The sequence below is a fragment of the Rousettus aegyptiacus genome, unplaced genomic scaffold, assembly GCF_014176215.1.
Source record: "Rousettus aegyptiacus isolate mRouAeg1 unplaced genomic scaffold, mRouAeg1.p scaffold_m13_p_5, whole genome shotgun sequence".
NCBI lineage: Eukaryota > Metazoa > Chordata > Mammalia > Chiroptera > Pteropodidae > Rousettus > Rousettus aegyptiacus.
In genome coordinates, this window is record NW_023416308.1 from 4,710,495 (window position 1) to 4,815,709 (window position 105,215).

Consider the following 105,215-nt stretch of genomic DNA (forward strand, 5'->3'; position numbering starts at 1 on the left):
CCTAAATTTGAAGCTCAGGTCAAATGCTTCCTCAACTGAAAATCCCACTGGTCTTGTCTCAGACAAAGAAGTCATCACCGATCTTGGCAAGAAGAAAGGACGAAAAGCAAATGCACATTTAGCATGAGTTAACGAAGAGACTTGTGAACTGCAAACTGCAGAATGTTCGGGAAGGCTTATTACCGATAACTACCCCAAATACGCCAAGCTGGCCGCCGTGGCTCAGAACCTGTGACCTGTGAGCCCACTGTGCGCACGGCCCAGCGCCCCATCCGCCGTGCACCCCCGCAAGCCCCCGCGGCCGCGCGCGCCCGAGCCGCCCCCCCACCGGAAACGCGCGGCGCTCCCGGGCGGAAGTGACGCGCGCCACGGCCTAGCAACCGTTGCCAAGGAGTTCGTGTCTAACCGACAAGCGCCCGGATACTTCCAGGGGGTGGGGGAAAGTGGTTCCGTGAGGAGAATTTGAGGTAACCTCGCCAACCCGCGGTCGGAAATCTCCCCGAACCCCGAACTAGGAGAGCACTCCGTCCTCCTCCCCTCCCCAGTGCAGCGTCTCGCCAGTAGAGGGGTCGCAGCAATGAAGTCCCCCACATCGGGGGTCGGCCCCTGCCGGGCCTCGTGGTGATCCAGGCCGCGCCCCCGGCGGGGAGCCCAGACGTGCCTGGGTCGCATGTGGGGTCCCCTGTCCCCTCTCCCGATCCCCAGGGTCCGGGGGACACTACTTTGGGGAATCGCACGAGGCCGCGGGTCCCGCGCTGGTGCCAGCCCGAGACCAGGGCAGCGTGGCTTCTGTCCCGAGTTGTGCCAGATAAACGCACGTCCCGGTTTTAATTCTGTCCCCACCCCTCGAGTGCTGAGGAGGGTAAGTGCTTGTGAACTAGCGTGGCGACTTTCCGCTGGAACAGGGAGCGTAATTGCTTTTGCTAATTTTGGAGCACGGAGCCCCCTGGGCATAGACAACCTACCTGTTCACTCCATCTTTGTCCTTAGGCGGTGACCATCTGAAAGCTGGTGGGCAACTAGGGGGTCACCCAACTAATTTCTTTTCCTCTCCTGGTAATGTTTTACTTGTTTACCCAAGTGTTTCGTTTTCTTTGAAAGGGAAACCGTGTGTGTGTTATACTTAACTTCAAAATCATTAAAAATTAAATATATGTCTATGAAGGTTATGACGTGGACTTTCCCTTAAAATACTTTTTTCTTTTTTCACTTAAAGTACTTTTAATATTGGAAAACTTGCATCTCCAATGTGGCTTTTTATTTAATTTCTGTAGAGGTTTTCTCTTTATAGTTCAAAGAAAACCTCAAATTTATAAACCACATTGGTTATTCCTTCTACTGTCTTTTGATTTATTATTTAACAATAATAATTATTTATTCATAATTTTATCATAATTATGGAGAAATGATAATATCTTTACATTTTGATGTTTTCTAAATATCCAGCTCCATTCACTTAATATAAGAAACCTATTTCAGAGCAAGTGCTTGCTACCCCAACGAATGACTTGAGTAAAACAACATTTATCCATTTCATGGTTAAAAACTATTAGGGAGCACTAAAGTAATGTTTTCTTTATTTCTTTTAGCCGTTCATTTTTAAGTCCATTTTTAAAATTCATGGTTAAAAAAATTGCCTGCCTGCAAAATTTCTACTACTTCCCCCCATATTAAGCGAGTGATATCTGCATGCAGAAAACACAAAGAACCTTGGTAAAGCTATTTAAGCAATTAAGTAATCAGATAACCCAATTTTTAAAAAAGGTACAGTCTTTCTCACCGCTAGCCTACTTAAGCTTATGTCGTTGTTGTTGTTTGACCTTGGGCCTCTGAACAAATTCACTCAGTCTAGTGGAAGAAGTCACTGCAGTTCAATGTAGTGGGTGTTCAGAGATGGAATTAGGCACAGATATATCCTCATGGAATTTGCAGTTTAGTAACGAAGCGACTAGTACAAAATAGAAACTAGTACAAAATAGAAAAGTAAGTCTAGGAGAGCAGAGCAGATGAAGTGTGGTCAACGTGGGGGACAGCGTGGAGGAAGCTGCCTTTGGAGAGCAGGGCGGAAACGGTTAGGATTTGCACACCTGAAGGGGAGAACAGTTCTTCTAGGCAGAGAAAATAGCATTAACTGAAGGCAGAGGTGGAACAGCTGGGGAGCAGAGACTATTGTCGTCTGCGGGAGTTTCAAAGGGTGAGAAGTAACAATTTGGAAATAAAGTTGGGAAAGGCTAAACTGAGCTAGATCTTGAAGTGTCTTGAACTCCAAGAAGTTTGAACTTTATTTTGTGGGCAGTGAGAAGCCTACCAATGATTTGGAATGGGAGAGATGGAGACCAGAAAGCATGAGGCTCTTACCTTATTGAAGGCAGAGGAAATGAAGGCCTGACTTACTCACAGGTGCCCGAGTCGATGCCCACAGGGCCAAGCCCATAACATCAGTGGGTGAAGAGTGCTTGGTGGAGGAAACCAAAATCAAACCAAACACGGTGTACCCGGGCTAAAGCTTGCAGCCTATGGTCAGCTTCAGTTGGGTGTGGCTATGCAAAAATATGGGCCCAGGGTTGCCAGATCTGATTTTCAAGAGAGACTGGAAATCTGGATTTGAATGTAAAAAATATCTCCCAATTTTTACACATAGGCTACTAATAAAAAAAATTAGAAGCATATCTGCAACTTAACAAGTTTTTACCCCTGGGTAGAGTTGTGGAGCTGAACGGTAGAGATGTTAAGATAAGTGTAATTTATTATTCATTTGCCCATGTTAATCAGTGTTAATTCAAATGATTGCTGTCACACCAAATTCATACCCTCAAACATTTTCCATTAAATATTAATAGTATATACTGTAGCATTCATAATAAAGTCTTCACATCCTGATTTCTTTCAATAAAATAACCTTCACAGCTTTTGCATTCCATGTAAAATTATATTTTTCATTCCTACTTCCCATAAACTTAAATATTGATTTTTTCCCAGAACTTTTGTTATCAATAGTGAGGAATTTGTTCTCTATTTTTATTCTTTAGTTCAAGGTATAAGACCTAATTATGAGTGACCAAATCAAATTCATTGTGGACAATCTCAATAAGGAGCCTTTTAGAAAGAACTATAATTTAATCACATTCGATTCCCTGGAGCCAATGCAACTATTACAAGTTCTCAATGATGTTCTGGCCGAGATTGACCCAAAGGTAAGAGTCTCTCCTTTCTCTGTGATGAAAAGGGTGGCAGGAAAGCTAGCTTCTGTCTCTAAATATCTGTCTTAGGCAAATTATTAACCTCTTTGGGCTTTATTGTCAAAAGGCCTTATTTTACAGGCCTTATGCTTGTAAAGTAATAGTAAATGATCATTAAGCTTTCTCCATGAGATAAAATTATCTACTTGTACCTTATTTAGAAAATATTTCTCTACTTCCAAATATAAATAAACTTGGTCCTGGAATGATAATGCAAAATTTTACAAAAGGTTTTATTGTATTGCAAGTTAGTTCATGACTCTCATCTATAGGCCTTTTCCTCTAGAGACTTTTTTAACCTTGACATTCTTAATACGAATCCTGATCTGACTTGCATGCACCGTCACTTGGAACCTGGGGACCTCTGTACTTAATCTGTTTTATGAAGAGACCATTGTGCCTATTATACTTTAGCAGAGATATTTTGTGAGTTTAAACATTGTTCTTTGTTAGATATACAACAATAACTTTTTTTTTTCTTCAATTTTTGTTATTCGTTAGCAAGTTGTCGATATCAGGGAGGAGATGCCAGAGCAGACAGCCAAACGAATGTTGAGCCTCCTTGGTATTCTTAAATACAGACCTCCAGGAAATGCCACAGACATGTAAGAATCTGATCACGTGTTGCTTTCTTAAAACCACACTTCGCTACCCAAATCACTACACAGGCTGTAGTCAGTCTTCCTAGGCAACGCCTGGTCTCCCTAAGTCAGTGGCCTCGGAACATCACTGAATTTCAAAACAATCTTGAACTTTGAATGTCATTTTGTCATACAGACATCAAACAAAGGGTTAGTTTGTTGTCCTAATCAAAAAAGTCAGGCAGATCCACTCTCCCTTTCTATTGTCAAGATCCCATCCTAGATAAAAACAGTAACTTAAACCTGCCCAGTCGATGAAGTGAAGTATTAAAGCTGACTGTACCAACTAGCGCTTCCAACACAAGCTTCCCATGTAGGCCAGTGATGTATGAAGGCCTAATCTTATGTTTATTGTGAATGTGCAGACTGACTTTCGAATAGCTATGGTTTATCTTTTTGAAATAGTCATGGGAAGCACTCAGGACGTTGTAAATCACATTGTAAGTAAATGTTATCTCTTCTCAAGGTTTACATGTGTGTGTGTGCTTGTATGTGTTTTATTTTTTTAGGAGTACCTTCCGTCAGGGTCTGGTGATTGGAAGTAAACCTGTAATTTACCCAGTGCTCCACTGGCTTCTTCAGAGAACTAATGAACTGAAGAAAAGAGCATATTTAGCCCGTTTTTTGATAAAACTTGAAGTACCAAGTGAGTTTCTTCAGGATGAAACTGTGGCCGATACCAATAAACAGGTATTCAATCCATAATGTTATTTTAAAATGGCCTGTAATGGATTTCAAGGTGCGCATGTTCAAATACATGTTAATCTCTATTTTCTGTCCCTGTATTTCCAGGTGGCACCAAAAAGTAAAACAGTTATCAATTTTTGTTCAACTCTAATCATATATCAAAATATTGACTTTGCACACAAATACCAATTTAGTAATAGGAGTATGTGGATAGAAAAAACCCTGAAGTTAAGAATTATGGGTAGATAGAATTCTAGGCTTAGGACTGCAAGACACTTTGCTGACCAGTTAGGGGGCTGTACAATTTGTCATCCAAATCAGAGAGAAAAGAGGCTATTATAATAATCGCACCAGGAGAAAAAGTATAAATTGACACTCTTCCAGGCAAAATGGATGTGTGATCCCCAGGGAAGTTTGTGTATAGACAGAGAAGCTGGGCTTGCAATCTCAGAGGACTTTCTAGTTAGGCAGAAGGTTGAGAAAGGGCTGAGTATTTGAAATGCCAATGCATTTTTCCTCACCATTGTTTTGGGGTAACACTGGGTTTGGGCCTTTGTCCTAAAGCTCTTGGCTACTGGGGGTTCTGGCTGGGCTGTCCCCTGCAGTTCAGAGCACATTGCTGGTCAGAGACTATGGAAAGAGAGGATTCAGGATTAAGACTTCAAAGAACTGATTTTTTAAAATGCCTATGTTTAGCACTTTGTGGTTTTATTCCATAAGTATGTACATCGACTGATATGCGCTGGTCTATGCCTATACTTATGGGATAAAATTTATGGTATGTGGTGAATGGTTTATCAGACCATCTCCCCCAATAGATTGTGAGGTCTATGAAAACAGGCATCATGTCTTAGTCATCTTTTTTCTTTTTTTTTTTAACCTCCAGGGTTTTGTACAGTTGCTTCTATATGGTATGTGCTCAAAATATGGTTTGAATTAACTAAATGATTTTTTTATCCACGTATTTAGTTATTTTGGGTGGCCATGGCAGTAATTCAAAACAGAGTCAATATTGATCTCTTAAGACATTTCTGCAGTTGAAAGATTTATGCAAACGGTATATCAAATGCTACAGGACATGCCATAGGGGAAGTACAGCAGAATGAGACCGCCCCAGCCCCTACCTTCGAAGGCTTCATCTCATGTAGGAAATAGGGAAAGTGTAAATGTGAAATATTTTCTCCTCCCTACACTCCCCCATCAATAAATTTGATAAAATGAATTCCTCTGAAGGAAGTGTATTAATAGTTTGTACTAAATATGCCCCGCTAATTAATGGAAGAATTAATGATTATAAAAAATATTTGTTCTTGAAATGTATCTGAAGCGAATATGTAAAATGACTTACACATTTAGCCAAGACCCTAATAAAAAATGCACATTGTCTTTCTAAATAGTTTTAGAATGATTTATAGGATATGATCAGTTAAGAAAAATATCATTAATTTTCCATCATTGCCCACAGAAAATACTATTTTTTTAAAACTAGGTAGGAGTTATGATTTTTTTCATTCATTAATCTACTTTTCATTGAATACTTACATAAATTATGCACTGTGCTAGGCCCCAGGGATACAAAAGTATACACGATCACTGTAATTCTTGTCTTCCTGGCTCTCACTGTCTAATGGAAGGAGACAGATGAGTAACTAGACAATTATAATTTTAGGTGGTGTCTACTCTGATATCATGATATTCTAATACGGGGCTGGAGAAGTCTTCCGGTAAAGGAGTGGTATCTATGCTGATACCTGAAGGACGAAGGACAAATGGGAGTTATCCAGGTTAGGGATGAGGGGAGTCAGAGGGACTAGGGTGTGAACGGGAAGTGAGAGTGTGGAATGCTCCAGGGTCTGAAAGATCCGGGTAGCTACAGCATAGGGTGCGAGGTGGGAAAGTAACCAGAGAGGAAGCAGGAAAGTATTTAATGACCAGATTATCAGACCTACATTTTCGTGTCCTAAATAAATGTTTAAAGATGTGTTTTTAATTCTGTTCTTATAATGATTTAAGTGATCGCTCTGTGTTAACAGGTAACCTGATTAAGGACCGCCTGCTGTATCTAGTCATTGGTTTATCATTTTTTAACTTGTTTTTCAGTATGAAGAGTTGATGGAAGCCTTTAAAACTCTGCATAAAGAATGTGAGCAACTTAAGACATCCGGATTTTCTACAGCAGAAATAAGAAGGGTAAAGAAAAAAATACAACAGAATTTTTTTGGATTTGAATAATATTAGGTTTAGCGTTTTTGTTTTTAGTTGATTCTATATGAGTCTTAAGAATACATGGAAACTAGTGATAGCACAAGGTAGGTTTTCTTTTGTAGGACTTTTGCTAGTTCTCTACTGGAGAAATTAATAAGGGCAGAGTAAATTTACAGCGAGTTCTTTATACTGTATAGACTACTACCATGGGTGTATAGATATCCGATATATATTGTAGAAAGTAGAAAAAAGAACAAAAAAAATTGTCCATTAACATTTTGTTGCATATCCTTTCAGGCTTTTTTTTTTTTTTTTCATGTATCTGTAGAGGAGATCATGCTATTCGTAATTATTTGTGTCTTTTCAAATGATTATATTGTGAATATATTCCCATTGTTATCTTTCTATAATACAATGATTTTTAATGACTAAATAATATTTCATAGTATGGATAGTTTAAGCATTTCTGGTTTTATTTGTTTTCATTTTTTGCTATTACAGATGATGCTGTGATTACCTTCTATATAAACTTATTTTTGTGTATATATGATTGTTTCCTTAGAATAAATTTTTGGAAATGGAATTACTTATTAAAGTATGTGAAACTTTTTAGCACTTTTGATGCAGGTTACATAATGTTCTCCAAAAAATATTTACATTCTCACCAGGTATATAAGTTCTTTCTCAAACACTCACTGATTCTCACTTTTGTGGAATTCATATTTTTATAATTCCTGAGTTATCATTGTCATCTTTATCTTCTCATTCAATCAAGAAACATTAGAAGTTGCTTTCTCGGGGAGGCCTCCCCTGATTCTCTAGAGAGATTAGTTCTCTCAGTTCCCCTTTTTCATTTTATTACACTCTTTAAACTTATAATTACTTTACTGTCTGTCTTCCCAACTGTCTTTAAGCCCTACAAGGCCAAGGGCCATGTCTGTATGTGTCTCGTTCATCACTATATGCCCATTGCCAATCTCAGTGCTCTGCACGTGACAGGTTCTCAGTAGCAGTTTGTTGGATGTATTAGAAATGAAAGACGAACTCACATATAGTGGGGGAGGAAGACCCGTAAGTAGATGCTTATAACATAGCATGGAAGAAGAGTGACAGATGTCCACCTGCTCTTTTTCCGTTATGTCATATGAGTAAACCAAAATGATCAAATAGAGTCCGTAATTTTAATTTCACAGTTATTACCAACGAAAGTATTTTTGAACATATCCTGTATAGAAAATGTGACAGAGCAAGAAATAGAAAATAACTCAGTCATAATCCAACGTTCTAGATAGATCTGCTGACATTTCAGTGAATCTATTTAAACCTTTATGTTGTCGTTATACTATATATAAGTGTCGTAATCTGCTTCTGTCACGTCATGTCTTATCATGACTTTTTCTCACGTCATTAAGCATTCTTCTGCATAATTTTTAATGACTTTCATAGTATTATACCATAGTTTATTTAATAATCTTCAGACATTTGGGCCATTTCCAAATTTTAGATATAATTAGCACCATGAGACTCCTTATAGAGCAGTCAGTAACCTTTCATGGATATGTTATTAGGACAGATTCCCAGAGGTAGAATTACTGGGCTAGAAGGTATACACATTTATTTTAAGACTTTTCATATTGTTCTTTAATACAATGCCATCAGTAGAGAATAACAATGCCTGTTTCCCCAAATCCTCTCAGTACCGACTACTATATATAGTTTTCCTTTTAATATTACTGTGCTAGTTAGACTATAGGTTTTTAGGTTTAGCAAGAAATTTTATGTTTTCTCTAGAAAATATTATGGAGCTGGTCTATTTTTGTAGTCTGTTTTCAGGAAGAGAACTGGTTAATTGACAAAACCAGACACAAAGTTATGTCTTGAAAACACCATAGCTTTAAAAATAATTTTGATGGAAAATTGGCAGAATACAGTTTGGTATTTAGCAAAGCAGATGGGATGTCAGCAGCTGTTGTTCATGTTTTTAGACCTGCACACTTTCCGTTATAGAAGATTTTTGAAAAGTCATGTGCCCATATCTGGAATCGGAACACAAATGTGCTGGCTGGCAGCTTTACCTGGCTCCATTATAACCTGTTTTAGTTGCTTTTCTAGATGAACACCAAGCTGCCAAATAAATCACAGTGCAAAAAGAACCCTGGGCAGGGGTCGGGGAAAGGATAGCAATGTCCTTCATCCGAAAGAGGGTCTCCGTTCTCTAACACGACGACTATAAGTGATGAAAATGGCAGCTCCATAATCACATCAAAATGTATTTAATTTTACAAAGAATACTCTTTCTAATCATGTCTTCTTGACCACTTTTTAGGATATCAGTGCAATGGAGGAAGAAAAGGATCAGCTTGTTAAGAGAGTTGAACGCTTGAAGAAAAGGGTAAGGCAAGAATTAGCACTGTAAGACTTTGGCTTCAAGTCCCAAGCACTTGCAAAGACTTAGGAATGTAAATACAGATTAGGCAAGGTGTGGGTGGAGGTCAAGAGTGGGCTCAGATGACACTGACTGAAAGGGAATCTCCCCAGGCAGGAGCTCAAAACTTCTAAGGACCCGGGGTCTGGAGCTTTACTGTCATCTCTAGGGAGTACTGCTTACCAAAAGGAAATGATAAGTGGATGTCTGAGTCACATGACATGCTGATTTCGTTCTTAAACTTGACGGTATCATGTACTACTTATTCCCTTACTGTAGGTGGAGACAGTTCAGAATCATCAACGGATGCTTAAAATAGCAAGGCAACTTCGAGTCGAAAAAGAGAGAGAAGAATTTCTTGCACAACAGAAACAGGAACAAAAGAATCAGGTATCCACATAAAAGATTATATTCTCATGATGAAAGAAATGGTTCCTTCTGATAATTCGAATGTGAAGAACGAACATTAGAAACTCCTGTTCGCCTTTGTTAACATGCTGGAATACTCTTTCAAGAGTATTTTGTGGTGCCGACCACAACACCACCACCGCGTTTTGGGTCATATACTCCTAATGTATCTGTCCACTGTCTTTTGGCCTGTGCTTAACCCGTATTGTTCCAACATTACAGAATATTCGTTGTAATGTTAAGTGGTAAGGGTAACTGTTGATAAAAATTCTAGAATCTCTCAAGGGTGTCCTAAGACTCTCGGACTGTAAGAACATCCTTTCTATTTCACTGATCACAGGATCCTCTACACTTTACTCCAGTGGCAAATAAACAGATCATGAAAAGGGTCAAAAACACCCACACGCCATGTTTTTAGACTTTACCTTAAAGGAAAAATAATTTGGCCAGAAAATATTACTTTCATTTTGTTAAAAGTCTGCCTTAAGACTGAGCAGACTTCTACATTAAAAGTTTGAATCAGCCCCATTTCCTTCTACATGGGCAGTTGAGGTGCGTGGCCGTCTTAGAACTTGTCTTGGCCTCACAGGAGTTCCACTGCAGCACTAAACTGCATTGCCAGGCCCGCGAACGGTTACTGAGCATCAGTTTCTGATTCTGAGCTGTCATTTGTAAAGATGCTCGCATTCCTTAGAGTTAAGAAAACCATGTCGTAATGAGAAAAGCCTGGCACGTCTATTTCTGTAAGAAGTATTTTTCCTTGATCACCAAATTCAACAAATAATTTAAAAAGTTACTAAAGCGCTTTTTTTTTTTTTTTAAAAATATGAAAAGATATTGAGAGAACCAGTTACATTTTGGGTTTAACATAGGAATTTTCTTAGTTCTTTTTATCTCACAAGAGTTATGTGGTACTTGTATTTTTCACTGCTTGTCTGTATGAGTGGTGGGTTTCAATAGACTAAACAAGTAACGGATCTGCTTGTATTTTAAAGCTGTTTCATGCAGTGCAGAGACTGCAAAGAGTACAAAACCAGCTGAAGAGTATGCGCCACGCGGCAGCAGATGCAAAGCCTGAAAGTAAGTGGAAATTATGTGATGTAGGTGATGAGAGAATATTAATTTAAACAGTAGTCTTCCTTTAAGTGGTCGACTGACGGGTATTATCATCAGGCGATCTCTCGGCATGTCGAGTGTTGCTTCCGGATGAGGACACCCTTAATTTTTCATCGGGGGTTTTAAATTCCAGTTCAGGGTTTTGTCAGAGCATGTGAAGCACTTAGGATGGAGGTTAGGAAGAAAAAGATGGTCAGAAAAAATGTGAATCGTTTTAAAGCCAGGGCTATAAAGAAAAAGAATAAAATGTCAGACCCTTAAAGCAGAGTGGTTTTTTTTTTTCTTTCACATTTCGGGTTGTGCTAATAACACGAGTGTCCCTGGCTCTGTTGTCACCTGAGCTTTACATAGAGAATAAATTGTTTTACTATCCCAGAGTACACCACCGAAGTACCCTAGACATTTTTACAGTACTTTTGTTCATCAGAAGGGAGACCACGTCAACTAGAAGAGCAGTGCAGAGCTCCTGTTGGTAGTGGAGAAATATTCCAGTGTAAATTTCCAGCTGTTAGAGGCTTAATTCATTTTTCTTTAGTGTTCTATGAAATATTATACTCCTAAGATATAACACATAGAATAACTATGATAAAGACAGACAATAACAACTGTCGATAAGAACGTAGAGAAAACTGAAACTCGTGTTGCTGGTAGAAATACGAAATGGTGCAACTTCTTTGGAAAACAGTTTGCCAGCTCCTCAGAATGTTAAACGCACAGTTATCACATGACCCAGCAATTTCATTACTAAGTATCTACCCAAGAAAATTGAAAACATGTGTCTACACAAAAACTTGTACAGGAATATTCATAGCAGCACTATTCATAATAGCCAAAAAGTAGAAACAACTCAAATGTCCCCAAACTGATGAATGAATGAACAGAATGTGGTATATCCACACAACGTAATATTATTCAACAATAAAAGGAATAAACTATTGATACCTGTGACATGTATGAACCTCACAAACATGTTAATTGAAAGAAACTAGTCACAAAAGACCACATATTATGTGATCCCATTTGTATGGAATATCTAGAAAAAGCAAAATCCATAGCGATAGAAATCAAACTAGTGATCGCCTGTGGTTGGGGATCGTAGGGAGGACAGTTGAGGGGGAAAAGTAAGTGACCGCTAATGGGTATAGAGGCTTCTTTTGCAGCTGATAAAATGTTCTAAAATCGATTGATGGTTGCATCACTCTGTAAATATACGAAAAAAAAAAACATCGAATTGTACACTTAAATGGATGAATTTTATGGCATGTAAATAATATCTCCATAAAGCTATAAAAAGAGATAATACAATATTTCCTTAATTCTAGACACATATTTTTTCCCATTTTAATCGTCTTTGTAATTAGGATGCATCTTATGTGTTCTATGTACATTTAACGTGGGATGTGTAATTTAGTCGATGGTATCTTATAGTTAATGACATTTTATAAATCAAGGAAATATGGCATATTTAATTGATATTTAGGAAACCAGTACAGTACTCCCTACAAAACATCTGGTTAATATATATTAACTAGTTGCTTTCCCTGGACTCTCTCACTCTCAGTCATTGTAAATTGGGATTCAGGCACTACCTGGAAGTTGCCGTGCTTTTAGTTGTTGGTGTCATTATTCAGTAAATTTTCACTTTTTAGTAGAATGTTAATTTTCAAGACAAAATACTTTTTTATGCTTTTTCCTCTTTAGTATAATACATATCTTTTCAGTAGACATTCTTTGGGTTTGATGTAGATTCCTTCATATCTTTACTATGAGAAATTAAGATGAATCTTCAAAAGAAATCCATTAAATTGTAGCCATTTAAAAATTAATATCAATAAGCAAACTGTTCATATACACCTACTCTTGCTAGGAAATTATCAGAATTTACCATTAAAAGTGAAATTTTGGAAATGAAGGTAACGTGTATAAGAATTGAAAGATTTGGTGTGCAGAAAAATAATTGATCAGTACAGCTTATTTAATAGTTTAAAATTTAGCTTGAACATGTGTTTCTGCAACATCTGTTATCCTTAATTTTATTAGCTTAAATATTTCTTGTTAGTACGTTTTAATCTGGCAACTAAACAGAACATCCAAAGATATTTGTAGTATTGGTAATGTCTCATTTTTTATTTGAGTTGATAGTCTTTATTTTGCTTTGGCTTTCTAGTCTAAATAGATTGTTTGGGCCAGGAAATACATAATTATTTAGTAATAATATGGACAAAGTTCTGTTTGCGGTATCTTTTGGGATTTTGGTTTAAAATGTTAATACAAATCATATGTTAGTAGATGCTGCTAAACAATAAAATCAATTGCATTGTTAAGTAGTAAAAGAAATAATCAGCTTAAACAAATAGTATATTAATTTAGTATTTATCGATCATCTACTATACCAAGTAGATGATCGATAAATACGGTCACATACTATGCTAAGTGTTAGGAATAGAAATAGACATAATACAGCATGATGAATATACCAATGGAGCTTAGCACAGGGTTCTATGAAAACAAAGAGGCAAAGCACCAAACTCCAACACAGTCAAAAGGCTTCCTGGACGTGGTGGCCGCTGAGTTAAGTCAAAGCTGGGAAGGAGTTTTTGCTTTGTCGACATCTTTCTGGGAAATGGTTTAAGGGTTGTATTCAGCAGCCTAGGAAAAGAGTAGGGTAAACAGATATTAATTGATCCAAGTATTTCGTTTAATAAGATAGATCTAAATTCTTTAGTAACAAACAATGGCTTATAAAAAGTTTCTTTCTGTTTACTTACATAACAGCATTTTTAGTATAGCAACATAATTTGTATTTTTTCAGAGTTACAGCCATATTATAAAACATTTTTATGCTCTACACATTTGTGAATTTGTTACATAAAAGATCCTAATCATTCAGTTGTACTAGGATCAATGACATGTTTTCAGGGAGTTTTTAATAAAAAAGTTTCTGAGATATTGGTGACCGTATATTTAATTTCACCAGGATTTCAAAAGGTAATTTTTTAAAAAAATGCATAGAAACATAAGACTACTTTTCTAGGTCTAAGTTAAAATTTTTGGGAGAAGAATTTAAAATGTGACGGAAACTCTGTTATCTAACGGCTTTATTGAAATAAAATGGACAAATGATAAACTGCACATACTTAAAGTATACACTCGATAAGTTTTGACATATGTATACACTGGCGAAACCATCAATCTAATCAGGATAACAAATTCATCACCCCCAAAACGTTTCCTGTGCCTCTTTGTAATGTCTCACACCTGCACTGCTCTGCCCTCTGCTCATCCCCAGCAACTAATCTACAGTGCTGTCACTATAGATTAGTCTGTGTTTTCCAGAATTAGAAACTTTTTTTTTTAATAGAGAAGATAATATTTAAGAATTTAAAATCTTTTCTCAGGAGCATTTGAGATCTTGCTCCCCAGCATGTCGTCAGTTTAGCTCAAATTCATAAAAATTCTCTAGAAAAACCCCACGATATTAAATCTTTTTAAATATTTTAGACTTTGATTCCTTGCAAGGCTGATTACATGCAGTATGTTTAAGAGCTCGAAGATGGAAATACTAGTCATCTAATAGCTAAGGAAGCCAGGATGTAGATTTAATCAGAAACCACATAGGAATGACTGCCTAATTATACTGTGATTCATTAAACACTTTCTCTTCCCTCTCTTTCCCCAGTCCCTAAAAAAAGGGGGGAAATTGTAGGGATGAATGGAAAACTTGTGAATTTGCCATTAATAAATTTTTGCATGTTAATATATGGTTAGCACAACAGAACTAAAAATAATTTTAAGGCTTTGGGCCAGGTTTATTATGCAATCTTTGTACATAGATTACTTAAACCGGAAATCCAGTGTTTTAAAAAGTCAAGCCAGAATTTGTAAATGTGTAATGGAAAGATCTGAAATAAACTTTTAAAAGCTCTCTAGGCTGGGAATTTAAAACAAAACCATTATTCACTGAAAATCTGTGTGTGTGTATATTTGTGCACTCTGCCAAAATAAGAAAACTATTAAATCTTAAAAATATAATTTAAGTTGCCACTTAAGTATAAACTAATACTTTATAAAATCAAAACTACCAAACATGGAAAACTGAAAACTTTTATGAAAGGAGATAATTTCTCTTTTTCTGATTTTAACGTGTACCTTTAGAGATGTCTTCATTAAAGCTGACAAAGTATAACATATTACCATTTATAAAGTATTAAAATAGAAATATAAATTGCCTCAGAACTATTGCAAAAGAAAAAGAGTAAATGACCACTTGTTAAAGAAAGAACCTGGGTTAGATTTGTGTTGTCATCTGGTTTGTGGATTTCTTACTTAGAAGGCAAAATGTGACCCAAAATATATCTGGCTCTGCAAATGTTATTTTAGCATATTGTGGAGTATAAATGAAGTAAGTGGTAATTTGGAAAGATCATAATATTACTTTTCCTATAATTATTTAAACATTTCCTCCTTGTAAATTGTCTTTTTTTATTCTCATTCTAATTAACATAAAAAGACTTCAATGGCTAACCTTTTATGGTACTATATTTGATATTATACAGATATGATATTATACAGATAGATATACTAGGTATTTTGACAGATATGCCCTACTATCCAGGTCTTGTATTTTAAAGTGTACAGTATATCACTACACCAATTCTCTTGGGCTCAATATTCATTTATTTTATTTTTAAAGGTTTAATGAAGAGACTAGAGGAGGAGATAAAGTTTAATTCATATATGGTAACTGAAAAATTTCCTAAAGAATTAGAGAACAAGAAAAAAGAACTTCATTTTTTACAAAAAGTGGTTTCAGAGCCTGCTATGGGCCATTCTGATCTTCTCGAACTTGAATCTAAAGTAAGTGACAGTCATCTTCTTTTTATAGCTCCGAATTCTATCTCGTCCCCAGTCCTGTGAAAATCATGTCTGCTGTTTTCTGTGCTGTCCTGTTCTTGACTCTTAAGTTAACCTGTGTTGAGTTGGTGCTCTTATGAGGAGTTGCTCTTTATGAGAAATTATAGCATATAAAGACGTTACTTAATATGAGCGATGTTCTAAAAACCTAGTCAAGAAATAAAAAGACTGATCAAGAAACTCAGTGACTTGAAGATAGATAAAAGTGCATATGATTGACTCATAGGTTTGTGTGTTCATACTACATAATTGATTCATAATATCATGTATTCATAATAATTATATAGCAGTTTTAAAATATTTAAACATTATTTATTTTCTTCCAAGAATAATATGGCAATTTTATATTTAAAGCTAACATATCTATTGGCCTTTTATGCCAGCTTTGGAATGTCTAAACCTTCTTGTAATGCTCATTGAAACCTGGTATTACATTATAACATTTTTCTTCCCTGGAAATAAAACACTAATCAGATGAATATTTTTTTAAAATAGCAATTAAATATCATGAAAATTGATTAAACAGTCTTGACTTGCTAATCCTTTAATGTGCTTAATAGGCATTATAATTAAATACATAATTCTGACCTCTGCCATCTTTTAGCTTACTTATAGAAATTAGATGTCCAAGTCGGATTGGCTCAAATTTAATTTCATAGAATTAACAGGAGAACTCTAGTCTTTTCAAAAGATAGATATACTGAAAGCCATGTTAATTTTTTTTTTTTTATTTGTTGAGGGGCGGTGTGGTTCTTGGCCTCAGTAAGCATTACTTTATTACATTGGGAAAGGTTTAGATTAATGAGAAGGATAAGTGACAGCTATGCTAGAGTCACAGATCATTAGAACAGGGTTTGCAAATATCATCCATGTCAGCCCAGGGAATGTGAGGCTGGCTTTGGTTTATCACTTACAATGCCTTGAAAGTCACAACCCATGTGAGGGGACAACTTCAGACTTTTAGGAATTGTCTTTTTGATGATAGTGCACAGCTATTTTACATGGAATACTTTAGGATATTTAGACATGGATGGTTAAATCCATGGAAGCAATTAAACTATGTAAAAAATATATATGATGAACCATGAAATGTTAATTATTTCTAAAAGTGATTATAATAACCCACTCCTAATGGTAATGGACCTGTTCCTCCCATCAGTCAGGTCACTGATAAGAACAGTAAATCCAAAGCTTAGTTTGGCCAGATGTCCCTCACTTTGCATAATTATAAGGAGAGTTTTAACCTTTTCTTATTATTATTTTCATGTTGTTTTAGATAAATGAAATAAACGCACAGGTCAATCAGCTAATCGAAAAGAAAATGATGAGAAATGAGCCAATTGAGGGCAAACTCTCACTGTATAGGCAGCAGGTAAGACCATTCTTTTGGTGCGTTATTTAGTTCTGAACATCTTCATAAACACCACAGGCTGTGTTATCTACAGTGTTAAAGTGAGAAGGAAGGAAAGAATAAATGTTCTGTCATTGCTAATCTCCAGATTAAAACGAGGAATTTGTGGAAAAGCCACAAAAGACGCACGTTCAAGTTTGAAACGCAATACACCTGATAACGTTTACTTTCCTTAGTGTCTGCCAACAGTGGTGATAAGAGCTGTTGGTGTTTATATCTGTGAGTGTGAGATTTGATTGTTTAAATGAAAGTTTACCTTTGAGTGTTATAATCAGGATATTTATAATTTTTAATAAATTAAAGGCAATATACTGTTTCAAGTTTCAACTTAGTTCGCAAGTATAGAATTAATTAAATTTTAGTGCTAAAGCATTTATCATTTTACCCACAACTCTTAGATTTGTGAGGGTGTGTATGTTGTTACGTATTTCTAGACAGAAGATTCAAATGAAAGCCATGGGTTATCTGAAAAGAACCCAGGCAGGGGGAGTTTAGTGTGAAGAGCATTCTATAGCCTCAGAAAATACTGAGCCACATAACAAAGCATTTTTCAAGTATGTTAGAATTTGTAAAAACCTTTTTATAATGGGAAATTTCAACCATCTACAAAGATAGAGGAAGCAGTTCAGTAAATCTTCACGAGTTCCAAAGCTATGGCCATCATGGCCGTTCTTATTTCATCTATACCCACAGCCCCAACCGGATGATTTTGACTTCGTATCATTTCATCTATAAATGTTTCGGAATCTGTCTCTAAAAAAATAAAGGCTTTAAAAACAACAACAACAACATACTACATGTGAAATTTTAATCGTTTCTTAATATCGGCAAGTATCCAGTCAGTGTTCAGATTTCCTTGATTGTCTCTTTTTATTTTTAAGTTGATTTGTTTTAATTAGGATCCATACAGAATTCATACACTGCATTGGGTTGATATGTGTAAGTCTCTTTAATCTATAGCTTCTCTTTTTCATATTCATTTATTTAAGAACTTATTTACTGCAATGTATCTTATAGCATTTTCCACTGTTTTTACTTTACTGATTGTGACTCTATGGTGTCCTTTTAACGTGTTCTATTTCCTGTATTTCCTGTATATTAGAACTAGATGCTTGAACAGATTCTAGTTTGATATTTTTTGGCTAGAATACTTTCTGGGTGATATTATAATACTTTGATTTGGTGGTAAAAATATCTGGTTGTCTCTTTTAAGGTGATGTTAGCAGCCATTGATTGTTATTGCCTGTCTGTTAATTTCATTGGGAATTGTACAACGTTGACACTGTGATTCCTTTTTTGTGTATTAGCTGGGCTTTGTCTATAAAGACTGACATGTCCGATATTGGCAGAGCTTTGGTCTTCCAAAGTGCGTTTGAGTTGACGTTTAATACACATTGCACGCTCCTACTAAATATATAACTGGTGATGAGAATGCGTAGTAGGGTGAGAAGGATGGGTCAGGAGAAGCCAATGTAATATTGAAAATTTTGCTTGGTAAAAATCTAAAAATATAGATAATTTCCCAAGATAATAGAACGTTGGTCATATGTTTTATTTTATATTCATATTTAATGCTCGATTAGGCCTCCATCATTTCTCGTAAAAAAGAAGCGAAAGCGGAGGAGCTGCAGGAAGCCAAGGAGAAGTTAGCCAGCCTCGAGAGAGAGGCGTCGGTGAAGACGAACCAGACCCGCGAACTCGACGGCGCCGAAGTCCTGAAGGGCGACGAGGTAAGCCGAGGGGTCCCGCGGGACGAGGATATGGGTGTGGATTTTATCGGAAACCATGAATGTTTTTGCCTTTTTTATTTCGAATGTCAATAATAGGAAGTTAATTTGATTTTATGAAACTCGTTTATTTAAAACAAAACCTTGCAGTGATTTTGAGATATTCTTGATGTGTAATGACAGAGATCTTAGTAATTTTATGAGCTAACATTCCAGATTTTCACTTTAAGTAGATTTATACTGGATTTATTTATTATAAGTATTAAGTTATAAAAGTAAAACAAAATGAGTAGCAACAGATAAGACAAAAAATCATATTTGTCAATAAATGTAATTCCATAAAGGGCTGAGAAAAATTATCACCACGTTACTTCGTCAATAACGTATATTTGACCAGTTGCACTGATACCCTTAAAATGACTTCATTGTAGATGCTTACAAAATTTAAAAACAGGTATCTTTAAAAAGTTATATCGTATGTACAGCTGCAACTTACTGGAGTATGTTAACCAATGTCACCATAAAAAAATAATTAATTAATTTAAAAGTTATGTTGCGCCTCTGTGTACTTAAAATTTTTAGCAGTGCTTAAACAGCTGGTATTTCATTTATCCTTTTGTCAGACTCATGAGATTAGTAGGACAAGTAATACTGTTGTTATAGATGGCTAAACTTAAGCACCAAAAATATAATTCCCCGTCTCCTTTTCATAAAGTTAGCTCAAGAAAGAATGAACAAATAAAGCAAAATATCTTGTCTTCAGCTCAGTGCTTCTTTTTAGTAAATTAAGTGATAGATCACATTTTAATTCCTAAACATTGCCCGTATTTCGCCTCTCACAGCTTCTTTTTTTTAAAGCTACCAGGCCTCAGCAAAGGCTGCTTTGAAAAGCTGCTCATGTCCAGACCTCATTTCGGCTTTGAAAAGTTACTGGGCTCACACTGTTACAAGTTGACAGTGAGCCTTCAGTGTGCCAAGCGCTTGTCTCTGTGGTGCTCTTGATCATGGCCTCCCGTGTACCTTTTAGCTCGTTGGGGAAGCGGTGGGTTTCCGAAGTCAGCACTTGATTGAAACATTCCTCTGCTTTTAACATCCACTTCCAGATCACTTTAAGACATGACAGTATTTTAAATGATACCTGGAAGTCAACAGCCTGTGCTGTCTAGGGATAAAAGAATTAATTATGCAGCAATTTCACTTCATGAGAGAACATGTTACCTCCTAGCATTTTTATCTTTTCTTAAGAAAATGCTGCCCAATTGACAGGAAACACTAATCGCTGTGGCCACATTTGGCACTAGTGTACTTATAATTCAGCATTAGGTATTCCCTTCATGCAAGTTCCAAGGAAAGGAACCTAGTGGCAAGCTATTAGCCTTTATTTTTGACTAAATATGGTGAATAGGAGAAATATTTGATGACAAAAGAGGCATTTTTTTTTTTTTAAGGAAAAAAAGATAGCTTCGGAAATGATAAGGTCAACTTAATTTTTAAACAATGGTCAGAAACTAGAACAAATCAAGTTAAACCATTTGGCAGTTACCTAAAAGAACAGAAGGTATTGGGGAACATTAAGCATAATTTTATAAAGAACAAATCTTGGGAGACCAATTTTATTTTCTACTTTGGTAAAGCTATAGGCCATATGGACAAAAGGGAGGAAGTTATACTTACAATTACATAACATAGCTGGACTTTACTGAGGTTTCATTTGATACCACATGATAATCACCAAATAAATCATGTTCTTCGCCACCCATCTGTTAATGCAGTTGGCGAGAGGGTATCAATGAGTAGTAGCATGATGTTCGGAAAGAATCTGATACCAGAGTCACAAATAGGAGGATGTGGTGGGGCGGGGGGTGGAGCAGCATTTATTGAGTACTTTTATATAAGGCTCTGTGCTAGGTGCTTTGTAAACACACTTCATTTCTTGGTAGAGATGCTATTGTTATTTCCGTTTTATGATTGAGTGAAGTTCAGGGAGGTTATAGATCCACACAGCGGACAAGTGGCCAGGCTGGGAGCCGGGCATCTTTCATAGGTGCCTCTTAACCTTAAGCAAATCACTTCTCCATCTGTAACATGGGGGCAAATCGCTCTCTGTTGTCATTAGTGGACGTCAAAGCTTCTGAGAAGCTCAGGGGCTCCGTCAACGTATCGCACCTGACACCTGAAGGCAACCGTGCCTGCGAGCCACACGTCACGGCGTGTGTGACAGGCGGGGTGGTGGGAACCCGAAGGGCCTGGGCTCTGGAACCCGGTCGCCCAGGTGCAAGTTCTGGCAGCTCCTTAACCTCTTTGTACTCAGCTACGAAACGTGCCCATTACTAGTATATGCCACCTAGAATTATTATCGTGCAGATAAATGAGTTAATGCATATAAAATGCTAGAATAGCACCAAGCACACACTAGGTGCTCAATAAGCGTTAGCTCTTAATATTTTTATATTTTTGTCATTCATGTGAATGAAGAATTTGAAAGCTAGGAATATAGTTTACAGCTTAAGATTGAGATTGGTATTTCCTAGATTGGGGAGCAATTCAACAGAAATAAATGTGAAATAGTTTCTGTTTAGGGAGAAATAATTTCCATAGCTTCGAGATGGGGTAAGGTAGCACCAATGAGAGTTATTTTAGGTGTCGTTCGCTGAGCGGTTACTGCGTGCTCAGTCTCGAACAGTTTAAAAACACGTCCTCGGAGACGGTCGCAGGACAGTGTGAACACCCCTAATGCTGCAGAACTGTACACTTACAAATGGCTAAAGTGGTTTTATCGTTTGTATATGTAACCACAACAAAACACGCATACAAGATACTGTAATTCATCCTCTCAAAAGCCTATGAGGTGAACATTACCTCCATTCTAAAACTGAGGAAACAGGCTTAGGGAACCTGAAGCGACCTGCCCCAGGTCGCACAGTGAGTGGCAGAGTGAGGACCTGAACCCGGCTCCGAGCGCCTCTGCAGCCGAGCCCCGAAGGGAGCTCCGCGCTCTGCGCCACGGCTCCGTGTGACGAGTCCCTTTCAAGATTCCTGTGACTCAGCAGGACCGCGTTGCTGAGTGTCCTTAACCGAAAATGCCAGCTTACTCGGAACTGTCCGATGGTCGTCCGTCTGCCTGTCAGCCTTCATTCCTCCATTATCCACATGGAGTTGTTTGTTTAATCTCTTCCTGGAAAAATTTAAGAATAGGACTGTGTTCATAAGGAAAAGTGTAACAAATACCATACATATAATGATTTCTCTTCTTTTATTTACTTCTTAGAGGTCAGCGAGCGGTTTTTAAAATTTTGTGTTAAAGCATGCATTTTTAAAAATTTTTATTTTATTAGTTTCAAGCATATAGTGCATTGGGTAGACCTTTGTATAGTTTATAAAACAATCCCCCTAATCACTCTTCCTCTCCTCTGGCTCTCCACGTAGCCATTACATATGCCGTGCTCCCCATCCCCGTGACCATCTATCAACTGCTAGTTTGTACTTCTTTAAGCCTTCACCCCTTTGTCCTAGCCCCCCAAACTCCCTCCCCTTTGTCTGTCACCACATTGTCCTCTATGTTTGTGAGTCTGTTTTTGATTAGTTTGTTCTTTTTGTTCCTTAGATTCCACATGTAAGTGAAATCATATGGTATTTGTCTTTGACTTATTTCACTCAGCATAATAACCTCTAGGTCCATCCATGTCATTGCAAATGGTAGAATTTCATTTTTTTTAATGGCTGAGTAATATTCCATTGTATATGAACTATAACTTCTTTATCCAATCGTCTGTCGATGGGCATTTAGGTTGCTTCCACATCTTGGCTATTGTAAATTATGCTGCCATAGATATTGGGGTGCATAGATCTTTATGAATTATTGTTTTGGTTTTCTTTGGATAAATACCCAGAAGTGCAATTGCTGCATCAAAAGGTATATCCATTTTTAATTTTTTTGAGAAAACTCCAGGCTCTTTTCCATAGCGGCTGTACCAATTTGCTGTTGCACCAATAGTGTATGAGGTTTCCCTTTTCTCCAAATCCTCGCCAACATTTGTAGTTCTTTGATTTATTGATGATGGCCATTCTGACAGGTGATATCTCATTGTGATTTTAATTTGCATTTCTCTGATAATTAGGGACCTTGAACATCTTTTCATATGTCTTTTGGCCATCTGTATGTCTTCTTTGGAGAAGTATCTGTTCAGGTCATTGCCCATTTTTGAATTGGATTGTTTGTTGTGTGTGTGTGTGTGTGTGTGTGTGAGAGAGAGAGAGAGAGAGAGAGAGAGAGAGAGTTCTTTATATATTTTGGATATTAACCTCTTATCAGATGCATCATTAGTGATATCTTCTCCCAATTAGTCCGTCTTTTTGTTTTGTTGATGGTTTCCTTTACTGTACAAAAACTTTTTAGTTTGATGTAGTCCCATTTGTTTATTTTTTCTTTTGTTTCTCTTGCCTAGGGTGATATATCTGAAAAGAAATCCTGTTAGCAGTATCAGAGAGTTTACTGCCTATGTTTTCTTTCAGAAATGTTATGGTTTTGAGTCTTACATTTAAGTCTTTAATCCATTTTGAGTCTATTCTTGTACACGGTTTAAGAAGGTGGTCCAGTTTCTTTCTTTTCTTTTCTTTTTTTTCCCACATGTATCTGTTCAATTTTTCCAACACCGTTTATTGAAGAGACTGTCTTTACCCCAATGTACATTCTTGCCTCCTTTGTCATATACTAAGTGAGCGTACAGGCGTAGATTTATTTTTGGGCTCTCCATTCTGTTCCGTTGATCCATATATCCTTTTTTATGCCAGTACCATGCTATTTTGATTACTGTAGAGCTGTAGTATAGTTCGATATTAAGTAGTGTGATACCTCCAACTTTGTCCTTCTTTCTTAAGATTGCTGTGGCTTTTTGGGGTCTTTTATGGTTCCATATAAATTTTAGGATTCTTTGTTCTAGCCCTCTGATAAATGCCATTGGTATTTCGATAGGGATTGCATAAAGCATGCATTTTGATGCCTCCTACTGCCATGGAAGTTAATATTCTCCATGTTACATTTGTCCAAGAATTTGAGCTTTTCTGATTGCAGAACAAGTGCTATAGGCATTTGTTCTTTGTACACTTTTCATTAGTATTCCCTTGATCTTTCTTATTAATTAAAGACGAAGTGTCTAAAAAGGCTTCTCTTTTTCATTATGCTTTGGTTCTTAGTTTACCATTTTGTTTTCATTATGCCTTGGTTAAGGCAATACACAGGAATAAGCACAGGAACGTGTTTATCTCTTATTCTGCCAGACTTCTGACAGAGGAATTTCTTGAACAGCTGAACTCACCTTCTCAGTGATGGAGAGTGTTCTTGCCAGTCTGATCTGTCTTGATTTATTTCTCTTCACACCAGTATGGTAGGTGATAAAAATGTTGTTTAGAGACCACAATCTCTTAACATAACTAAAAATTGATAATAATGCATATCTGACTATTTTTATATCTATATTGGATTTCAGTATATAATAAATATAAATCTGGTTAAAATGATATTCTCAAAGAATTTTGATACCTGTATTTCTGAGAGAAGGCACCCAAAAAACACTACAGAGCCTTTGATCCTGACCTGTTTATTAGTCTTATCAGTAATTTAAATTAATAATAATAATTGTTAATATGCAATTACAGTGTGCCAGACACCATACTGGGCTTATTATATACATTATCTTATTTGTTTTAGTAAATGATTCTATGAGATAGATATGATTATTCCTAATTTTTATAGATAAGGAAACTGAGGCACTCAGAGGATTTATGCTAACTTACCCACAATTATACTGCTAGTAAATAGTAGAGCCATGATTTGAATTGAGATAGTCGAGCTCCAGAACCCTTAATAATTTTCATAAGACAGGAAACTAGAAGGAATCATCAGCCTGAGACATGATAAAATTATGACTCAAAATTGTCTTGGTAGATAAGAGCATCGTGCTTAAACAAACAAAAATGCCATTAATGGGATTCTAAGTATAATGTCATAAAATCCAGGTTTTGTCTGCTAGCTCAACATGTTGCTCATTAGTAATGCAGCTTTAAAAAACAATATTATACTCCATCCATAAAAACGTAATGCCCCATTTATGGTGAAGTTATACCTGGAATATTATTTTACATTTTTGGCTTCATGTTTTAAGAGGCACACAGTGAAGCCAGAGGCCAGGTGAGGGGGATCGAAACAGATGAAGAGTCTGGAAACTTTCATAAAAAGAACTGATTAACTGAGAACAACAACAACAAAAAAGCGAAAGAAAGACATAACAGAAATATCAAAAGGATACGGAAAGGATGGTGTGCAGAAAAGAATTAACAGTAGCAGGCCTGAAACTGCTGTTCTTAGAGAGCTTCCTTGCAAGGTTGGCCCTTGGCTGGCATCTTGGGAACTTGGATTCCCACCACTCCCTGATAAGAATGGCTCTCTGTGCCTAAACTGCGTGTACAAGGAGTGTGGCTTCTGCCCATTGCCTGCTTTCCTTCTGGGCGTTTGGAGTGTTGGTGTGAGCCAGGCAGAGAGTCTCCAAGGAGCTCCCCTGATTGGCAACATTTCGCAGATATTAGGACACCTCGTCGCTGGGGGAGCAGACGGGGAGCCCTGGGAGGCTTGTCCCTGGTTTCCTCCGGGCTTCTCCCCGTGTGCCTTTGTGCCTGTGCTGCTTTGCTTTGTACCTGTTCACTGGTATCCAGCGTAGGCAAGAGTGCGGCCGCGTGCTGAGTCCGTGAGTCCCGATAGCAAATCAGTGCGCGTGTGGATGGTCTTGGGGCCCCCGATACACACGAAGCAGTAGTATCTCGTTTGTTTGGCAGAAAGCAGAATCAGGGCAAATGGATACTGCTTAGTAAGAAACATTTGAGTGACAATCAGGAAAAATTCCTACCGCTGAAGCTTTTTCCTCAGGGATGAAGCAGGATGCTTCGGTGGGGCGCCCTGCCATTTAAAACATTCGAACAGAAGCTAGATGAGGGACATTTTAGAGACGACGTGTGCATTGAGTAGAGGAAAAGATTGGACTGGATCAGTGCTTTGCGGTTTTTCATCTTCAAAAATCGTATCATACGAATAATACCTGAGTGCATTCTCATGGTAAAAATATCAAACAATACACAGAAAACAAAAGTCCCCTTGGCCATCCCTTACCCCTAGTCCCAGTCCCTCGGTCGCTGTCCCAAAGAGAAACCACTGCTACCAGGCTTGTATTCCTTTTAGTCCTCTCTCTGGAGATAAATACAGATACAGGTAATATCGTGTTATGGGTTTTTAAAAATATGAGTGGTATTATACAGTGCGTGATGTGCAACTTGCTTTAAATAACACGTCTTGGAGATTGTTCCCTGTCAGTAAACGGAGGCCGTTCTGTAGAGGGTGAGCGCGTGGGCCCTGGAGCCAGAACCCCTGGGCGCAGGCTGCCGCTCTGTGCCACCAGGGATGTCTAACCTGAGCGCGGCCCCAGGCCCCTCTGCACCTCAGGTTCCTTGTCTGTCAAGGGGGGTAATGACAGTGCTCCCCCTTTGTGGTGGTTGGGAGAGCTAAATGAGTTAGTGCAGATAAGCAATATACAGCAAGCAGCGCCTGGCTTGTAGGCAATGAATGCTGTCCACAGCTAGAATAGTAACACGTACTTCTTTTCAGTTAACTGCTACGTTACATTCCACGGGATGGAAGTACCAAATTTATTCCAACTAAAAGTGTCCAAGAGTGTCTGTTTCCTGTTACCTAGAACTCTTCACCAGCACTTGATCTTCAATCTTTTTCTTTCCTTTCTTTTCTCTTTTTATTTTTTTTTACCAAAATCCATCTTTTAATAATATACACTAATATACACTAATCCCCAATCTTTTAACTTTTTTCCATTCTGACAATATTCCGTTTTAATTTTCATTTTTCTTGGTTAGGATTGAGATCGAGCGTCTGTCCACATACATGTTTGCTCGTTTATATTTTTTCTGTCACTCGTTTATTGTCTTCCTCCACTTTTCTTCTAATGGAGTGAATGTTTTTTCCTTATTACGTACATCGTAGATAGTAAGCTGGGTAATTATTTTCTTCTAATCATCTGTCTTCATATATAGTGTCTTTCATCACAAAGGGATTTCGTCCCTTTTTTTCAAACAGCTTTATTGAGGTGTAATTAACATAAAATAAACCACATATATTTTTAAAGCATAAATTATTGCTGTTATTCCAAGTTGTGATAACTTCAAATACTGGGACAGAATTTTAATATTAAGTTACCTTAGTTTTCTATAATTTGGAGTGTTTTAATAGGAATCAGTGTGAGAGGATAGAAAAATAGTTTCATAGCATAGGATAATAATGAATGGCCATGATTATGATTGAGTTGCCAATAGAAGGTTGCTGTGATCAGTGCGATTGTTTTTAAGATAACAGAAAGAGCTTAAGTAACATCTCTTCCAGAAAGCACACCCTGTTATTATTTTGCCAGCTCACACCCCACAAATGAAACGTATTCCCATAGCGCTCTGTCCGCGTGTGTTGTAACATGAAGCGTACTGCAGATCACTTGTTTGCTTTCTGCCTGCCCTAAGAAACCAGTAAGCTCCATGATGACGGTGGCATGTCTCGTGTTCACCACCATTTACTTAACAGCTGGCCTGGAAGTAGCCGGCACTTGGTAAATGTGTAGAAAACCCAAATGAAATGTATAATCTAACATAGATATATTTTTTTCATTAGAAAAATGATAATATTAGAAATATTTGTGTGTTAACTCTTCATCCTAACCATAGTTGTTTATTTCATCGTATAGATAAAGTAATTTCTAAATACCTGATCACAAACCTAAATTTGCCATTTAACATGGCAGCCTCCAGTCAGTTTTTTTTGGTAAGCATGATTCCCCGCCCCATAGGCAACAAGCTGAGCTTGATGCCTTTGTTTCACTTAGTGGAAGAGCAAAGAATAGAGTCCGTGCTGCTTGTAGTAGTGCTACAAAGCTGCTGATCCTGGCTGTCTTAGTCGCTCTGATATCTCCGAATCTCTCCGTTAATTGTTTGAAAAGCAAACAAAAGATCAGCCCCAATGATGCAGGGCTAGTACCCTTCCCAGCGCTGTCATTCAAATGACAGCAGCATACCTTTGGGGCTGAACTTTTTATAGCAACAAATGAATCTCTGGTTAAGGTTCCATTGGCACTTCGTGCATTGCAAGGTCACTCCTGGTTCATGGTATGTGAGTATAGAGCCTGTTGTGTTTTCTCCCCTAACCATTACCAGAAACTCACCTTTTGCAGTCAGTGGTTACTTAAAAAATGTGCTCGGTCCAATAATATTTATAAGCAGCTTGAGAAAGGCCCAACCAATTCATTCTACAGCTACCAACAGAAATGCTAGAGCTAAATTGAAAAGATTATGAAATCTTCTTTAAATACTTCAAAGAGAAGCACAATGAAGATAAGGGAATCCTGGCAAGATTTACTGCAGCTGTCAGATCCTGAAAAATTAGGAATCAAATTTTGACACTTGTAATTGAATCATCCACCCTTCTAAGTGAGCCCAGGCAAACCTGTGATATTTTTAGAACCCTTCAAATCACATGACACTCTTTAGAGTTCATAGCAGGACCTGATGCCCCTAAAATTTCCCAAGAGATGAAACAAAACAGAATCAAATAAATTTGTCTCACTCCACTGTGATAGAAGTAGTGTATTTATGTACTCAGTCTAGGTAATGCCACAATTTTAACCCCAAATTCAAAAACTTCTCATAGAAATTTTTTTTTTTTTGAGTGTTAACTGCTTGGACAGCAGTTGAAAAACCCATTAGAGATATAGTAACAGCTGCGTGGTGGTGACTTGATTTATAATGGAAGCACAGAGACCTCGGATGGTGTGACTGTGTCTCACAGATGGCCGCCCCTGTGCCACCGTTACTATTAAAACAGTTTGCTGCCGGCGTGTATCATGTTGCTTATTGTACACTCAGAAGAATTAGCAGTTCACTGTCCACTACCATGTTAGGCAATTACATTGTGCTTGGCTTGGTGAGGTTTTCTAATTTAAAGTTTCAAATGTAATACTAACAGGTTGGAAAAGGTTAGAATAGTATCTGTATGTGTGTTTAGTTATATGACACTAGTAATGATGAGTGATTTGAAAGGACTGTCATTTTAGCAGAAAACAAAGGTTACTTTGAAACATTTTTTCTTGCCTATAAATAAGTAGCAGTTCTGAGACCAGATTTCAGGGAGTCTGAATGATTTATGACATGCAGCGTGACATGAAAAGATGGCATTTTCAGGTTTTCTGCAAGTCTGAATTCAGAATACAAGACATGGACCAATGGGCCAAAAAGATAATTAAGAAATTACCTTATATTTATATATTTATATATCTTATATAATTAAGAAATGGAAAATTGCATGGTTATTGGACCAACAGGATTTGAGGACAAAAGTACTCATTCTAGTCCAGTTTTACTAACTTGCTGAATTTTGGTGAGTCGTAGTAATTTCTCCATAGGTTTCCTTCTCTGTAAAAGGGGATTAGTGCTTTCGGAAAAGAAAAATAGCTCTTTGTGGTTCTTGACAATATTACGTGTTACGTGGTTGTCTTATATAGTCCTCACAGCTAATTACTGTGGAAATAGTTTTCATGCCAGATACTGAGGTAGAAAATCTGCAGCAGGAACAGAGATTCTTGTTTCCACATAAATATCCAGAATGGTCCGGAATCCAGGAATAACTTTCAGTTCCAGATAAGCTTTAAAAGCATTTGTAAATGGTTACATACTTAGGGAAATAAGCTGCCTTGCTCATTTAAAAAGCGAGCCCAGATTTTGATTGTTACTATTAAAGGTTCTAAAACAGATTAAATGGATAAAAGAGGAAAGAACATCTGTCATATTCCATTTTGATCACAAAGGAGCTGAGTCTTTAAAATTGGTCCTAAAGCCAGACGCTGGCACTATAAAGCGTTAATCTTACTGATCTCAGCGTACAAAATTATGGCTGCTCTTTCATAAATGACAAATTTAAATTACAAATGTATTTTGGTCCAGATGATCAGTCATAGCTGCTGTAATGGGCCTTCCTGCACAGTGACAAGCTTTATAGCTCACTGTAATGACAGATTTCCCTGACTGACCGGCCGCAGTGCACTACAGAAAGCTTTTTTCCCCTAATGTTCCAAGGATTCGTTGCACATCTTCTATGCTAGTTTCTTTAAAATTGTCTAATTTTAAAATAATTCATTCATTACCCTACCTGCCCAACACGACAGCTATATTTATTTCTTAATTTTCTCCCATTCTTGATGTATAGTCATATATACAAAATTTTTACGTACTCAGAGTGTGTAGACGTGTATGTAGATGCTCGCAGGAGAGATTATTCTATTTTAGTTCTAAAGAGCATCCATCACACCTCGAACCTTAATTTTCTGATTATTCTAATTCCATTTCTTTATTTCTTTCTTATTTAGAAGGACAGTAATGATCTCATTTTCTAGGTACTCTTTAACGAACTGTATTTAAACAAACTGGGAGACATTGTTAACCATTATCCATTCAATTTTCATAGAATTTTTGTTCGTTTTAGAGATCTTATTTAAAAACTATCTAGTTGTTCTAGTTGTTCATTTTATAATGTTTAACATTGTATGTTTGATCCTCAAAGCTTATAAAAATCCTTTACACGGTAATAAAGTATATTTAAGAATTGGCTACTAAGTGATGGCAATTATGGTTACGAATAATTGCAGACTTTTAAGTCAAAATTTTGTTTCATTTTATTAAACTATTATGGCATGGTTATTACAATGATAGCTTCTATTTATTGAATGCTACGCCTGGCATTGTGCTAACTGCCTTATATACATTTTCATATCACTCTAAGTATTGTTATCTCCTTTTTTTTTTTCAGTTGCAGAAATTGGAGACAAAAAATAGACAAAAAAGTAACTTTGTCTCTTTAAGTGGTAGAGTCACAATTTGAAATTATGTTTCTCTGACTGCAAAACCCTTGATCTTAACTCTACGAATTGCTTCTGTGAATCTCTTGTCGTGTTCCTAGGATTTTTAATGATTAAGTTCTAAATGAAATTATCTGCGAATTTTTGCTCATATAAGTTATTGCAGTAAGAATTATGAGTAAATTTAATTTGTAATACTCAAAGTCTATTCAAAATAAAATCTGTCAGTTGTTCGGTTTTGTTGGTGATGGGCTTTTTGGGGTTGGGTTGTTCTTTAACACCCCCAAGTCATGCTTCCTTGAGGCAACTACTCCTAATGCTTCTAGTTATTCTAGAATAGCATGTTTATGCCAAAACGTCTTGTTTTTTTCCTATGTTAGACATACTGCCACAGGAAATGAGAATCTAGCCCTTCATTCCCCATTGCCCCATACCTACCCTTCCATCCTTTATAGCCTCCCCATATAATTATAATTTTGATTAAATCATTATTTAGTATTCTCATTATGAAGATTATATAAGCATATTGTTTGCAGCTGAGCGACATACTATACTATGATTATATGTCCTTTCTCTTCCTTTTTTTTCCCCTAAATTAATACTGACCTCACTTTTCTTGTTTTTGTTTGGTTAGTTTTTTTATGTATCTATCACTCACTCAGCTCCAGAGAATTATATAATTTCTCTCCATATGGCATGTGAGTATACGCAGTAATCTATTAATTACATTTTTTAAACCTTGGGTTCATTCTTTCTGGATCCCCCTCTCACCCTTCTGTTCCAGCCTGGAGAGAGAAATGTCTAGGCTTGCCACACAGCTGTAATCTGGGCTTCATGGTCATCATCCTGGGAATTTCTCTTACCACTTTCCCGTTTGGATCCCTTGTTTTCCACACCCCAAGTCTTCTGATTCTTGGTTTATTTCCTTATAACAGAGAATGTTCCTGAAAAAGGGGTACGGTACCTGGAAGATACATTTTTGAGAAGCTTGCTTGTTTGAAACTATCTTTCTTCCATCCTTATACATGATAGTTTGACTGACTGGATAATAAATTCTGGTGGGAAACCGTTTCCCCTGAAAGTTCTGAGGGCATTGTTCTTTTGTTTTCTAGCGTTCGCTTTTGCCACCTGAGGCCGCTCCGACTCCCAGTCCTTCAGGGTGCCCTGTTGCTGTTATTGCTATTTTTCCTCTTCTTGAAACTTTGGGATCCTCTCTTTACCTCTGATTTTCTACATTTTTAAGATTATGGGCTTCAGTACAACTCTTTTTCTTTCATTGAGCTGGGCATCCCATCACCTTTTTAAATTTAGAATCTTATGTCCTTCCGGTCTGGGATTTTTCTTGAATCGTTTCTACTTTTGTTTGTTTGTTTATTTCTTTACATTTGCTTTTCCTGGAACTCATTGGTTAGATTTAGGGCCTTATAGATGGAATCTTTTATGTTTACTTACTTTCTTAAGTAAGAAAGTAAGTAAACTTGTGTTAAGTAAGTGTAGGTGAAAGTATGTTTATCTATGTGTGTGTGTTATATGTAAAGCGTGAAGAGTAATGAGATCATAAAATATATATACTTATCACTCAGCTTAAAAAAAAGAATCCTTGATGTCCCCAATGTGCCTTGCCTCTATGCCATTCAATTTTTATTTACTGTTTGGCCACATGCTTGGATCCCTAAACAATGTATTGTTTAGTTTTACCAAGCAGTACTGATGGATTCTGTAACTTGCTTTCTTAGCTCTGCATTATTTCGTGAACCTGTATTCGTTCCTTTTCCCTGCATGCATATGAATATGCGTGCACGGCTACACAGTGATTCGCTGTGGCTTGCCTTCCCGTCTCTCGCTATTGCAGTGTTTCTTCTGCCCGCATTCTTCTGTACGCCTCCCGCTGACCATGAACAAGAGTTTTTCCAGGGCAGTGTTTCTTAACTATTTCACAATACGACACATGCAGAAAATGATCATTGCTCAGCATATAGAGATAAAAAGACAAGACTGCTTATAGCTGAGCGCGACTGGCTCGGGAGCCCTTTATAACGCCTTGTCTAGATGCCGCGAAGTCAGGATGAGTACATATTTGTGCCACGTGAGTGTCCTGGGGCACACCCCGTTCTGGAAGCCGTGCTCCGGAGCAGTGTTACTCAAAGTGTGGTGTGGAGACCAGTTCTAGTGCACCAACTCTTAGTTACTAACCCGCGACCGTACAGATCGAGAGGAAGCGGTTAGAAACGTTTATAGTTACTTGAAACTGTCTAAACATTTTAATTATTTTATAAATGATCCAGTCCACAAGTAATTAGAAATGTAAAAAAACTGTTCTGTCACCGTGGATAAGTTTGAGACGCCCCGCCGTTCCTGTGAGTGGAGCTGGCGGGGTGAGGGGTGAGCCCAGTGCCGGTGTAAGCAGCAGGCCACGGTGTCTTGCAAACTGCTGTTCTGAGCTGTACCCCCCAGTCCCAGGGGCGCCTAGGTGCTCCACTTCCTCCCGGTCTTCACCGGCATTTAGTATTGAAGGAGGTTTTATTTTTGCTCATCGGGTGCATATTTCAATGGTATCTTATTATGGTTTTTATTTCTGTTACTAATTTGATTACTGATGAGGTTGAGCATTTTTAATATGTGTATTTTGGCCAATTTGGGTCTTCTCTTCTATGAAGTGCCTATTCAAGTATTTTGTCCAATTTTCTGTTAGATTATCTGTCTTCTCAATTGATCTGTAGGTTTAATTTATATATATTTGGATACAGATCTTTTATTGGTTTAATGTATTACAAATATGTTCTCCCAATTTGTGACTTATGTTATTAATCTCTTAACATATATTTTGATGAGCAAAAGTTCTTAATTTTAGCAAGATAAGTTTATCAATCATCTCTTTTTGGTTTGTGCATTTTTGTGTGTCTCATTTAAGTTCTTGCTTTTCTCGAAATCAGTGATATTTTCCTATGTTCTAAAAGATTTTTAGTTTTGTCTTTAAGTCTATAATCCAGTAGGAATTGATTTTTATATGGTATGCCGAAAGGAGTTCATTAATTAAAAGTTTAATTCTTTTCCCTCAAGTTTGCCATGCCAGCAAATCTACATAAACAAAATCCCTTTGAGATCTTCAGTAATTTTTAAAGTATATAAAGGGTTCCTGAGACCAAAATGTTAGAGAATCACTGTTACCCATCCACAGGAAAAGTCAAAGGCTTCAATAAAAAGTGGGCCCCAAACAGGCAAGTAATTAAAAAAAAAAAAAATTCCCACAGATGCACAATGAGCATAACAAAAAAAATGAAGTTCTCTAATAAAGAAAAGCAAATAAAAATAAGGTACTATTTTACTTATAAAATTGACAATTATAAAAAGTACTATAAATAGCCTTTGAAGGGCAGTTTGGCATAAAATACCAAAACCCTATTTTCTTTTGACCTTTTCTGGAAATATATCCTATAGAAATTATTAAGACTGCGTCTGGAGATTTAGCTTCAATATATACATTGTGGGTTTTTTTGTTTGTTTTGCTTTTACAATTTGAATATTCAGAAAAAAATCTAAAATCCAAATGATAGAAGTGTTGACAAACAAAATTCAACTGCATAAATTTGTAAAATCTTGCTGGCTTTCTTCAACAATTCTTGAATCAGGCAGCATCCCCTTTGGCAAACGGAGAAGAGCTCTGAGGAGCTGTGTAAAACGGAAGCCGTTTATAGGCAGAAGGAAGTGGGACAAGGAAGTACTGTTAGCAAAAAGCGGATTGGTTGTGGCAAAGCCCTCTTCCTTAAGGGGACAAAGGGGTCTAGCAGGCAGATGACCTTACTCGTGCTGACCAGGTAATTCCTGATTGACTGGTTTAGGATTCCATTCCTGGGAGAGGCTGAAACTGTAAATAAGTTAGGTGTTAAGTCTTAGTTTGGTGACATGGGGCCTAACATAAGTAACTCCTTTTAGTCCTGTTGTCTCTTTTTTAACAGAAGGAACTTCCAATGGAAGGTTTCCTTTCTTTCCTCTAATTCATTCGACATACTGGAGCCTCTGGAGTGCTTTGATGGCCACCTGTCACTTAATTGTGTGGCACCCGATTAATCTGACCTTGACCACCCTTCCCTTAGGTACTTTGTCCAATGAATGTCAAATAATAACCAATCAGCACAGAGCACATTGAGTAATTGGTGGGTTTGTTCTTTCACCAAAAACATTTATAGCTTTTAGCTTTTAAAAATAGTTCTGGAGCACAGCAAGACAGAGAAGGGAAAAATTGGCCTAGATGATACGGAGGATGGCAGATGGGCAGGGTTGGTTTCGTGTGGGGCACTTTGCCCAGGACACTTTTAATAGAACATACAGTTACTCTAGGGATTCTGAATTTGTGGTTATGTCAGGCTTATGCATTTATTCTGTAAAAGGAAAAATAACAAGTTATTAGATTCTAGATACATTGGTATGACTTAAAATTTTAAAACCATTACTGTAATCTAGCCATTGATTATTTGCCATGGGGGCTGGATTTTTTAATATTAAAACTAACTTAATCGTGGATAGAAAAATATTTTGAACTTTCTCTAAAACACAGTGTGTTCTTTATTTCTTTCAAAGTTTAAGTCAATTTTAAAATGACGTCTAAACTAGGAATTAGAAGGTTATTTTTATGTGAAGAATTTTTAATCTTACTATTTTTAAAAACATTCTTTGTATACTCAGGAATGAATCAAGTTTTTAAGAAAATAAAGTACTTAAATTTTAGAAATGTTATACTTCCTATTTTATGGCCTCACAAATTTAGAATTACTGACCTCAGATTTAGCCTTAAAACTTAAAAGGAAAAATACCAATTTGGTAATAGAGCTTGCATTGGGATAGTGGCTTTGAATTTTTCCGTTTTCTAAAATTTCAGTAATATATTAATTACTTCTATTATTTATAGAATCATTTTTATATATGACTTACCGTTGAATTGTACACTGGAAACTCATTGAATTTTGTTAACCCATGTCATCATAATAAATTTTTTAAAATAATAAATAAATAATAAAAAACCAAAGTTACAACTGCCCTGAAATTAGCCTTAAGAAGACATTAAAAGTCTTAAGATTCTCAAAGAATGATCGCATATTAGGTAATATGGAAGCTTGCTTTTGTTTTCAAGTGATGCATTTAATAGGCCCAATTCTTACTATGGACATTTTCTTTTAGCGAAGTTAATAAAAGGATAGAGCAGAAGAAGTTATCTTATGTAGTAAAAAACATCTGAAAATTTTTAGTACTAACAGTACATCAAAGAAAGTGATTTTTTGAAAAGTATTATGTTCTGTTTCAGAAATACCATTAATTTCTCACATTTGCCCCTGAGATTTCCTTCAGCCTCACAATACTTTCAAGGAGCCGGTGCCTGGGGGCCTCTTACACCTACTGTTTTCTTTACCCGTGATGCTTTTTCCTGCTTCTTTCTCCTGCCTCTAATGATCTCATCTTAAATATAGTTATTTTGAGGAGATCGCCATAACCCACTTCCCCTAAATCCCAACCCCGCCTTTCCTGCCCTCATCCCGACCCACGTTAAGCCCCTGTTCTGTGTTCTCGGGGCCCCTTTCCTTCGTCACAGCGTGCACCACAGTTGTGAACACCAGCTCAGTGTTCATTCCCCCGCTTTTCCCTAAGCTCCATGAGGCCAGGACCTGCCTCGCACATAATCGTTAATAAATAGTGCTTATCGAATGAATTCCTTTAAGTATTTGTTTCATTCGCTTTTCCAAACTCTAGCTGGTCTTACTTAACAATGGAGTCTTTTCATTTGAGCAGAGCAATTACAACTTTAATATCGTTAGAAGGTAACTAGCTGAATAAAGCAACTGTGGGTTCCCACTGACTTGGAATATTCTTAGCTTTTTAACACTTGGGATGCGTTTCACCCCAGTGTCTCAGGTGATTCTGAGCCCATATAGTCACAGTGCATTTCTTAAATGATAAATAGTGGCCACAAGTGTTGACTCTTCTGGTTGGCCCCGATTAATCCCAGTAGAGCCAATGCCACCAAAATAGTACAGCACATAAGAGATGCCATGATTAAGACCACAACCATATTTTATTCTTCTTTTTAACTTTTTCACTTTTGAAGGGTTAAGTTTCTATTTTCCGAATCCTTATTTGTAAAGCCCCAAATGAATAGTTTTTACATAAGGATTTACAATATTAAGATAGGTCCGAAAAATAAAAACATATACAAAATATTTTAATCGAGTAGTTAGTCTTTACAAGTTTTCTTTTTTTATGGGTTTTAATTTTTTTTTAATTTTATTAAATTTATTAGAGTGACATTGGTCAATAAGGTTATATAGGTTTCAAGTATACAGTTCTATAATACTTCATCTGTGTATCATATTGTGTATTCACCACCTAAATTCAAATCTCATGTGTGTCGTACAGTAGAAAACAAAAATTTTCTAATACATTGAGATTATATATGATACTCATTAGATTACGTAATGTGTTCTTTTACAGTTCAAACGATATGTCAGTAAACTTCGAAGCAAGAGTACAGTTTTCAAAAAGAAGCATCAGATAATAGCTGAATTTAAAGCCGAGTTCGGTCTCCTGCAGAGGACAGAAGAACTTCTTAAGCAACGCCATGAAAATGTTCAGCATCAGCTGGTAATGCAGTATTGTCGTGGGGTGCTCAGAGAACACAAGTCAGAAGTTTGTGGGTTATGGCTTTGTAACGAAGTCATTGTTTTTACTGGGAAAAACCCATAAAATTATTATTTTCTTGATTAATTACAGAGATGTAATGTAGGCTGATTCATGTATTTTTAATGTAGCAGCAAGCACTAACTTTTTTATGCATGCTGACTTCGGGGTAATTAACAGAAGCTGAATTCTAAGTAGGTTTTTCTCTTGGGTAGCTAGTTAGCATGAGCAAAATTTCCATACCAAGAGATTGACTGTAAAATATTCTGCCTGCTGGACAGAAATTCCAAAGCAGCCACTTCCGTGGAGCCTCGAAAGAAACACCCAGGAAGGGGGTTTGTGGAAGCTACCTGCAGGCTCCTTCCAGAGGTGCTTGTGCCTCGGCGGTCAGAAAAAGAGTTAACCCCACAGGAACCCCTCTACCAGCAAGGCTGCTTTTAGTTCCTCTGAGTTTTCTTGGTTAAACTTTTTTTCTCTTTCACCCATGGGGAAATTATTTCATTAGGATATTGGTTTACCAACTAACAATAATCTGGTAGAGGTAGACGAAGTTTCAGCCAGTTGCGGTTAGCTGGCAGTGGGAACTTTTCTATCTAATGTGATCGAATATTGTTTGCTCGTAGGGAATTTAAGACTGAGAATTTACTGTGCATCAAATATAGATTGTGACAGTGCCAACTTTTAAAGTCGATATGTAGTAACTGCATTATTGTTCATTTCAAAATATTTTCTAATTTTCATTGTGATTTCTTTGACGTATGGGTCATTGCTTAAACCCACACATTTGGGGATTTCGAGTTACCTTTATGTTGAGTTCTAGGTTTCTTCGTCTATAACCAGAGAACACTCTCTGGTTTCAGCCCTTTGAGATTTGTCGAGTGTTGCATTATGGCCCAGCGTGTGTCTGTCTCGGTGATTGTTTATATGAGGTTGGGGGTGGCCTCCTGTGTGTGTCAACCAGTCGCGTGTGTGAACCACGGTAGTCACAGCTCCTGTCTTTCTACCCATATTTTCATCTGCTTGTTCCATCAGTAACAGAGAAATGTGTTAGAATCTCTGTAACTAGGTTTATTGCTTTGTCCGTTTTTCCTTTTAGTTCCATCAGTTTTTGCTTTATATTTCTTCTTAAGTCGGGTTCCAGAAGCAGAGTGTAGAAGGGAGCACTTCGTACAGCGAGGTATGGAGGGAGAGAGAGCCTTCAGAAGAAGGGGAGACGGGGGGACAGATGGGCCAGCAGGAAGAAGCCAAGCGAGGCACAGCCCCTGCTGGAGACCGCTTCGTTTTAATCCCATGAGGAACTTGGGAAGAGTCGATTTCACCTTGAGGCAAAGGGGCTGGCCTTCTCACTTCCGTATTAGTGAATGTTGCCTGTGGCAGGGTGTGACCACCTAGACTAGGCCACTGCAGGAGGGCGAGGCCATTCTCTGGAGCAGCTTGCGGACGAGGTCGGAGCGCGGCACCAGCAGCGTCCACCACTGCCCTCTCCACTGCCGAGATCTGCTTACTTCTCATGTTCAATCCTCTCCGCGTAAATTCCAATCCTGGCGTGGCTTCTCCAGGATTCCGGTTTGTCACGATTTCTGGGGAAACTGATAGAAGGGTTAGTGGGACAAATTAAAACTCGCAGTGCTACATGTGGTCCCAAGGACGAAGTTCGTACCCAGCGTCCCCTTCCTCTGCTATCCATTCTAGATTTCCTTCACCTTTGGCTCACACCTCCACCAGTTACCGGGTGGGGTGACTCGGTCCCCCATCCTTAAGAGCTATGAGACTCTGATAACCATGCCCTTATCGGGCTGTGGTTGCTGTACTTACTCATTTACTGTTAAAACTGGGTATGGGAGTCCCGGATATGCCCTAATGGACCCCGTACCGCGCCATGCAGCACGTGAGTCTATCCAGTGTTCCCCACCCCGAATTCAGCACCCTTCCCTTCCCTGTCAGAGCCCCGGCTGCCATGGAGTGTGCTCGGCCTTCTCTGAAGCCGTGCCAGCCGTACGGTTAAGCCCTGAGCCTGGGGAATGAGGGCTTCATGAACGCTCCCGAGGAGGTCCTCCATCCTTATCCCTTTGCCTTAAATTATTAGTTAATGGATTTGAGCCTGTCATTTTACCTCGCCAGCTATCAGGGGAGCTTAGCAACAGCAACCCCGATTCTATAGTCCTTGTAGTTACCGTCCCTCCATACTTCTCAAACGCCAGTGACATTGTGCCAGTTAGTACATCCCTGTGACAGTTTCGGGCCTCCAAGCAGCAGACACCAAGATAGGGCGTGGTGTAGCAGGGATTTCTCGGAGGAAAGCTTCGTGAAGGATGAAGGTGAGGGAGCCGAGGAGGCAGGGAACGCCTCAGGCTGCGATGCGAGCCTGACCCTTGTGAAGAGAAGGGGGAGAAGGAAGGAGGTCGGGCAGGGAGAGTCTCCCACTGCAGCGGTTACAGGAAAGTTTTGGCCAGGGCGACGGGGAGTTCCCGAGCCAGTCACCCGTTGGAGAAGCCCCCTGCCGGGCAGGAATGGACCAGCACTGGTGCTACTGCTGGGCTCAGCCATTGGCCGATCTAGTTTTTTTCGACCCGATATTGTTCTGGTTTTTCTTGCTCTCAAGATGCAGCCCTTGTACCTGTGGCAGAGACTACACTCCTAGGCCGTGGCCCTTCAGGGCTTTCCTCTGACAGTCGGGGACATTTACCAAGGCCCCGACACTTCCGCACGTCTTGGATTCCTGCCTCTAAGTCCCTAGCACGAGGAGACTGCAGAAATCCTTGCTCAGCCTTAGAGCACTGTGCCCCACGAGCTGGTTTCCCCTGGGCTTCTGGGAGTCTCACCTGCTTCCATGCCGAGGGTCGGTAACCCTCAGGACGCTGCACACAGGGTTCTGGGCTGATGCTCTGGAGGTCCCCCTGCTCCTTTCTTAGGAGTCCCAATCTTATTGGCAGCCCCAACTCCCAACTCATTCCTTCTGTCCTTGTCTTTCTTTGCTTTTGGTTCTTCCATTCGTGTTTGAACCCTCTCCAGGCACATTTTCACTCCTACCATTTCCCTGGAATTTGTCTTGTCGAGGTCACCAGTACGTTTCCATCACTAAAGCCAGTGATCAGTGCTTACTTAGCTTTTTTCCTACTTGGCCTCTTAGCAGTGTCTGACTTGCTCTTTCTGTAGAATTTTCTTTACCTGTCTTCCAATTCCTGGATTTTCCCCCATACTAACATTACTGCTTCTGCTCCCTGGAGGATTTCCTCTCGTTTCTCCAAGGTGTAAACGTTGGCGTTCCCTGGGCTTAGCCATTGGTTTCTTCTCTACCCTCACGTCGATCTTACCATGTCTCATGGCTTTGAAGACCTTCTCTGTGCAGACAACTCACAAATTTATATCTCCAGCCCAGATTTCTCCTCAGTTTCCAATCCTGTACACAGCACATCTTGACCTCTGTATTGGGGATCTGCTAGACATCTCAGATTTTTAATGTCTGAATCTAAACTGCTGATCCTCACTACTCCCTCAGACCTGGTCTTCCCAAGTCTTCATCTCAACAGATGGCAGCGCCGTCCGCTCCGCTCGTCAGGCCGGAAACCTGGGCGTCGTTCCCCACCCCTCACTTCCCCCCACACCGCACCGCACATCTAAGCTGTCATGATACCTCGCTGGGCCTGCCTTCCGAATACACACGGAACCCCTTCGTCTCTCCTGATGGGCGCTGCCGTCATCCCTCACGTGAATTAGGAGGATGGTCTTCTACCCGGCTTCCCTGCCCCCTCTGAGGTTTGATCTCAGCACAGATGTCAAACTGCTCGTTCGGAAATTCCTTTGCTCTGAACCCTCCGACAAGCCTCCCATCTTATTTAAAATAAGGCCAAGCCCTTTCGTTGGCCTAAACATAAGGAAGCGATACAATTTATCATCTAAACTAAGACCCTCTTGAGAATGCAAAGGACAGCAAGCATAAACCGAGACCGTCCGGCAAACGCGCCGAGTCCCGCGTGCTCCCGCCCCAGCCCCCCTCATCCTCACTCTGTCTTCAGCCCACCGGTGCCCTCGCTGTTTCCTGAACGGGCTGGCGATGCTCCTGCCTCACGTCTCTTGCACGCGCTGATCTCCTGGGCATCTGCATCGCTCGCTCCCTCACTTCCTTTGGGGCTTCGCTCAGATGTCATCTTCTCAGAAGGACCTTCTCTAACCACCCTTTATTTAGGATTCCACCACACACACACACATGCACACACCCTCACACTCTGTTTTACCTGTTTGCATACTGCCCGTTTACTCTCTCTAGACCTAAGCTCTTCCCGTCTTGTTTACGGCCTAGGACAGGATGGTGCTTGGCACATTAGGCATATAGCAAATATTGGATGAGTGAGCGACTGTGAGTACAATGGATCACTTGAGAATTTATTCATTCACCAAATATTTGTTGAGTGTATCCTGTTTCAGATTCTGTGTTGAGTGCATAGCATTATTTTAAAGTCTAAAATTAGAAATACTTCTATGTACCTGAAAATAGTAAAATTTAGGGTAAGTTTATAACATGTAAAGGTATGTAATTATTGTTGAAGTCCATAAAGATTGTCCTTTAGGATTCTAAACTAATTTATTTACAACTTTATTGTTATGTATTAACTCCGTAGAGTTCTTGTGGAATCATCAAGGTTTTGACACCCATTTAGTGGGCCCCATTTTTGACATCTGTTTTTATTCTTTACTTTTAGCAAACAATCGAGGAGAAAAAGGGTATATCTGGGTATAGTTACACTCAAGAAGAGCTGGAGCGAGTGTCTGCCCTGAAAAGCGAAGTCGACGAAATGAAAGGACGAACACTGGGCGACATGTCTGAAATGGTGATGCACGTTTCCTAGTGGTTGTGTGTGTGTGTGTGTGTGTGTGTGTGTGTGTGTGTGCGCGTGTGTGTTTAGCTAGAATGCAGACATTTTTGTGTTTGTCCTGTTTTTTTTTAGTGAAATATTCTAATTTTAATTTCCATACAGTGTTTATATTCCCTTATCTGTCTCTATCTATCTATTTTGAGTTTTTCCATTCCAATAAGGTTGTTCAACTTACAATAGTTTACACATTTTGTGGTTTTTGAAGTGTGTAAAGGTTATACACATTAAGGAAACATTCAAGATGAAAAATAAGTTTTCCAGAATTTTACCACCCTAATTAATAAATTTATTTCATTTTTGTCTATATCCTTAGCATCTTTCCATATTTAAGGCTGCTGCTTTGCCAGAATGTACTGATACAGCTGCCGCAGGCATTAAAATGTTGACATCTTCGCTTACTTATTGGCAAATAGCTGCTGCCCCACACTCTCCGAGTCCCCACCTCTGCCCGACTCATCCCTACAGGCCACTCACCCAGAACCCCTGGGAATTCATCATAATCTAACCCCTGAAAAGATTAGCATTTAGCACAGCAGAGGCCTCAGAGACTCTGTTTATCTCTATGGCTGGTGTCCATCCACCATGATTGGTCATTAGTTGTGCCATTCGGGTTAATGAGCATTTGCTTATCACCTAATCCATGCTTGTGAATATTTCGTATAACCTACGTAATTACATATTTTTTACATACTACAATATGATTGTAGTTGCATATGGGCAACTTTGTAACTTTGTAACTTGGCATTCAATATTAGATTATAAATACTGGCCTGTGATGGTTTGTAGTCTTCCTGATTGACATTTTGGATATTAAAAGGTATTCTAGCCTACTAAGTAACAAGGTTTACTAAATCACTTTCTCATTATTTTCTCATTATTTGGCATTGAAGTAATTTATAGTTTTTTTACTCTTACACATGACACTTGAGTAAATACCTTTATGCATTAGCGGTTTTGTTCTTTTGAATTCTTTTTTTAAGATGTCATGTATTTTGATTAAATGACAGGTAAAAAAACTGAATTCACTGGTATCTGAAAAGAAGTCAGCTCTAGCCCCAGTTATAAAAGAACTACGACAGTTGCGTCAGAAATGTCAAGTAAGTGAATTTGACATTGTGATAATTTTAGGATTCTATCTTGTTGAGAGGTAGTAATTAGAATCCAGAATATTTTACTTGGGTAATTTATAGAAAACAAATTATTATTATTATTATTATTATATTGATATGATTCTGCAAAAGAGAGTAGTAATGTGACCTACAAAGGTTTCTGTTTAATTTATGCTGCTTTTTTAAATCACAAATTATTGGGGGAACGAGGAGTTTAAGCCAAAATCACAAGTGCAGCCAGATGAGCTTTTTTGCTTTAAATCATATGCATGTCAGAGCTATAAATATGAAGTCACATTCTTCTGTGGCCAGGTAAAAGCTCAAAGTCTGCCAACGAGTGGTGACAAGTTAACTTTAGATTAGTGAACTTGCTTTGCTGGGGGCAGACTGCGATAGTTGATGATAAGTGATGAAATACCATCGCTTGGAAGCGAATTCCAGCCACTGCTTTGAAGATAAACCGTTGGAAGGAATGCCCTCCGCAAGGCCAGACCGGGCGGCCTCTGCTGTCTGACATTGGCAGTGGTTACCACTCTCCGCGTAGCATTTGAGGTTTGGATGCGAGCTGTACACGAGGCTGGAACCGCAGGGCTCCTCGTGAACGCCATCCACCGGTCAGAGAAGCCGAATGGAAAATCACATGGACTTTGCAATCAGATAGACGTCGCTTCCGGGACAGGTTTAGTGACTTATACAAATAGAGAAGGAGGAAGTGAGGAGTTAGGAGCTGACTCTGGCAGCTGTGTCATCTTATTTCGAGTCTCCTGTCTGTCCCATTACATGCTGCCGCCATCGCAAAGGAAGTAGAAGGGGCAAGTCCCTGTTCTCTGGAGTTCATGCTCCAGTAGGCGAGATGAGACAAACACGTGAAGGAATTCAAGAAGAACAAAAGATAACTCAACTTGAAAACTGGTAGAGAAAATCATAATCAGAATCATATTCTTCACTGATAAAGAAAGAGGAAGCGAATGAAGAGATTATCAGAAAGGAAATGTGTCAGAAGGATTTCTGAGCAAGGTGTACAGGTCGAGGACATCGAGAAGTACTTTCATGGTTATGTTTTAATTCATTGATTTCCTTTTTATTTTATTTTATTATTTTATTTTATTAGTTCCAGGTATACAGTACATTGGTTAGACAGTTATGTCGTTTATAAAACGATCCCCCTGATTGCTCTCTCCCCTCTGGCCCTCCACCCAGCCATCGCATCACTGCTGACTGCATTCCCCGTGCCGTGCTCCCATCCCCCTGACCATCCACTGACTACTAATTTGTATTTCTTTGACCTTTCACCCCATTCTCCCAGCCCCCCATCATTGGTTTTCTTAATGCTTTTCTCGAGTGAGCAGCTTGGAGACAAAAGGGACTGGCTGTGTGTATTTCTAGAGATGATACCATTTCTCCCTGTAAGCTAATTAATCTGTAATTAGTTCCTTTATCAAATTCATTTATATTTTAAATAAAGGTTTCCACTGAAAGGATATTTAGGACAACAAAGGGCATGGGCTGTCATGGAAATCCAAGGATCAGAGATGTAACCTTACCTGGAACAGGTAGAGGTGCTGTATAACCAGAGAGCGTTTTGGTTGAGGGAAGCTTCGGGAAGCTTAGCACATGGCCTCACGACCACCCGATAAGATAGGGATGCCCCCTTACATAAATGAGCAAACACAGGCACAGAGAGTTGAAGGGCTTGCCCAAGGTTACACAGCTGGCGAATGGCAGAGCCAGGTGCTTTACGCTAATACTACAGCAGTAGCGTGACTCAGCGGATCTCTTTGTGTTGGCCCCTCACTCTGTTCCTGCCGCCAGCCAGGCTGGGCACCTGCTTCTCTTCTCTCTCTCATGGCTCCTCCTTACCCTTTGAATTGGCGCGCTCGTGACCTCAGCTTGCCTATGGCTCCTTGTGATGAATATCTCACACCGTGCATGGCCTTCTCTCCACATACTTCGCGTTGAAGTTTTCCCTACTAATTGCCCTATTTTTACTGCATTTTCTAATTCAGATTCCTGGTGAAGCTCCTCTTGTTTTTGGAGGGCAGTTTTTCATGACAGACTCCCCCAAAGAGTACGAGGCTATCCTCCGGTCAGGTCAGGGGTCCCTCCTTAGTTTAACCAGCACTGCTCGTGGGTGAGAGTGGGGAGACGGGGGTCCGGGGGGTGCTGTGGTAGCGCGTAGGGCTGCCCAGAGGCTCTTCCCTCTGGAGAGGCTCTGAGTATGTCAGGCACTGTGACTCTTCAGTACAGCACCCATCACCTCTTACCAACGGCTGGACAGCGTTGATCTTCATGTTTTATCCTTGTCCTCCTGTATATAAATATTTTTTTAATATGTAGCATATGTTGCCTCTCGTTACTCTAAGGTCGTATTCAGTTACTATGTTATATTTCCCTTGCTTGTCATAGTCTTTATAATTATGTCCGTTACATGTCATTGAGTCAGCGCTGACTCCTGGTGACACTGTAAACGAGTGAGGTCCACAGTGTCCTGTCCTCAGCAGCCCTGCTCAGCCCCTGGAGCCTCCCGCCCATGCCTCTGTGATGGAGTCAGTCCATCCCACGATGTGCCGGAAGGAGGACAGCTTCCGCTTTGTCATTTTTGCCTCCAACAGTGTTTCAGGTTTAATTTGCTCTGGGAGCCACCTGTCCGTCTCTCTGGCGGTCCCGGGGATCTGCAGGGCTCTCCCCCGACACCATTATTTCAAATGAATCGGTGTCATTCCTGTCAGCCTTCGTCACTGTCCAGCTTTCACATCTGAACATGACAACCGGGAACACAGGGGCGTGGATGATCTTAGCCTCAGCGTCCAGCGACACACTTTTGCTCTTGGTGATCTTTCCTACTTCTGCGTTGCTGCCCTTCCGAGTCTCAGCCTTCTCTTGATTCCTTGGCTGCCTCTCCATCTGAACTGAAGAGTGAGCCAGAGTAAGTGAAACAACGATCTCAGCGCCTGCGTTGTCTCTGTTAAAGTTGCGTATTTGTTCTATAGTCACGATTTTTGTCTTCTTGATGTTTAAATGCAGTCCTGCTTGGGCACTCTCTTCCTTCGCTTGCATCAGAAGTCATTTTAAACCACTGCTACTTCCTGCCAGTAAGATGATGTCATCTCCGTGTTACTGATATTTCTGATATTTCTTTCACCAGTTTTTACTCCTTCCTCTGAGTCTAGCCCAGTTTTTCCTAATGTGTTCTGTGCATGGCTTAAACAGACAGGGAGATAAAGTGCACCCTTGTCAGACACCTGTGCCTATAGGAAGCCATCCTGTCCCTCCGCACTCTGTCCTGGCAGCGGCTTCCTGTCCGCAACAGGTTGCACGTCGGGCAGCCCGGCTCTGAGGCGCGCCCAGCTCTCTCAGAGCAGCCTGTGGCCCCTCACGATCGATGCAGTCAGGGGCTTTCCTGTCGTCTGCATGGCACAGACTGACCTTCTTCTGGGATTCTTAGGCGCACCCCAGTGTCCAGCGAGTGCTCATAGTCAGAGCTCTGGTGCTGCTTCCTTTTCTGAATCTGGCTTGAACACCCAGCATTTCTTGCTCCATAGAAGGTAGAGGCCTTTGTTGCATCATCTTGGGCATCACCGGTTTGGGAAATTAGAGCAATGGTCCTATGGCTATTGCACTCCTTGGCTTCTCTTTTCTCGCAGATTGGGATGAATATGGAGTGTTCCCAATCTGTGGGCCATTGTTTTATTTTCCTTATTTGTTGACATATTCTTATTGGGATTTTGACAGGTTCAGTCTCCGTGGCTTTATAATTATACTTTCAATAAATAAAAGGACAATCAAGTGTCTTTTGACAGTCTAGGTTAGAAGGAATGAGGGTGGAAGAAGTGGACAAGGAGGAATAGATCTGAACAATATATGGAAGAACACTAATTGTGGACAAGGGAACAAAAGATAGCAAAAGTAATTGTGAGGTTTGAAGCTGCTAACAGTGCAGGTTAGAGATGATAAAAAGCCAGTTTTGGTGGAGGCAGTGGGTAAAGAAGAGGGAAAATGATGAATTCATTGTTGATGCATTGAAATTAATGTCCAGAGAGAGTTCAGGAGAAGACGTCAGGGCCCCAGTTGAAGTGTGTAAGCATCGTCCCAGATACAGTGTGTGGGCACAGCCCAGGGGAGGGCGTGGTCACCTAGGAGCATGGTGTGAGACTAGGTGAAGTCTGAGGTGAAGGCTTCAAGACAGACCATGTTGAGTTTTGCTATAAGACTATGTAATGCAAATGAAATTACTTTGTATCTTAAATTAGAAAGGTTTGGGGTTTTTTGTTGTTGTTGGGGTTTTTTTTTGTTTTTGTTTTTTTTTTGAATTTATAAAGAATTGCTGTGTCCCTTTTAAGATTACCATAATCTCTACCAGAGTTCTAAGTGTCTGGTGTATAGAACCAAGCTTAGAATAATATAGGCGCTCAATAATATTTTTTAATTAATTGACAGAACATCTATAAAAAGTATTTTAAAAATCAAGTATAGTATACGTATAAATAGCAAGAGTCTTCTAGAACTAGAAGCAGACTTCTACGGAATTAAATAATTAGTATCAAGCACTTGTAATGTCATGTTAGTGCTTTCTCATTTATACATTTACTATTCAATAGAACAACCACAAAATAGACATTTTCAGATTTTCTGTAGGGGAGGAAATTGTAGCTTAGAGAAGTCAGATAACTTGTTTAAGATGGCGTAAGTGAAGGCACAGAGACTCACATTAGTCTATGTGAGTTCAAGGCCCATTTTCTCCACACTACCCTTCTGCTCCCTACTTGTTAATTCTTTTGAAATATATTGCTAATTTATTCATTCAGCAGAAGAGTCATTCGGTGTATGTGACTAAACTGTGCCGTCTGTCAGTAGAGGGCTAATAAGGGCGCACGACGTGGCACAGATTTAGGACAAGCTTCCTGACATGGTTGGGAAACACCAGCAGGTCAAAGGCAGTTGGTACCAGGTGCACTAATTATAGGGACACGATCTGGACAGGACGATTAAGGACGTGGGCTGTGGAGTCAGGTCCAGATAACCTTGGGTGAGTGACTGTACAAACTTCAGCCTCCTCATCTGTAAGCTAGTCCCTTTTTAATAAGGTGGCTAATGGTTAAACGGCATAACATGTAAGGCGCTTTGCAATAAGGACTAATACATAAGGACTTTTTTAAAAAGGTATCTATCCTTGTAACTATAAAAACATTTTTAAAAGAAGGAATATGATTGTTTTTCAACCAAATCATTTTCTAAGTAAAACCATATCCTAGATCTTAAATTTTATAAAGTCATTTATTATAATGTAACCAACACCTGCAGTTCGTTTTTATGTGATTTACCTAGATCTCTCTGTACGTCAGGCATTTATCCACCTCTCCTATTACAAAGAAATGTAGCTACCTCACCAGCATTCTCAAATAATCCCACCCCCGGGTCTTCCATATTCCTCACGTCAGGGGCGCCGAAGCCATCTCCGCATCTCCACCTCCGTCTCCTGTCATGTCGAAAAGACAAACGCTGTTTGATTTCATTTACACGAGTTACCGAGGGACGTCGCGTTTGTAGAGACAGGAGGTAGATTAGAGGGCACCAGGGGAGGGAAGCGGGGGAAGTGGAGCCGGTGTGTGGTGGCCACGATGAAGGAGCCCTGGGGCCGGGTCGCGGTGATGGCGGCACAGCCGTGTGACGTCTCGGATGCCGCTGAACTGCACACCCGACAACGGTCCCAGCCGTCGTGTCCACGTATGTGTTACCGCGATAAAATCTAAGAGAGAGTGCAGGACTCGCCTGTGTTCTCGATAACTGTTTGGTTTTTGTTTTTATTGTCTGAGTTCGACGCCTTTGGCGAGTGCCTGACGCTCATTCCGCTCATCTCCACGTGCCCACCTCCTCCATCCATAATGGTTCCGTTTCTACCCAGAAACCTAAAGTATCCTGAAAAAAACGAGTCAGACACTCCATTGACGTTACGCTGTTTCTAAATACTAACCGAAATTCTTAATTTTTCTCTACTTTGAATATTTAACTTATTTAAGTCTATTTAACACTCGAAACTGCATAGATGTATTTCCATATTGTCGAAGTGCAGGAGTACTTAAAAAAGTACTTTATAATGCTAGCTTTAATGGCCACATCTCCAAATATTTAGGACACTTTATAGTGAAGTGTATTGCGTTTTAGTGAAGTTATCATTGTGCTTTTCTTCTTTTGTTCTTGCATGCTGTTCTCAATTTAAATAATAACAACTCTTTTAAAGTTAGAGCATCACAATTACGATCTATAACATAGTTAAATCTTTTATAATTATCTAGGAGCAGAGTAGCACCTTGAAAGGGTTCATGTTTGTTTTCTTCAGAGCAGTTTTATCAATTATATGTAATCAAATGACTACATATAATTGCTAATATATGGGGGAAAGCCAAAATGCTCATTTTTAAGTATACAATGATAATTATTCATTTTACTGAAACATTTCTTATTGATTACGTTTTCTTATAAAGGTAAAACTATGCTCTTGGCAAAAATTCAGACTGTAAAGAATCATTTAATGGTAAGAATAGGATTATTTCTCTCCCTGCACCCGCAGCACGGTTTCCAGAGTAAAAACTGTTAACAGTTCCATATGAATTTTCTAGAAATTTCCTGAGAATTAATGAATACATAACTACTGGCTACCTAAAGTTTGCTCTCCACACGTTTCATTTGTAAAAAAAACGAAGCCTTTTTGTGGGGGGGCGGCGAGGGAGGTTAGCATTCAACTCCGACTGATGCTGAGGTCAGACTGCCGGCTTCCTTCCGTTCGCGTTTGCCCGCTGTGCTTCTGCCCGTCTTCTGCTTTCAGCTTTTTAAAAAATTTGCTTTAGGTGTTTCTCTGAATCGATCTTGAATGGGGTCTTGTTATGTCATATAATCTGAAAGGTTATTTTAATAGATAAGTTTAGCCCATTTATGTTTATTGAAATGCAGCCATATTTGGCCTTAGTGGTGCAGTTTATGTTTTGCTTTTGATTTTAAAAGCCTATAAAAAAAATCCTCCGTTCATTCCCTTCCTCCCTCCCTCTTGCTCTCTCTTTCTCACTGTGTGTGTATGTGTGTGTGTGTGTGTGTGTGTGTGTGTGTGTGTGTGCTGGCTTGTGGTTTTGCTCTAGTGGTTATATAACTACCATTAATCATCCATTTCTGTAGATAGTATCTATTAATTCAAATTTTGAACAGTGATGAAATTAATATATTTCCTCCTCCTTCTCCCTCCCTTCCTCTCCTTTAGCCCCTGATTTTAGTCGATTGTACTGTCTTTCTTACTGTTTACCTTTATACTTTTAATATGCTTATGCTATGACTTGATTCATTAGCTTTAAATGGCACCCTGGACACCCTACACACACACACACACACACACACATACACACACCATCTCTAGCACTTAAAAAGTGAGGAAACCAGCTTACCTGCTCTGCCTTTCACTTTCTTTCTGCCTTCCCCTTCCTGAAGGTTTTATTGTATCGTTTCTACATTGTTAGGGCATGTGACACTTAGACTGTTCTTTTACCCTAGTTCACACTGTTGTTTTTAGTATTAGGCCTGTAATTACTAGATTCGGTGCTCGTGACCCATCCTTTCCCTGCCCTTTTTCCCTCCTTTTTACTGTCTCTTCTGTGTCCGCTCGTAAAGTCCTCAAAACAGGCTAAGAAGAAGAATATTTCCTGATAAGTTCATGCACGTTCTAGAGTTTGTTGCCTTAAATGCTTCAACAACAAACAGCTTGACTGAGCATAAAATGCTTACATCATGCTTTCTTCCCTTGAGAGTTTTTAAAGTATAGCTCCACAGTCCTCTGGAGTTAAGTGTGTCCATGGAGAGATCTGAAGCCAACCTAATTTTTTCAGTGACTTGATCTTGAAAAGAATGTGGCGTTACCCAGTTGTTGAGTACGGGGTTCGCCATGTGTTCATCAGATCAGGCTTCTAAAATGTGTTGTTCAGGGCTTCCTGGTGAATGAGGAGCTGCTGCTTAATAGGGACAGGTGTTCAGTTTTGAGAGATCAAAAGAGTTCTGGAAGGTTGGTTGGTTCCACAGCCATGAGCATGTGCTTAATGCTACTGCTACGTACACTTAAAATGGTTACAATGGTAAATTTTACGTTATGTGTATTTTACCACAATTAAAAAAAGATTCCAGGTTTAAAAAAAAACTTCCCAGTAAATTATGTGTTTTGCTATTGTTTTTTGACTCTTTTTATACCCCGAAAAAACTTTTTGCCTAGGAGTCTTATTTTGTCTACGATTAATGTAAGTTTCCCAGCTTTCCTATGGTTAGTATTGCTTGGTATATCTTTTTATTTCTGTTTACTTTCAGCATCCTATGTCTATATATTCATTTTTGTCTGTTTATGTCTCGTAAATAGCATATAGCCCGATTTTGTGTGGGTATGGTTTCTTACGTTCAGTCTTTTATTGGTGACTTTAGCCCCATTTGTGTTTACTCTTACTATTGATACATTGGGATTTATTTCCATTTACTGTTCTTTTCCTTCTTTTCCTCTTTCCGACCCTCCATTGCACCAATCCTGTTCACTTTATCTTCCTGTTTCCCTTTGTTTCCTTTTTCTATCTTCCATTCTGATATTGTTTGCTCTTTAATTTTTAACGTATTTTCCTGGCTTAAAGTCTAGAGTCAAGCAGCATCTCTCAAACAGTACAGGGACCTTAGAATAATTTTACACCCTATTGTTATCCTCTGGTATTTTATTTCCATTTTAATCTTCATCTGTAAAAGTGGTTGTCATGGCCATCGTTACTATTATAATTACCGCCTTAAACATCATTTTCTGTTTAGATTTACCCACATATTTGGCAGTTCTCACCATTGCTTCTTGTATTTTAATCTCTCCTCCTGAAATTAAATTTCCTTGTTTTGTTTTCTTTTAGTGGTCCTCTCAGTAAAGCGTCATTACTATAAGTAAACCATCTTTTTTCTTCTTCTTTAAGTAATGGCTTGGTCAGAAAAAAGTTCTTTTCATTGCTTTCTGATTTCTTTTGTTGCGTCAAAGGGTGTGCTATCAGCTTAATTAGTATTTCTTTTTCGGTAATGTCGTCCCTATGATTAGTGTTAATATTTCTATCTTTGGTGTTGTCCATTTTCACTACCATGATCTAAGTATAGATTTAGTTTCGTTTGCTTTGATGGAGCTTGTGCTTTTTGTCTTCCATTAATTCTGGAAAAATTCTGCATCATATCTTCAAATATTCTCTCCCCTGGTCTTTCTAGTCTGTTCTCGAGCAATTCCTATTAGATGTACGTTAGACATATTTATATTGTTCTCTATTGCTTGATTTCACTTTTATATTTTCATCTTTTTGTATCTTTGTGATAAATTTGGGATAATTTCTTCAGCTCTATTTTCTAGTTCATTCTTCTATTTCCTGAGCTGTATCTAATCTTACGTTTATGTCACAACTTAGTTTTTAATTTTAATGATTTTTTTGTTCTAATTTTACTCTCTGTTTAAATCGTATTTTCAGTTCCTCCTTTATAACTTTAATTATTTTAAGCATACTTATTTAGGAGGTTTATTTCTAGCATTCAGTATTTCTGGAGGTATAGTCCTGCTTTGTATATGTTCTGATTCTCACTCATACTGGATTGTTTCCTTATGTGTTTATACTTTTGGATTGTGAGCTTATCTTGAGGTTTTGTCTCTTGAACCCTGGCAGCTGGGATGGAGGGTGTGTCCCTCCAGACGGGTTTTACACTTGTTCTGCCAGGTGTTTTAGGAATATCACAGACACGGAGCTAACTCTGAGCTAATGGCTCAGCCTGAGAGCTCTTAGCCCCTGTAGGCGGGGTAAGTTCAAACCCCAGACGGGCCTGAGGATGGGCCCCTGTCCATCCACCTCCACGGCCGCACAGATGCATTTACCCATCAGTTTGGCCATGAGACTCGCAGACAAGAAAGAAGGCTTCCAAATGCTAACGTATCTTCATCTCGTTGAGAGGCCCAACGTGCCCAGTACATGGCCTCTGTTGCCCCTTCTCCCCCTTAGGGTGCGTATTACTGTCACCGGTGAGAGCCTAGGTGTCTGTGGGTCACTTTGATACGTAAAAGCCACAGCTCCTTCTTTTCACCAATCTTTAATATTGTACTTGTCACCTCAAACCAGATGCAGCCCCGGATGACAGAGAAAACACCACATTACCCATTCATGTTAACTCTCCCGTTCCCAAGGAAACTGCTGTGTGAAACCAAGGTCATTCTGAGGCTGGCAGGCTTCAGGCCAGGCCTGGGGTTAACCCTTTACTCACGGGTTCCAAGGTTGAAAAACAGTTTGGATTTACCGTGGGGTTCCCAGTTCTAACTTCCCTCTCTGCACAGGCCACACAGGCCAACGGCCTGGTCGTCCATCCTCCGGGACTTCTAATCACTCTGTTAAGCCAGATCGACTACCCCGACCCCTGCACCGCAGCGGCACGGGGTAATTTCTGGCCCTGGCAAATTTCTCTTACTTCTCAGAGAGTTCAGGTCTGCTCTGATTCGCAAGGCTGTTTATAGATACTTTTGGCATTTCTAGGTGTTTGTAGCAAAAGGTTTTTTAGATTATCTAGTTCAAAATATTACATTAGATGAAAGTTTAAAACTACTCAAGCAGACTGAATTTGGATTTTGACGCCTCTTTCAAGCAGTATAATCTTTGGCAAGGTACTTGGCCTCCCTGAACTTTCTCCAAGCATGATTTGGGGGTATGAACGCCCGAAGGGGTTGTCGTGAGCTGTAGTTATTGTCAGAGGTAAAGCTCAAATGCCCTAACGTGATTCTCAGAGTTCTGATCGGGCCCCGACCGAAGCCTCCCGCCTCTCCTCGCCCGTCCCAGACACATTCCGCATGACAGACGACTGCGCATGCTCAGTGGTTCTTCAATCCTGCTTCCGAGCCTTTACATGTAGCGTTCCTTTTTTTCTAAACGTTCTCCTTCTTAATCCCCTTCCCCTTAACTGTTCTTACTAATCATTCATACCTCAACTTAGATATACTTTTCCCCAGGAAGTTGTCCCCACTGGTCCCCAAGCCTGGGCGAGGTCCTGTGAGAGTCCCACGTGCTCCCGTGCGCCCTGCATTGCCCGTCGGCTTGCCCGGTCCCTACGTGACGGGAAGGGTTTTGGCTATTTTGTTCACTGCAGTATCCCTCGCTCCTGACAGAGAGCCTGGCACACAGCGTAATGCGTGGTAGCTGTTGTTTTTATCAGCACCTTCATCTGTCATAATTCTCAAATGTCCGATTGTTTTATAAATAACTCTTAAGTATGCCAAGAAGCTTAGAGTTCAGTTACAAGACTGACAAGGGCATGCATTGTGTCAGAGCCGCATTTCAGGCCTTTGTTTTTCACTTATTCAGTCATTTACCCTTTTTATACTAGGAGCTAACCCAGGAATGTGATGAAAAGAAATCCCAGTACGATAGCTGTGCGGCAGGCCTCGAAAGCAATCGGTCCAAATTAGAACAGGTAAGAAGACAGCTTCTATTTTAACAATTTAGTAAAAACTGCCTGTGAATCATATTTTTACTACACCAATGTCGAAAGATTTCTAAATCTTTTCCCTTATCCCCTGAGTCTGTCTCCTAAGTTCCAAAGATCTTTGTTTCTTCAAACTTGATGGGCACACCTGAATTCTCCACCTGCATCACTACCGCCGAAGCCCAGGCCCCCATAATGTCTTTCCTGGACTCCCAAAGCAACCCACCACATGCTCGCCCACTTCCACGCCAGCCTCCCTGCGGCTTATTCTCCAAAAATCAGCCGAAGAAACCAGTGTAAAACCCAGGCCACCCTCCCCTGGCTTCCTGTTGCTCTTAAAACCTAACTTCCCAGCTGTGGTCTCCAAGGCCCCCCCACCTCAGGAGCGTCACGTCCACGTGCCCTGCTCCTCGCCCGGGCCTCCGGCCACAGCTGGCCGAGTCTGTTTTCGCCTCAGGGCTTTGCATGTGCTCTTCTCAGTCCGGGACCCTCTGCCTCCAACTCTTTGTTGTGATCTCTCCTTTTCGTCTTTCAGATCTCAGCCTAAATGTCACCTCCTTCTAGAGATCGTCTCCGATCACCCATCTAACGTTGCCCCCTCAGTCACCCTCTCCCATTCTACTGCTAAATTTTCTTCCCGGCACTTGTCCCCATCGAAAACCACCTTCATCCCATGTTCCCTCGTTTGCGCCTGTTTCCTCTGCTTGGATGAGGGTAGGGACCTGCCTTGTTCACCGCTGCGTCCCCACCACCTAACAGAGCTGGGCACACAGTAGGTACTTCATAAGCGAATAGCTGAGCCTGGGGTTTTAAAGTGACATGAGTAGTCTCTGGATTGCAGCTTAGTCTGTTACAGTAAACGAAGTCACAGCCACAGAGGAAGAAGTGACTCTGACCTTATTTCTTTCGTTGTGCATTTAGTCATCCTCTCTGCGTCTGATTCTTCTTTCAATAATGTTTCCTGTTTACAATTATATATTTTACTGAAGAAAAGAAGGGAAAAAAGTAAAATAAATACATAAAATTATATATTGTAGGAAGTCAGAGGACTCCGTGAAGAATGTCTTCAAGAAGAAAGTAAATACCACTATACAAATTGTATGATTAAGGTAAGACAAAGGAAGTAGACCCGAAACTTTTCTGAGATTTTTATATATCAAGGACTTAACCTAAAACTTAGTCTTTACACTTAGAACCTGGAAGTCCAGCTTCGCCGGGCCACTGACGAGATGAAGGCCTATGTCTCCTCCGACCAACAGGAAAAGAGAAAGGCAGTTAGGCAAGTAGTTTTGTCGTTTTTATCTCGCGTTCCTTAATGTTTTCACCTATGGAAGGCTTATAAATAGGATGAAATTATAAAATTTGGAGTACTTAAATAAGCAGGTACTAACATATTATTTAGATTTAAATCTTGTCAAACATCTTCCGGGTTAGTCAGTCTAGCACTAACCAAATGCGAATACATATAATTTTCTTTCTTGCGTGCTTGCTTTTCTTAATGTGGCAAAAGATGTATAACATAAACATCGCTATTTTAACCAGTTTTAGTTGTACAATTCAGTTGCATCGATTCTATTCACAATGTCGTACGACCGTTGCTACCATAGATTCCCAGCGTTTTTTCATCACCCCATACAGAAACTCCCCGTTTCCCCGTCCCCAGGAATACATATAATTTCATAGTTGCTTTTTTATAAGCACTAAGGTTTGTCTATTTTTAAAGTCCCACGTGCCTTGGACTCTTGTCGTCTGCCTGCTCCTTGTGCAGTGCGAGTGACTGCTTTTCAGCTGGAAGCTGTGTGATTGCGATGTGCCAGCCTTCAAAACGAGGGAGGCTGTGGAAACACCACTCGTCCTTAGATGGCGATTTTTTTTTGTAATTCCAGCTCGCAGCATACTGTAATAAATCAAATGCCGCCTTAAAAAATACATTTAGGGTCGAATTGCTAGCTGTGAGAAAAGGCAGTAATTGAACGAGATAAGCTTTCTTTGTCCCTTACCACACTTCAAATCTTTTGCTTTTATTATCCAGTAAGAACTCGGAGTGTATGATTCACACTGCAGTTTATTCCAAACTGCAGTTGCGATTTTTAATGCCATCTACATTGATATTGCAAAAAGGAATGTGAGAAATGAAGTGTCTTGCAGAGTCTAATTTTTATGTAGATAATGCACTGGAATGCAAGCCAGACCACAGATATCCTATAAATAGAATATTTTTTTCTAATACTCCAACATATCAAACATATTAAATTTATGTATTCAGATTTTTTCATTGAATGTAAACTTAGCTCAAATCTATATCGTCAGTGCTAATGTTTCACAAATATGAGAAGTTAATTTGTTTTTGAAAAATAAAAGCTTTTAGAAATAAAATGTCATTTCTTCCAAAGTTATTGATATAAAATAGTAAAGAAAGAAATATTGCCTGAACCGCTGGTTTTCTGATGAGTTTTCCAACCAGACATTCTTCTTCATCATTTTAAAAACTACTAGAAACCTTTACCATTGCTTAGTTTTCTTAGAGAAATATTGAGCCTTGACTAGAGTAGTACATGACAGAATAGTATGAATAGAATGAAGTTAATTATGTTCTAAACTCACTGATACATGTTTAAAATATTGGTAGTATTATAGATACAATATTTTTATTATTTCATTTTCTACTTTTGTGGTGCTTTTTGGTAAGGCTACAGGTCTAAAAACTTAGTTTGGTTTTGAAAGATCATCTGCAAATTTTAATTTTATTTAAAGAGGCAGCCTGTTTTATTTCAAAGTACCAGGGACGGACTATAAATTTTGTTTCAAGCCTGGTTTTTCCAGTTCCTAGTTTTGTGACCTTGAGCAAATCACCTCCTCATTATAAAATAAGGTGAATAATATATGCCACAGAGGATCAAGGTAAATAAAATGTACGCAGCCATGTTTTGGAAATTATATCACATGACATCCTGGAGAACAAGGATGCTGTCTGTCCTGTTTTCTTCTTGAAACCCCAGAGTGTGCTTGGTACATAACAGGTGCTCCGTAATTATTTCTTGAATAAATTAAAATTACGTATTAGTGTTATGGAAAAAGAGTATGAGCCTGTTGATTTCTTGCTAAAATATAAGTAAAAATTCTAAAACAATTTAGATATTTCTCAGGCCTAGGGTAATAAATGAATTATTTAAAGCTATCTGAACTATGACCCTATATTCTTCCCGAGCCAATATGTTGTTTACATTCTCCAAGCTGTTTTTCATTAGGGAGCTGGCAAGACAAGCAGTTGGACGTAGCTGCTCATCAATGTTAAGAGCAAAATGCAGGTCCGTCAGGATTGTGTTTCTCCCCTTCCGCCCTGACTCCCGCACACAGCTCCTCCCTTCACTTGGGCCCTGTGCGGACTCGGGCACTTCTGATTGACATTCCCTCCCTGCTGATCACGTTTACCTCCCTGTTTGCGTAAATGCGAATGTCCCTTCACTTGGCTGCGAGGGTTTCTGTTTGTGTGTGTGATTTGGGAGATTCCCAGTTTTGTGCCGTTTAGTTCCTGGAGCGCTGCAGCGTAGCTTTCCATGGGCGTCCTCCATCTGCACGTGAGGTCTGAAGCCTCTCACCCTCTGTCGTCGGCTCCTCCGTCCTCGTCCTTCAGTCTCGTCCGTAGCTCTTTAAATTTCACTTTTCGTCTCCTGTAGTGTTGAAATAGAACCATCTTTTGTTTAAAAATACAATAGCAATGTTATTTGTATTTTTATTTTTACATTAAAAATCTTCAGGTTTTTTTAGATTACAAAATAAATACTTATAAAAAACAAAAAGTAACCATTATGAAGTGTAGCGCACAAAAGTTGGATGTTGTCCCATCGCCATGCCTCAGAAATGCCTCCCGTTAATATTTTGGTGTATGTTATTCCATACTCCTTTCTCACGCACTTGCCAATGTGTCTGGGGGTGAGTAGCAAATGTGGGACATTTGTGTATGTTCATACAAAAACAAAACTAAACTACATAGTATTTCTTTGACTGGATGTAAACATTCCCCCATCTATCAGCTTTAGTTTGTTTGGAGATGGTCACTGTTATAAGCGATGGTGAAGTAAATGGTTTTGCTTTTGTCTTAAGTCGTGAGAGTTTTTCTGTAGGATAACTTCCGAGAAGTGGAATGTGGGGGTAGACACTATCTAATGTTTAAAAAATGCCTCCTTTCTCTCATCTGCAAACCTCTTCAAAAGCAAAGTGTAATTTAAGCAAATGGGTTGCCATTGTTTAAGGATAGATTAACCAGAAATAGTACTTAAGATTTTAAGTCTCTTAATTTCTTATGCAATGTTTTGCCTTTTTTCCCTTAAATTACTATTTACTGGAAGGACTGACTAAAAATGGGGAAAGTGTTTGATAATGGGTTTCATTCTGACTCCAGTACTCTATACTATGTTGTTCGATATGTTTAGATAGATGTGTTGATTTATAATTTAGTTGTATGATCAAATCAATTGAAGGAAATTGAAACTAAATCATTATGTTGACTCCCTAGGGAACAGTATACCAAAAATATTGCTGAACAGGAAAACCTTGGAAAGGTAAGAATGTATTATTATTATTTTTTAAATGTGTCTAATTCAGGCTTTCAGCACATGGTTATAACATTGGCATTCTTTTTAAAAAGTTATAGTATAGTTTCCAAGGCAAAATTGGATCCTTCTTAATTGCCTTCAACGGTGAGGATTCTTCCTTAGGAATTTAGTTTTATAGAAGTGAAGCCACATGGATTTTTGTAGAAAAAAAATAGTGTTTATAAAATAAGTATAAACTTATTCATCCATTTTATTGAATAAACACAAGCTCTTACCGTGAGCCAGGCGCTGGTCTAAACCCTTTACAAACATTGATTTATTTAATACAAATAATCGAGAAACCTCGAGATATTCAGCTCCCCACCCCGCCCCCCGCCCGTCTTTTGTGAGGGCTCTTGGAAAGAGGAGTGTGTGACTGAGGCTTGTTTTCTCAGTTCTCTGAGCCACCACGAGTAGAAGAGGTGGGAGACAGTAGGTGTCTTAACCATTAGGACTTAAATGACCAACGAATTGGTTCTTCTATTTGACTTTATAAAGCAACACATTTTGACAGTCATTTTAAAGACCCTGGCTCTATTCCCTTTTTTTAAAAAGACCTGAATTTACCAACAACTCAGGACTCGGCTGGCTTTAGTCCTAAGTTCGTGCTTCTGAACAAATGCCCTTAACCACTCTGGAGTTCATTTTATCGTATTTAAACTAAAATGGGTAGATTAAGATTTTTTAAATTAAATTACCTACATGTGTTCCAAGATCATCCTCAATTATTTTAAGTCCGTGCTGCATAGTGCAGGCTAACTATGCTTCTCTGTGCACCATTTTATCCGTTTCTTATTTAGTTTCACTGTTGAAAATTGAGGTTTCTTATTAGTTTTTCTAATAGTAATGTCAAGTGTGTAGCATCATAGTTAGGGATTGTTTAGCTGCAATTTTTCTTTTAAAATACTGACTATATATGGGTGTCCAATTTCATTGTTTAAATATCCTTGAGTCTGCAACCTGGAAATGATTACGTATGTATATTGAAGTTTGTCCGCTCTGAAAGTGAAAAATATGGCCTTGTTTCAGTCTTAATGAATGCATTGTACAATTTAGCTATTGGTCTGATTCAATAAATTGGCGATGGCAAAATTATTCTTCTCATTTACATTTTCTGGTTTGAATCATTATTAAAAACATACATGTGGCTATGCTTTTACATAAAAGCCAAGTTAATCCCCATAATTCTGTAAGTAATATTCTAAAGGAGAACTTCAGAAAAACAATGGAGTAATTGCTAAATAGACTTTTTAAAAATCGTTTAAAAGTCTTAAAAAGGAAGGCTTTTTAAAAGCTTTTTGAACAGTTTTTTAAATGGAACATTTCAAGCCCGCAGTAGAAGAAATAATGTGAGGAACTTGCGTGTAACCGTCACCCATCTTTAATGATTACGCTCATGGCCAGTCATGTCTCTCTTGTCCCATCCATTTCCCACCCAAGTCACTTTCGGGCAAACCTCAGAGATCTGGTCATATCTTAGTATGTGTCATAAAGACTCTTTCTGAATATAACTACAAAACCATTATCATTGCCAAAAATAATTTAACGATAATTGCATGATACCCAATACCCAGTCAGTGTTCTAGCTTTATTTGTTCAAATCAGGATTCACTAAGAATCTATACATTGCAATTAGCAGATATATTTAAGTCTCTTTCTCAAGGTTACTCCTCTGTCTTCTCTACAATTTATTCGCTGGGGGGTGGGGGAACCTGGTCACTTGTCTCGTCGGGTTCCCAACATCCTGAACTCGGTCGGTGGCGACCCTGTGGTGTCGATTGGCATGCTCGTCCATCCCCAGTATGTCCTGGGAGTTGCTAGTTAGACCTAGAGGCTTGATTCAGTGTGATTTGATGTCTGGCAAGCAAACTTCATCAGTGGCGGTACGTACTTCTGTCCCGAGGCTTTCTGTTTGTAATCTTGATGGCCATTGATGATCGCTTCCTGGGTCCATTTAATTCACCAGAGCTTGCAAAATGGTGACATTTTAATTAAGTTGTTACTTTTTCATTTATTGGATGAAATAATTCTGCAAAGAGCAACTTCTTATTAACTGTTTAGTTTTACCCTAAGGTACAGTTCATATAAGAAAGATAGAATAACTGCTTGCTTTGCTTACTCACTGGTTTTCAAAGTGTTAAATTGGTTATCATCTTTCAAAAGTATCTTTATGACTTGTAGATTTAACATATTTGATGTTTCAATCTCTTGTCAGTGCTCCAAGTGCCCCATGTTTGACCAGCAGAAGCCTCGAAGTCGGCTCCTGAGTCTTTCTGAAATAATCCCACTAGACTTTAATGGCCCCTTTGTTTTCTGGTATGATAATACGTGACAGGTTCATCCTGTACATTTTCTGTCCCAAATCTGGAATCAGCCATTTCTCTAAAAAGTGTTCATATGTTCTTTCTGTATGACTTGTGAATAAAACGTCCATTGTATTAATGCAAGTAAGTATAAAATAAAAGGAAACCTTAAAGCTGATTCCTCCATTTTAATTTTGGGTTCTCTGCACCCTACTTTAGGTGTGGGATGACATGTCATACTCAGAAGGAAAAAAAAGAAATAATCTAAATTTTCAAGACAAACACGGAATAATCTTAGCCTTTCAAAATGATGACGGCATTCCAAAGAGACAGTTTTACCTCTTAACTTCTTCCTTTCTGATTTAGATGTCTTTTATTTCTTTTTCTTGTCTGATGTCTTTGGTAGGACTTCCCATAAGATGTTTAATAAAAATAGAGAAAGTGGGCATTCTTACCGTGTTCCTTATCTAGTCGAAAAGCTGTCGCCATGGAATCTGATGTTCGTTGTGGGCTTGCCATGTGTGGCCTTTGTGGTGTTGAGGTATGTCCCCTCTGCATCTAGTTTGTTGACAGTTTTTACCATGAACAGATGTCGGATTTTGCCAGGGGCTTTTTCTGCATCTGTTGAGAGAATCGGGCGATTTTTGTCCTTCGTTCTGTTGATGTGGCGTGTCACACGGGTCGGTTTGTAGATGTTGTACCATCGTCGCATCTGTGGAGTGGATCCTATTTGACGATGGTGTAGGATCCTTTTGATATATTGTTGAGTTCTGTTGGCTAGTGTTTTGTTGAGAATTTTTGCGTCTGTGTTTATCAGGACGTGGGCCTATGATTTTCTTTTCCGGTGGTATCCTTGTCTGGTCTTGATATCGGGCTGGTGCTGGCCATGTAGAATGAGTTTGGAAGTGTTCTCTTCTATATTTAGGAAGGATTTGAATGTTTTGTGGAATACCAGTGAGGCCATTTAGTTTTGGACTTTCCTTTGTTGGGAGGTTTTTTATTACTGTTTCAATCTTATTCTAGGATTGGTCTGTTGAGATTTTCTATTTCTTTATGATTCAGTCTTGGTAAGTTGTATGTTTCTAGGAGCATCTCTGTTTCCTTTAAGTTGTACACCTGTGGGGTGAATGACTGTTCATAGTGGTCTCTTGTGATCCTTTGTACGTGTGTGAGTTTCTTCTTTCATTTCTGATTTTGTTTGGTTGAGTCCTCTCTTCTTTCTTGCTGACTATAGATAAAGGTTTGTCTTTTTGTATAGCTTTTCAAAAAAAAAGCTCTTGGTTTAATTGATTTTTTCTTTTTAGTCTCTATTTTGTTTGTTTTTCTCTTTGCTCTTTATTTCCTCTCTTGTACTATGTTTGGGTTTCGTTTTTTCTCATTTATCTGGTTTCTTGAGGTGCAGGGTTGGTTTGTTCATTTGAGTTCTTTCTTTCTTTCTTTCTTTTTTTCTTTTTTCTTGGAGTTGGCATTTATTGCTCTGGGCTTCCCTCTTAGAACTGCTTTTGCTCCATCCCATAAGTTGTGTTATGTTATGTTTCTATTTTTGTTTGCGTCAAGATATTTTTGTATTTCTCTTAATTTCTTTGACCCATTTTTTGTTCAGTATCATGCTGTTTAATTGCTACATATTTGTGGATTTTCCGGTTTTCTTCTTGTGGTTTATTTCCAATTTCATACAATTGTGGTCATAAAAGAGGCTGGATCTGCTTTACATCTTCTTGGATTTACTGGGACTCGTTTTGTGGCCCAGCATGTGTTCTGTCATGGAGGGCGTTTCCTGTGTGCTTGGGGGCAGTGTGTGTTCTGCTGTGTTTGGACAGAATGGTCATTAAATAAATGTCTATTAAGTTCATCTGAAAAAATAAAAAAGTGATGATCATGTAAGCCTTCCAAACAATCCTGCGCTGGGCATCCACAGACCTCCCCAGGCAACTGAGTTTCTGATGCTTGGCCAACATCTCATGCTGTAGTTCACACTGCCATTCACAAGAATTTGCTTGCCAGGTGCTATGGACTATTGTACTGAAAGTTGCAATTTCACCCCCACCATTCCACCTACCCCTTAAAGAATAATGGAATCCGTGACAGGTATTTTTTGTACATTGCAACTATCAACAAAGTTAATCTGAATTAAATGACAGTAACATTAAAAATAAATTATATCCTAAAGTCAGTTGTATTCATAAAGTTAAAGGTTTCAAACACACGTGGTTGTAAAGCAATTTAAAATTAATATTTCCGACACAGACAGTGCCCACATCCTGTCTTTGGTTCTTTAAATAACTTTTATGTGTTGTTAGGATTTTTGACAAGGAGATTATTTCAATAATATAAGAAAAGTTACAGTTGAAGCAGCACCTTAATCTTAAAACCATGCTTAGAAGTTTTAAAATTCTCGCTCTGTCTCCCTCCTTTGGTTTTAGTTTATGAGGATAAAAATATTTCTTGTACTTTATTTGCAACATAGACTTAAATAGATGTATTTGCATACTGGGTATTGTGTCAAAAATTTTCTTAGTTCTTTTTCGTTTCCTATTGCTCTTTGCTGTCACCATTACTCTCATCGGCCGTGGCTGGGGAGGGCAGTGATTAGTAAGTGATTTGAACCTGGTCCTTGGCTCAGTTTAGCCTCTCGCTGGGGCAAGTACCAAGAATCGGCGTGCTCACCGGTGTTCTTAGATCAGCTTCACGCTGGGAAAGGGCGAGATGGGGAGGTCTGTGTGATCCGTGTCTGCGTCCTGGCTTGTTTTTCTGTCCTGGCTTGTTTTTCTCACACTCGGTGCCGCTCTGTGTATTTCTGCCACACCATCACCTTCTCTGTTTCCCTCTTCTTTCCTTTTTTCTGGCCTCTCGTTGTCGCTGACTTGGCGCTACCCCTCCTTTCTGTCACCCCTCCTTGTAATATTTTTACAATTGATTGAAAAATTATCTTATTCCTGTTGATAACTTTGAAGTCAGTGAGTAGAACAGTTTGGGCAGGTGGAACCATATAGATTATTAGTAACGAAAACAATTCTAATGAGGATTAGGGCCTATTTAATAGTGTGTTTAAAAAAAAAAAAAAAAAAGAACTTCGCCTTCTCCCTGAGAAATACATGCATGTAATTTTATTTATTTGGACATACACAGTACATACATTGAGTCAGGAAAGAATACAATATTTAATAATGCATATAACAACTAATAGTTTTTCTTGTATTTTTACATCAATTATGTCATGTGAAAAAACAGTCTTATAAGGCAGATACTTGTATAAGTTTCCCCAGTTATTAGCCTTAATTGACAGTTTAGAAAATTGAAGTCCAAAGATACCGTGTCTTCCTCAGAGCTTGTGGCAAAGCCAAGGTTGAAACTCAAGTCTTCTGACTCCCACAATCTGCATTCTTTTTTCTGCACTGTGATACTGTTCCATTTTCCTGATTCCCTTTGCTTCCCCCCCCTTACTTTTATTTATATGTGTATGTATATATATATATATATATATATATATATATATATATATTTTTTTAACTTCAGGTTGTCCTACCTCTATCATACATTTATTTGGTTGTATAATCGTAGTTTTCATCCATCATAGAAAGCCTGGTTTACTTAACTGTTATTCAGCAATCGTACAAAGCACACCATAGTCTTCTGAGTATGGCAATAGAAGTAAATTCCTGTAACTGAATTTAATTACTCTTGATTTTTTTATAATAGAAACTTCGGGAAAAACAAAAGGCTATTCGAGAAAGTCATGGTCCAAATATGAAACAAGCGAAAATGTGGCGCGATTTTGAACAATTGATGGAATGTAAGAAACAGTGCTTTCTGAAACAACAAAGCCAAACGTCCATTGGCCAGGTAATTCAGGAGGGAGGAGAGGACCGGCTGATCCTCTGAACCCGCGTGTCCCCATCGGGGCTTTTAGCTGATACAGCTAGTCTGAGCGTAATCCCACGATGCATTTCTTGTCATGAAAGTGGTTTGTACAACATTTTGCGTTCAGATTAGCCATTCCCTATTGAGTTTTCTTGGAAAATAATGTTAAGGGAGATTTTGGTTTTAAAATTTTTTAATATAAAAAAAGACTTATTTTTGCTTAGTTTAGACATCACTGGTATCTAAGTCTTTATGCGACAGGAGACTACTTTCTCCTGTTAACTTTCTGTAAATGTAAATATATGCCCATTAAGAACATGTAGTTTTTTAAAAACGTAATAACCCAATGGCTTAATGTTTTTCTTAATCTTTTTTTAAATTTAGAAGAATCTTTTAGGAACTAATTTCTCTTGTTTTGAAGAAACATTTATCTGAAGTTCAGCAATTCCTACAGTTTCACTTCAGTTTCTTTTTCTTCTGTAAAATTGAAAAATATATATATATTGAATAACATATTTGTTCTATTTGTATTATTTAAAAGCAAATAAAACTTGGTGCCTATATCATGGCTATTTATTTTAAAATTATACAGTTGCGTCAAAATTTATTTTTAAGTAAGAATTCATATTATAGTATTATATTAAATTTAAGGATTATCACTTATTTTTACCAAAACTCTAATATAGTATTTAGGTTTTTGGGACTGTTATTTTAAACATAAAAACTGTCATAGAATATAGATGTTTTCATGTGCTAAAAAGTTAGCACCAGATTTTAAGTGAAATTTAAGAGCTCAAAGTGCCTCTTATCTCTTCCAAATTTCCTTTGCTCCACCCTCATTTGGACATAGTACTTGAATTTTTTTTTCCTTAAAGAAAAATATTAAATTTATATACCATAATTTACTTCATTTCAGTTTTCGGATACTTTTCAAAATGTTTTTCTTTTAGATTTGAAAACTCATATTTCACGTTGTTAGCATGTCCATCTTGGGTTAGTTCTTTTGGAAAAAACTTAATGAAGAAAATTATTTCGACCCTGTGCGAAATATACAGACTTGATTATGGCTTTGGATCTCTTTGTTCCCAAGTGTGTACTACTCTTAATTTTTGTTCAAAAGCTTCTTTTTTGGAAATCAGAGAAACTTACTAGCATGGAGAGTATTGATTTTTTTTAGGAGCGATTATAAGAAGAGATGGAGTCCATCAGAGCAAGGAAGAACTTACCAGGAAAGTGTGGAAGGAAACTTCTTTTAACAATTTTTAAGAAAAAAAAAGCCTTTCGATGTAATTAAGTGGTTTGAATCTGGGCTTCATCTTACGTTGGCCACTTATCTGGGCAAGTATCGAGTACCAGCATTTCCCTCTGTGCCTTTAGATCGGCTATCAAATCAGCCATGTTCTAAGAGAGTAAATGCTGTGTTTCAGTGTGTGGAACAAACCCTTCTTAATTTAATAATCAGCTTTTGAAAATCAAGGTAGATTTATTTGTTCAGTGTTGGCTACTGGCTTGTTATTTTTAAGCCAGTAGTAAGGGATGGTCCTTTAACCAGAGTTTGAATTCCTTTGCAAATATTTGAAAAAGACTAGATGCCCTTTACAGAAACAGCATTTTATTCCCCAAAGGAAAGTCAGCTTGTGAGGTTATTAAGCCTGGTATTTAATATTTTTAGCCTTCACATCTGTAGTGCGCTCCTCTTAATTTTTAAAATTGTTAATGACAGATACCCCAAGGAATGCTTTTAATTCCAGCTTGATTATTGCTCGCCATCTTTGTTCCACACAGAAAGAGTATGTGGATTAAACACTGAGGCAGCTCCAAAGTGACTTTATTAACTGAAGCAGAACATCACTATTACTTCCAGAAAAGCAAATTGAAAAAAGACCGAAAGTACAAAGTTATTTATAGTTTTTATGTAACATTGGACACTTAGTAATGCAGCTTAATGGGTTTTTGTACAGTGACTTTCCACTCATTTAGTAATTCGATTGTAACATTAAAAGGCTTCGACTGACTCTAACAGTTTTTGACAGCTGGCACTAACAGAAGAGCTTATTACATTTTTCCTTCAGGATTGGTACCGTAGCTGGCTAGCTGATGAGAGTACTTAATCGTTTTGGAAAATAATGTGTCTTCCACATGATGGCCCAAATAAAGGAGAAAAATGTAGTCTGTGAAATCTGCTTCTGTGTTCGCAGATTTCCTTCTCCCAGGACCCAGCGTTGCCAACTGCCGGGTGGAACTGACTGTACAAACTGTACATTTCAAAAGGCCACCGCTTATCTTGCTTTCTGGATTAGTTCAGGAAATAATTCAATTTTAGGGTTGTCCTTTAAGAAGAAGAATCTTACAAAAGCATAAAAGCTTTTCTGTTATAAATCTATTGACGACTAAATCTAAAATCAGGTGCTTGCCAGGCGGGGAGGGTGAACCCGAAGGGTCTGGGGACGTTGCTCAGAGGCGTGTGGAAGTCAAACCAGATCTCAGGAGATGGCAGGACACTTAACTTTCTTCTCTAGATTAATAGTTCCTGCCATTTTGCTTTACTGTGGTGGGCAGCAATAATAAAAGAAGCCATTTCATTAAGCTATCAAATTCAAATGTATTATTCTGCCAAATTAGTTTACATAACATATGATTTTTGGAAACTTTTCAGCGCTCTGCATTTTCCAAATACGTTTGTTTCTTAAGTTTTTAGGATCATGTGATACAGAGTACTTTTTGGTAATTTGAGTAAAATAAGAGATTGAATATGTTGCTCAGACTTAAAATATGTAAATGTGCAGAATTCTTCTGCATTGAATTTGAAAACATGCGCACATAGGTGGCTTACCAAAGCTGCCTTTACAAAGGCAAAAACAAGTTTGTACTGAAAAGCGACTTCATATGGAGATGCCGTGTCTTAGGGAAACCCTGTGTCACACAGGCGTCCACACGTTGGTGACTAACGAGTGAGGCTCCAAGGCTTGTTTCTGGGCGCTCGGGCCATTCTTCTTGCTTGGCACATGAGGCGTTTAGCCCTAGGGAGAGGGTAGGGTTGCACCCCGGTGACGAACTTCCACTGAGCTCCGTCACATCAATAGTTTCTCCATGGTCGTAGTGAAGGTGAGAGCTACCTTATAAACACAGTGAATGTGCTTTTTAAAAACCATGACAGCCAGGAGAGAGGCAAAGTTGCATTTTTATTAAATATGTAATTGTCCCTCTGCTCAGGTGGAACTGCTGGCTTCGCCCCCCCCCCACACACACACACCTTCTTTTCTTTTTTTTTTCTAAGGAGAGCAGTTTAGTTAGAGGCCTTCGGTGTGTGGCGCGGTGTGGGCGCTTGATCCAGGCAGGTTAAAGGGGGACCATTCAAAGTTACGTGTGCGTTTTCATTATTTGACTCTCTTTTCATAAGACAATCTTAAAAAGAGAAAGTTGGCTCTAACTGTCGTTTTTAGTCCCATCCCATCCTCGCAAGAGAAGTCAAAAACTGCAACACAGAGCCCAGCAGGTAGGTGTCTTTGAAGACTTGGCACGTGCGCTCTGCTCCCGGGCTCCCTCCGTCGGCCCCTGGGAGAACTGCTCAGCAAACCCGTCGTTTCCCAGTCTCCTTTCCAGACGGGCTCGGGAGAGCTGAGTCACCGAGCTTGGTTCGCCGCCGCGGAAACGCACGTTTCGGAACACAGGAGGAAACGGAAGATTTCTGCTGGAAGGTGACAGTACCAGTTTCCGCCTCCGGCGGAGGGTGACGGCCGGTGCCCGGCGGCGACGGCCCGGCCGCCGCTCAGCGCTGCCCGGTGCCGCACGGGGCCGTGTCCGGAGCCTTCGAAGCGGCGCGGGCGGCCGCGTGCGCTCGGCCCGCCGGGCCGCGGGGCCCGGAACTCGCAGGGGCGGAAACGCCTTTTACTAAACCAGAGCGAACGGCCGTGACCCGCCGCAGCCCTGTCGGCGTCGTGCTCGGGGCGCCGAGCAGGAGGAGGAGGGCGGCAGCGGGTGGCAGCCGCGGCCCGGGGCGCTGTGCGGTAAGAGCTCACGTGACTCTCACAACGAGGCTGTGGGGTGGGGACTCCCGTCCGCCTTTCGTAAACGCGAAAGCCGAGGCCCGCGGAGGCCCCCGCCGCGTCACGCAGCTGCCAGCCGGGCGGAGCCGCGGGCCGAGGCCTGTGCGCCCGACCGCGGCGGGGGCTCCGTGCCCCGCGGTCGCTGACATGCGGCCGGGTCGACGTCCTTCGTGAGCTGAGTACATGTGGCATTGTTTTTAATGCTGCTTATAATTCTTTTTTTTTTTTTTAAATGAGTTCACTTACTATACCCGAAGAACAAACTTTACTAAGTAATTAAACTCGACCAACCAGATGAGGGACGTATACTAAAAACGAATGCCAAGCAAATGCATAAACGACATGGGTAATAGTTTTGGATATGGCATAAATGGAAGCTTTATAGGTTGTACGTAGATAGTTCTCTGTGAAAGTGTTAAAATCATGTTTATTTCCTGTTGCTGGACATTTAGAGCGATTCCAGGTTTTTACTTTTATGAACAATGCCACAATGAAACTGGAAGGTCAAAACACAGTAAAACATTATGCAGAAACAAAATTAATTTGGTCAAATCCAGAATTCATTGAATAGTTTTCTGGACATTTCTTGCCTTCCCTAAGAAAATTCCAAGGGTAAACCAAGGAAATTACCAAGATATTACTAGATGAATTGGAGAATGAAATTGTAAGTTCATTCATTTATACACAAATATTATCTTCTGTGTGCCTGACACTGTGCTCAGTGCTAAAATATAAAATCAGCACGACCTGGTTTTTGCTTTCAAAGAGCTTGCTACATAGTAGACTCTAATATTATGTAGCAACAAAAAATATTTAAGTTCTCTTTATATAAAAAAAGAGCAAGGTTCTCAGAGGAAGAAGCAATTCATCCTGCCATGAGGATTTTGATAGGCGTAGGAAAGGTGGAACACACAAAGGTATTTAAGGACATGCATGGCTTGTCCAGGAAATGACAGAAAGACGAGTCTGGCACCATAAGTTACCCGGTTGCCTGGGGGAGGGGAAGGAGTGTGTGGCGCGTGCCGAGCTCCAGCGCTCTGTGACGATGTGCTGGGACACTCAGCCAGACTCTAGGAAAAGGTACAGTGAAAGGCACAGCCAGGCCCCTGTCACTAACAGGACCACCAATGCATTAAACAACGGCAAATAAATATATCAACACCTAATAGCCAAGTGGTAAATGTCGTGGTGCCCTCGACCTTCCTTCCAAGCGGAGATCTGGGGCAGGGGAGTCCCAGTCAGAGAGGGTGGGGTGCCTGGGGCCTGGGAAGATGAGTGAGGTTTGGATAGGGGAATGGAAGGGCAGGAGAGGCCTGCCAGCAGGAACGAAACCAGCCAGGGGTTCGCCAGCCCCTCCCGCCTCCTGCCCACGCACCTCAGGCAGGAAAAGGCGGGGCTCCTCCTCTCAGGTAGCCGAAGGTCTCCTTCCGAAGGTGACAAACAGCAGCAGCAGCCGAAAGCACTTTACAGCGCTGGGTTATTCAGTAGGCAATCAGATGCACGCCGAGTTTTCTGAAAGGGTTTGCCATTTTAGAAATCAGAGAAGTTTTCATTAGAAAAAAATCAGAACTCTGTTAGACTTCCCGACATTCTTTCTGGGGTTAGGGTCTCTAAAAGTTTCAATTCAGCTTTTTAGAAGGGGATCAAGAGTTAATAAATAGTCCTAATGTAAAGCAAAGGAAAACAACACTGTGGGCCGGAGCCCTCCCGGCAGGCTGGAGGAGAACACAGGTCCCAACCCTTCTGGAAGGATGGGTAGAATTTGGCTCAGGGAGGCACTCAGGGCTCGGTGGAGAAGAGGAAGCCCCAAGAAGGGACAAGGAGACAAGGCTGGAGGGGACACAGGAGCCGAAGCTGGAAATTGCTCAGAGTCTTGAGTTGGCGCGATGGCGAATCGTGGTCTACTTGGCGTACAGTAATCGGAGTTGTTCTTTGTACTCCTGCTTCCTTGTGAGCCCTCGATGAAATGAGAGCTTCACCGCGTTGTAGATAGGGGAGGACACGTGATCGTCTCCACGGGGGGCTGCGATCATGGACTACGGGTTTTTTTTTTGTTTTTCGTTTTTTGTTTTTTAATGACAAACGAGAGCGTTATAGACGATAAGCCAATTATTTGTTTCATTGTATTTCTGGGGATATTTTTTCACACTAACTGGAAAGATTCAGCATTTTATTTTTTGATTCCGTTTACGACCCCGTACAACCTCAGCTGTCACTTTTTTGTCACATATAACATTTTCAAATATGTGAAAAGACCTGCTAATTTTAAGGAATATAGCTGGGAAACAGAATATTTCAAAGCTATATTTTTATCAGGAGACATTTTGATAAGTTTATATGATTTCCTATATATCACAAAATGTGAGGGAAAAAAATTCAGAGCTGGTGTTTAACTGTGCGTGATCTCTTTTCTCGAGAGTAGGAAAAAGAACCTCTTTTTGTTGTAATAATTGCCAAGTCTCCAGCAAGAGCCTCAGCCCTTGAAGAGACCCACTTGCTAGTGACTTGGCAGTGTCAAACAAATGTTCAACTTTTATTCTGACACTTCTTGGAGAATTTGATTGAAACTATATATGTCCAGATAACACTCAACAAAGTGCCCTTCTTGCATTTGTTTCAAGATATATTTGGTAACAAGAGAGATGACCTTGGACTCAGCTGCCTTCCCAATTTAGGACTTCTCTCTGGGTCTACTGAATAATATTCCCCAACATTGAGACTTCAGCACACAGAGAAACGTTTTAGTTACTATCTGCCATAAGTCCTATGGTAGAGGGTTCCCCCCCCCCCCCAGCAATATGTTCTGCTTCTGAAAGAATGATATATTTAGACCACAAACTCTATATTAGCTTTCTAACCATCTACTTCAAAATACATTTAGGAACACATTTGCTTTTCATCAGAGTGCCTTTTTGTAATCTAAATTGAGCTGCCCTTGCTGCTTAAAAAACATTTTAGCATCTAAGAAATAAAAAAAAAAAATAACGAACAGTTAACCCTTCCCCTTGGCTTTCTGGCATTCAAATTTTGCTTCGAAGCCAGGGTTCATTGTAGCTTGATGTAAGATCTAAAAGAAGACTTTGGAGGATAACATCTCCGTCTAAGGTCATTGCCACCTGTCCAGATGACAGTAGAAGTCCTACCAGTCTAACCTGAGTCTGAAAGCCAAGGCTAGTTTCCAATGGAATCTGCATTTAACCCCTGGAGGCGGGTGGTTTTAACTGTCATTAAAGCGACATTCTTTCAGTCACCATTTTGCACATTTTGGACATTTAAGCAGTTCCGTTTTTACTCTGTTGTCGCAGTCACAGGACAAGACTTGGTAGGTTTTCTTTAGACAAAGCGATTTTACTTTTAAGCGAATAAATAAGAATTATATAGTCTGATCATTGTCTCTCATGGCATATTACCAGGGATAGTAACGTTTTCTATTTTTCTATGGTTTCCTAAGGTGCTGTAGTCGATCGGCATTTACAGAGGTAATTATGTTGCTAGCAACAGTCTCCAGCATGCGCAATACTTTAATTCCCAGTAAAATGCTGTGTTACTTATACACACACACACATAAGCACATGTAAAAATAGAAAAACACACCACGTTATAATACTTCAATGGATAGCTCGTTCTCAAGGATTCCGTGTTGCTTGAGTGAGAATCAGGCATGTCAACTGTTAACCACAGGGTGAGTAATTTTGAACAGATAGTTACCAGGTTTTAAAACTATTATTAAGTTGATACTTTTAAAGATGATCTGTCCCATCAGATAATACTGACCTCAAATCCCTGTTATGAGTTATTGTACCGGCATTACTTTACAGTTTCCTAATTAAAAAACTGGTGACTTTTATTTTTAATCTGACATTTATTCCTTTATAAAAACAGGTTTTGCATGGGCGTGGCTACCCTGTGTACATTTCCATTATTTTATTAGTGCTGAACTAGAGCAATTGCAACAGTCACCACACTGCCCTAATTAAGTAAATAAGAACTCATAGGACCCGAGCTAACTAATTTTATAGGATAAACAGCAAAGTTTGCTTTTCCTGGTGCCAGAACGACTCCAACTACACAACTTTCGAACTGTGCTTTGTAAAGATATGGAAAAGGAAAATAAAGTGATATTCTACAAAACATCCCTAAGATCTGTAGTCCTCGAGGAAGATTTTAATGAGGGAAAAGTCTCAGAGTAAAGATAATTTTACTTTAAGGAACAAAGAGATTAAACGTGAGTCTTGCTGAATGTTTTCATAAAACATTATCTTTCAAATGTATGTTTGCTAATCTTCTTTCTAAAAACGTATACCAAACTTTGAGCCAAAGAGTCAGAATAGTCCTGCATTGTCTGTGCTTGAGCTTGTCTGTATGTTTCAAGAGCCTTTTTCTCTCTCTCCAGCTCTCCCTATATTCTCAGATACTCTTAACCAAATCAGAGCATTATTGATGTTCTTGGCTTGAAAATTAGTGTCTCTCTATCAATCTTTCTAAGACAGGAGAGATTTCTAGCAACTACGAAGTAAATATAGTTCTCTAAACTCTTTTTATCTGTGTCTTCCCTAGATAGAATTCATATTCCAGCTGTCTGCAGATTTACATAGAATCTGGTTTATCCAAATATTTGCAGTACTATCAAATCAAGGGTTTCCTCCTTTTCTTTTCTTTTTCTTATCATGCCCAAATATCTTACCTTGCTCTCTTTGTTACAAAATCTATGTTTATTTAGTGAAAGCGGATCTAACATGTTCCTAGTTAAAACTCACTGTAAGATCCTTTCTCTTTTTCTGTCCCTGACTTTCTCCATCTTCTTTCGTTCTCATTTTCTTCTTCCTGTTTGTATGTATCATTCTCGTACTATTCACATTCTCTTGCCACTTTTGGAAAACCTTTCAAAAAATATTTTTCGTCTTAAAAATACATACTGTGGTGATGATTGTACAACTCTGTGAATATACTGAGAAACACCGAATGTGTGAACACACTAAAAACCACTTTAAATTGGTGAATTGTAGAGTCTAAGAATTATGTCCCAGTAAAGCCGTTAAAAATAAAAATACATGCTCAATGTAACAAAATTCAAAGAATACCAAGGAATATCAGTTCAAAAAAAAAAAAAAACAGTCTTCTCATGTCTCAAAGGAATTTTCGCAATTAGGTTTTAGAATAGTCTTCCAGATGTTTTAATTGTATACAGAAGTATATGTATATATTTACAGCCTTTTAAAGTTATATACAAAAGGTAGCATTTTCACTGTTTTGCAACTTGCTTTTTGCAAGTTACAATCATTATGTACTATAGTTGCAGAGTATTTCACTATATAGATACAGTACAAGTTTAATTAACAAGTTCTTTATTGAACATCCTTCTACATATACCCTTAGGCAAGTATATCTATAAGAAAAAAAATCTTAGAAATAAAACTGTTAAATTCAGAAGCATGTGCATTTAAAATTTGATAGGTATTGCCAAATTGCCCTCCAAAAAGCTGGTGACAATTTGTAATCCTGTCAGTCATGTATGGCAGGGTCTAGTTTGCTATGCTGTTGCCTATACCTGATATACTGGCTTTATAACATAATTGTCAATATGGTAGGTTTAAAGAATTATTTTAATTTCTACTTTTAAACTTATGAGTGAGGTTGAGTTTCTTATGGCCTATTTTTTACATTTCTTACGTAATATTTTTCCTAATTCAAAGTTCATACAACCATGAAAACCATGTATTACTATATTTGAACCACGAGTTTAAAAAAAAAAAAGTTCGCGAATGTTAATTGTAGAAAATTAGAATAATACAGAAAATAATTAAAATCACCTATACTCCCAATGCCCAGAGATTATCACTGTTTCCAGCTTTCCTTCTATGAAATTTATCTTTCGATTATTTTTGAGAAATATAATGGGTAAAGGAGGTTGTTTTGTGTTTAAAATGCACAGTTTGCAGAATGAGGTTATAATTCAGCTACTTGGAATAGTGCTTTGAGCTCTTTTAATCAAGGTGCTATGTAAATAGTCCATGAGATCAGCTACTGGAAAAATCATTAGCATTCTTTCCTTGACACTGACCTGTCACTACCATAGTGCAAACTAGATGAGGCTTCCTAGGAGCCAATGAGGTCTTTTACTGGAGATGGCACTCTGTGACCCTTTAATGGCAAGGAAGGTAGAAGAATTCTGGGCCTTAAAAAGTGAACATACATTTCCTCTTAATGCGTATGTTCATATTACATATTTATTTGTGTGTATATGTAGACATTATTACACACACACACACACACACACACACACACACACACAACAGGAGATGAGATTAATGAGCCAGCATAGGAACATTCAGAAAGTGTGGCAGACACTTAGGCAACAGTAAAACGATTCACATGCAAGGTCAGCCGTTCAAAGACGCAGGTCCTGTGTAGTAATCATGGGTTTCCTTGTCTGATTGATTGTTCGTTTGTACTGTAGAAGCATGGAATGCAGGATTGGGTGCTCTTCGCTGCTCACAGACATAGGCATCTTTGATCAATAAATACTAGTTAAGTGAATAATGGATGAATGAAAGTGAAAGAATGCGGCCTTGACTAAATCACTAAATTGCTTTGGACCTCAGTTTCTTTCTCTGACCAATGAATTATTAAAAGGATCAAATAAGAAAGAATTGGCTCTCCATACCTGCTGATCCTGCATCTGCAGATTCAACCAACAAGGATGGAAAATATTAGAAAAAAGTTACGTTGTTGCTGACATGTACTAACTATGTCCTTAGGCCTGCAGGGGTTGATGGTTGCATCAGTACTGAACACATACAGGCTTTTTTTTTTCTTGCCATTATTCCCTCAACAATACAGTTTAACTATTTACACAGCATTTACATTGTAGTCAGTATTATAAGTAATCTAGAGATAATGTAAAGGATACAAGAAGATGTGCATAGATTAAATGCAAACATGCCATTTATACAAGGGACTCGAGCATCCTCTGATTTTGCTTTCCAAGGGTGTCCCAGAACCAGTCCCCTGCAGATACCAAGGGACAACTGTAATGTACGAAGGTGGTAGATGAGCCTGCCACCTACAGAGCTAGATACAGTTGCCTTCAGGCCTTAGTGGAGGAGGCCCTAGTGCAGCAAGCTTCCCAGCAGCATCATCTTAACCACATCGAGAATAAAGTAAATATAATGCAGCTTCACAATTAGAAATAATTACTAGTATGTTCCAAAGACCTCAACATCTTAACCGCTGCCTCATTCTCTGTATTCAGAATCTAATACTAGGACACCCATCAGGCCCAGGAGAAAGTTTATAGAAAATGAATTGTCATCATGCCTTTAACCCACTTTAGACATGCCTCTGTATGATTATTGCTTTAAAAAAAGAGATGACAATTCAGGAAGGCACATGGTAGATATGTGGAATAGTAGCTATTCTCAGAGTTAATAATTATAACGAATGTCCGTCCTTTTTGGCTTACCTTGTGTCCGGTTTTCAGAGAGAGTTCTAAGCAGTGGTTATATTTTGGAGTTAATGTGATGAAATAAAAAAAAAAAATTCTATGTAAGATTTTATGTATTACTCAAGATAAGTTCTATCACCTTGTGAGTTTGTTGAAAGAGGAAGCTAGTGTTGTAAAACCAGTTAAAATAAGAATACACTTAGAAATATAATATAGCAGCAGCTCACAGACCTTAGGGAAGATATTTTACTTCATGGTCCAGGCCCCAATATTCCAACTTATTTAGAATTCAGTTTTTATAAAACCTTGACATAAGTGGAAATATTTCTTAGTCCAGTCCTCTTTAATGTAAGAGCATAAAAATAATAGCCTAGCCCATAAACTTTCCTTTTTTATCTGTTTGCAACCAAAAGCATTGCATAATCAGGCAGGAACCAGGAAGTAAAAAATAATCACAAAATTAAACCAAGTAATCTGTTTTCATTACTCCAGCAGGAATAAAAAGTAAAGATAAACACAGCCATCAAGTTTCTGTGTCAAATTAGAAAATTCTTTCCATGTCAGTCATATGTTAATAGCAAAATAAAAGTGAAATTTTCATTGAGGCTTTTAATACTGTCTTTTAAAAAAAAATGTTTTTAATTGTGGTGAAAAATCATGTAATCTAAACTTTATCATCTTAACCATCTTTAAGTGCACTGTTCAGTAGTGTTAATATATTTTCAATGCTGTGCAGTGTATCTCCGGAATGTTCTCACCTTGAGAACAGAAACTCTGTACCAGTTAAACAGCTATCTATCTATTCCACTGCCCGACCCAGGCGCCTGGCAGTCACCACGCTACTTTCTGTCCCTATGAATTTGACCACTCTAGGTTCCTCATATAAGTGGAATCATACCGTATTTGTCTTTTTTTGTGACCGTCTTATTTCCCTGAGCACAATGTCCTCAGGGTTCATCCACGCTGTCGCACGTGACAGGATTTCCTTTTTGAGACCGACCGATCACTGACCTTTTCAATATCATTTTTATGGTGTGCAGACTACTGTGATCTTAAACATCTTCGTTCAAAAGAGGTTGTAAAGTGACAAGGTAGGACGTCCTCCGTGTGAGCAAAACTATTTGATGCTAAATTAGCAATCAGGCCTTAAAGACCTTTTGCAGACCACCTGTATTGAACATTTTGAGTTTCGTTTATCCGGAAATATATTTGACCTGTTGCAACTTTTTTTTGAAGTACCTTCTAATATATATCTGCTGCTGGGTCATTCTTTTCCTTCAAGCCTGCAGACAGTCTTGTCAGCTTCTTCGGATTGAGTTAGCTGTTTTCCCCTATTTGTGAATAACACTCTTCCCCTGTTACCCACAGCCTCCACCACGTGTCCCACAATAGAGCTCAGTGAGAGAATGCAATCATCGACCATAGATATCGTCAGGTCACAGAACCTAACAGTAGTAATTCTTTTAAAAGAAGCAGAGTCCATTCATTTTTGGTCCCACCTTAATATTTTTTAACAGCGTTATTAAGATATAATTCACATACCATTAATTCACCCATTTAAAAATTCAGTGGTTTTTAGTGTTTTCCTAGAATTGTGCAACCATCACCAAATTCACTTCAAGAACGTTTCACCAGCCCCCCAGAAGAAGCCCTGTACCCATCAGCAGTCACTCGTCTGCCTCAGCTCCCCAGCCTCAGACAACCACCAATCCACTTTCTATCTCTGTAGATTTGCCTCTTCTGTAATTCCGTATAAATAGAACTATACGATATGTGGTCTTTTGCATCTGGCTTCGTTCCATAACATTGTTTTCAAAGTCATCCATGTTATAGTATGTATCATTACTTCATTCCTTTTTTTTTTTTTAATTATGGAGAAGACACATAACAAAATTTACTATCTTAGCCATTCTTAAGTGTACATTTTCGCATTCTAACTACATTCACATTGTCATGCCACCAACCTCCAGAACTCTCTCCATCTTGTAAAACTCACTGTGTTCCCAGCAAACACTACCTCCCCATGCTCCTCTTCTCCCGGCCTCTGGCACCCGCCACTCTACCTTGTCTCTATGGCTTCACTATGGCGAGGTGCCTCACGTCAGTGGAGTCATACAGTATTTGTTGTTCCCTGACGGATTGGTCTCACTTAGCATAATGTCCTCCAGGACCTTGTCGTTCGTGTCGTAGCATGTGTCAGAATGCCCTTCCTCCTCCATCCCTTCCTGCGACTGAGTACTGTTCCATTGTATGGATAAACCGCCTTTCGTTTATCCATCCATCAGCTGATGGATGATGGATGTTCGGTTTATTCCCACTCTTTGGTTATCGTGAATGATGCTACTATGAACATCCATATTCAAGTCTTTGCATAGATATGTTTTCAATTCTCTTGGACACATGCCTTGGAGTTGGATTGCTGAGTCATATGGCAACTCTGTGTTTAACTTTTTCTGGAACTTCAAAACTTATTCAAAGCAAACGCACCATTTTACATTCCCACCAGCAGAGTATGAAGGTTCCAGTTTCTCCACATTAGACTCACTTATTCAACTATTTTTACTGAATACCTTTTCTGTGCCCGACACTATTTTCGGCACCGGGGATGGAGTCCCTTTGCTCTTAGGGAGCTTATATTCTAAAGGGCTAAGACACTAAAATATTAAATAAGCAAAAGTGAATCACATAGTAATATCACATAGTAATTAATTACCTCACGCCTGCTTTAGATGAGACATGCAGGGAAAGTTTCTCTGAAGATGTGTCATTTAAGCTGAGACGTAACCAAGGAGCCCGCCCCGGACGGGTACGCGGGACGAGCGTGCCAGAGGAGTACGCTGCTGGTGTGGAGGCCGCGAGGGAGGCAGGAGCTCTGTGTGCTTGAGGAACAGCAATGGCCGGTGGGGCTAGGACAGCGTCGGGGAACAGGGACACGGATGGACAGACGGACAGACGGACAAGATGGGAGAAGTGCACAGAGTCCCGATTACAAAGGGCTCTGAAGGCAGGGCGGGGAGATTGCATCTTATTCTCAAGGAAGACGGCGGAAGCTCTTAAGCAAGGAAGGAAGTGGCGCGCTCTGACTTGCATTTAAACGATCACGAGCCGCAGGGGAGACAGTGGATCACGGGGGCCGGGGAGTGGAAGTCGGGAGCTCAGTGGAGAAGGCCATCGTAGTGGCCTCGATGAGAGGCGATGATGGCGCCGACTAGGACAGTGGCAGTGGACCTGGAGAAAGGTGGGCGAATTCGGCATGTGTTTTGGAGATGGAGTCAATAAGGCTTTCTGCAGGTGGCGGGAGGGGCGGTCAAGGAAAGGGGTATCGAGGATGACTTTCAGATTTTTGTCATGTATTGAGTTAGGAAAGATTAAGAGAGAAGCAGAGTCAGGTAAGGCGGGTGAATAACGAGACCTGCTTTGTCCACATTGAGGTCCAGGAGCCTGTCGGACGTACGGGAGGAGGTGTCAGGTAGAGGTGCATTTAGGAGCCTGGTGTTGCAAAGAGAGGTGAGGCCTGCGGATAAAGACGAATAAAGGTCTGAGGATCCGGAACATGGTGGTCTCATCGCCCCCTCCCGTCCGCTCCTCCGTCCCTCTGTGCTTTCTTGGGTCCCCCCAAATGGTCTTTTTCAAGTTATTTCCATACGGCTTTAGAGATGCTCCAGACCAGAGGGTGTTTCCCCTCGTCGTTCTCTGGAAAACTTTCCATTATGGAACTGCCTTTATTCCTCAACCTTTCAATGGTTCCTTTTCACTTAGCTATTAAAATATGCAATTACCAAGAGAAACCAAGAGAGACGAGTAGGTTTGGGGAAGGGGGGCGCTGGAAACAGAGGCGTTCATGAAGCTGGTTTGGGTTTGGCTCGGCCCAGAAATCATAGCCAAGTGGTAGGGATGGTGGAGCATGAAAGGAGAGTGGAATGGGGCGTCAGGGTTTACTATTACGCTCCACCTTGGTATTTCCAGCTCGAAAGGATTTTCAGTGCTTTTGGGAGGTGGGGGCGGCGGGGGGGGGGGGCCACTATTATAGTTTGAGAGAGAAAGCGAGATGACCCAAAGGCAGGCCAGGAAGGGCCTCCCAGGAAAATGAGCGCTTTGCCATGATCATCACTTCACAGAGTCTGATGAAAAGCTTTGCAGGTCTAGGATGGTGGTGACGGTTGCAAAATGAGGCGAATGTGCCGAATGCCGCCGAACTTACGCTTAAAAATGGTTCGGATGGTAAATGTTACTATGTTCGTTATGCATATTTTACCACAATTTTAGAATGCTTTTCAGACCTAGAAACTGGATCCCAGGACCTAGGGTGTTTCTGTCTAGACCCCAAGCTATCGCTTTTCCTATCATCAGGGGGTCTGAGACACCCAGTTCGTAATCAGAAGCACTTCACAGGGGACCTGGAAAGGTAGCTACAGACTCTAAGATGTTTTTACTTCCCCACATGCAAGTCCGGGGCTGCCGCGGCGGGAACACCGACCGGGAGGCTGCGTGCCTCGTCTTCTGAGTGATGCCCTATAAATACCGTCAGATCCGGGGTGTGGAGGTTGGGGCGGGGCGGTCCCCTTGGTCAGGCCGTCCCTCCCCTTGGTCAGGTGCACGTTCTTGACTAGTCAGAGGATGGTCGAGGAAGGTCCAGTCTCCTCGGGTCACCCGTGGCGTGGAGCTCCCGGTCGTGCATGAAACGATGAGTAGGAGGCAGCCCGGGAACCTGACGTTCGCCGTCGCCTTCGTCGCGTTCGAGGGTCACAGATTGTGGGTGGCACAAAATGGGGGTGGCTCTGCAGAGTCCCCCGTGTGCGGAAGGGCAGCAGGAACGGCAGACAGTGCGCGGAGCTGCTCGGCGTTCACGCAGAGCCGTGGGCCCCGGTACCTGTGGCCCCGCAGCCGCGGCAGCCGGGCAGTGGCAGCCAGCTCCATCCCTTCGCTGCGAGTTTGGGACATCTGCTCGGTTCGCTCCTGAGGTTAGACCCCAGGCCCTCACAGAAGCATGATGGAGGGAGGGAGAGACGCGTGGATGGATGAGAGAGGACCGAGGGAAAGGCCCGTCTTGATGTTAGAGGAAAACGAACGCTCTCCAAGCTTACTTATCCGAGGTCGAGCGCAAATACCTTGAACCTGGCCTTCGCTTCACACCCCCGACTGCCTTCCAGGTGCACGGGGCGGTGCAAGGCTCTGGTCCGGAAAATCTCCCCACCGGGGCGTCAGGAGCTTGCCTTGTGATGCCAGGTTTAATGGTTTAACATCTCTGCCTTCCACTGAGACCACCTGCCCAGAGGCCACGTCCTCCCCACCTGGTGGTCGGCCCGGGCCCGAGACGAAGCGTGAGGGGAGGAGGGCAGTGCGAGCCAGCGGTCAGGCGAGCTGCGCTCCGGTCTGGGCCAGTCGCTCCGGCGTGCTGTGTGCCTCTGTCCATGTGGCTCGCCCTCTCTGTGATCCAGGGTCCCAGATTATAAAATGGGGCCGATAGTTCTTATCTCTTAGACGTGTCATGAGAACGGAGTAATTATGGCCTTCAGGTGCTTGTGCTACTAGGAGGCAAGGAAGTAGGGAAGTCCTGTGTCCCCCCCACCCCCCCCACCCCCACCGCCTTTTTTGTTGTTGAGATAGGATTTATTAAGGCTCTGTTATGCAAGCCCTCAGAAGACATTTAATCAGAAGATAGTCTGGGAAAAAAAAAAAAAAAAGACAACCCTGCTCTTGGAAGGAGGGAGCCTTGAAATCTCTTAAGGGTTCCCTTGCCAGACAGAAGCCCGAGAGACTCTTTGGTAGTGTCTGGCCAGCGACCTGGAGTAGGAGGATAGTGGTGATTTATTTCTCTTTCCTGCAGTTTCCCTTTCTGGTCTGATCTCTCTTTGTGTGGCACTGGTCGGGGCGGAGCCATAAGTTACGGGGCGCAAAGTCGGCCTGGGGGAGGACACGGATCAGCCCGCTTTGTCAGCGGGTGAGAAAAAGGGCAACCTTTCGATTGATTTGCGTTTGTTTGTTTGTTTGTTTGTTTGAAGGAAGCCATGACATACAATGGCAGATCAGGCCGGCCGCTTCGGTGCCCGCCGATGGTCTGGGAGAGCGAGGTCGAGCGGGGCGGGAAGGACTCGCCTTGGTTTCCGCTCATCCGCCTGCTGTGCCAGGGAGCCAACCGCAGGCTCCTCCTCCTCGGGCTCTCGGCCTGCTGGCCTCCTGCTGTCACCGTGGGGAGCTACCTGCCACAAACACAAAATGGCACGATTTTATTTATTTGTTTTTTTTTTTTTACATTCCTGGAGGCCAGAGTCTACGAGGCTAAAATCCAGCTGTGGCCAGGGCTAGCTCCTCCCGGAGGCGCTCGGGGAGAGGCCGGCCCCGCGTCTTTCCCAGCTTCTGGAGGCCGCCCACATTCCTTGGCTTGCGGCCTCTTTGTCTTCCGGACACGTAACTCCGGACCTCACGTCCACTGTCGCATTTCTAGTGCTGACCCTCCTTGCCTTCCTGGGGCAAGGAGCCCTGTGAGTAAGCTGAGCCCCACCCTCTCCTCGCTGGGGTTTGTAAGGAGTGTCAGGAACAGGGGTCCAGGTGTCCTCAGGCCGGGAAGCCAGTGGGAAGCGCCTTGCTTAGAGACCTTGGGACAGGCCTTGTGCGCCCCCTGCCCCCACGAGGGTGGCGTTGGCCGTGGAAAGAACTGGGAGGCCAGGAATAAACAAGAGAGGCACCCCGTCTGTCTGGCTTCTATGAAACCCGATGCACAAGAACAAAAGCAGCCCCGTCGAGAACATTCTCCTTCACCTCGATTTTGGGATCGCTTCGCCAAAGCACCACCTCGCTTCCCATTCTTTTAGTGCCTTTATTTTTAGTTTGGGGTATTTTCTATTGTTTGAAGGTTGCCTTGCAACCCGTTTGCCTGGAGCGTTTAAACAATATAGAGTTTCTTTGCTGGGCGGCAACAGTAGCCAAGAGAGACCGAATATAAACTTTTAAGTCTATTTTCTCAGAGTTGGGAGGTCGGGGAGGGCTTTAAACAGAATGGCTCACGCCCCCTGGCGTGCCTCTCCCCGGGGGAGGGGAGAAGGGTAGCTGGTGGAGAACATTCTGTGTTCGCTTATCTTTCATACTAGTGGAAGGGGATAAGCACCAGAATAGGAAAACAAAATATCTGGCTATTAATATACCCTAAGTCCTCTAGCACATGGATCGGGTTTGTTTATTTGCGAGGGAAGGGTGCTTCTCTCTGACCGTGGGCGGCCGCGCCAGCCGGAAGGGACCCGGCAGACGTACATTAATTAGGTGAAGGGGACAGGGAGCCGGGGCTTACCTCCCTGCTTGGGAGGGAGAACCCTCAGACTTTTCTTCAGAAAAGTTGCTTTCTAGCTCACCCCGCCTCAAGCCCCAGAAGCATCATTCGGGAAAATTAAAAAAAAAAGAAGGAGGGGAGGAGGGAAAGGAGGGTTTTCCACGAAGGAAGCAGAGAGGGTCCCCATCTCCCCACGAGACATGTCTGTCTGTCACCCTCGTTATGTCTGACCCGGGGAACCAGGGGGCTGGAGGGCGTCGCCCGCAGAAAACATGCAGGTTCCTCAGGACGGCGGCTTCTCTGGCGGCAGGGTGGGGGGCGGGGGGGGAGGGCAAGGCGGAAATGGGGGCGTCCGCCTCCCCAGAGGGCAAGCCCTGCCGAGCTCAGATCCGGAGGTGCTGTCCTTTAATACGTTTGTTTGGACCCCTTGATGGTTCGAATGAAGGGGGCCCCAGAGTGGACAACCTTCTAGAGGGGCAGATGCCCAGTGAATGATAAGCCTTCTTAGCTGGGAAAAAGCCAAAAGGGAAGAGATTTCTTTTGGGGGGCAAAAGCGCACACAAGCCCATGAGCCCCACGCCGGCCCTATCTCGAACAAGTCTCGGATCGCCCTTCGGCTGCCCGAAGAGGTCTCTGCTTGCCACCCATAGGGTCAGGCCCTCTCAGGTCCCTGAGAACATTCCGGTCGGCCGGGAGCCCCAGGCGGACTTGAGAGGGAGGAGACAGCGTTGGCACAGCTCGCCCCTCGCCGAGCGCAAACAGGGACAAAGGTCAGGGGCCGAGGCTGCCTCTCCCGGCTCCCAGCCCGCCTGCCTGCCTGCCTGCCTGCCAGGCGAAGTGCCCCAGGTCGTCCCCACGTTGCCACACGATGCTGGCATCCGTCATCTCCGTGCCCGCCGGGTCACCCATTGCCCCAGATCCGTGTCCCAGGCCGAGATGGTTAGGATCCCCGGGCAGAAGCAAAGGCTCTGGCACTCGACAGCTTAGAAACAGAAACGCCGTCGTGTCGTTACCTGTCCAGGTGGGAGCCAGACACGTTCGCCGTGCGGTGTAATGATGCTATCGCGGAAGTATGTGTAAGCGAGCTGCCCCGCCTGTCTGCAAAAGGGGGGTTCCCTGGGTAAAGCGCAGCTCTTCGGGCTCTCTCAGAGTCTGAGCGAATTTGCTTTGCGATGTTTTCTCACCCCACGGGCCACCCCAGGGTGCTTGACCGTGTCCCTGCTCCAGTCGGTCCGAGTATCCGTAGGGATTCTCTGTGAGAATTGAAACAAGCCGGCGGCCACAGAGGTCGCCAAGTAACAACCACGCCCGGCGCAGAGCGGGCGCGAGGGCCGGAGGAGGAGGGAGCTCCGTGCCCTGAGAAATCACCCCGGCTCCGGCCCGCACCCCTTCTCCTTTGGGATTACAACGAGCGGTGGCACGTTGGGTTTTCTTTCATTCTTCTTCCGTCGCACGTGGGAGTGGCCTTCAGCCTGTGGCGGAGCAGTCAGCCTCCGGTGAGGTGCCGTGCTAAGCCCTCGACCCGAATCATCTCATTTAACATCCACCTCTCACCCACGAGGTGGACATGAGATCCGCGGGTGAGGACCCAGGCTCAGAGAAGTTGAGTCACGTGCTGAAGGCAGTGATGTCTCCCTCGGCCCCATTCCTGAGGGCGGGGACAAGCACTTCTGGGGGCCGCAGCTGTGAACGGTGTTCTCAGGAGTGCCGGCCTCCCTGATTCATGTCCCACGGGGCCATCGGCCATCGGAGGAAGTCATCTAGCCCCTGAGGTGGCGGATGGAGGCTGGGTCACGTCTCTTTGCGGTGCGTGGGTGGCAGGGTCAGTCAGGAGGGGCGTTTCTCCGCCCTGGTCCTCGTCGGGGACTTCGGAGAGCGACTTGGGTGGCTGTGTTTGCCATCGTTTTTAAGGCACCGGCAAAGCCGCGCTAAGCCCCTGCCTTTAGCCACCCTCCACGTGGAGAGCAGCCAGCGGGGCATGTTCCCCAGCCACTTCCCCTCCGTGCGGCCGGCACCAGCCTGCAACCCAAGACGCGTGAACACCACAGCCCCGCCGAAGCCCCGCTAAGCCGTGTTCCTTTAGCCCCAGCGGGAAGCCAGTGCGTGGTCTCTACAAAGAACCCTCTCAGGGCCCAGCGGGAGCAGCTCTGCTTCCTGGGTTTGACCCCAAGGGGGCAGCCGTCTGATGGAACCAATCGGCAGTGACCGATTATGTAGACCGGGACGCTCGGCAGCAGCTTAGGGAAGAGGGGGAAGAGGGGGCCCAGGATTTGTGCACTTCATCTGGGGCCTCTTTTGAAAGACAGGCCCCAGAAAAGGAGAATGGCGGAAGAGTTCCCAGGGCCCGGAAAGAGCTCCCTCCACGTGTCCCTCAGAGAGGGAGAGTCGACGCACCGCCACCGCCGAGTCCCGCCCCAACGAGGATCCCCCCAGCGGCCTTCAGAGCTGCTCACTGTGCTCCGCCCTGGCCGGTGGAACCCTTCCGTGGGCAGACAGTGCTGGCGGTGAGCCCCGAGCTCTCCTGGCTGCCCCACAGGTCACAGGCCCCTCCGAGCTGATGGGGACCATCCTGCCAGGCTACCTCCGGCACACAGACCGCACACGTCGGCCTCGCCTCTCGCTCTGCCTTTCCGAATGACACTCCCCGGCAGCCAGCGCCGGCATCCCAACCCGTGTGTCCCCTGGTCGATCAGCAGGTCACATAAAGACACCGAGAACTGTTGCGAGAGGTGGAGCGAGGCCGAGGCCGTCGGACTGCGGGCCAGGAGGCCTGGACCCGGCCCAGGGGTTCCGCGGCTTTGCTGTTCTCTGCCCTTTGCGGGCCTTCCTCGGGGAGTCCGCAGGGAGGAAAAACTGGAGCACTTCCTCTGAAGCCGTAGAAGACGCTGAGGCAACGAGTATTTATTTATCAGTCGATGAGAAGATTCTCGCTGCCTGGAGGATGTTCCTTCTCTCTAGAAAAGACCGCATCTCTGCCCTTTCATTCTTTCAAACCTATTTTTGGGAGCTGCTCAGGCCTCTGTTAATTAAGCACTCATCTTCCGACTTCCCTCCCGGTCCTGTCTTTCCGAGCTGCCCAGCTGGCACGGTTCCTGCCCCTCCCCTACCCACCTCTCCAGGGTTTGGAGGCGTCCTTGAGCTGTCCCTGTGGGTGGAAGGGACCAGGGGGAGTGTGTGCCAGACCCCCCCCCCTGCTCATTGTCACTTTGGTCTGAATCCAACCCCACGAGGGGAGCTGGAGCCCTCTCCCCGGGCCTGCCGGTCGTCAAGGTCCTGGTCACCTTTAAAGCCTCCCGCAGGGATCCCCATTGCCAAGGGACCTTTTCTGAAGCCCAGCGCCGTGACATCTTAGACTTGGAAATCCCTAGGCAAATACGTTTCACTTAATCCTCACCGAGCTGGCCCCCAACAGAGAGCCACTGGGCCAGACTTGCCGAGTAGCATTAGCTCCTTCTGCAAACGTCCCTGTCACTGTTCCGGGCGTTGTGTTCGGTGCAGGGTAAACAAGGAAAGGGGCGACCGGACACACGGCAGACGGGCCCTCTCCTTCAGAACGTCTCACGTCCAACGCCCCTCGGCTTCCCCAGGCCTACCGAGGCCCTATTCTCTCCCTCCGTGGGTCCAGCCCAATTGCTTATGCTAAATCCCAGGTCGCCCACTTGTGAAACGGGGTCATCGATAGTATGTACCTCGCAGAGACCCGGCGAGGATTCCACGGAACCACCTCTCCGTGAGGCCTAAACAAACGCTGGCCGCCACGATGTTCCTCCCAAGGATGACGTCTGCCAGGGATGGGGGAAGGAGAAGTCAGAGCTGGATTGGAACCTCAGTTTCCCCACCCACTAACAACTGTATGTTTACGGCCAAAATAAGTCTCCCAGCATCGGCCCTGTGCGTGACAATTTCCTTAATGAGAGTGAATTAGTTGGCGTATGTGAAAGTATCTGAAACACAGCGGGAGTTCAACACGGTCGCCTCTTGGAACTTCCTAAGGATCCGAAGACCCTCAGCCAGGAGAGGCTCGGAAAGATGCCGGCGCCTCCCTCAGGCAATGTCCCCCATCCTCCTGGTTAATCCTTACAGTCTGACCCTCCCCGATTTGGGTCCCATTCTCCCAGAGAGGCATTCGCCATGATCAACCCTGTCCCCTCTCTCTGTCCTCTGAGCTTCTGTACTAAGTACCTGGAGGCCCTTGTCCTGTCCACACTCAGGCATCACTCGGCCCGAGATAGCCATTCAGCTCCTCTAATCTTTCCCCGTAACTCAATCTCCCCCTCTCCTCACCCCCCACTTCATCCCTTGTTCCCCCTAGCTCCTTAATCAAATTAAGGGAAAGAAGAGGATTCAGATAGGGTTACTAAATATATTTCTGCTCAGGGGAGGGAGAAACAGAAAAGAGCTCGGGAGGAGGAGGCAGAGTGTGAAATTCCTTAATGGAATGTGCTCTGCGAGCCTCCTTTCTCGAGCATAAGCCCAGAGTCACCTATCTGGATAGAGTTTGCTCTTTGGCCAAGCGCTTTCATTATCTCCTGACGATACCGGCCCCGGGTGGCAGAGTGCCCACTCGCCAGCAGGGTCTGCCGAGGCCACCCTGCCGCATGCGCCGGGCTGACCCTGCTCTATATATTTCACAGGACACCTTGGCCCCGCAGGGGTGACGCGGCTTTCCGGAGAGCGTGACACCAGCAGAAGGGACCGCTCACAGCCGGGGGTCACGGTTTCCCCGTTCTGTGTCCTCCCCACGGCGGGGTCGGAATCCTTTGACAACCTTTACTTTTTAAAAACGACAAAGTGCTTATCGTAGAAACTTTTGAAAATAGACTAACGTATAAAGGAGAAGACAAAAATCACTCATAATCCACAACTTAACTATTGGCAATATTTTGAGGTAGCTCCTGTCAGTGTTTTCGGAATGCGTGCATTATTTGTGTAGATGTGTGGGCGTTTGCAAAAGTTGGATGATATGCACATGCATTGTTTGTATTCTGCTTTTAAATTTAGTATGTTATTTTTGGGTTCCGTTTCACCGAAAAAGTCTTCTGAAATATCTTAAAATAGCACAAATTAGGGTTTTTTTTTCTCATTAAAAACTTATACACGTTCATCATAAAATAATCATTGCTCATTTTAAATCTTATAATAATCCGAGAACCCTGCTAAGAGTTAAATTATCACATTTAATTCTCATAGCAACTCTCCCAGGTACATACTGATAAACTCATTTTACAGAATGAGGCCTCACAGAGGTGAACAAACTTGTCCTAGCTAATAAAGACGTACAATGTCCGCAGGATTTCACACATTTTTAAATCAAATTGCCTATACCGATGGCCACACTTAGTGACTACATACCATTCTCCAGTATGGATGTAGTCAGGGTTAACGATTCTCTTTTGGATATTTAAATTGTTTATTTTATTTTTTTTTTGCCATTATAATGAAGTAATGATGGTCTTTGCATAAAACCATCTGTGTTCACATCTCCTACGATTCCTTCAGAATCATTTCCTAGAAGGGAAATCGCTGAGTCATCACTGGAAAAGTCTCGTTACTTATTACCAAGTGGCTTTCCAGAAAGCCAGCATGCACGCCCACCGGCGTGTGTAAAACAAGGCCCTCTTTAGGAAAGGTCCAGTTTGGCCAGTAAAAATCGTATCTCTTTGATTTACACTTCCTTGGTGGCTGGTGAGGTCGAACTTTTCTTCCACGGGTCTGTGAGTTGCGGATCCCTGAGTGATTGCGACAGAGGGCAGCCCGTCGTTCCTCCAGGCATTTCTCTCTCAGTCTCACTCTCTCTCTCTCTCTCTCCGTTGATTTGGACTTTCAGCCTGGACCCATATAATTTAGGGATGCATCCACGAGAAAAAATAAAAAAGGTGTTTCATTTTTAACATATCCGGTAAAACTTTGGTCTGAATGAGGACTCGTGTCCCCATGTTGCTTGGTCTCTCCCTCCGGGGTGTGGCTTCCTCAGAATTGCCCCACCTCTGAGGAAAGCCCAAAGTTCAAGGTTTTCCTTCAGATGAACTGAAGCGCAATCTGCAATCTCAGGCCATCCTGGAAACAATATAATTTTATTCGGGAAGTAGCTGAGCTAGAGTCAGGAAGCCCATAAACTCTGCTTTCTCTTCCCAAGAAATTTCCATTCCTTTCGTTCTTGGAGAGGCGAGAAAGGGATGGGGGCCAGAAGGAGAAACGCACTTGCTCATGAGCCCTTGGTTGAGCTTTCCGACCGGGGGACCGAGAATCCCTGTCATTGAAGTGCCCTGTGATCTTTTGAGCTAGGTAGGAATGCGCTGTTGTCTCCACAGGTTATGTTGACTCCTTCTGCCTGGGGCCTTCGGTGGTGCAGCCGGGTGCAGAGGGGAGGGAGGGGCCCGATGGTTGGTCACCTGCACCCTCAGCGTCCAGGAGGAATCTGCACGGACTTCCTGGCTTCAGGCTCGGCCTGACATGAGCGTGTTCACTTTGGGCGCTCTCCTTGTTGTCATTGGAGACCTCGAGAAGCTGCCTTCCGAGGACCCTCTCCTCTGGCAAGTTTTGGGCCTCCGTTTACCGCCTTCTCACCTCCACCTAGGATTTTGGGCTCAGCTTGTTGGGCACTCAGTTCTGTCGGGTTTCACCTGCACTTAGCCGGAGGGGACTTCAAATCCCCTCAGGTCATAGAAATGGAGAGAGTAGTCATCTGGCCCCAGGACTGGGCAGTGAGACCTTTCCCCAGCCTCTCGGCATGACTCCTGTGTCTTTACATGGAAATCGTGTCTACGGCTCAAGTCGCAAAAGGCCCCCGGCTGTTCCCCTGGCATATCGGAGCACCAAAAGGTGGGTCGGGTGGGCCACACCACAAAGCGTGGGCACTTGTGAAGGGACAGAGTGACGGACTGCATCAGAGAGCCGAAGCCGGCCCTCTGCTGACGCTGCTGGAGCTTCAGGGGGTGTCCTCTTTGGGTAGAGCAGCAGTTAGCATTGGGGACACGACGAGACCAGGTGGTCTGCAGAGCAAACAAGTTATCACCCACCACACCGTGCGGATCCTGAGGACAGAGCACAGAGGACAGAGCACTGACAGATCTGAGGCAACCAGGAAGGCGTCCCGGAGCCAGCCATCCAAGCTGGACCTCGGAGAGTGGCCTCGTGAAAGAGGACATTCCAGCCAGGGGGTAAGGAACAAGCTAAAACGCGGAGGCGGAAATGCAACGGGCACATTTGGGAGTGTGAGATCCTTCTAGCTGCGCAGAACCCACGTGCAGGGTGCGGGGTTAGAGAAACGGAACGAGGAGGAGAGACGCAATGAGAGATCTCTCGCGAGCGACTGTCTGATGCGATTGTTGGGACGGCCAGGAAAATCTGAAACCCACAGGGCAGGCTGTCAGGAAGGGCGGGTTGAAAGGGAACTCAGGCAGAGGCTGAAGCTGCTGTCGAATTTCTTATTCTTCAAGGAAATCTCTGCTCTAACGTCGTTCGACTGACTGGTTGAGGCCCACCAGGTTATCCAGAACTGTTTTTTTTTTTTTTTTGGTCTTATTGTGATATAATGGACAAATGAAATTGACTTGATTATTTGTACATTGCGAAAGGATTTCTTCTCATCTAGTTAATTAACACATCTATCACCTTACTTTTTTTGTATCTATGAGAACCTTTAATAAGTTCTACTTTCTTTGCAAATTTCAATTATACAATACAGTGTTATCAACTACAGTCACCACGTTACACATGAGATCCTCAGACTTTATTCATCTTATAGCTGAACGTTTGTATCCTTTTACCAGCCTCTCCCTATTTCCCACGCTCTACCCCCACACCCTGCCTTTGGCAACCACTTTTGTACTCTTTATTTGATTTTGACTTTTGTTTTTAGATCCGCATGTAAGTGAGACTACACCGTACTTGTCTTTGTCTGGCTTATTGCATGTAGCATGCTGCCCGTAAGTTTCATCCATGTCGTCTCAAATTATAGGATGTTCTTCCTTCTCATTGTTGCATAATATTCCATTATATATATATATCATCTTCTTTATCCAGTTGCAGACATCTAAGTGGTTTCTATCTCTTGGCTATTGTGAATAATCCTGCAACAAGCACAAGAGTCCAGATATCTCTTTAATACCTTGTTTTCATTTCCTTTGGATATGTGCCCAGAAGTGGGATTGCTGAATCATATGGTAATTCTATTATATTTTTTTTGAGGAACCTCTATACCGTTTTTCGTAACAGCTGTACCAACTTTCATTCCCACCAACAGTGCACAAGGGTTCCCTTTTCTCCACATTGTTACCTCCTATTGTTTTGATGACGGCCATTCTAACAGGTATGAACTGATACTGCGTTGTGGTTTCGATTCGCATTTCCCTGATAATTAGTGATTTTGAGCCCCTTTTCATATACCCGTTGGCAATTTGTGTGTGTCTTCTTTGGAAAAATGTCTCTTCAGTTTCTCCGCCCATTTTAAAATCAGGTTGTCTTGTTTTTTTGCTATTAGGTTGTGTGAGTTCCTACATATTTTGGATACTCACTGTTGTTCAGATGCATGATTTGCAAGTATTTTCTTCCACTCTGTACATTGCCTTTTCGTTTTGCTGATGGTTTGCTTTGCTGAACAGAAGCTTTTTTAGTTTGATGTAGTCTCTGTTGTCTATTTTTGCTTTTGGTATCATATCCAAAAAATAAATCATTACCAAAACTGACATCAAGGATCCTACCCATGTTTTCTTTTAGGAGTTTTACAGTTTCAGAGATTAAATTAAAGTCATTAATCCATTTGAGCTGATTTTTGTATGTGGTATAAGGCAGGGGTCCAATTTCTTTATTTTTTATTTTTTTATTTTTATTTTTTGCATATAGCTATCAAGTTTCCCCAGCACCATTTATTAAAGAAACTATCCTTGCCTTATTATATGTTCTTGGATCCTTAGCTATACAATTGACCACATGTGCATGAGTTTATGTCTGGGCTCTATTCTGGTCCATCAATCTGTTTGGCCATTGCCATACTGTTTTGATCAATGTAGTTTTGTAATATAGTTTGAAATCAGGAAGTGTGATGCCTTAAGTAAATTCAACTGATTATGAATATTGGTCACATCTATTAAACATCTTCACAGCAACAACTAGGCTAGTGTTTGGTTGAAGAACTGGGGACTGTCTAGCCAAGTCAACACATAAAAATGACTATCACAGGTACCAATCAGAGGTGAGAATGCAAAATGGGAATTGGGTCAACACAATTTTTCAAAACATGATATTCACAGATGTGAGTAAATTTGTTATTACTTCCCCATGGATTCAGAATCCTATTATCTGTCCCTGTTCACAAATTCTCCAACTGGATGTCTCTTTAGTAGAACCTTAGGATCCAGAGAGGAAAATTAGGTTCATTATGAACCCCCTTTAGAAATGAAACCTCATGTTTCCAAGGCTACATCAAGATAGGTCAGTTAACTGGTACGGTTTCCAGCCTGCCCATGTTTTTAGCAGACATAGTATCAACGGCCTAAGAATTTGTGGACTGAGGAGAAAAAGGATTTTGAACCTTTTCTCTCTCCTCTCTCTTCAACTCTATCCATCATGGAAACTAGAGGTAAGGTTTCAGAGGGCAGGAATAAGGTTTGAAGATCTTTGTGTCCCCTTCCATACCTGCCACCCTGCCCCACAGGTTTAAGGGGGACCTCTGAACACCAGCCGATCAAATCTCCAGCTGAATCAGGTCAGTCTGTTAGCAGACTGACCCTGCTGAGAAGATGATTCTGGATTCCCAGCTCAGGACTGGCAGGGAGTCCTTCACCCATCGGTGGGCGGTTGTACAGACAAAGAAACAGCCCATCACTTTCCGGTCAGATATGGAGCTGAAGGGAAAGATCTGGTCAAGGACTCTGTCCCTCTGTGACATGAATCGAATCATGCATGACTCGGGGCCCTTCCCTCTCAGAGCTCGGGGCCATGGGTGACCCCGAGGAGCAAGAGAAGTGAGAAGATTCTACGAAAGGTTTTAGATTCTGTGCACCTGGGCTTCTGAGAGCCCGTTTGATCCACTTCAGTGCCCTCAAGAGCAGAAAAACAACAAAACGAGGCCAGGAGACGCCTTCTGACAGTTACGTCTCCCTCCTCGGAAGAAAGAGGAAAATAAGAAGCGGGTGGCGACGCTCTCCAGAATTAGAAAATGAAATATAACCGACACGGAATCCGAGACCGAGACGGTTCGGTCGGTGGGAACGCAGGTCCTGAGCCCGAGGCCCGCTCCATCTGGAATGGTTCTCGGGGGCCTAACCACAGGGGCTGGACAGGCAGGAGGTGCCAGAGCCCGGAGCCGCAGGAGCAGCCAGAGCTGAACTGGCAGGTGAAAGGCGGGCTCGCCAAACTGGTGGGCAAAGCAGGACGACGCGGCAAGGATCGAAACGAGGCGGGGGTGGAAAACGGGGCAGCCTCTGTGGGAAGTAGGAGGGAGAGTCCTCAGACAATTAAATATGGGACCGCCACGGGACCCAGCCATCCCACCTATCCTAAAGAACTGAAAATGGGACCTTGATATTGACACGCCCACGTTCATTGCAGCATTATGCACGATTGCCAAGAGGCGGAAGCAGCAGATGTGGTGTATGGATACGTTGGAATATTATTCAGCCTTAAAAAAAAAAAAAAAAAGAGCCAGTCCCGCCGTATGCTGCAACGCGGACGAAGCTTAGGGAGGACATTCTGCGAAATGAAACAAGCCAATCATAAAAAGACACATACAGAGGAATCGAATGTAGTCACACTCTTAGAAAGTGGGATGGCAGTTGCCAGGGGCTCGGGGGACGGGAAAGGGGGGTCGTCGTTCAACGGGTATAGAATTTCAATTTTGCAAGATGAAGAAGTTCTAGAGATCCATCGCACAATAAAGTGCATGTAGTTAAACCACTGTACTGTACGCTAGGATGGGAAATCTTCTGTTATTTTATTTTACCGCAATAAAATAAAAGGAGGTGGGGCACTATAAAATCCAACTTTGCCTGTGCCGAAGGTCCGCAGGGTGGAAGCCTGACTGCAGTGTGGGTGCGCCCCACCCATGGGGCATGGCATGCGCCCCTGTCAAACCTCCGCAGGCCACCCTGTCCACCGCAGAGCACATTATCTGGAAGACCCGAAGCATTCTCTTCATACGCACTGGCCATTTACCATGATACCCCCGACCAATTTTGTTCTGTCGATATTTTTACAAATCGGCTATTTACTTCGCCTCTCCAATAACAGTCAAATAGTAATAACCAGCATGTATTGAAAACTTACACCAAGGGAATGACATTATATACGGTGAGCAAAGTGAAGATTTACTCTTGTCGAAAGTCCTTTTTTGCAAGCAAAGTACACTTTATATGATTTAGTGTAAATGACCCTCCCTTACAGTAATTCTCAGGCAAACTAAAGTGTTAGAATTGCTAAGGTATCTCAGCTGGGAAGAACCAAAGGGAAGTCTCTATGTAGATGTCCATGCATTCACACTCACACCATTCTGCCTTTAAGGTAACTACGAAATCTTACTAATGCGGAGTGGGGATGTCAGTAAAAAATTCCCTCTGACCTGCAGGTTTTACTCGATTCTCTTTTTCTATTAGAGCTCTATCAAAAGGCTGACAGTTGAGAAATTGCCATCAGCTAATACCCCTGCACTGCCAGCTTCCAGGGCAATGCTGGCTTCAGCTTTCTTCAAGCTGGGAGCAGCCTTCACGGTCTGAAAGAGGGGGCGGGACCTGACTATCGCACAAAGATGGATTCTTTACAGGGCAAACCAGTCTATTTACAGGCACCTGCAGTGTGAAATTTGACAGCTGTAAATGAAGTCTCATCAATTTTGGAGGCAGGGGGAAAAAAACAAACAGAGCTAAGGTTTTGGGGAAGAGAGAGAAAGTGAAGCCCTTATCTTTGATTTTACCTGAGAAACCTAACGTCGTAAACTACCTGTAATATATACTACAAAGGAAAGGGGACAACAAGGATTTCAGCTTTTTCTGTGTTGTTTTATTTGTTTCTTTAAAAAATATATGTAACGACATAGCAACAGAAATGAAATAACTATATTTGTGGGTAAACCTAAAAAAAAAAAAATACCCACAAAGATGAGAGAAAAAAAAAAAAAGATGCAAGATATGCACGGAATTGGTAAAGTTTATGCACAATTGGAAAAATGCAAAACAGTACAGTTTGCAGAATTGTTCACAGATCTATAGATCTGTAGTAAATATATAAAAATATGCATGAGAATGACAAAGTCCAGATTCAGGACAGAGATTACCACTGGGAAAGCAAGGCGGAGAATGAGTTCGAGGAGCTCACAAGTCAACTCCCATTGCACCGGTCACATATTTCTTAAACTGGAAGGTGGCTATATTATTCTTGCACTTTTTATGTCTGGCATGATTCTTACTAAAAGAAAGGAAACTATGAAAACCACGAAACCTCTCTATCCTCAGTCATGTTAATGGATGTGTTTGATGTGAGATTGAACCACATGGTTTGTTTTAAGGGGGATGAATCTTAAGATGAGCCTAAGATAGTCTCTTCCCAGCTCTCCCGGGCGCTTCACATACCTTCCTTCTCTCATTCAACCCTCACCAAAGCCACGGGAGGAAGATTCCATTATGGACATTTGACCAACAAGGAGCTGGGGTAAGTAGTTTGCCTGAGATCATTCATTTGTTACCGGATGGTTGCCATTCTCTGAATTTGCTTCCTTGTGATTTCCAAAAGGTGATACACTTTCAAGACCTGGGACAACATGGAATCATGTAGCTGGAACAAAGCAAATTACAAGTGAAAACATACCTAGAGCCTGACATGTACAAAGTATCCTCTGAGAGTATCATTAGCCCGAGGTCTGGGTCGAAGGCACTGAGCCTTTTCATTTCCCAGCCCACCGGGGTCCTCTTAATTGACATTTATTTAGTTGCCTGCGGTCAGATCGCTTTCAATCTCAGTGCCTCCGGCCCTCTGGTCTTGTGGGACTGGGAGAGCTGGATCCGTCTTTTCTTAGATAGATTTCCACTGACTTCTCAAGTTCTCATTGCTATTTGTCCTGGGCATATCTCGCTTTACTTCCCTTTTTCGTGTGTGTCTCTACTGCTTTAACTGGGCAGTCATAATGCCTTTCTCCCATTCACCTTAATGGGGAAGTGAGTAATCAAACTCTCGATTTTAAAACTTCGGTAAGATAAGGTCAACAAAATGTGTGTGGCATTGAGATGGCTCCCCACGAGGAAAAATGACCCTGGTGGCTCTCATTGTTTTGGGGCTTGTTTGCGTTGCTGTGCAGTTGTAATGGAAAACGAATAAAAATAAAAATCCTGGGGCCCATTTTGGCCAGCGCTTGGAAAGTTAATCCCATTGTCCTGGCAGAATTCCAGCTCAGGTCACCGCATGCTGCTGGCGGAAGCCTCCGGGAGCAGTTTTTAGTAGATGTAACTTTCTCAGCTCCATGTGCAGTGAATTAAACAGCATCCTCTTCCCCATCCTGGGGAGGCTACAGTTCTGCAGGACTCAGATGATCCCCTCTGCTTACCCACAGTGGGTGTAGCGACCAATCTGGGACCAGGAAATTTAACTTGGTCCAAGGACCAGCCCCGGAGATGTTTGTTGTCATAGTCAAGATCTCCGTGCATGTGTTTTTCTCTGAAGCCTTTTACAAAATCAGGGAATCACTGACTCCTCGCGTTTGCGGTTTCTCAGGTATCAGCTAGTTTGTTTTCAAAACTCTGGGCATCTGTTCCCCACATTTGTTCTGTAACATATTGTCATGCAAATTAAAAATGTTTCTTTATCTAAAACATTTCTTTATCTGAAGTATTTAGAAATTTATCTCCTTTCCATATACATATGTTTTTGTTGCTACTTTTGTTTTACAGATTTTTTCCCCCTAATCTTTAACTCTTTCCCACATGAAATGTATTGCATTTCATGGTGTGAAGAATGGATCCAATCTAATTCTTCTCCATATATATAATCTATTCTCAACAGTTTATTGAACAGTGATTTCTGATTGTGTAACTTCGGCAAATGCTTAACCTTTCTGAGAACCAGCTTTCAGTGTCTGGAAAAATAGGGATGATAATGATACCTACCAGACAGGCTTGTCCTGGGGATGGAGACAACACACGAGACATTCCTAGCACATTGCAGACATGGCAAGTACATGTTTAATAGGTGATGCCTCCTTTCCTTCCTTTTTATCTGCATCAGCCTTTCTCTCTCTCTCTCTCTCTTTCTCTCTCTCTCCTAGAACCCTTTTATGTACTGAAATCGAGCCTAGCTGAAATGATCCAAAGGTTGTCTATCCAAGGTTTCCTATTAGGAAGGAAGCTACTGAGTAGGGAGTAGGGCAGTAAAGGTGCTTTTCTTGAAAAGACCCACCCTAACCACACATGCGCTGTCTTTGCTTGTGAATGACCTCTTCTCCCCAGGTCAGAGAATGCTCTCAGAGACTGTCCTTGTGGATCCTCAAAGTGCTCTCTCCTCCCCAGGTAGCCGTGTCAGACCTTTGGGGGAAATGTGGTGTTCAGAAGACAAAGCTCTATGTGTGGGTTGTTTTATTGGGGACGGGGGGTGGGGGGAGGCGGCGGGGGGAGTAGGAGTTGGCCATGGATTTACTGCATTCCAGGAAGAGGGAGGACTCCGCTCTCCTCCTGATGAGTCATGGAGGAGAAACGTCTAATGTTTGCAAACATCTCCAGCCAAGCCTCTGCTTTCTTGTACTCCACCCATCCCCCACCTATGCAGATTGACCCACCTGAGAAGATTCACATGGTAAGCCTGAAGGCCGAAGCAGAATTCTGGCATGGGTTTGAGATGGAAAGCAGCTGAGGGAAAGGAAGGCCCCCAGCATGTGAGGTGCAGGACAGGGCCGTACGGTGGGTGTATGTGCCTCCCCATCGGGATGTGGTGCAGGAGGACTGAGTGAGTGGACAGGGTTGTCCCAAGGGGCCTGCGTGAGAGATTTTCGAGTCCACCCCACCTCTGCCGAGGGATGAGAAAAGAGAAAAGGGGGCCACAGAACAGAAGGCAAGGGCTAGGAAGAGAAGGTAGTCTTGCAACTGAGAGAAGCTGGGAGCTGCGTCTTTCAGGGGAAGATAAAGGGGGAGCAGGCTGAGAAGGGATGGGGTGTGCTGGGGGAGGGCCGCTGCCCCAGCCCCAACAGAGTCCTGGAGCCAGATGGGGCTCATGAGGCCTTCTCCCAGATGAAACGGATCAGGCTTGGCAGACATGCTGCTCTTGGGATAGTAGTGTCCCCCTTCCTCCCCTTCTCCAAAATCAGGAGAGAATCACAAGGTGACTTGAGAGGGCGGCCAAGCTCCTGGGACCTCGTGTGAACTATCAGGTAACTACAGCGGGAGACCTAAACATACACACCCCCCCTCCGTGCCCTCCCCCGCCTTTTTTTTTTTCTATTGTTGGGACATCAAGAGAGCGAGCTGGTCAGCTTGGGAACAAAGATCCTATTCTAGGAATTTGTCCACTGCAACCCTATCCGCTGCGTTCACAGTCCTTGGGTTTTTGCCCCTCAGAAACTCTCCCTGCTCACCGTGCTGCCACCCCTGCTGGAGCAGCACCCTGGCACCCAGCGCGGGGAGCGAGGGTCCGAGCGGCTCACCCTTTAAAATCAAAATCACGTCGAATCGCTGTTCATTTTTCTACCAAGCTCAGGAAGCCCTGTCATCTCTGCATTTTAAGCGTTTTGCTGTTTAAGGTCTAAGCACCTTGGGGGATAAGGGAGGAGGGCGGTGGAGGAGGAGAACTTTTGATATCTGTCCACAAAAGTCAAAGAACAAACCAACCGGAGGGAAAAATCGCTGCTATATTTAAACTACATTATCCCATCAGGGAGCTATGGTTTTGAAAACCATTCCACAGTACTTTGTTTGGCAGTGCTACATGGGTTCCTTTAGTTTTTCTTTCTTCTTCTTCTTCTTCTTTTTTTTTTTTAAATGGCAACATTTATTTTTTTCAGAGCAGTAGTTGCAAAGGAAGTAAAGGACCACGTTAATTTATTTGGTAGATGCGTACTGAGCACCTACCCCTCCATGTGCTAGAAACTGGGGACACAGTAAGTGAGGGATTCAAAGTCCTCAAAGCAAATAATTATCACACGTTCATTCATTACTGGGCACCTTCGTGCGCATATGATCCTTGTTCCCCTGGAGTTTATAATCTGGTGGCAGAAGACAGATAATAAACAAATGACTTAGGTGATAAGCGTTATGAAAGAAAACGTACTATTCGTGTTTGTCCATTTGCTTTTCCTTCTGCTCCAAATGCTGTTCTTTTCAGCTCTGAATATGCAAATGGCTGTAAGTCACTTCTCAGGCCACCCTCCTGCCCCGCCTCCCACCTGCCACTGTCGCTTGTGAGTCCATGTCCCAGTCAAGTGGCAGGGTTAGGTAGACAGCTGCGTATAGGAGTCTGGATTTACAAACGTGTGTGTCATTAATATTAAGAAATGGACCTGAGGGAAGATTGTAGATCGGGAAGAAGGCCAAGTCCTGAGTCCTGGATCACTGCACATTTCAAGTGGAGTAGGAGATGGGAGGGTTATCAAAAGAAGGCTGAGAAGGACCAGCCAGAGAAGCAGGAGGCAGACCTGAGTTACAGTGTTACAGTTGAGCGATATACAAAAAAAAAAAAAAAGAAATAGCAACTGACTTCTGGGGTGGTGAGGACAGAAGTGATGGAGAAGGCCTCCCACATGGGGCGAGATTGGAGCCTTCATCGTGAAGGATGTTCAGAGGCTCACCAGGCAGATCTGAGCAGCAGGAACAGCCCGAGCAAAGGCGCAGAGGAACGGATGATGGTTTCTTGTGGCAGGAACTTAGAATTGGAGGGGAGGTTGTAGTGGCAGATAAAACTGTAAATTGCAATGGAAGAATCTAGAACCTCTTCAATCAAGGGTTCCCGTGTTCCATGCTAATTACTTCACTTCCTCCAAACCAGTTAGGTCTTTGACTTTCCTTGGCAGGTGGATGTCTTTCGTTTGGCCAGTCCAACCTTCACTTGCCTCCCTTTGGTACCAGCACCATGATTTCCCTTTGGGGCACTGTTTTCCAGGGTGTGGGTCCTGAATTAGCAGATTAACATGGCCTGGGGACTTATCAGAAATGCAAGTTCTTGGGCTCTATCCCAGACCTACTGAAAGAGAATTCCAGAGGCAGGGCCCAGCGGTCTGTGTTTTCACGAGCTGTCCAGGTGATGCTGGTGCATGCCGAAGTTTGATGACCGCGTCCCCAGGGAACCACTCCTTTCCCACTCTCAGTCCATGTAATTCAGGTGGGGCTGACCGCAGCTGCCACTTCAGTGGGGGCCACATGACCCTGAGAAAATAGTAGGCCTTTTCCTCCATGGAAATCGCTAAACTTGGTGGACTAAATTGGAGAGCTGAGGGCTATGTCTGCTAACACCTGGAGAGAGCTCAGAGATAGAGATTCTTAGTATTTTATTTGAGCACCTAGATCAAGCCGTTCTAAATTTGGAGTCTAGTCCCAATAAGTCCCTTTCTCGTAAGCTTACGCTGGTCAGTTGGTTTTTTGACACTGAGCCACCAAAGGAATGCTTATTAATGAAGGTGGGGGGATGAATTCTGGAGAGGACGTTCTGTTAAGTTTGGCAAATTCTCAGATGTTAACATTACAGTTTGTAGGCATGCAGAGAAAGTGGTGCTTACTAGGCACTGCCATGTGCTCAGTAACACAAGGCAGGCCAGGCACGTTTCTGTGAAAGGGTCGCCGAACGGATCTGGAGACTGCTGGAGACACTGTCCCTGGATCTTAGCAACACGTTGGGGCATCCTTGAAAGCTCTTATGGACAAGTAGAGAAAAGCAGGCTAGCTGATAGTGCGGTGGACTAACCTCCCACGGTCGCCTTAAGAGGCTAATTTACATAACAAAGAATTCAAATAGTGCAGGCAATTCTGCCCATCATTCCACTCAACAGGCCTGTGTTCCAGAGTAAGCGATGGCAGATATGACAAAGTTGCATGGCCTGAGCTCCCACCTGCCTATCGCCGTAAACACCTTACTGCGCCAGTGCTGAGTCTGACACGTAAACACGTGTTTTTCACATAACGTGAGCCTTAAGCTGACTACATCAGGTGCTCAACGAAATTGGAATAGTCTATTCCAATTCTGTACAATAAAATGTTATGGGAGATGAGGCAGGAGAGTGCCTTATGAGATTTTCGCTTTCTCGACTTTAGAACCTATAGTTGATTTATAGCAGTCGATCGACTAAATCCAGTTGGTTGTTGTTGTTGTTTTTTTTTAATCTGGTATGAGTGTCTAGAAGTTCTACTGGATAAAGACTAAAAGTCATGAGTCATGCTTCTCAAATTTGTGTGTAACCCAAGCTGGAACATAGGGCTAAAACATCGCTCGAGGAGGAAGACTCCAAAAGATCAGAGCAAAGATGGGCCATAATGAATATGAGAACATTCTGCTACCGAGTTCAGTGCCTGGGTTTAAAAAGAAAAAAAAAAAAAAGTTCAAGGACACGATGGATGGTAAACTTGAACATGACTGCAGTTCATATGTGCAGAACTCAGTATTGAGCTGACGAACAGTTCCACTGCAAGACTGCCCAGAATTTTGTGTTCAGCGTTGGTTGTCTCCAGGATTGGACAATGAGGGTGCTGAGGGGTTGCAGACTCCTGCTACAGAGGAACAGCTCAAGGACCATGCTGTTCTTTTTAGCTGAAGAAAGAGACTTTTGTAAAGCACAGTAGTTATTTCGAAATGTTCAAAGAGATCTCACACAGAGGAATTAAACGCATTCAGAGTTGTTCCAGAGGACTAAACAAGCACCAATGTATAGAAGCTAGTGGGAGGTGGATTCGGCCCGGAACGAGACTGCTTTAATGATTAGAGCTGTCCAAATATGGAACACTTTGCCTTTTGCAATCTTCGCCACTTTAAGGCAGGGCTATAGAGGGGTGGGAGGTTGGCTCTGGCCTCTTTCACAAAGTCACTCTTTGCTGGGCCTTTTTTTTTTCCCTGTCTGCCTGGCTTTTTAAACTAGCCTGCCCGCTACTAGCTAATGTCCTCCTTTATCAATTCCTTTGAGGTTTTCAGATCAAATCATCTATCTTTCTGAATTACAGTTTCTCTTCTTTTTCCTCTCCCCGTCCTCAATAAGACGTAACTGCAATCCTTGATGGAAAATAGAGTATTTCTAAAACCCGTTCTTTAACCTTGTTAATGAGAAGCACATGTCGTTCATAAAACAAATTGAGCGTAAGTTTATTTCTACCATTGTGAGGCTGGGTTTACGCTCAATTTTGGCAATTTATAAACAAGCATCAGATGCCAACGGGTTGAGGAACCAAGTGCATAATTGGTGTGTGATGTAGAAGGGGCCAACCCCGGGCTAAAAATCACACTGCTTCAGGTTAACGGAGTATTCCAACCCCCAATATATAGAAGACTTGCAAAGAACAGTCCAGGAGAGTGACGACAATGTGATTATAGTACCAATGTGAACCTACGCATTACTCATCTCAGAAATCTATATACTACTGCCTAGTTTTTGTTCGAAATCTGACTTTCACGGTAGTTCGCATGTATTTCAGAGGCCCTCGTGTTGATTTCACAAACTGGAAATCAATGAACTTGAGTTCAAGAGAAATTTGCCAAGGCCCTCCGATGGCAAAGCCCTTTGCTAGTCCCTGAATGGTGGGACTCTTTCATTCGCTCAAACAGTAGGCATTCAATAAATGATGAGTACATACCAGGGGACTGTACTGTGTCCTTAGGACTGACAAGCTAGACGAGCCCCTATTCTCATGAAGCTTATGACCTAGTAGACAGGCAGTAAACAGCTCAATAAAAACACAATATCAGAGGTAAGTGCTGCGAGGGAAAAACAATGTGATAGGGTGACTGAGGAGGGCAGACACTTTAGTCAGCCAAGACATCTTTGAGGTGACACACAAGATAAGATGGAACTAGGCACTCAAAGATCTGGGGAAGAGCGTTTAGTGAGAGGTTGGGAACCCCTCAAGAAGCTCATAATCACACCAGAAGTGTTTACAACCCCAAGCAGAGACGGAGCCCTGGAATACAGATCGAAAGTCAAATGCTCAACATAATTTCCAGGTTGAGATTGGTTAACAATTCTCCTGCCTGTAATTCTTTCATTGTCGCTGAGATGAGAGGAGGCAGCATTGGTAAAGCAATGATGCAGAACTGGTCTCAGAGGGAAAAAAACCACCAGCCCTCCATTACCACACCCCCACCACGCAGTCACTGTCCCTCTCGGAGGAGGTTCCAATCCTGTGACCTAACCAGTTTCCACCTTGCTTCTCTTAATGCATTGCCGTACACTAGACTTTTTTTTGTTTGTTTCGTGTAGGGTTTTGTTGGTCCTTTTCCAAGTATCAATCACAATTGCATGCCAGCCTCCACTCCTTGAAAATAATTAAATGAAGTGACGTGCCTGATTTTTTCAACTGGGTAATGCACTGTGATTTGCATCTCTTGAAGGAATTTATCTCAAGACCTGAGGCTGAGCCATTTGGAACAAATCAGTCGGTTTTTGCTTTGCTCTGGCTCATGTGGATGGTACGTTATCGGCAAACACAAATGTGAACTAAACGCTTCACTATGAAGACTGACTCCGTTAAGAAAGCTGTTCTTCTTTGTGATGCGAATAGGTCCTAACTTCTTTATATTGGCAAAATTCCCTTTATCTTGCTGTTACCTAGGTTCTGTACAGACTTCAGGGGATAAATTATCTGTGGTTTAAGAACAGGCTTTGGACTAAGTCCCTTTTTCGCCCATTGGGGAAAGTGGGAGTCTGGAAAATAGCCTTGATCTTAACGCCCAAGCG

The 105,215-nt window shown here is 41.6% G+C and overlaps 1 protein-coding gene and 1 long non-coding RNA gene across 5 annotated transcripts; one reads left to right on the forward strand and one right to left on the reverse strand.

Moving 5' to 3' along the window:
• The first annotated feature begins 372 nt into the window (after positions 1 to 372).
• Positions 373 to 66,198, forward strand: IFT81 (intraflagellar transport 81). Of its 3 annotated transcripts, none has more exons than XM_016149656.2 (19): positions 373 to 467; positions 3,030 to 3,194; positions 3,741 to 3,844; positions 4,390 to 4,570; positions 6,668 to 6,757; positions 9,099 to 9,164; positions 9,477 to 9,587; positions 10,601 to 10,685; positions 15,415 to 15,578; positions 16,912 to 17,007; positions 18,630 to 18,776; positions 37,202 to 37,351; positions 42,088 to 42,216; positions 43,269 to 43,358; positions 54,765 to 54,851; positions 55,901 to 55,972; positions 56,057 to 56,142; positions 59,380 to 59,425; positions 65,461 to 66,198. In XM_016149656.2, exons 2-19 carry the CDS (start codon positions 3,051 to 3,053, stop codon positions 65,641 to 65,643), a joined length of 2,031 nt encoding a protein of 676 aa, XP_016005142.2. In that variant the 5' UTR covers positions 373 to 467; positions 3,030 to 3,050; the 3' UTR covers positions 65,644 to 66,198. The 3 variants fall into 3 exon arrangements, with proteins under 3 accessions (XP_016005142.2, XP_016005143.2, XP_016005145.2); XM_016149657.2 differs by lacking the exon at positions 373 to 467 and adding an exon at positions 490 to 862; XM_016149659.2 differs by lacking the exons at positions 373 to 467; positions 3,741 to 3,844 and having other exon boundaries at positions 3,038 to 3,194; positions 65,461 to 66,102.
• Positions 66,199 to 70,902: 4,704 nt separating this feature from the next.
• Positions 70,903 to 87,429, reverse strand: LOC118602901. 2 transcript variants are annotated; one of them, XR_004950970.1, is made up of 4 exons: positions 85,390 to 87,429; positions 81,635 to 83,312; positions 79,826 to 80,626; positions 70,903 to 71,180 (listed from the first exon to the last, which is right to left on the reverse strand). It is a non-coding gene; the product is annotated as an uncharacterized LOC118602901 (long non-coding RNA). The 2 variants fall into 2 exon arrangements; XR_004950969.1 differs by lacking the exon at positions 85,390 to 87,429 and having other exon boundaries at positions 81,635 to 84,647.
• Between the last annotated feature and the right edge of the window lie 17,786 nt (positions 87,430 to 105,215).

Bases quoted from the DNA above. Each gene is read 5' to 3' on its own strand.
- IFT81 (XM_016149656.2), top strand. From the start codon at position 3,051: ATGAGTGACCAAATCAAATTCATTGTGGACAATCTCAATAAGGAGCCT. The intron at 3,845-4,389 runs GTAAGAATCTGA...TTATTTTTTTAG, and splicing joins CCAGGAAATGCCACAGACAT to GAGTACCTTCCGTCAGGGTC. The intron at 6,758-9,098 runs GTAAAGAAAAAA...ACCACTTTTTAG, and splicing joins CTACAGCAGAAATAAGAAGG to GATATCAGTGCAATGGAGGA.